Here is a 126,203-nt window from a genome sequence, read left to right as displayed (position 1 = left end):
AATTACATTTAAAAAGATTGTCGGGCTGTTAATGTACTGTTATTTGAGGACCTATTACATGGCACACATTGAGTTAGGGAGACATTGATGAATAAGACATGTTCTAGAATGCAGTGAGAAGGTAAGTGTGATATTACAAGGCAGTTATGCATGTCATTTGGGCTTATGTTTGCCTTTCCAGCCTCATATCCTGCCACTCCCCAACTTGCAACCTGAACTGCAATCATGCTGAGCTACTTGTAGTCACCTTGAACATACTGTTCTGTCTTCCTGGAATATTTTTTGTGTCCCTCTCTGCCTGGTGAACCGCAACTTATACTTTAAGCCCCAATATCCTGACTTTCCCAGACAGAAAAAAATATGTGCTTTCTCCACTTGACTCCTTTAGGGTCAAGTTCAGCCCTATTACAGTTGATTACTTATGTCTCATTCCCCCAGGAAACTGAACTACTGGAGGGCAGGGAATATATCATTCATTTTTTTTTTTTTTTTTTTTCTGTAGCTGGGGTATAGTGCCTGGCACATAGACAGTGCTTAACATAAATATTTAGTCAATAAGCAAATAGAAGTGCTATAAAGAGATACTGTAATGAATTTCTTTCTTACATAATCTCTCTATTGATCTTCTACCCTCTCATTTTGTATATGCCACTAACGTAGCAGCTATTCAACCGCCAAAGCAAACCAAAGACAGACTGACTTATTGATGGTGAGGGAGGGTTAGGCTTTATTGAATATGAAAGGCAAAGGGAATTTTGGAGGATAATTTAGGTTTCCCTAGTTATTTTCCCCATGATGACTTGCAAGATTATATTTACTTTAGGAATACAATAGCTAAGACTAAATAACCTTTATTTTTCCATCCCTTCCTTACTTTCGCAATATTTACTTGGCCAAGTAGGTAAAGTGGTTTTGTTTGCCATTTGGCTAGCAGCTAATGATGCTGACACCTTTGGTATTAAGAAGACAGGGTGCCAGCCGGGTGCGGTGGCTCACACCTGTAATCCCAGCACTTAGGGAGGCCAAGGCAGACAGATCACCTGAGGACAGGAGTTCGAGACCGGCCTGGCCAACATGGTGAAACCCCATCTCTACTAAAAATATAAAATTAGCCAGGTGTGGTGGTGAATGCCTGTAATCCTAGCTACTATGGAGGCTGAGGCAGGAGAATTGCTTGAAACCGGCAGGTGGAGGTTGCAGTGAGCCAAGATCGCAGCATTGCACTCCAGCCTGGGAGACAAGAGTGAAATGCTGTCTCAAAAAAATAAAAAAAAAAGACAGAGTTCCTAGTACATTCCACTGGTAGGCTATAAAAGCTTAAAAGATTTAAAGTTTCAGTATGTTCTAAGTGCTCATGTGGCGAATTAAACAATTCTCCACCCAATTGGTATATGCATTTGTTTATAAAAGGTTTCGTTATATGTTCACCTTAGTCATGTTTGTAAAAAGTTGAAAAAATATTTTTAGCTAATTCTAAATCTTGTAAATAAGCCTATACTCATAATCATCTGGAAAATTCTTCTCTGAAAAGAAACCTTGGCTGGGCGCAGTGGCTCATGCCTGTAATCCTAGCTCTTTGGGAGGCCGAGGTGGGTGGATCACTTGAGGTGAGGAGTTTGAGACCAGCCTGGCCAACGTAGTGAAACCCCGTCTCTACTAAAAATACAAAAATTAGCCAGACATGGTGATGGGTGCCTGTAATTCCAGCTACTCGGAAGGCTGAGGCAGGAGAATCACTTGAACTTGGGCGGTGGAGGTTGCAGTGAGCCGAGAAGGTGCCCCTGCACTCCAGCCTGGATGACAGAGCGAGACTCTGTCTCCAAAAAAAAAGCTGGTTGTACATGGTAGAGGTTAAGTCAGTTCTAAAGACAGATAGACTTTGGTTTGATTCCTGGATATATCTTTCCCCACCTTTGCAACTTTGGGCACATTACTTAACCTTGCAACACCTCAATTCTCTTATTTGAATATGGACATAATAATAATGCTTCATGGGGTTCCTAGGAGGATTAGATGAAATCCTGCATATAAAGAGCTTTGCACAAGACTTGGCATATTAAAAGCTTTCAACAAACATTAGCTGTTGTTATAGGAAAAGGTCTTTATTGCAAGATAAAATCTTTTTTTTCTTGGCATGTAGACATTTTTCCATTTCAAATAATCAGCTCTTAATGGTTTTTTTTCTTCTACTGTGGCAATAAAAAGGAGTATTTTTGTCATTTTGATAAGACATATACCATAAGCAAATGAGTGCTTGTGACTGTAAAAACCTTGGTGGTGAAGCCTCCCCTGTGGGATGCTGCAGCCCAGGGACAACTGTATGGACCTCAAAAAGTCTCCCACACTGTTTCCCCATTGATAGGGTTTGGCTCTGTGTCCCCACCCACATCTCATGTTGAATTGTAATCCCCAGTGCTGGAGGTGGGGCCTAGGGGGAGGTGATTGGATCACGGAGGCAGTTTCTCATGGTTTAACACCACCCTCCATTGGCGCTGTCTTCACGATAGTGAGTTGTCATGACATCTGGTTGTTTAAAAGTGTGTGGCACCTTTGTCCTCTCTCTCCTGCTCCTGCTCCTACCACGAAAGATGTGCCTGCTTCCCCTTTGCCTTCTGCCATGATTGAAAGTTCCCTGAGGCCTCCCCAGAAGCTGAGCAGATGGGAGCATCATGCTTCCTGTGCAGCCTGTGGAAACACGAGCCAGTTAAACCTTTTTTCTTTATAAATTACCCAGTTTCAGGTATTTCCTTATAGCAGTGCAAGAACAAACGAATCCACCCATCTAGCCACAGAGTTCGTAATCTTTACAGCCACTGCAGAGGCAATAGGAAATATTGCTGCAGTATCAAGCACCTTGAGGATCTTTTACTACTTTGATGAGATGGAAATTTCTCTTCTTCAGTATCATTGATATTGGGCTTGGAATGTGGCTTTGAAACAGACTGTCTAAATTATTAACTTCTGTGGGCAAGAACATTGCTCTGTATGATCCATATCAAGTGACATATATATATATATATATATATATATATATATATATATATATATATGTAAGTGCTTAATACATTAAAAACTATTCAATGTATGTTTTAATGTTTTCTATAATTACAGTGATAATTGTTCCAAACTCCAAATTGGGACATTTAGTATAACAAAAGATTTTAAACATTTTGAGAATTTAAAACATTTTAACTTGTTATTTTGAAATAACTTTAGATTTACAGAAGAGTTGCCATAATGACACAAAGGGTTTCTGTGTACCTATTACCCAGCTTTTTCTAATGTTAACATCCTACATAACCAGGTACAGTTATCAAGACTAAGAAATGAATATTTGTATATAACACTATTAACAAATGACAGACTTTATTAGAATTCTACCATTCTTTTTAAAATGAATATCCTTATTCTGTTTCAGGGTCCAATCAAAGATGTTATGAAACATTTTGTGGTCATGTTCTTTTGTCTCCTCAGACCTGTGACAATCTCTGTCTTTCCTTCTCTTTCATAACCTTGACATGTTTGGAAAGTCCCTCAGTTTGAGTTTGTGTGATGTTTTTCTCTTGATTAAATTGAGGTTATGAAGTTCTGGGAAGAACACAGCAGAGGTGATATAATCTTCTCAGTGCATCATATCACATTATATCAGGAGGTACAACATGATATTGACATGTCTTTTTATTAGTAATTTTAACCTTGATCATTTGGTTCAGGTGATATCAGCTAGGTTTCTGTACTGTAAAATTACTTTTTTCCCCTCTTTGCAATTAATACATATTTTATGGGAGATACTTTGAGGCTCCCTAAATACCCTGTTTCTTCTTACAGTTTTTAACAAATGTTGGCAGTCATTTGTGGATCTTGCTTGCAACAATTAATTGTGGTTTTCTAATGGTGATCTTTATATTTCTCTAATTTCTTCTACATTTATTAATTGGAGTTCTACTGTGAAGAAGAGTCATTCCTTCTTCCTCATCTATTTATGCACTCATTTATTCATATCAGTATAGGCAGGTGTAATTTGTTCAAATTGTTTACACTTACCTTCTCAAATTGTAACAGCTTTGACATGGGGAGCTCTGTCAGGTTGGCTCCTGTGTCTTTTTGGAATGTCCCCATTTTATTTATTTATTTATTTACTTATGTATTTTGAGACGGAGCTTTGCTCTTGTTGCCCAGGCCAGGGCAACCTGGCTCCTGTGTCTTTTTGGAATGTCCTCATTTTATTTATTTATTTATTTATTTATTTATTTATTTATTTATTTAGAGACAGAGCTTTGCTCTTGTTGCCTAGGCCGGAGTACAATGGCACCATCTCAGCTCACCGCAACCTCCGCCTCCTGGGTTCAAGCGATTCTCCTGCCTCAGCCTCCCGAGTAGCTGGGATAATAGACTCCTGCCACCACGTCTGGCTAAGTTTTTCTATTTTTAGTAGAGATGGGGTTTCTCCATGTTGGTCAGGCTGGTCTCAAACTCCCGACCTCAGGTGATCTGCCCGCCTCGGCCTCCCAAAGTGTTGGGATTACAGGCGTGAGCCACCTGCACCCAGCCCACTTTTATTTATATTTAATTTAGTATAACCTTACTCTGTATCTTGTATTTTGCCTGCCCTAGCCCTGGATTCAATCACTTCTCTAAAAGCCCTGGATCCTTTTATTAGAGAATGGTATTTAGAAACCAAGATCTGGGTGTGAAGTCTTTTGTGTGTCAGATACTGTCAGCAAAGACATATATATATATATATATATATATATATATACACACACATATATGTACTAACCTATGTAGACACACATATCTATATTTCTGTATCCATGTATCTGTATCTATATTTTTAAAATTATGAATTTACACTCATATGTTGTTTTTAAAATTTTAAAAATTATTTGTTTAGAGACAGGGTCTCACTTTGTTGCCCAGGTTGGAGTGCTGTGGTGCAGTCATGGCTCACTGCAGCCTTGAACTTCTGGGCTCAAGTGATCCTCCTGCCTCAGTCTCCCAAGTAGCTAGGACTACAGGTACATGCCACCATGCCTGGCTATTTTATTTCAATTTTTATAGAGACTGGATCTTGCTATGTTGCACAAGTTTGTTTCAAATTTTGGCCTCAAGCAATCCTCCTCCCTCGGCCTCCCAAAATGTTGGGGTTATAGGCGTGAACCATCGTGCCTGGCCTTGGTACCTTATTTTTGAGAGCCCCCAGCTAAATTGGGGTTCCAATATCAGAGTAGCTAGCAACCCTACCCCAACAGGATATGAAGGGGAGATGGATGTGGGTGTTTACAGTGTGCCTTTCATGGGATACTTCTTTTACCTGGAGGATGGCCTAAGTCCTAGTTGCCTGACCTGACTGGGGGTCCCTCACATGGGAAACTTGTTTATACTGGCAGATGCCCTTGTGGCTCTTGTCTGATCCATGTCCAGTTTATGCCTGCCTGACCATCACTTTGGCACTGGGAGTTCAACCTTGTGCTCTCCCTGGTGTCCCCTGGTTCTTCAGATGGAAAGCACAAATTCAGTACATCACCACAATAGGAAATAAGTTCAAAGATTTTCACTTACAGATCCTGGGCAAGGAGGGCATAATGAGTCAGGAGGGCAGTCCTCTGTCCCCAGGTCATATGAGGCAGAAAGGAAGAGCCAGAGAGAAAGTGTGTCTAGCAGCATGTCTAAGGGAATGGAGTGTGGGCCACTTTAATAGGCAAATGTCTAAATGGTCCATTTAAAGAGAGGCAGGAAAGCAGGGAGTGCAGTCCGCAAGGCAGGAGAGATCCCTCTAAGTTCTTGTCACTGGCCACCAGCTTGAGCCATCTGGGTGTAATGTAGAACTGGAAATTGTGCCAAAGATGACTGAGCCCTGCTTTGGTATGAGAAAGTTAAACTTGTATTCAAAATGGATGCTGAGCAACATAAAATTGTAAGAATTCTCTATATATCTCCGACATCAATCCAGCACCAAAAGTTTTATTCTAATATTCCCCCTTTCTGGGAAAGGCAAAATAATAGAAACAAAATCCAGATCAGTGGTTGCTCAGGGCTGTATGAAGGAATTTTTGGCATGATAGGGCTGTTCTGCATGGTACAGTAGTGATGGGTATACAATGCTATGCATATGTCAACACCTACACAATTCTACAAAGAGTGAATTTACTGTATGCAAATAGGAAAAACATCCAGGATGTTGGAAGAATCCAACATGGGATACAGATTGTGACAAATGAATCTAAACTGTATTAAAATTATTCACTTGGTAAACTATCACTCCTGCAATCCTAGCGACTCAGGAGGCTGAGATGGGAAGGTGGTTTGAGGCCAGGGTTCCAGTGTAGCCTGGGCAACACAGTGAGATCCTATCTCCAAACAAAAAAAAAAAAAAAAAAAAAAAAAGAAAAGAAAAAGAAAAAAAGCTAGGCATTGCCATGCATGCCTTTAGTCCCAGATACTGGGGAGACTGAGGTAGGAGGATCTCTTGAGCCCAGGAGTTCGAGGCTGCAGTGAGCTATGAGTATGCCACTGCACTCCAGCCTGGGTGATAAAGTGAGACCCCCAACTCTTAAAAAACAAAACAAAAACCCACCACAGTGAAGGGGGTAGAGAAGAAGGAACTGGCTTTAGTGACTTTGGAAAACAGTGTGTTGACTGAATAAGTAAGATTGGGGATGAAAAGAATGATAAAAATGCTGTACTTTAGTTAGAAATCTGTTTCTCCTAGGTATGTGGATTAGCAATTCTGAAGCAAATTTTCATGTATACTAGAGTTAAATTAGTGCCTGTATTGTGGCTAATGAGTGTCAGGTTTCTCAATGTCAAAGAAAATACAAACAAACATTTTGGGAATTTTTATATTAAAAATTTACAGTTATAAAAACCAAATCACATTTAGTTATATATTTAATGAATCATTTTTATTGCAAAGGGTAAATTACATGAAATTGACAAAATTTAGTCCATGTAATATCTATCAAAATACATACATGTAAGTGTGTGTATATTTATATATGTATACAGTACAGTTTTCACAAAAAGCTTCAACATTCCTAAGAAACACAGACATAGTCATTCTGGTACAATATGGATTTAAAATAAGTTCATGGTAATCCTTCCTGATGCCAATTTTAAAATGAAGACCGTCTAAATTTTTCTGACCAGTTATTAGTTGCCCTGCCTCTCGGAAATGTGTTTAAACTTTTCTTTCAATTATTTGATACCTTTTGCCCAAGAGATTACTATCTCTCTCTTTTTTTTTTTTCTTTTAAGACAGAGTGTTGCTCTGTCACTCAGGTTGGAGTGCAGTGGCACAATTCCTGATCACTGCAACCTCTGCCTCCCAGGCTCAAACGATCCTCCCACCTCAGCCTCCCCAGTAGCTGGGACCACAGGCACATACCACCAAGCTTGGCTGTTTTCTTTTCTTTTTGTATTTTTAGTAGAGTTGGGCTCTTGCCATATTACCCAGGCTGGTCTTGAATTCCTGAGCTCAAATGATCCACCTGCCTCGGCCTCCCAAAGTTCTGGGATTACAGGTATGAGCCAGCATGTCCGGCCTGAGATTACTCTCTCTTATAAGAAGTTTCATAAGTTTTTCCACTGAGGAAAGTGATGCTTGTTTGATTTCCTCTAAATTTACTTCTTCACATTCGAAAGGAGACTCTTTTCTTCCTTAGAACTTGAAGATTCAGTGTGAAAGGGCATTTTTCTTTCTTATATTATTAAAAAAGTTACTTTTTAAAAAGTAACATTTTTATTTTTATTTTATTTATTCATTTTTGTGAGACGGAGTCTTGCTCTGTTGCCAGGCTGGTGCAGTGGTGCAATCTCAGCTCACTGCAACCTCTACCTCCTGGGTTCAAACGATTCTCCTGCCTCAGCCTCCTAGTAGCTGGGAGTAGAGGTGCGTGCCACCATGCCCAGCTATTTTTGTATTTTTAGTAGAGACAGGGTTTCACCATGTTGGCCAGGATGGTCTTGATCTCTTGACCTCATGATCTGCCTGCCTTGGCCTCCCAAAGTGCTGAGATTACAGGCATAAGCTACCGTGCACAGCCAACATTTTTATATTTTATATAGAGATGGGGTCTTGCTACATTGCCCAGGCTGGTCTCAAACTCCTGGGCTCAAGCAGTCCTCCTGCCTTGGCCTCCAAAGTGCTAGAATTACATGCATGAGCCACTGTGTCTGGCCAAAAATGTTAGTTTTCACGTTTATAGCATGCAAAGTGTTATTCTCTTCCACTTTAATTCACAAAGGCTCTTTATGTCTTCCCACTTTTATCACTCTTAATGAACCCACCCTGTATCTACTAAAATTCTGGAGGAGTCATGGGCAGAATTACAGAAGAATTCTGGTCATATGACAGTTTCATAAAAGGACAATATCATAATGTGCAAGTTCTAGTAAAATGCAAATCTTATCTTGTTTCACCAGCTTACTATTTAGGCTTTTTTTTTTTTTTTTTTTGGCCTATTCTGACTTTGGATCTTAACTATTTTCAACTATCTTTTTGCTTGTAGAGGCATTCTTTGGTTCCTAAGAGGTATTAAAGTGAGGGATTACTAACGGTGAAGCTACTTTGGCATGCAGGATGCTGCTGTGTACATATATACTAGTGTATATGAATATAAACCCTTGTCTTTTTTTTTTTTAATAAAAGTGAGTTTTCATCTGAGGTGCTTGGAATGATTCACAAACAACTTGGCACACTCTTCTGGCCTGTTTACCCCCATTGAAATGTTATTTTATAAATTACATCTTAATTCACAGAATTTTTTCTTGATAGTATAAGAAATTCTCAAATATTTTCTATAGGGGCACACAACTTTCTATTTAAATGTCTAAGAACTAAATTTTCTGTCGCCTTCCGAAATCCTATTCTTAAAATTAAAAATATAGGAAAGCACAAATGTTTCCTTCATTAGGTCAATTTTTTCACTAATTTCTTCATTTAAAAAGTGAATTCTTTTCCTGTTTTTCCTCATTTCATCCAATAGTTTCCATTTCTACTAACATGGTGTGGCAGAAAGAACATGGGTTTTGGAACTAGATAAACCTGAGTTTGAATTTTGATTCTGTCACTGTAGGTAGCTATGTGGCCTTGGCTCAGTTTCTCATCTCTAAAGTGGAGACAAAAATACCCATGGTTTGGGTGGCTGGTCAGATTAAATAAAAAATATATGCACAAAATTTGGTACATGGTAGGCATTCAACATGTTAATGCATTTCTCACTACATCAAGTGTTTCAAAACTAATTCTATGGAGGAACCAAAATTTAGTAGTGTTATTAATAAAAGGCCACATGTTTTCTTAAAACTCTTAATTTCTAATTTTGATTCATCACTTTTTTTTTTTTTTTTTTGAGGCTGGGTCTCACACTGTCACCCAGGCTGGTGTGCAGTGGCGAAACACAGCTCACTGCAGCCTCAACCTCCCAGGTTGAAGTAATCCTCCTGGGCTCAAGTAATCCTCCCGCCTCAGCACCCCAAGTAGCTGGGACTACAGGTGCATGCCACCATGCCTGGTTAATTTTTGTATTTTTTGTAGAGACAGGGTTGCCCAGGCTGGTCACGAACTCCTGAGCTCAAGCCATCTGTCTACCTCGGCCTGCAAAGTGCTGGGATTACAGGCATAAGCCAACGGCCCTGGCTTGATTCATGGCATTTTAATGAAAAATTTCATGTTTTTTCGGTATGCCAAAGTGCCATGTATGAAATATGAAATTTGGAAGAATCGATGTAATTGTACAGCCATAGGAAGGCCTCCCTTCACCATACAAAAAGGTAACCTTTGCTCTATTGCTGCCACCAAGGGCCATTTTGTGGGATGTGGTAACTTTAAGAATATTTATTACAATTAAAAAAATCAAAATATGCCATACTTCATAAACATCTTATCAGTAAGTTAGAGGTTTAATAAAGAGGTTCAATAAACAGAAATTTTATTTAACATATATTTCAACATGAAATCTATAAATTGCAAAGGAGCACTGTGAATTCTTTGGAAAAACGTTTGTTTGCTCTACTCACAAGCTTCATCCTTGTGGCATGTATTCAGAGCTAGGTTATGTCCTGCTTTTTGTTTAGGCAGGCATAATGTCTTTCATGGTATTCTCAGAACTCTGTTAAACTTCACTGCTTTGTTAAATGTCACTGCTCTGTTAAACTTCACTGCTCACAAAATCTGAGTTAGGACAAATGTTCATGGGGGTTGTTGCTCACATGTTTTCCTATGGCTGGTTTTCACAAAACGGTATGCATCTAGTCCTAGGGAAGTACATGAAAGGTCTTCTTAGACGGATTCTGCTGGAATTATCTCTTGTCTCTGCAGCTGCTGGTTCTATCTTCTCTCTTCTCCTGGAAATCAGAAAGAAGAAACAAGCATGCAAACACATGCCAAAACACTGCAGCTACAAACTAGGCTGACATGTCAAATAGTGGCATATTCAACACATCCTGACATCATTCTCCCAGGTAATGAGTTTAAGATTGCAGAGGACTTTATAGATTATTTACCTCAACCCTTACATTATGTTCATCAGTACCTTTCTACTCTAAAAGGTAAAATTCCCACTTTGAAAATGTGCAGTTTTACAATATCATTAAAAATTCAGGTTTCAGGCTGGGCACAGTGGCTAACGCCTGTAATCCCAGCACTTTGGGAGGCCGAGGCAGGCGGATCACGAAGTCGGGAGTTCGAGACCTGCCTGGCCAACATGGTAAAACCCTGTCTCTACTGAAAATACAAAAATTAGCTGTGTGTGCTGGCACGTGCCTGTAATCCCAGCTGCTCGGGAGGCTGAGGCAGGAGAATCCCTTGAACCTGGGAGGCGGAGGTTGCAGTAAGCTGAGATTGCTCCACTGTACTCCAGCCTGGGTGACAGAGCAAGACTCCGTCTCAAAAATAAATAAATAAATAAAAATTCAGGGTTCAAAGTGAAATGATAAATTCTAATTTATTTGAACCTGCATTTAAAGCTCTTTATTTAAAATTTTCTTCTAGATAAATTCTGGGTACCAATAAAACTCTATAGTGTTGTATAGCAGAAATGGGAGTTCTTGGGGGTGAGCTTGTGAAAACAATGTCCGACGGAACTAATGATGAAAGGGCCTGGAACCCACATAGTTAGGCACGCCAGAAGGAAACCTATGGGAACATTAGCCCCTGCTTCCCTCTCCAGTTTTTTCTCTCCCTCTTCATCCTGAATCTGTTTCATTTAGTCCTTGGAAGTTCCTTTCTCCTTTTCAGTCTCTGAAATAATATTCATTTGGCTAACTCTGAAGCTTTTTTCAGAACTCAGAATGTTGTTCATTTCCCATATGTTCATATGCCTGTGAAGTTAGTGCTTTTTACACTGATTTATAAGAGACCGCTTATTTTTATGTTTCCTCTATCAGACCGTATCCATCAGGAAAACAAAGCCATTATAAGAATTATGGGACTAAGGTACTTATCACAGGAATTACATTTTACCAAATATAGGAGCTGGGAAAATGAGGGTCTGGAAAAGGAAAATTGAAGGATCAGAGTATATGGGGCAAGGGATAAAAATGTAGCCTGCTCTACTGTGGCGTGCCAGTCAGGATCAGAGAAAGGATGACTGAGCAGGCTGTTTGAAGCACTGGTGTGGGTAAACAAATTGAAGCTTGCAGGGAAATCTGATAATCCAAGCATGCCCAAGCTGCTGAAGTGGAACTATGAAGGGGGAGCTTGCTGGGGAAATCTATGGAAACTGCCGAATGTGGAACGACTCTGCTTTTCTGAAGCTACTGTCTTCAGGTCTGCAGCCCAGTGCCTGGTGGTCGGCCTAGGGCTGCTGTTGGTCAGCAGGGCCTGTAGTCATGAAGATGCTATAGAGTGGAGAGGAGTGAGCTGCTGGGCACCTTTGTATTTGTCCATCACTGACTAACCATGATGATCTTCTAACAATAATGGCTTCTGACCACTTCTGCCTTCTTCTTTTGTGGCCAAAATTTCTAACTGAGAAATGTGAATCCTAGCCTTAGCAAAGTTGGCTATTTTGTGCTCATGATGTATTTTTAGAATGTAGCAAAGTTTCTGGCACATAGACGGTACTTAATATTTAATAAACGGAAGAAGAAATGGAAGACCACTTATACAATGCAAATGAGAAGCAAAGCAAAATTTGTCAGAGACATGAAAGTATTTCATAAATCTCTTTCTTGACTATAATAGTTAATTCAACATTTATGTAGTACTGCTGTTTTATTGATAGATTGGTGACTAAGAGAAGTCCAGCAAAAGAAGAATTTGTCAGTGTATGTCCAGTACTGTCAATGGGAGAGGGTACTTGGACTGACTACTTCACTGGCTTTCCTCATCAGTGCAGGCTACACTTTGATCCCCTTCCCCACGAACTCCCAGATGGACAAAGGACAGGGGACCAGGAAGGGTAGGTGACTTTCTTGTTTGTCATCACTGTTTCTAGACCAGTGTTTCTCATCCTTCGCTTCCCATTTGAATTCTTCAGAGAGCTTAAAAATATCTAAATGCCCAAGCTGCCCTCAGGTATGACCCAGGCATCAGTATTTTTTAAAGCTCTCCATGTGATTCCAATGTGTATCCATGTTCATGTTTCTATGTGAAGTTAGTGCTTCACATAGAACTAACTTGTGTTTCAAAGTTAGTTAGCAGCATTGGTATTACCTAGTCTCATCCCAGACCTACTACATTAGAAAATGTATTTACCAAGATCTGTAGGTGGTACAAAGTACACTAAAGTTTGAAAAGTGCTGTTCCAGATCATTTTTACCAGAACCCAGTGCCAAGGCAAAAAATAAAAAAAAAGATTCAGTAATGTCTAGTTTTAACACTGCATGTTCTCACTCGTAAGTGGGAGTTGAACAATGAGAACACATGGACACAGGGAGGGGAACATCACACGCCAGGGCCTGTCGGGGGTGGAGGGCTAGGGGAGAGATAGCATTAGGGGAAATACCTAATGTAGATGATGGGTTGATGGGTGCAGCAAACCACCACGGGACATGTATACCTATGTAACAAACCTGCATGTTCTGCACATGTATCCCAGAACTTAAAGTATAATTAAAAAAAAAAAAAACTCTCAAGACACAGAAAAGATATGGATACTTACCGATGTACACTTCTTAGCAGTTTTTCAATTAGGATACACATCTAAAGTTATTTGAAGATTGGTACACTAATACCTGTTTCTGCTCCCATGACTGATGAAAATACTCTGAATATAAAAATGTTTATATTCTGTAGATAGCCCAGAAATAATGTTGTACTCCTATAACCATCTGATCTTCAACAAGGTTGACAGAAACAAGCAATGGGGAACGGATTCCCCATTCAATTAATTGTGCTGGGATAACTGGATAGCCATGTGCAGAAGATTGAAGCTGGACCCCTTCCTTATACCATACACAAAAACATCAACTCAAGATGGATTAAAGACTTAAATGAAACCTAAAACTATAAAAACCCTGGAGGATAACCTAGGAAACACCATCCTGGACATAGGCCTTGGTAAAGATTTCATGATGAAGACATCAAAAGCAATTGCAACAAAAGCAAACATTGACAAATGGAACCTAGCTAAACTAAAGAGCTTCTGCACAGCAAAGTAAACTATCAACAGAGTAGACAGACAACCTACAGAATGGGAGACAATATTTGCAAACTATGCATCTGACAAAGTTCTAACATCCAGAATCTTTTTAAAAAATCTTTTTGAGATAGAGTTTCACTCTTGTTGCCCAGGCTGGAGTGCAATGGTGCAATCTTGGCTCACTGCAACCTTTGCCTCTCAGTTTCAAGCGATTCTCCTGCCTCAGCCTCCTGAGTAGTTGGGACTACAGGTGCACACCACCACGCCTGGCTAGTTTTTTGTATTTTTAGTAGAGACAGGGTTTCACCATGTTGGCCAGGCTGGTCTCGAACTACTGACCTCAGGTGACCAGCCAGCCTCGGCCTCCCAAAGTCCTGGGATTACAGGCATGAGCCACCATGCCTGGCCTAATATCAAGAATCTATAAGGAACCTAAAATGAATTAACAAGCAAGAAACAACCCCATTAAAAAGTGGGCAAAGAACATGAACAGACATTTTTCAAAAGAAGACACACATGTGACCAAGAAGCATATGAAAAAAAGCTCAACATCACTAATCATTTGAAAAATGCAAATCAAAACCACAATGAGATAACATCTTACACCAGTTAGAATGGCTATTATTAAAAAGTCAAAAAATAGCAGATACTGGTGAGGCTGTGGAGAAAAGGGAATGCTTATACACTGCTGGTGGGAATGCAAATTAATTTAGTCATTGTGGAAAGCAGTGTGGCAATTTCTTAAAGAACTTAAAACAGAAGTACCATTCAACCCAGCAATCCCATTATCGGGTATATACCCTGAAGGAATGCAAATCATTCTATCATAAAGACATGCAGGGGTATGTTCATTGTAAGCACTATTCACAAAGACACGGAATCAACCTAAATGCCCATCAATGGTAGACTGGATAGAGAAAATGTGGTACATATACACCATGGAATACTATGCAGCCATAAAAAAGACCAAGATCATGTCCTTTGCAGCAACATGGATAGAGCTGGAGGCCACAATCCTAAGTAAACTAATACAGGAACAGGAAGCCAAATACCACACGTTCTCACTTAGAAGTGGGAGCTAAACATTGAGTACACATGAACACAAAGACGGGAACAACAGACACTGGGGCCCACTTGAGGCCATGGAGGGTGGGAGGAAGGAGAGGATTGAAAAACTACCTATCAGGTACTCTGCTTATTACCTGGGCAATGAAATAATCTGTCCATCAAACCCCTGCGATACACAATTTACTTATTTAACAAACCTGCACATGTACCCCTGAACCTAAACGTTAAAAAAACTTCATATTCTGACCTTTAAGGATTTTTTTAAATGACAGGATATTTGCATAATTCTAATGAACAGTCTTATAATAAAAAGCCAGTTGAGGAGAAAACCTCTATAAACCAATCCCAAGAAATATTAATATTAATACGGGGTTCTTACCTGTATTGATGTGTACATAAAATCAGAAGTTTCCTAAAACAAGAAAAAAAGAGCTTCTTCAAATACTTACCAGAAGTGGTATTATTTGTAAAGTATTTTTGATGGATGGGTTTTTGCAAATGGATTCTTGTATATCTGAAATAATTATATCACAATACCAAAATAATTTAGTTACATATATAGAAATAGAAGAATGACTAAAGAATCAAATATTAAATTCTGATGTATCAAAATATTCAAAATTGAGTAAGACACTTTTTTCCAGTCACCCCCAGAAATAGTCTTTATACTTATATTAGGTCCAAAAGTGGAAGTAATTTGATTAGAAATAATTACATAAAGCTTATGTTGATAAAAGATAATTCCTAGTACTTTGACTATTATATAACGATCTTCATTCAAATATTACGTTTTCTTTCTTTCTCTTTTTTTAATAAAAAAATATTAATTTCATCCTTGGAGCCTCTCAGAAAAAAAGAGATGTTTATTTAGTTATTGAGGCATAAAAAATTGAGTCACTTGGTTGCCTTTTCAATTTTTAGATTTTTGTCTATATAATAGCAAGCATCTGAGCAAAAGAAAAATAATTCAGGCAGAATCTTTTACATGAAGCATTTAAATATGTAGAAGTATCAAACAAAAATTTAAAAAATTCTTCAATTATTGACTTAATTTTTTTATTCTTTACCTGCATAATTTTACATCTTAAACTCATAGCCTTAGTTCATGATTGTAGCTCCCTGCTTTTTATTTTTTTTTAAAAATAGTTTTAATTTTAAAATACAGAGTATATAAAACATATGCATATTTTAATGAATACTTATAAAGCTAATGTCTGTGGAACCACCTAGATTAAGAAATTTGAACATTATCACTACCTTGGAAGCTTCCTGTCACTTCTTGCCTCCACAATGCCCTATGGATTTCATTTCCTTCCTTCACCCAAAGAGGTAACTAACCCACTACACTGCTTTGTTTCTTTGTGATTTTAGCACATATTAATTGCAAGGATGCAAAATAATATTGTTTAGGTTTATCTGTTTTTAGACTTCATATAAATAGAATTGTACTGTCTTTATTCTCCTGTGATTTACGTTTTTTGCCCCAAATTATGTATTTTTAGATCCATCAATGATGATGTGTGTAGCTGTAGTTAATTTTCTTTTTGTTTTTTCTCTTACTGTTCCAGTTTGGAAAATTTCTATTGACCTATATTCAAATTCACTGATTCCTCAGTGGTGTCTTGAGTCTAATGATGAACACATATAAAACATTTTCCATTTCTGTTACTTTTCTTTCTCACATATCTGTCTCTTAAGAGTTTTCATTTCTCTGCTGAAATTCTCCATCTGTTCATGCATGTTGTCTATCTCTCTCATGTTGTTCATCTTTCCCACCATAACCTTTAACATATTAGTCATAGTTATTTAAATTACTGTCTGATAGTTCCAACATCTTGGTCATCTTTGCATCTTATTCATTGATTGCTTTGTCCCTTGATAGTGTTTTTTTTCTCTTGTTCTTTTTGTATGTCTCATAATTTTTGACGAATGCTGGATATGATTTTTGGAATACTAGAAACTGAGGTAGATAGTATTTGTGTCTTGAAATGAGTATATCCACTTCTGCTAGGTCACTGGAGTGTATGTGTGTGTAGGTGTGTGTAGTGTGTATGTGTAGATGTTTAAAAACTTAGTAGGGAATTTGAGCTGTTTGTTTATTTATTTATTTATTTTGAGACAGGGTCTCCCTCCGTTGCCCAAGGAGGAGTGCAGTGTTATGATCATGGCTCATTGCAGCCTTGACCTCCCTGGGCTCAGGTTATCCTCCCACCTCAGCCTCTGGAGTAGCTGGGACCACAGGTATGTGCCACCATGCCTGACTAATTTTTTTTTGAATTTTTTGTAGAGACAGGGTTTCACCATGTTGCCCAGCTGGTCTCAAACTCCTGGGCTCAAGTGATCTGCCTGCCTCAGCCTCCCTGAGTGGGTTTGGGTTTTGTTGTTGCTGTAGCCGACAACAGTAATTACTAACATTACTAATTTCAAATTCCATTGGTGTTATTCTGTACTTATTCAGGGGTCTTGGAGAGTCCCCCCACCCCCTGAAATGTTCCTGTTCTGCCCCCATGTTTTGGCCTTCCTGCATGTGCGCACAGTAGAAGGGATCTCTCTTTATGCTCTTGCCTGTCTCTCAGTAGTAGATTTCTATTATTTGTTACTTGGTACTTGCTGATCTGGTGGTGGGGAAGTACGGTAATTTTTCTGTTGTCCTGGTCCAGGCTCAGTCTTAAGCAGACCCTGTGTGGCCTCTCTTTCTCCTGCTCCTCCTTCCCATGACAGTTAACTTTGCCTTCTATCTTTGGCAGGTTTTGTACAAGAGAATTTTAGACCCTCCCACCAACAGTAGGATACCTCTAATGGTTTTGGCCCGGGAATGTGTCTTGCTCCTCTTCCAGGGGTAGAGGCTTTTTTCCTTTACTGTTTCACTAGCCCCAGTAAGTCTTCACCTGTGCCTTGAGAGCAATCAAGAAGGTACGCTGCCTCTGTCCCAGATGGCCTTTATTCTGCAGGGGGAAATGTTCTGTATGGGGGGCGCTTCATGCCTTTCCTACAGCAGTGGCTGCTGCCTTTTGTCAGGCCTGCACTACTGAGGAAGGGTTTCTCTTGTCTCCTGCTCTGCCTCCTATTTGCCTCATGAACACACACTCAGTGTAGATCCACGGAGAAGAATCTGAGTAGGTGTGAGGTTCCCTTGTGCCTATGGCTCCCAGTGGTTCTACATCCTCATAGTAGTCCACATTCATCTTTTAGCAATCTGTTGAAAATTTAAACAATTTCTAATATCAGCTTGTATGGAACCTGACATTTCCCTCTCTCATATTCTCCCATGGGTGAGAAAGTGTTCACAACCTGTCTCTCTTTAGATGTTTCTGTGTTTCCTTTTTGTTTTTGAGATGGAGTCTCACTCTGTCGCCCAGGCTGGAGTGCAGTGGCGCGATCTCGGCTCACTGCAAGCTCTGACTCCCGGGTTCATGCCATTCTCCTGCCTCAGCCTCCCTAGTAGCTGGGGCTACAGGCACCCACCACCACGCCCGGCTAATTTGTTTGTATTTTTAATAGAGACGGGGTTTCACCGAGTTAGTCAGGATGGTCTCAATCTCCTGGCCTCGTGATCCGCCCGCCTCGGCCTCCCAAAGTGCTGGGATTACAGGCGTGAGGCACCGCGCCCGGCCTGTTTCTGTGTTTCCTTGGATGCTAGGCTGCTTGGTTGTGATGTGACCTCAGCTCTCTAATTGGCTCAAGAAAAGTTATACTTTTGTCACTTATCTTTTATTGTTCTTAGAATGGGATTGATGCATTCTGGCCTTCTACATTTTAGGCGGAAATAGAATCCACACACACAAAATATATACGTATAATATGTGTGTGGTTCTGAACCATAGGTGATTTTTGCCACCCGGGGGATATTTGGTAATGTCTGGGAGCACTTCATTGTCATGATAGGGAAGTGCTGTGGCATCTAGTGGGTAAAGGCCAGGGATGCTGCTAAACATGTTACGATGCACTAGACAGTCCCCCACAATAAAAATTATCCAGCTCAAAATGTCAACGGTGTTAAGGTAGAGAAAATCTGATAGATACATAAAATATTTCTATTATTGTTCATATATAAATAATTAGAAATTCCTATTATTTTTTTTCTTCAGAATCATGATTTATTTAGAAATGTGTTTCTTAATGGCTATCTTTTGGTTAGTAGATTTCAGGTAAATTGCATTGTGGTTAGAGGATATGGTCTGTGTGACTCTGATCCTTTGAAATGTGTTAAGGCTTGTTTCATGGTCTTATACATGGTTCATTTTATAAAGGTTGTACGTTTACTTACAAAGAACGTGCCCCTTTGATCAGGTTTGTTAATCATAGTCAATTTTTATACATCTATTTGATTTTTAAAATCTATTCTATCAATTACTGACAATGGTATGTTAAAATCACCCACCGTGGTTAAAAATATTTTATATATTTGAGGCTATGTTCTCAAGTGCATATAAAAATCTTATGTATTTCTTCTGAAGTAAGACTTTGCTCATCATAAGTGCTCATCATAAAGTGACATATATATATATATATACATATACATATATTTGCTGTTAACAAAGTCTCTTCGTTTTTGTCTGAACATATTTTTAATTCACCCCCCTTCTTGAGAGACATTTTCATGTTAAGAAGGTATTAAATTTGAAAGTTACTTTCTCTCAGCACATTGGACATGTTGTCAATATCTCCTGATTTTTTTTCATTGTTTTCTGCCTTTTTGTTGCTGATTAACATTCATTGTGGATGTATCTTAGTGGTCATTTCTTTTTATTTACTCTGAAATGTGTTGGGTTGTTGAATCTGTAGATTGGCATTGTTCATCAAATTGGAAAAGTTGTCAACCGTTATCACTTTAGATATTGTCTTAGCCTTTCAGACCTTTTTATTTACTCTTTTGTGTCTTTTAAGCTCTATATCATATTTTCCATCTCTTTGTCTCTCTAAGATATACTGTGGATAAATTTCTTTGATTCATAATCTAGTTTACTAATTCTCTGTTCAGACGTCTGTAATCTGGTGGTTAAACCACCTACTAAATTTTACATTTCAATTATTATATTTTCAATTTCCAGGCATTCTATTTGGGCCATTTTTCAAATCTGTTTGCTCTTTCTTTATAGTTTCTTATTCCCTGCATGTTTAAGTTTAAAAATGACTGCATTTCTGCATTTTAAAGCTTATTTCTGACAACTTTAGAGCATACAAGCATAGTTATTTATAGTTTGTGCCTGGTAATTTCATTATCTGAATCCTTTCTGGGTCTGTTTATTCTGTTTTGTGGATTCTTTTGATTTTTTTTCTTGGTGCCTTTTTTCATTACGGATTAAGTTATTTACTTTTTTTTTAATTGTAGGCTGCTCATTTTCCTTGGATTTCACTTGTGATAATTCTTTGAGGACTGGAATATAGGTGCAGAAGATACATAAATGTACTTTTCCCAAGTGTTTTGGAATACTACCAGTTTGGGATCATTCTAAATTAAGTTCTTTGCTTGAGATCTTAAGAACTATTCAGTTAATGTGAGTATGGGCTGTAAATTAGTGTGATACTTGTATTAGACTGTGATTCTACATTCTCAGGGATCATTTTTCCTCTATCACCTGCTCAATACTGAAGTTTAAAAAATGCAAGCCTTTTTTTTTTTTTTAGAAAAAAATTCCCTCTCCCTGCGCTGCCTCCTCTGTGTATGCATGTGTAGTGCACAGCTCTTCGGGTGGCCCAGCTTTATGGTGGAAAGATCTTCTGTGAGACTACTCATCCTGAGTAGGCCTGTTCCCTTTTTCCTATGAGGCCATGGAAAGCAAAGTTCAATTTCACCCCATGAGTTAAATATCCTCAGGACAAGAGCTAGCTGCTGCACTCTCCTTATCTTTTTGAGTTCTTATCTACATTTAGTTATTGGTCTTAAGAATGTCTTACATTCTTACTAGCTCATCACTATATTGCAGGTTTAAAAAATACTTAATCAAGGATTTATGGTTGTTTTGATGGATGGTCAGTATAGATATGTAGCCTGTCCATTGCTGAAACAGAAGTCTATTCATATATTCTGAAAAGACAGATAAGTCTGCCAAAGAAGTTGACATCATCATAAATGATATGGCATACTTGAAATAGTATTCAAATATAGTCTGAATGGTTATGCACTCAGGTAGTTGGTAATATGGATATATTTTGTATTTTTCTTTTCAATTTTTAAATTAAAGTTTAAATTAAAATTGTCTAAGTATAAATGCAGTATTTCTTATAAAAGGTGTTCTTCCATACTTACAATGTAGTCTTTCACTGAGATCATTAAGGGACTCTAGGATCTTCTGTTCTTCAGCTGACAGTGTGCAGATGTTGAATTGTTGAGTTTTATTTAAAGGTAGATTTGATTTCTGTATCTGTTTGCTATTCAAGACAGTCAGAATCTCATCCTCCGGCACTGATGCTTTCACTAAGTTTTCAGCCATCAAAAACTCAGAAGTACTATCTGAAACTACAGAAACTTACATCAGTTATTCTTTGAACCCCTTTTGTCTTTGAGATCAGCCCTTATATATACTTACATATACTTATACATGCTTAACTGTCTGTATGTATTCATATTACAAGCAGAAACCTAGCAAATATCTGCTACTTTGATTTCATTTATCAGGATCCTCTATCTAGCATTTTCCTATCCTTCGTTTTTTAAAAAAGGATATTCAAAATGACGGCAGTGAGTTAATAAAAATTCCCAGAGTATTACTTGAACTAAAGAAAAAAACTATATAATGCAGATAGTTTTTGTCATGTTTGTTATTCATTGGTAGTACAAAAAAGATGAAGAAGACTGTCTTTATAATAGTAGTTATAATGAATTATAACAAAGTAAGACCAAAAAACCCTTAAGATTAGAAACTTTGATGATCAGCTAAACAGAACTGACAGCCTAGAAACAGACCCAATTAGATATAAGAACATGTGATCAAAGAAGCATCAAATATTTGACAGAAGGGAAAGATGATTTTACATATTAGTTTTTGCTTATAAAAGAATCAATTTGGGCTGGGTGCAGTGGCTCATGCCTCTAATCCCAGCACCTTGGAAGGCTGAGGCAGGTGAATCACTTGAGGTCAGGAGTTCAAGACCAGCATGGCCAACATGGTGAAACCTCGTCTGTACTAAAAATACAAAAATTAGCCAGGTGTTATTGTGGGTGCTTATAATCCCAGCTACTTGGGAGGCTCAGGCAGGAGAATCACTTGAACCCAGGAGGTGGAGGTTGCAGTGAGCTGAGATTGTGCTACTGTGCTCCAGCCTGGAGCTCTGTCTCAAAAAAAAAAAAAAAAAAAAGAAATCAATTCAGAGTTTTACTTCCCACTGTTTGTTTAAACAAATTCGTAAGAAATTAAAGACAAACTTAAGGAATCAACCCATTAATTAAAGCAGAAGAAAATGAAACAAATGTTTCTAAATGTCTGTATTGGGAAGGTTCTTTGACAAAGCTTAAAAGTAATGGAGACATCAGTAAGAAAAGACTAAATAAAACATGTTTATTTAAAGCCAGTCTTCCCTAATAGACTTTACACTTCTGAAGAGCAACACTTTTGTATATTTTTTTCATTATTGTAAATGTTAAGTATTCCTTGTCCAAAATGCTTGGGACTAGATATGTTTCAGGTTTTGGACTTTTTTAGAATTTTGGATATTTGCATACACATGAGATATGTTGGTGATGAGACCTAGGTTTAAACATGAAACTCAGCTGGATGCGGTGGCTCATGCCTGTAATCCCAGCATTTTGGGAGGCCGAAGTGGGTGGATCACCTGAGGTCAGGAGTTCAAGACCAGCCTGGCCAACATGGTGAAGCCTCATCTCAACTAAAAATACAAAAATTACCCAGGTATGGTGGCATACGCCTGTCATCCCAGCTACTTGGGAGGCTGATGCAGGAGAATTGCTTGAACTTGAGAGGCGGAGGTTGCAATGAACCAAGATTGCACCATTGCACTTCAGCCTAGGTGACAGAGTGAGACTCTGCTTAAAAAAAAAAAAAAAGAAACTCATTTATGTTTCATATATACCTTATACACATACCTGAAGGTAATTTTATATAATATTTTAAATAATTTTGTCCATGAAATGAAGTTGGTGTATATTGAACCATCAGAAAGCAAAGATATCACTGTATCAGCAACCTATGTGGATTATCTGTGGTTGTTTGGTATCACTGTTATTCCTGACTCCAAATTTATATCTACTGAAAAGCAATAATGTTCTTACACCTATTCACACGTAAGTACTTAACAGTAAAAAATAAGATGTATCCTTCACACTGTCAGAAAATAATGTGTTCAGGGCAACTAAGCACCACAGTAACATCACCAGAATACCTGTGTCGGCTGTTCAACAACAGCAACAAGGAACAATGGCAGGCTTCCAATCTTAGGTATTATGTTACATTTTGACCAGATGGTTACTGTACACTGTATTTTATTTTTTTAGGTGAGAAGAAACATCAGAAGCAGCTGAGGCACAAGGAAGTGGGTCCTCTAGGGATGAGGAAATATTCTGCTAGATGACCTTAAAAAATGTTTCTTCCAGAGACTTTTGCCTCATTTACAATGTCTTTTTTTGTCCTATAAGCCTCTCTTTGATTTTATAAACTGACATAATTTCTTGTTGTTATGAGTGTACACTGCTCTAGTCGTTCAATAAACCCATCACACATTTTCATCATATTGTCAATTGGCACCTTTTTCTTTTTCAGTGTTAACAATGCCATTATCATCACTATTATCACAATCATCTTAATTCAGAGCTCTTTTGGCTATTTCATCATTGGTCAATGAAAACACCTGGAGTCTTATTATCGATGTTAATAACCTCTTTGATATCCACTTCTTCCAGCTTACTGATAGACTCTGAAGGTATATTTTTTTGCTTACGTAATGAGGTCAGACATAATTTTTTCTCACTTGACATACAGAATCCTTCAGTCACTACCTTGTTCATCATCACTGAACATAGTTGCAGGCCAGAGGTTGTGCCAGGAATGCACAATTGTGTCTTTAGTCCCTGTGTTCCAAGTGTTTGCAACAGCATGTATGGCATCTTTCATGCTAAACTCGTTTTGAAAACCTTCTACATCCACATCTCTGTTCACTGTTGCTGGCATGCTGTTCAAGAAAGTGTTTATATGTATTTACTCTTCATCTACCTAACGATAGTCTGGTCACACAGCTGAATTAATGAAGTAATATTTGGGGGAAAGCACGTGGCATAAAGATTATTTTTGATGAGAATTTCAGCTGGAGGATGAAAAGAACAGTTGTCAAAGAATAACAAAATCTTGCAGTCATCATTCAATCCAGCTTCCCTGATATAAAGTGTTTGTGAAACCAATCAGAAAAGATGTCCCTGGTGATCCATGTCCTTTTGTTAGCACATTAATGGACTGGTAAGAAATTCACTCCTTGAAATCAGTGAGGACACAAGCTTTTGCCTATCATAGCAAATTTACACTTGGGCGTGACTGAGTCATTAGCACATCCTAGCAGTTATTCTGTTATTCTTAATTCTTGTAGGGGCTGTCTCATCAGCTATAGTCAATGTTTTTTTGAGTAACAACACCAAACCAGTGATGTTCATCAGTAACATATACTTCTTCTGGTGTCAGATATTCATCAGCGATGACCTTGGCAAACTCTTCAATGAATTTCTCTGCTGCTTTGTAATCAGCAGACGCTTGATCACCACAAATCTTTAAAAATAATGCTGTGTCTTAAATTTCTATAACCAGCCTGTTGAATATTCATGGTTCTCTTCAATTTTCAGTTCATCATGATAGATCTTTGCTTGTTTCATGATCAGCATACCATTAAGTGGCATGTGCTCATGCGACGCTGATGGATCCACTCTTTGACTTCATGGTTGAAATCCTATGCAGTGTTTAATGTTTTGCATTAACTTCTGTTCATCTCTTCCAAAGCAGAACTTCAACAGTTTATCCTTCTGTTTCTTCAGGTCATATATTGTGGTCATTCCAACACCATCCTTTTCTATAAGACATTTTACACTTAGGTTGCTGGTGTAGTTTCTCCAAGTTTGACTTTCTGGGCTATTGATAAACAGAAATGTTTCCTCTTTTTCTTATCACTGCTACCCACAGGGGTATCTTCAGGTCTTTTTGATATTTTCAACAATATCTTTACATCACAAAGCAGAGAAAAAGCAAAAAAATACAGTGAGTAATGCATGTAGGTCTTGGCCCCATGTGGGGTCTCGTGGGGAATCTGCCATTGGTACATGTATCATTTTATTACTCCTTGTGAGCATGCTTACATGGGGGAATCTGGGTGTGCATGGGAAAGATATAGTGCAGCTGAAGAGGGCTGAGAGGATCTTTTTTCCCCTTGGGGATGCTAAATAAACTGTATGGTATGAGCTTGTGTTTTAGCTGTGACCCATCATATGAAGTCAGGTGTAAAATTTTCCATTTGTGGTATCATGTCAGGGGTCAAAAAATTTTGGATTTTGGAGCATTTTTGATTTTGAAATATTTGGATTAGGGATATTCTACATGTATATCCAATACCTACTTGTAAGCAGAAGATTAGCTCTCAATAATCATTTACTGAATGAACAGATACAAATTAAAATATATGTGAAAATACAATATAAGTAGAATAACATGCAAGTAGTAATGAAACATCTTCAACTAATATAAGAATTAGAATCCTTCATAGCTAAATAATTTGCAGACATCAGTAAGAAAATTTCGAACTCTAATATCTAAGAAAAAAGAGTACAAAGAGACAGTTCACCAAAAAATACACAGAAAAGCAATTAAGCATAATATTAATGAAAGGTATAGAAATCAAAACTAATATAATACTATTTTTCTGTCTATAGCAAATATGAAAAGATTCTACCTCAAGTTGACATACACCACTGGACACACACTACTAGAACAATTTTGAATAATACTTTTCCGGAAAATACTTTAGCAATATATATGAACAGCCATATCAATGCTTATTTCTTTTGATCCAGTATTCATTTAATACATGGAGTTTAATTCAATAAATATTTACTGGGTGGCATTTACATGTCAGTTACTGTAATTTTAATTCTGGAAATCTAACCTACAGAAATAAGTAAAAATCAGAAAATAACTTGATGTAGAAAGATGTTCAATACATTATTATTTAGAATAAAGGAACACTGACAATGACCTGGATGTGCAGGGGTGAGGAGAGTTCAGGTTTTAAATGGTGCTTTAACAATTACATAATACGTTAGCATCTGAGAATAGGCATACAAGAAAAAAAATCACTGGGAACAAAGATCAGAGAAAAATGTTTAAACTAAAACATACCTTCTTCAATATAAGAAGTACCCCTTGTAGTTTGTTTTGGCTCACTTGAACTTAGCAGGACACTTTGTCCAAAATTCTACAAAAATAGAATATTGAATTAAAACATATTTCCATATTTAAAATTCATAATATGTACATGAACTTTTAAAAAACTTTTAATTGCTGTATATATTTTTAGCTACAATTGTTCATGTAACTTGTATATTACATTTTTTAGAGCTGAATACAAGAATTATTATAATAAAGAATTTCTATGGTAATGGAATATTATGAAAAATGTTTTATGTCCACAAAAAAATTTTCAGATTATGATATTGTCCTGGATATTTGGAAGAGGTAAAGTGAGTTGGATGGTAATCAAAAGTGCTAATTAGGCTGACACGGTGGCTCATGCTTGTAATCCCAACACTTTGGGAGGCCGAGGTGGGCAGATGACAAGGTCAGGAGATCGAGACCATCCTGGCTAACACGGTGAAGCCCTGTCTCTACTAAAAATATAAAAAATTAGCCAGGAGTTGTGGCACGTGCCTGTGGTTCCAGCTACTTGGGAGACTGAGGCAGAAGAATCACTTGAACCCAGGAGATGGAGGTTGCAGTGAGCTGAGACTGTGCCACTGCACTCCAGCCTGGGTGACAGAGCGAGACTCTGTCTCAAAAATAAAAAAAAGTGCTAATTAAAGAAAAGGTAAAAAATTACCTTAAAGTTTCTAACCTAGTTGGTTTGTCATTGTAAGGGTGAATCATAACTATTAGCTAAAAGCATCTGACTACAGCTAATGCCAAGGATAGGTAATTATCTTACGTGACAAAACTTAAAACACAAATAGCTGCCCCAATGCTGCACAGAACCTTGAAAACGGAAGTCTCAGAACACTGGCAAAAAGTGTACACATCTAACACTTTCTGAGAGATACCAACTTCCCTTCCCTGAATATGGTCTACCTCCTTCTTTATTACCATTCTGTTTCACTTTAAGAAATAATTGTTTTCTGTCAGATAAAACTGCCTGGCTATAACTATGCGTAACTTTTCTTCAATCTGATCTGAGGAGAAACTGCAGATTTTTGCAACAGCTCTCCTTCAGTAGATCTCATAGTCTTGTTTGATCTCCATTATAGACTTGAGATACCTTGGACTGAAACCCTCGTGCAAAGTGGCAATTGTACTTTTTCTACCTTTCACTTATCTCTTTGAGATTTTCTCCATATAGATGTCATGGGCTGGAGAAAATCCAGTATGATAACATGCATTTCCTAATACAAGGTGACAAGGGCCACTGTTCTAGTGACTGAACCCTTGCTTAGGCTCTGGAATAAAAAACAAAAACAAGTCAAAATAATAAGGATGAAAAAATTTGATTCAGGAACACTGACCTATTCTTAGGCTAACAAGACTTTGGAAGGTGTATAAGTGGATGGGTGAAGATCTGTATGTGAAAGTGGAAGGGAGGCTTCTGAAAAGGACAAAAATGGGCTCTAAATACATTAAGCATGCAAAAGAGCAAGAGACAGAAAAATAGAATAAGACCTAGTAAAATAAAAATGAATTTACAGAGGGCACTAATAACAGGCATTTAAAATTTTGTTTGTTTGTTTCCTTGGTTATTAACTACATATTACTTTTAAATTTATAATATATTAATGAAAATAAGGAAAAAATAAGGGTAAAGATGTTTTTGCATTGTGCATTTTGAGACGTTGGATGGGAACATGGCAGTTGAAATGGAAGGACTTGTTAGGCATTGTTTTATTTGTAATCAGGAAGTTATATCTATAATTAACCATTACGCTATTAAGCAATAAAAATATATGGGTAATGTGATTAACTTTATTTCCATAAACATACAACTAAATGACTTGTTTTGCTGATAAGATTAGATCATTGTTGATTATTCTCCACATTAGTAATCTTATCCATATAAAAATCAGTACTTCCTATAATATACAAATTATAGCACCTTCAACCAGTAACTTGGAATATAAATTCTTCATAAGGCATTTTATTAAAAATATTCCAGTTTTATTAAAAAAAGTCAGAGTGATATTTAAAGTGGAAATTCCAAGTGAAATGCTATTTACTTATCTATCTAGACTTTTAATATTCTAAAGTCAATCCTTGGATCAAGTTAGACCTCTAGAAAATGCCATATTTGATTTCACTTACTTAGCTCTTACAGAATTACCTCCATTTATTTTAATTTTAATTTTATTTATTTAATTTGTTTTGAGAGACAGGGTCTTGCTCTGTCACCTGGGCTGGAGTACAGTGGCACAGTCATAGCTTACTGCAGCCTCAAACTCCTGGGCTCATGCATCCTCCCGGAACCTCAGCCTCCCAAGTAGCTGGGACTCCAGTGCCTGGCTTTTTTATTTTTATTTTTGCAGAGACGAGGTCTTGCTATGTTGCCCATGCTGGTCTTGAACTCCTGAGCTCAAGTAATCCTCCTGCCTTGGCCTCCCAAACTGCTGGGACTACAGGCATGAGCCACCACGCCTGGCCATTATTTTAAAATTGTTATTATGCTTTTTACTTTTATTGAAGACCTCTATCTTGAACAGCCATATTAAACTCTTTATTCATTTGTTGTGGAACCGTTATTAGGAGCATATTCTTTATGTATTTCAAAGTTCCCTATGAAAGGTCCTCAATAGGAAATGTTTTTTAAAACTGTATCCCCAAAACAACATCATTATCAATTTCCCTTGAGAATTATATAACTCATCTAATTTTCCTTTTTGCCATGTCTTCCAGGAAGCTCAGACACAAATAGGATATTCAGTCACATGAAACTATAGTTGTCTTTATGATTAGCATGCTTTTTTTTTTCTTTTTGAGATGGAGTCTTGCTCTTGTTGCCCAGGCTGGAGTGCAATGATGCGACCTCAGCTCACTGTAACCTCCGCCTCCCAGGTTCAAGCAATTCTCCTGCCTCAGCCTCCTGAGTAGCTGGGATTACAGGCACCTGCCACCACCCCTGGCTAATTTTTTTGTATTTTTAGTAGAGACGGGGGTTTCACCATGTTGGTCAGGCTGGTCTTGAACTCCTGACCTCAGGTGATCCACCCACCTTGGCCTCCCAAAGTGCCAGGATTACAGGTGTGAGCCACCGCGCCTGGCCTAGCATACTTGTTTCTTCTATCCAGGTCTCTAATTTACTTTACTTTCTTTTTAAAGTGTATATTTAAGTAGCTTTGTTGAATTTTGTTGTGAATGACCTCATTTTTTCCAGCATTGGCTATCAATAATAACAACTAAAATAATAATAATGATTTAAAGTTGGTTTAAAACTTTCATTAGTAACTGATTATACAGAACATAGCAAGTAGGTATAGTGGAATAATCTCCTAGCATAAAGATTCCAAGACTGCTTCACAAATGGCTTTGGCTATAATTATATTTATGTTGTGGTATACAGTTTACAGCAAGAGCATAGTCCTTTAAGAACCTCTGTTTTCCAAGCAATTTTTAAATATTGAATAGAGATTTTGATTAATACCATACTTACATTAATTTGCTCACTGTACTTCTGTCCTACAGATCCAGGGTTTTGTCTTTTCTGCTCTAAAATATTTCTCCGCTTAGTTTCAGCAATTCGTTTTCTTCTCATAACAGTAGACCCTTAAACAAATGCCAGCACAATGTTAAAAATTATGCTAGTTGAGTAGCCAATATATACCCACTGCAAATTTTCAAGTTACTTTCAAATATCAAGAAAACTCTGTAAGTTTAATTCATTCAGTTAGCATGCTTTATTGAGCTCCTCTTATATGCTCTAAGCATGGCACAGTTAAAATGATGAATTCAACAAAATCCTTGCTTCTGAGGGATTTATAGTTTAGAGCAGTAACCTCCAGAGCATGACACAGAACACCAGAAGATTGTGTAAGATAATCCACTGGTGTGCTTCAAGAACATATTAGAATTCCAATTCATATTTATTATCTAAAAATTAGAAGTTAAATTTTACTCATGTAATATATGATTGACACTGGCACCCTGGTTATTTTGCAAGTAGATGCTCATGTAATGCATGAAGTAAACTCAGTTATCTTAAAAGAAGAGTTAAAATTCCAAGCGTGAGAGGTTGACAGTGGTGTCATCATTCATTAGCTCTCGTTAGCTTCCTGCAATGTACTAAAATTTATGTGTGCCCAGGTAAGTGAATTTATGCGTATCTTATAGTATCTTAACAAGCTCTCACAAAATAACAAAGTGGCTAAAATAACTTTTGTAGGGCTTCTACTATATCTTTGATATTTATTATTTAAGGTGAGTTGTAGTTACATGAATGTTTATTATATTATTTTTCTTTTCTTTTTTTTTTTTTTTTTTTTGAGACAGAGTCTTGCTCTGTCACCCAGGCTGGAGTGCAGTGGTGCGATCTCGGCTCACTGCAACCTCTGCCTCCCGGGATCAGGTGATTCTCCTGCCTCAGCCTCCTGAGTAGCTAGGGCTACAGGTGCATGCCACCATGCCAAGCTAATTTTTGTATTTTTAGTAGAGACGGGGTTTCACCATGTTGGCCAGGATGGTTTCGATCTCTTGACCTTGTGATCTGCCCGCCTCGTCCTCCCAAAGTGCTGGGATTACAGGTGTGAGCCACTGCACCCGGCCTTTTCTTTGCTTTTTAATGACTACTTAAAAACATATTCTTGCAAAATCACAGATCAAAATAATACTAATAATGCAAGGATAGGTAAACAACAGCAAGGCCAACCCATTTCTTTTTCTCAATTACAAACTCTTTGCCACATAATGACAATGACATAATTATACCTGTAACAAACTTGGTATCACAAATTCAAAAATTATCAAAAAATTATAACTATAACTTTTACACTAAATGTATATTGTGCTGTGAGATATTAGCTAGTGATATACAAATTTAAAATTTTACTTTAGCTTATCTTTAAAAAATTTCCGATTAAGGTTCTTAATGTATATATTAGTACAGTAATACATGTGTATGCCATGTATGTGTTCAAAATTTTTATTAATAGTAGTACAATAAAAAGTCTTGGAATCCATTTGTCTAGAAGAATGAATATAAATGAATTATTATAGTAAAATGCTTAACTTGTATGTATAGCTATAAGTGGAATTAAGTGAAAGCACAGAGGGTACAGTGACTTTGCAAGAATCAAGAAAAGTTTCACAAAGTTTGTCTGACCTTGGTCTTAAAAGAGTAGTTAACCTTCTGAGCCTGCTTAAAAAACAAAAAAGGTAGTAGTAGGTTACCAAATAAAAGGGCACTTTGAGTCAGAAAGAACATTATGTACAAAGATGTAAAGTAATGATGATGCATATTTAAGTTTCTTGGGACCAAGGGTGAAAATTCAATTGGTCTGGGGCATCGATATGCATATGTGTATAAGCACTTAAATGTCTTGAGAAATAATGGAAATGTGTGCATGCGCTTTATGATAAGAACCTTACAAAAAAGCCTTTACCTTTCAAGAAAGCTAGCCAGTAACTGCATACCTGACATTTGAGAGTATGAAATAATAACATAATACCAGCTAATATTTAATTAGCATTTATAATTTGGCAGGTATTGTTCTAAGGGCCATAGGCACTATTATCATCACTATTTTTACATATAAAGAAATTAAGATGAAAAAATACTCAACATCACTAATCATTAGACAAGTGCAAATCAAAACCACAATGAGATACCATTTCACACCAGCCCGAATGGCTATTACTAAAAAGCCAAAAATTAACATGCTGGTGAGGTTGTAAAGAAAAGGGAATACTTAAATGCTGCTGGTGGGAATCTAAATTAGTTCAGCCATTGTAGAAAGCAGTTTGGCGATTTCTCAAAGAACTTAAAACAGAAGTACCCATCAACCCAGAAATCCCATTATTGGGCATATACCTGAAGAAATGTAAATTGTTTTACCATAAAGACACGTGCATGTGTATGCTTATTGCAGTACTACTCACAACAGCAAAGACATGGAATCAACCTAAATGTCCATCAATGGTAGATTGGATAAAAATGTGGTACGTATACAACATGGAGTACTATGCAGCCATAAAAAAGATCATGTCCTTTGCAGCAACATGAATGGAGCTGGAGGCCATTATTCTAAGCAGACTAACACAAGAACATAAGGAAACCAAATACTGCATGTTCTCACTTATAAGTGGGAGCTAAACTTTGAGTACATATGGTCATAAAGAAGGGAACAACAGACACTGGGGCCTATTTCAGGGTGCAGGGTGGGAGGACAGTGAGGACTGGAAAACTACCTACCAGGTACTATGCTTACTTCCTGGGAGACAAAATAATCTGTACACCAAAACCTAGTGACATGCAATTTACCTATATAACAAACATGCACATATACTTCTGAACCGAAAATAAAAGTTAAGAAAAGAAACAACAACAAAAAAGAAATTAAGGCAGGAGGGAGGATAAGTAACTTGCCCAAGGTCACAGAGCCAGTAAGGGGCAAAGCTGGGATTCAGCTCCAATTAGTTGGGCTCTAAAATCTAAACTTCTAGCTCTTACACATATGCTAGTAATTTTCATTCTGATTGATTGTGTCTCACAGAAATAAATATATTTTGCATTGTGACCTTGGAGACATATGTAGTTTTATAAAATATATTTATCCTCACAACGTATGATACCGTCTGGTAGTTTCCATTCTAGAATATTCTAATTCTAAAATTAGACTTCATTTAAAAAATACTGGTTACCAGTCGTTGATTTCACAATTGACGAACGAGTCATGTCCCACAGTTTAAAAAGCACTGTATTATGCTTATTTCCACCTGTATCAATATGCTAAATGCTATATATGCAAAATGTTATAGTTTCCACCAAGATAATTTTGGCAGCAATACAGTTTCTATGTTGTTTTCTATTCTTGGAATTTTCTTCCTCTAAATCTTGAGAAGTCCTCATCTTTATCTAAAAAGCTTTAAACACCTTGCATAAAAATTTCCTTGTTCACTTAACTGCTGTGTCAGGGTTTTATCTCATCCCTCAGTTTGCTCATCAATTTTCTGAAGTCACTTTTGTACTTCTTGATTGCATTATTTATCTTTGTGCTTTATTGTTCTTTGTAGTTTTGTGGATTGTAGATTATTGATCGCAGTTAAAGACACAGTATATACTTAAAACTGTTTATGTATTTTTCTATTCACATACATGTGCTTAAATATTACCTAACAATTAATACAAAAGCTGAGAACCTTGCTATTTTTGCAAAAATAATGTAGCTTGCACTGGTATCTCTGGCCAAATTCCTAGTTTCATATGAAAATTCTAGATAGGATAGTTTCACTACCAAACTCAAAATAAAGCTACTAATCTTCAATAAAGCATTATATTTAAAAAAATCTGTAGTATTCTTAATCATAAACACATGAAAAAATACCGGAGACATTCTCAAAATTATAGTTTTGGAAAAAATCTTAGGAGCCACTACCTCATGGGGGCATCCTCTTCCTTTGCTGGATAGCTCAAATCCTTCCTTATGCTGAGCTGAAAACCTCTCTGCAATTTTTACCCTTTCATTTCAGTTCTGTTTACTCCTTCTTCTTTGTCATAAGCCTTCAAATATTTGTACATAGCTATCATATCTCTTAGGCTTGTGTTTCTTTAACTGACTTTTAGACTGAACCTCTCCTCTCATAGCCCCGGGGAATCCCAGTTTGTTTATAATTCCTTAAAATATATATTATAAAATGACACAGAGTATAGCAGTACTTCTAAAGATCTGCTTGTTACTGCCTAAAATTATTGTCCAAAATTATAGTGACCTTGTAACAGCTATGGTAAACCTTTTTTGCTTTGTGTGTGTGTGTGTGTTTAACAAAGAAGAGTTATCAAAACAGGTATCTGCCTTCTTAGAAGTGTAAAACTGATTTAAAAAAGACTAAATACATACCAGCAACCATAAAGGAACTGACCACATTGAGAAAAACTTTTAGTCATTAGAAAGAGTAAAAATACCAATCACAAATTGGCAGAAAATAATTATAACACATATAATCTATATTGGATCTGTATATACAATATGTAAAAAACTTCCATCAATAAGAAATTTAAAAAAATAGAAAAATAGGCAATGACAAGAGCAGACATTTCACAGGAGAATGCAAATGATGCATAAACATATAAAATGTTCAACTAATTAGTAATGAGGACAATATAAGTTATCATAATTAGAAACTTTTCAAGGAATACATTTGCATTTTTATTATATTCAGTTTCCAGACAAATAGGGCTAAAGTTTTTCTATGCCTTTTTATTAAAACCTAATTTATTGCTTTTTAAAAAAAATTTTAAGTTTTAGGATACATGTACAGGATGTGTAGGTTTGTTACACAGATAGATGTGTGCCATGGTGGTTTGCTGCACCTATCAACCCATCACCTAGGTATTAAGCCCCGGATGCATTAGCTATTTGTCCTGATGCTCTCCCCTCCCCACTCCAAGACTCTAGTGTGTGTTATTCCCCTCCCTGTGTCCACGTGTTCTCATTGTTCAGTTCCCATTTATAAGTGAGAACATGCGGTGTTTGATTTTCTGTTCCTGTGTTAGTTTGCTGAGGATAATGGCTTCAAGCTTCATCCATGTCCTTGCAAAGGACATGATCTCGTTCCTTTTTATGGCTGCATAGTATTCCATGGTGTATATGTACCACATAATTAGAAACCATTTTATACTGTATGACTGAAAAACATTAAAAAGTTTATCAGACTTTTAGTGAAGATGTAGTAAAGGGAAATTTCATATATTACTCTGGAAAACATTTTGGATTACCTAGTAAAGTTGAAAATACACATCCCATATGGCTCAGCAACATGTGCATCAGTAGATGTCCAAAGCTGTTCTTGGAAGAATTATTCATAAAAGGAGGAAACTAGAAGCAACCCAAATGTCCAGTGATAGGAGAATGAAAACATTGTTTGAACATTCATATAATTGAATGTGATTGCAGCAATGAATATGAAGTACAGCCAACCTAATCAATCTAAAAAACAAAGTTGATTGGAAAAGGCAAATCCCAGAAGAACACAGATAAAATAATTCCATTTATAGAAGTTTCATAAGTGGACAAAATGACATATCGTTTGCAATACATTCATACGTGGCAAAATTATAAAGAAAATCATGGAATAATTAACATGAAATTCTTTTTTTTTAGATGGAGTCTCACTCTGTCGCCCAGGCTGGAGTGCAATGGCGCAATCTCGGCTCACTATAACCTCCACTTCCCAGGTTCAGGTGATTCTCCCTCCTCAGCTTCCAGAGTAGCTGGGACTACAGGTGCGCGCCAGCACACCCGGCTAATTTTTGTATTTTTAGTAGAGACAGGGTTTCACTATGTTGGCCAGGCTGGTCTCGAACTCCTGACCTTGTGATCCGCCTGCCTCAGCCTCCCAAAGTGCTGGCATTACAGGTGTGAGCCACCACGCTGGGCTTAACATGAAATTCTTCATGGTGTTCATGTCTGTAACGGAGGAAGGGGATGCAATTGGGAAGAAGCATATGGGGCTCTGTAGGTATTGTTTTTTTTGAGACGGAGTCTCGCTCTGTCCCCCAGGCTGCAGTGCAGTGGCGCGATCTCGGCTCACTACAAGCTCCGCCTCCCAGGATCACACCATTCTCCTGCCTCAACCTCTCGAGTAGCTGGGACTACAGGCGCCCTCTACCACGCCCGGCTAATTTTTTGTATTTTTAATAGAGACAGAGTTTCACAGTGTTAGCCAGGATGGTCTCGATCTCCTGACCTCGTGATCCGCCCGCCTCGGCCCTCAAAGTGCTGGGATTACAGGCGTGACCCACCACGCCCGGCAATTTTTCTTTTCTTTCTTATTTTATTTCATTTTTTTTGGAGACTGGGTCTTGCTCTATTGCCCAGGCTGGAGTGCAGTGGCATGTTCTTGGCTCACTGCAACCTCCGCCTTGTGATTGAAGCGATTCTCCTGCCTCAGCCTCCCAAGTAGCTGGGATTACAGGCGCCCACCACCACGCCCAGCTAATTTTTAAATTTTTAGTAGAGACGGGGTTTCACCATGTTGGCCAGGCTGGTCTCAAACTCCTGGGCTCAAGTGATCCGCTTGCTTTGGCATCCCAAAGTGCTGGAATTACAGGCGTGAGCCACGGCACCTGGCCGCTATTGGTGATTTTCTATTTCTAAAAGTGAGCAGTGGGTACAGGGTTCTCTTATTATCAGTCTTAACTTGTTCTTATATGTCACATACATTCTTTTCTATGTCAGATATATTTCACAATTAAAACTTTAAAAAGTATGCCAGGCACCATGGCTCACAACTGTAACCGCAGCTTCTTGGGAGGCTGAGGCAGGAGGAGCTCTCAGCCCAGGAATTCAAGTTCAGCCTGGGCAACGCAGTGAGTCCCCACCTAAAAAAACAAACAAACAAAAACAACGCAACACCTCCCCCCGCCCAAACCTTAAACAGTAAACTGAATGCAAATAAATGTATGACTTTATAGCTATCTCTGCTAAACTGAACTTAACTGGTTTTGATTTGCCAGTTCAGTTAGCCAGGATGATTCTGAAGCTTGCTTCCAGCCTCGATTTCATTAGTAACTTCCTTTGATACTCTGTGCCATCCACAAACTGTATAGATCAATGTACTATTTTTTTTTTCATGTGTATTATGAAAAATCTGTTGTTATTCAGAGTTTTAAAAAAACAAAGTAAGGCTGGGCACGGTGGCTCACGCCTACAATCCCAGTACTTGGGAGGCCTAGGGAGGCGGAGCACCTGAGCCTGAGCTCAGGAGTTTGAGACCAGCCTGGGCAACATGGTGAGACTTCATCTCTACCAAAAATACAAAAAATTAGCCAGGCATGGTGGTGCGCACCTGTGGTCTCAGCTACTGAGGGGGCTGAGATGGGAGGATCGCTTGAGCCTGGGAGGCTGTTGCACCAAGATTGTGCCATCACACTCCAGCCCGGGTGACAGAGTGAGACCCTTGTCTCAGAAAAAAAATAAAATGAAGAAACAAAGTAGCTCAATAGTTAAGAACATAGAATCATAATGCCTTAATTTTGAGTATGCCACTTACACTAGCTATGCAATTTATACAGTCAATTATCCTCTGTGACCCAGTTTCCTCATCTATAAAATGGGCGTAAGAATATTATTTACCTCACAGATTTATTGTGAGAATTAACTTTGTTTCAATATTTAAAGTGCTTAAATAGTGATTGGAACATAATAAATGTTACCTAATTTTTGCCTAGGATATTTCCTCATTTATAAAATGGGACAGTTTAAAAGAAATTGTCACATTGGTCCTTTCTAGTAATCAAATTTTTGATTCTGTGAAGATATTCTTAATAATTATTGGAAAAGAAAAAAATATTCTTTTTGAAATCAGATTTAAATAATGTGTCAACATCATTTGGCTTAAAAAAAAAAAGGAAGTAGAATCTATGTATAGAAAAGTGCATGAATTGAGAATAAACAGATTATATACCCAAACCCAGATTTCACAGCCACTCATGTCAAGAAACTGAATATTACTAGCACCAAAAATGCTCCCCTCATTACCTGTTTCCATATACCCACCTGCCATAGTTTCACCTGTTCTTGATATAAATGGAGCAGAAAATGCATTTTTATTGTGCAATATGTTTCTTTTGCACAATATTATGGTGTGAGGTATACCCACACTGCTGCTTTTCAGCAATAGCTCATTTATATTATAGTATTTCATTAAATGAACAATGGAATTCAACTCTATATATTACACTATTGAAGAACATTTTGGGTTCTTTATATCTTCTGGATATAAGCCCTTTGTCAGTAATATGCATTGCAAATATTCTCCCACTCTGTGATTTGCCTTTTCAATCTGGTAATGGTTTTTTGGATGAAAATAGTCTCTAATTTTAATCTACAATTGATCAATCTTCTCCTTAGTGGTTTGTTCTTTTAAAGTATTGTGTAAGAAATTGCTGTCCATCCTAAATTATAAATGTATTACCTATATTAGCTTCCAAAATTTACTTTCCACATTTAGACCTGCAGTTCATCTGGAATTAATATTTGTGTATGTGGTAAGATAAGGATCATTTTTACTAATTCTATATATCCTATTGATGAATTATAAGATGAACTCTTTGTCCCTGCTATACAGTGCCACCTTTGCCAAAAATCAAGTGTTTAAATATGTAGGTCTGTTTCTGGACTCTCTATTTAATTGGTCTAAATATCCTGTAAAAATGCCATATTGTAATAATTACTTTAGCTTTAATAATATCTAGTAGTTTTATAACTTTGTCCTTCAAGATTATTGCATTTGTTCTTTGCCTTTGCATTTCCATATAAATATTAGACTCAGTTTCTCAATTTTCACAAAAATCCTATTGGAACTTTGATAGAGATTATACTACATTTACGGATTAGTTTGTGGAGAATTGCCTTCTTTTTAATACAGACTTTTCCAATCCATGAACATGGCATATCTTCCCCCTGCTCCGCTATTTCATAGATCTTCTTTAATTTTTTTTCCATACCCCTACCCCTGCCTCTTTTAAGTTCTCTCAACAGTGTTATAGCCTTCTGTGTAGAAGTCAAGCAAATCCTCTATTATACTTATTCCCATGAATTTACATTTCTAAATGTTATTTAAAAAGTATCATTGTTGGCTGGGTGTGGTGGCTCATGCCTGTATTCCTAGCACTTTGGGAGACTGAGGCAGGCAGATCGCTTGAGCTCGGGAGGCCAAGACCAGCCTGGGAAACAAGGTGAAACCCTGTCTCTGCAAAAAATATAAAAATTAGTCAGCCATGGTGGCATACACCTGTAGTCCCAGCTGCTTGTGGGGCTGAGGTGGGAGGATTGCTTGAGCACAGGAGGATGATGCTGCAGTGAGCCATGATAAAGCCACTGCACTCCAGCCTGGGTGACAGAGTGAGACCCTGTCTTAAAATAAAATAAAATAAAACAAAATAAGTCAAATAATTAACATTAAAAAATCTGTGTTAAATTTTCCAGGTATCCCCTTCTAAAATCCTAAAACATGTCCACTAAACCTATCAATTATTCAAATTTATTTTCAATTTCCCATTCACACCCAATTACATATTTAGGAATCATATCCTATTTCTAGGGTAAAATATATTGATATTCATTAGTAACAGACAACACTAAGTTCTTTCTCTGTTAGTGTCATTTTCCTACAAAATTTCTCTCAATTGACATCTTTTCCCTTAAGGTTTGTTTTTACCTTTATCTAAGCCCCTGGTGGGCTTATTCCTTAACAATCTTTGTTCCTTTTTAGATGAGAAAGCCCATAACTTATACTATGAGGAACTGATTTGCTCCTCTAGATATGGGCTCATATAGTTTAAGTGTTTCCAGGCATATTATTTCATTCAGGCTTTATAACTTTGAGCAATCCTTTTATTTATCATTGGTCAACAATTTTCTCCCAATCTCTCCCTCTCTTCACAAAGCTCACTCTTCCAATCCTGCTCATTTATTCTATCTAATCTCCTAATATTTTATTGACAAAATAGGGGCCATCTGAATGCCTTCATTTTTTCCTTCATCCACCTCCAAGCATCTCTTATTTCACTTAACTTATATATTTAAGTTTTATCTCAAAGGAAACAAGCATGAAGATATATAGAGTTGAGATAAATGGTGGAGCAGGATCTCATGGCAACAGAATTTTGGATCAAGAATATCAAAAGAGGAGTTACTTTTAAAAACTAAATCCATAAATGGTTTCTTCTATTTCATTCATATTTTAAACTTTTTCTTCCTACTAGATCATTGCTCTAAGTCTAATCTCCCGCTAAAAAAGTCTCATAGTTCTGTCTATTCAAGTTAATGTCATAGCTCTTACCCTTCATGGCTAAACTACTTGAAAAGAATGGCTTATACTCATTGACACTGCATCCTCCTTGTTGTGTATTAAATTGTTTTATTTAAAAATATTTTTAGCATAGTAAAGAACATATATTGTACAAATATAATTGAAAATCTCTGTGTGTCAAAGTTGCTGCATACTATATAAAATAAATGGTGCTATCTGGAGTTGTGCAACTATTTGTGGCAGCCCTGTATGTAGCCCTCCTAGAGCCTATTCACCTTCTTCTCTCCCCAGAGGTAGTCACTATTCCGAGTTTGATGTTTGTCATTACCATTTCTGCTATACTTTTGTTACCCACAGATGTATCCATTAGCCATAATATTGTTTTACATATTTTAAATTTTTATATAAGTTTATTAATGTATTCTAACTACAACTTTTCCTCCCATTTTGGATATTTATTCCCATTGATGTAGGTTTGAGAAAAATGAGCAGTGAAAGTATCTGATGAGGAAAGGGAAGTAGGGAAATCAGATATTTGGGGAGGATGTTTGAAATAATTATTTCTAAGGAAAGACAGTGAATTTACGAGATAAACAGTAGGAATACTCAGTAATGTTGATCATCAGAAAATGTTTCATAAATCTACAGTATAGCCAATATGCCTGGCACATTGGTATGAATTTTCTCTGCTACTTAGAAGAAGGCAGAGAAAAAGCAAATAATTTTTTCCCCCTGGGCGGGGAAGGGCTGTTTGATTCTTGTGACAAAAAAGACCAAGAGGCAAAGAGTTTAGGATATTGGTAAAAGAACTATTGAAATGATGAACCTGGCCAGGCACGGTGGCTCATGCCTATAATCCTAGCACTTTGGGAGACTGAGTGGGAAGATGGCTTGAGCCCAGGAGTTCAAGACCAGCCTGGGTAACACAGGGAGACCCTGTCTCTATATAAAAAAATTAGTTGGGCATGGTGGTGTGTGCCTGTAGTGCCTGAAAGGTTGAGATGGGAGCATTGCTTGAGTCCAGGAGTCCCAGGCTGCACTGAGCCATGATCACGCCACTGCGCCCTAGCCTGGTCAACAAAGTGAGACCCCATCTCAAAAAAAAAAAAAAAAAAAAAGAAAGAAAGAGATGATGAATTGGAATGAGAAAGTAGAGAAAATACTGGACTAAAGAAGCCCAGTAGGGTAGAAGAATGGTAGGAGTAAGAGTAGGGAAAAGAGAGGAGAATGTGCTTAAGTAGAGGAGTGAGTGAGTTTGCTTACTACCTGGGTAATAGGATCCATACCCCAAACCTTAGCATCATGCAATATCCCCATGTAACAAACATCCACATGTACCCTCTATATCTAAAATAAAAGCTGAAATAAAGAAAAGAAGTAGAGGAGTTATGAATGTTGATGAGGTCCAGAATATAACAAAGGGAAAGGGTATTTGAGGCAGAATTGTATAGAAAGTTATTAGAGATGAAAAAGGAGTGAGAGGGATCAGGATGTTTGCTCATCCATATAAAAGCTGAACTATCCAATATGATGGCAAAGACTCTGTATGGAAATGAAGACTGTGAACCAAATATCAAAGTCATCTTTTAGGGGGGAAATAACTGGAGACATCAGGAGGTGGTATAGTCGAATGGCTTGGATCTAATTGGAAGAGTTTTTCCTAGAGAGTTATGCTAGAGTGTTCTGGAAATGCTAATTGAGAACAAGATGCTCTCCACAATCGTCAACTCTGGATGCATAAGGGTATAAAAATAAAATGAACTGCAAATAAGAGAGTAGGAAAAAAAATCCCACAAATGCTCACTGAACTGTAATCCAGTATTAACAAAGAGTTCACTTGAAGCATTTTATATTTAAACAGTTTTGGAAAAAAAAGCTTAAATGACTGAACATACAAAATATTCAGTATTGTTAGTACTGTTATATTTTCTAAGTATAATCGCTGTATTAATAGGTATAGATATTTACAACAGTGTGAATATTTAAGAACATTTAAGAATGTTAAAATTCATTACATTTTCCAATGTCCCTTATACGAATGTCCCAGAGAGAACTACCTCCTTTGACTAAATGTCAGGAAAATATTGGTTTCTCCAGATAAAATGTATCCCATTCCTTTATCAGAGAATCAGATAATTTTAATATGTTACCCTTTTGTACATAAGCTATTGGGAAACTATAAGTTTCCTAATATTTTTCCTAATTAGCAGAGTGTGATATATGATATTTGCTTTATCACTATATTTACTATATGATTTTAGTAGAAAAAGCACAGGACTTGGAACCATAGAGATCTGGATCAAAATACCAATTCTGCTATTTACTAGCTCTTGACCTTGGATAATTCTGCTTACTTCTTTGCAAAACAGTGTCTTAAAAATATTTATTTCTCAGCATTATTACAAGGTTTAAATGAGACAGTAAGTATAAAACAGTACTGTGACTGGTACAAGCTACAAACTCAAAAAGGGTAACTATCATTATTTATTTTAGAATATTTAATCTGTACGATACCTTCATTTTTTTGAAGTGTTGTGAAAGCTAAAGTTACATTCTGAAATGACTGGATAAAAAAATCATAATTTTAGTGAGAGAAACAATTTTTTAAAATCTAGATTTTTGTAGACAAGTAATGAAGATTTTTAGATTATAGTGTCTGCATTTAGCTTCCCTTCTGCTAATGTGGCTTCTATCCATTCAATTCAAGTAGAGTCTGGGTGATTACTAAGTGCCAGGCACTGTTAGGATCTGGGGATACTGTGATGAATTACACAAATGTCCCTTGGCCTTAAAAACTCATGGTTTAATTGAAGATGACTTTGAATATTAAATTTTAAACTCTCATTATATATCAATATTTATTCATACCTTTGGAAAAACAAGAGTTGTTTTTCTGATTGCCTCCAGACTCCAGTCCTAACTATTTCTCAATAGGCAACTGTTTCCTATTGGCAGGAAAATATATTGCTTTCTAGTTTATTCCTTCATAGAAGGAAAGAAGTTTTATGAGAGTCGACCAGCTAGTAAGGGCAATGGCATTCTATAGAGAATTAATTTTCAAAAATATTTCAAGACAATGATATCATTTTTTTGCTCTCACAAAAACCAATAGTCATAGCAGATAAAAGCAGAGCTACCACACTTTGGGAAAGAGAATGGGAGAATTAGGTATATCTAATTAATATTAGTTTATAGCAACTCAATTTAACAAAAGTTTTAAAGAAAAATAAATATAACTACATGTATTCACTTGTTTATAATAATTTAAACAATATTTTTCACTGTGCTTACTTTGTTGGAAAATTTGACTACAATAGTAATGACAGAATAATATGGGACAAGAATCAGATCCTATTCCTTGTCCTTCCTCTTAAACTAACAGGAAAAGTCATGGAAAAAAATGGAGGCTGGCAAAAGTTTCTAATTTCAGTTGAGCACTGGTTGGGTCATTCTCTTAAAAGGATTCAGCTACTAACGTCACAATGTTGTTGTTGTTTTTTTTTTTTAGATAGAGTCTGGCTCTGTTGCCCAGGCTGGAGTGCAGTGGTGCACCACCTTGGCTCACTGAAACCTCCTCCTCCTGGGCTCTGGGTTCAAGCAATTCTCCTGCCTCCTCCCAGGCAGCAGGGATTACAGGCACGCGCCACCATGCCCGGCTAATTTTTGTATTTTTGTAGAGACAGGGTTTCGTCACGTTGGCCAGGCTGGTCTCGAACTTCCAACTTCAAGTAAATCCGCGTGCCTTGGCCTCCCAAAGTGCTGGGATTACAGCCATGAGCCACCGTGCCTGGCCAAAAATCACAATATTACAGGAGGTAAGTTACTTCTTTCTTTTTTTTTTTCAGACAGAGTCTTGCTCTGTCATCAGGCTGGAGTGCAGTGACATGATCTCGGCTCACTGCAACCTCTACCTCCCAGGTTCAAGCAATTCTTCTTCCTTAGCCTCCCGAGTAGCTGGGACTATAGGCACGCACCACCATGCCGGGCTAACTTTTCTATTAGTAGAGATGGGATTTCGCTATGTTAGCCAGGCTGGTCTTGAACTCCTGGCCTCAAGTGATCCGCCCGCCTGGGCCTCCCAAAGTGCTGGGATTACAGGTGTAAGCCACTGTGCTTGGCCTGGAGGTAAGTTATTTCTATAAAGCTATTGTTTAATATTAATATTTATGTAGTATGTATGGCCATACATAAATAGGAACAATTTCACATGACTTTAACAAAGGTGTACATTTTATCTATAAAAAGCTATAAATTTATTCTTACCTGTAGCCCTCTTATTTTGATGCAGGACATTAGGACCTCTTTTCCATAAGGGAACTGATTCTTCTTCAGCAGTTCTTAGAGTCACAGACGGATAACTTTCTTCACAAACAGGACTTCTTTGGGTGCAATATAATGTCGCATCTTGCCGGGCAACTGCTTGAGTGCCATTTGAATGATTTATTTTTGCGAAAGTTTGGCACTCTGAAGAACAATATGATGGCAGTGATGGTATCACAGTGACTAGGTCAGAACAAGCATTTGAGAGTGGAGAACTACTTTCCTGATTCCACTGATTCAAACTGTGTTCTGTTGGAAGCACATGTTTTGAATTAAAAGAGTTATGTGTAATAATGTTTTGAGGATTTTCAGGAGTTACTGGTTGACACTGAGACACTTGTATATTTTTACCACTTCTAATATTTGATGTAGATTGAGGAGGAGGACAAGGTATAATTAATTTTCCCTGAGCTTGTGTAAATATGTTGACTTTGCTTGCAGACTGTGGTTGAATGACAGCGCCTTTTCTGTTTGTACATATAAAGCCTGATTGGACTTTTGCAGATCCTGGTTTTCTAATTATTTTTGCTCTACCTCTTTGTGGCTTACCTTGCTTAGTTTTAGAATCATCATGTACAGGGATTTTACTTTCTTCTTTTTTTGAGGCTGGCCAGGCATGTTTAGCAAAGTTATAACCTGAAGGTATAAAACAGTTCAAAGGCATATGGTCTGCTCCAGATCCTCCTAAAGTCGTAACATTTTCAGAGATAGAATCCTCCCTGGACTTCTTTGTATCAGCAGAATTTACAGCACAAGTAGAAACACTAATTATGTTGCTTCCAGCACCACTTTGAATGTGGAATTGTTGAGAATGCTGTTGAGTTGTTCCTGTTTTATTCTTCAGTGAATGACTGTTTTCAGCATTGTTTTCTATATTGCTAGTTTCATCAAACCACCTCAGTTTTTTAATGGTCTTTGGAATTTCTGCACCTTTTTCCTTTGTTAATTCAATACTATCTCTGATAGCTGCTGCTTTTTGATTTCCAAACTTAAAGCTCTGATTTATAATTAATGCCTTAAGATAACCATGTTCATATTTAGATTCTTTCTTTAAAATACTTTTAAGAAATCTCACACCATTTCTCTCATGGATGTTGTATTTCATTTTCTTATGCTGGCCAACAAAGTCATAATTAGAAGTTACATTAGACAAGGATGATGTTTCAGCTAATTTTTGTTTTTCATCTTTTGAATCAGGATTGTGAGGTATATAGGCATCTTGAAAACTGTCTGAAAATAAAGGCAACTCTTCCTTATTGCAATTAAAATATTTTATCTCTTCTTCTTTACCATCTTTCAATTCATCTAACTTATCAGAACACTGCACTGCATCAATTTCTTTTATGTGTATACTGTTCTTTGCTGAAGGTCTAGCTGACTGTATATTAGATGGCAAAACTAAAGGCGTTGCCACTGGTACACATGAAGTAGGAATTGAAGTAGTTCCATTTTCTTGATTTAATTCAGAATATTTCTCTTGGTCTGGAAATGTAGCCACTTCCTGGGTTAGAGAATCTGAAGTGCTTTGGGATTTGCTAAATTTAAATGTTGGGCTCTCAGTAACTAATGGTCTCTCTCTTTTGAATGCTCCAGAAGTGGAGTCAGTTGTCCTCATAGTGCTAGTTTCAGAGGTCTTTTCACATTTTTTATCTAGTACAAACATGGGTGGGCTAGATACAAAGGGTACTGAATTATTAGCAGTATTTGTGGCTCTTTCCACTGTTCCATTCAAAGGAGATGGATTTTGTTCTTTACTATTAAAATATTCCCATGAAGGCAGAACATTAGATTTACTTAAAATATCTGAGAAAGCTGTGACATTCTGAGTATTTGAAGCATCTAAATTTGTAAGCCAATTATTTATATGTTGAGTTTTAGAGAATGCCAGTTTATCTTCATCAAAGCAGCTGAGATTAGTTGATTGCATATTTGCTGGTTTGAGGGAAATGGTATTCCGCTGGATGGATGTGGAATGCTCCTTATTAAGTGTTAAATATATTTCTTCATGCTCTGTAGCCTCAAGACTGTCTATACTTGAGAGGGTTTCAGAATTGGTTATCTGATTAACTTCATCACAAAATTTCTGGAAAAAAAAAGAACATTGTTTTATAGCTTATAAACTTTTAAATGCCAAGATTAACGATTCAACATACCATTGTTACTGAGCCCAATTCTCCTTGCATATAGAGTAGTATGACTATAAACATCATAGGTATATAAATAATTCTTATCCCTGCAGCAATCCTCAAGGTAAAAAATTGGGAGGTAACAAAGACTTATAGTATAGTATGCTTGCTTTGATTTCAACTCCTAAAGTAATACCTGCTTATTCTAGCCACAGTTAGAACTTAAAAAAAATTTTTGTTATTGCTATTCCATTTAGAGTATGAAGTTTCTTGAAGGCTTAGTAATAGAAAGTGAGATTCTGAAAAATAATTATTTATAAATTGTATTTTTTTCCTAAAACATTCACTGGACTTGAATGAGGCTCCTAAAAGCTCTGTGATCCTAATGTGAGTTTCCTGTTAGTAGGGGCTACATCTTTTTATAAAACTTAATTTTGTGGACTGTAGTAAGGCTGTTAACTCTGGCTACATGTTAAAATCACATAAAGAACTGTGTAAAATATCTATACCTGGGTCCTGCTGATTTAATACTTGGATGGGGTCCATATACTGGTATTATTTAAATTCCCCAGGTAATTTTCATATGGGTTTAGGCTCAAAAACTATTGACTTTAATGACTCCTTTTGGAGGTTTAGCATAGTAGTAATTTCCATAAATTCCATAGACATTTACATCACTATTTCACTGAAATTTACATGAAATTTGTCAGTCTTTAATAATATTTCAAAATTACTTCAATGTATGGTAAATGTTTAAAAATATTTCTGTTTTCTCACACATACCTAGCATGCATTAATCTACATCACATATATAGAAATAAATTTTAAGAAGACATTAAATTGTATATCTAGTCAAAATGCTGAATGGAAAGAAAATTGATATCCCTTAAGATTTATCATACATTTTAGATTTATCTAAAATATGTAAATTTTAAAAATTTACATACTATGGTATTAGACAAAAGTACTTTCTTTTTCTATCCCAGTAAGTAAACTAAGAAATAAAGTAAATAAATTACAGAATAAAAATATTTTAATTTATATAGTTAGTTCTTATTGATTTAGTATTGTGGAATAAGTTTTAAAAATTATTCATGAGAGTTTTATATTTTTAGCATTTAGTCCCTATTTATCACATCCTTTGGCATACTTCTTAAAGTGATAATCACTCAACCCAAACAGGGAACAAAACAAAGCATAGCTACTTCAATGCCTGTTCTTGGAAATAAGTTGTTTTAACTGATAATGATGATGAAATCAGGCCTGGAAGGCATCCTTTGAGGTTACATCTAGTGAGACACAGAAATTTGCGTTAGAAGATCCTTCTAGATATAAGTATGACATCCATGGCTCTAAGATTTCCATTTGCATAGGTCTGTAATTGCTTCATCTCCCAAATCACCTCAGAAGAAGTTTGGCAACTTCTGATTTCATAAACAATACTTTTTTTTTCTTCAGATTTTTTCCCACCACTAAATAATGAAACATTATGATCAATTTCAAGTTTTGCTTATAAGTTACATTTAGCGGTCCGTCTTATCTTTATTGCCCTGCATGTAACATATCTTTTTTCCCTCTGGCTTTAATCTGATTTTTAGGTGCCTTTCTGTGGTATGTGTGTGTGCATACACTTATCCTTCTTGGAGTTTGTTGGGCTTCTTGAGTCTGTGGATTTATAATTTTCATCAAATTTGAAACATTTCCAGCGATGGTTTCTTTAAACATTTCCATTCCTACTTTGTGAAATTTTATTTAAATTTTATTTTTAATTAAATGTGTTGATGGCTTTATATGGTCTCACAGGTCACTAACAAACTGTTCATTTTTTTCCAGCCTTTTTCTCCCAAAGCTTCAGCTTGGATAATTTCTATTGCTATGTTTTCAAGTCCACTAATCTTTTGTTCTGCAATGACTGCAATGTTAAGTCCATCCAGTCAATTTTTCATTTCTGATAGTATGTTTTTCAGAACTAGAAGGTCTGTTTATTTCTTTTTTCAATTGTCTTTCTTATGTACATTTTTACTTTAATTCCTTGAAAATATTTGTAAAAATACGTTAAAATTCCTTGTTGGTTAATTCCATCATCTCTGTTATTTCTGTCTGATTATATTGACTACTCTTCTCCTGGTTATGCGTCATATATTCCTGATTCTTCACATGTCTAGTAAGTTTTGATTGAATGCTGACATTGTGAGCATTATGTTATTGAGTATTTAGATTTCATAGTCTTCTTTAAGAAAGTGTTGGCCAGGCATGGTGGCTCATGCCTGTAATCCCAGCATTTTGGGAGGCTGAGGCGGGCGGATCATGGGGTCAAGAGATGGAGACCATCTGGCCAACATGGTAAAACCTCGTCTCTACTAAAAGTACAAAAATTAGCTGGGCGTGGTGGCGGGCACCTGTAGTCCCAGCTACTCGGGAGGTGAGGCAGGAGAACTGCTTGAACCTGGGAGGCGGAGGTTGCAGTGAGCCGAGATTGCACCACTGTACTCCAGCCTGGTGACAGAGTGAGACTCCATCTCAAAAAAAAGAAAGAAAAAAAAAGGAAAAAAGAAAAAAGTGTTAAGTTTTTTTGTTTAATAGGTAGCTTGGGTTACTAGTGGATCTTTTTAAGGCTTATTCAGGCAACATAACTACGTAGAAAGCCTAGGTTATAAGGCTTACATCATTTCTTTCCCCTTTTCAAGATCACATCCTGCACTGCCTCTGACCCATGTCTACAAGCAGTTGTTTTATTTATTTTGTTCATAATTATAGTTGTTTATGGTAGGAAGGCACATCACGATAGCTGCCAGGAATCTTCTGTTTTGCTTTCTTAGCCTTGCCACTGTTGATTAATTGTTGGATGAATCAGGCCAATGTTATGAATTTAATCTTATATTGGTTTATTAAAAATCTCATAAATGTGCATAATTATTAATGAAAAATAAAGTACATGGATGGACATGTAGGAAAATCAGCTGATATCTGTATTCAGTTGTGGAAAAAATAAAGTATATGCCCTACTAGGGATAGATTACAAACATCATTTCTAGCAAATTCTGCCATATTTCCATTAAGAAACTAATATCTACATGTATTATAATTTTCTGGTTGCTTTTTATAATACAATCTCTAACAATAATACATTACATTGTACTTTCAAAGGTAAGGAAAAAACTAAAAAATTATTTCTATAGTTTCTATGATGAATTTGTGCTGATTCATCCACACTGTCTTTCATGGCCTGCTCTCAGCTAGTAAGATATTTCTTTAGTGGAGAACACTGCAAAAGTGGAGCAAAATTAGTGCAAGGAATTAAAATATTAACAACATTTTTATAGTTTCATACTTGCAAATTGCTTAGATGTTGATCTTCGAGGAGTTTCTGAGTTTCCTCCAGTTTAAGCTGGAACACATTTTTGCTAGTAGCCAAGGTTGCCCTCATGTTTTCATTCATTTCTTTCTCACAATTGATTTTGGATAAGAGTTGTTTCTGATGCTTGTGATCATTTTTTGATAATGCGGAAGGCAAGGCAGAATCTATAGCTCTGTGAACCAGACATAAAAAGTGCTTAGTACATTTAAATAAAGTTAACTTCTTTCTATATGTATATACATGACACATTAGGTGTAATACGTGTGTGTTTGTCCAGATAACCACATATAAGGATATTGGAGAAATATATAGACATGTTAGAATGAGAATTTAAGGCAATCAATAGTAGAATAAAAGTAGTTGTGAGACTAAAGTACCAGTAAAGAACTCCACCTTCATATAGGAATGCCCAGTAATTCATGGCTTTGATTATTATAACCTATCCCTCTATAATCTGGGATAAGGGTAGAAGTAATTCCTGTGTAGAGTCAGTCCTCAGGTCTTTAAGAGCATTCCTATATGGATAATAATATACTGCATTACCCTTCTTTCTGAGTTGATGTCATGGCTAGTAGGTTAGGAAAAAACTGTAACCCTAATAGTGTTGGTTGAAGATTCAAGCAGATAGAAAATATAAAAATTGCTTGTCAGGGTCAGCAGGAATTTCCTCCCTATTTAACTAGCATTGGGAACTTGGATCGTCCTCAATGGAGGCCAAGTACTCACTTATTTTCAGTTATTTCAGGAATATAAACAGGAATATAAGCATGGTTTTTATGCCACAGAAGCGTACCCTTAATATAGAGTCTACCTTTACTATGCTAAAGGGCCATCCAAACATTTTCAGTGCATGACATCATTTTCTATTAGAATTTTGTATCTTCTGCAAATCTATAGCATGTTAGATTTCAGCACATATACAAAGTGAAAGCAAAGAACTAAAGAAGAGTTTTGGGGGAGGATAGGATGGGGATGAGACTACCATATAGCTGAATGCTGCTGCACTGGGGCTGGCAGTGTGAATCCAAAGAGCATTTATTCCTAATTCAATTAAATTATTCCCACTTTAATGAGAATAAAAATGTTTTGGAAGGTGATAGTGGCCACATGTGATATATACCTATTCCCTATCTCCAATATCCATATATATATCTTTATTTGGACAGACTGGAGTAGTCAAGGTCAATGATTACTAGATTAACTATCCCTTTGTGATCACACATTTAATCAGGGAGAGCAAGAAGGTATTTAATACAAGTTCCTGAACATTGAGAGTATGTTTCTGTCTCTTCCTTTTACACTTTCCTACTCTTAGATAATCCTTCCCCTTCAGTCGCCCTTCCCAAACAAAATATTGCTATATCTACAAAATATCTAATAAACTCAATTTATTTACCTTTAAAGTTGTCGTGTCTCAACTTTCTTCTCTATTCCTTTCTTCTCTACTCCACTTTCTTCTCTTCTCTTCTCTACTTTCTTCCCCCAATGAGGAGGATTGAAGGGGTGGATAGGAATAAAAGGAGATGGGGAGGTAGAAACAGAAGGAGAGTGAAGAATAGGGGGAAAGGAAGAGGAAATCATAAAGGAAGAAGAAACAGGAGAAACTGGAGAGGGAAAAGCTAAATAAGTTGGAGGCAAACCTGGAGAGGAAGATGAATGCAAAGGAGAGGAAAAAAGAGGGATAGATGAAGGAGGTAAGGATGGAGAAGTAGAACAGGAAGTCGAAGAAGAGGAAAGAATAGATGAGGAGGAAGAAAACAGTATACAGGCTGAAGAAAAGGATGTGGAAGTAGAAGGAGATGAAGGCAAAGAAGAAGATGGAGAATGACAGGGAGATGCAAGGGAGAGAACTGAGGCTGGTGGATGATCTGCAAAGGCCTCGGGCTGATTTGACAATGCTGTGGCTTGTGGAACAGATTGCTGGACTGACTGAAAAGGATCCAAGCTAGCAGGATGTGCAGGCAACGGAGTGACATAAGAAAGAGTGGGGACTGGTGGATAAGGGGGGTGACTGGATAAACAGGAAGGCTTCAAAACAGGGAGAGGTTCCAAAGGGGTTGGGGAAACAACCAGTGGAGCTGGAAGGGAACGACGAACAAGGGTAGGCATTAGAGTGGCTGCAGTAGAATGCTGTGCTGGAAGGAAATGTTTGGGTCTGAAAGTTTTGTAAAATAACTTGTGCTGTGACTCAGGGTCAGGAATGATTGGAGAACTCTGGGGTGCGTGGGGTGGATGGCCAGGTGGGCAAGAAGGAATTGGTGCTGGTAGACGAGGGAAACTGCTAGAAATGCTGGAAGTAGCCGGGGTTGGAGGACAAGGATGATATTTAATTGGGTAAGGCAGTAATGGGACTGGTGCAAAGGTCTTTGGAAGAGTAGAGGGTACAGATGGATGGATAGGCAGTATATGGGGCTGGCGGGCAGGAGAAACAGTTGGGTAGCTAGGAAGAATTTGGAAGTGGTGGGACCGCAATGGGACCCGTGGAGGAGACAGTTGATCAGGTAAGTAGGGGTCAGGTGTGGAGACAGCTGGACAGGCAGGAATGGATCTGCACAGGTGGAAAAGCATTTGGACAGGCAGGCAGAGAGACAGCCTTATTAAGATTATTTTTTTTGGTTTATTGGGCTGCCTCTAGGCTTTTGATTCATGTTATTTTCTTGTCCATAGGGTCCATGTATGATCATCCTTTGATCAACCAGTGTCCTCTCACATGTACTGAAAAACGTACATAGCTTATTCAGGTTCGCCATTTCTTATTTCTTGCTCTTAGAGTATTTTCACTTCTCAGAAGCCTTTTACTCACACAGATACAGGAATATGGGCTGGACAATCTGGTTTAAAGCATGAGTTCAAAGGGCAAATAGAGGTCAATAGATAACTGCTCAGCTCTGGCCAGATTTCTCAGTGTAGCACGTAGTTCAGGATCAACTGCCACACTACAGATACATGGATATTGGAGATAGATATCTAGCAGTATCATTTTATTAAAGTTTAACCATTTAATATGGGAGACAATATATCCCCTTTTACTTTACACCTTCCAGAATGGTCAAGCATATTAGCTTTATGATAAGGATTTGATGGTGACAGAAGACTAATTACTTCTTATATTTTTAACTTTACTCCCTTATTAATATTCTTATATCTCACTATTTGCTGAAGCAGCTTCTATGTTCATGAGAATATATTCTCTGATTTATCTTAGGGCTTAAGCACTAAATGCCCTGCACTTTATCATATATTTTTTTTCTCTTTTACATGATCAGATTGCCAACATCTTATTTTTATCTACCACTAACATTTTCCACATTAGAATAATCTTACTGATATACCTCTGCTTCTTTGTAAGCCCCTTATTTCTTGGCATTACTTTATTTCTTAACACATTTAGGTTTACATTCCACTGAAAATGTATTTTTAATGTGATAGTAGTTTATCAATGGTTTCAGCTTAATTACATTTTCAATAAATAAAAATATGTCCATTAACCTAACACCTGATTCTTAATATTCCAATATCTCATATTTATATAGAATTTCAAATTTTACAAAGCACTTTCATATACATTACTTAAGATTATTGGTTATCTGTGGAGAGAAGTCTAACTTTTTAATAAGTAAATCATAGTGTTCTCACTATACATTGTATACACTTGTTGTTTTCCAAATACATAGAATTTATGTGATATATATATGTATATATAAACATACACACACAGATAGATATAGATATCATGAAGTCAAAGTCAAAATAGTATGTTAAAATAACATGAAAACTAACTAGGTATTCTAATGCACAATGAAGATCATTTCTATAAAACAAAGATGATGTGTGTTATTTAATGATCCTAGCATAGACTTGCTGTAATCATATATACATGTTTGCTGCAGGGAAAGCAAAGTTGTTCTGACAGTTTAACTCTTCTAAGACTTCAAGCAACTGCACACTGTTGAACAAGAAAAACGCCTATGCTTTTCTTCATTCTACAAGAGTTTTTAAAAATTGAAAATATCTGTCTGGGCATGGTGGCTCATGCCTGTATTCCCAGCACTTTGGGAGGCCGAGGCGGGTGGATCACGAGGTCAAGAAATCGAGACCCTCCTGGCCAAAATGGTGAAACCCAGTCTCTACTAAAAATACAAAAATTAGCTGGGTGTGGTGGTACGTTCCTGTAATCCCAGCTACTTGGGAGGCTGAGGCAGGAGAATTGCTTGAACCCGGGAGGTGGAGGTTGCAGTGAGCCGAGATTGCACCACTGCACTCCAGCCTGGAGACAGAGTGAGACTGTCTCAAAACAAACAAACAAACAAACAAACAAAAAAGGAAAATAATTCAATTAACATAAAGTATAACAACTGATAGAAAAAAAAAACCTGAAAGTGAAGAAGCCCTGTATAGAAAATGTACATTGCTTCTACATTAACTGGTTTAGAATTTTTAAAATTAGTCTAAATAAATCCCGGGACTCCCTCTAATTGTTTGTCATCTCTTTTCAGACAAGCTTTCCTATAGAGTACTCTAAAATTATATTGACACATATAATATGGTAGTAAATTATATTACTACCACAACTTCCACTTGTCTCTTAACCCAACTGTTATCTGGCTTCCACCTCTATCACTTCAATGTACTACTTTGCTTGTGGTTAACTAATTACCTAGTAATTGCAAAAATAGGTATTTCTTGACCACTATCTTTCTTGATTTTAATTCCCTTGGTTTCCGCATCATCACATTTCCCATTTATTTTCTTACTTCTCTGGTTGTTCCTTCTCAGGCTCTTTCTTGAGCTCCTCTTTCTTTGCCTGTCCTTTATATGCTAAAATTTTTGAGTTATGTGGCTTTCTTTTTTTCTTATCTATATCCATACTTTCTTTGTAATCTTACTTATACTGTCTATGTGACCTTATCTATATTAGTGTGTGAGTAAAGGGTTAACAAAATCTTCTCCTTCTCTATGGACCAATTCAACTTTGAGTTAACTTTCTAAGTCTATTTCTCTGGATAATTAGTAGGATTTAAGCTGTGTTACAAGGCACATTGATTATGGTAAAAATGGCCCTTCATTGGTAAACCACATCTGGACTAAGAGGACTGCAAAGAAACCACAGGTATCTGCTAGAAAGCTATAGTTTTGAGTTTCCTCGAGTATGATAATTCTTATTACTGGACATATCTCTTCCATGGGAGAAATTCATATGGAGCCATTACAAAAACATTTGTTCCTGTTTAGAACATGGGGCGTCTTATCCAGAATAGGTAGATGCCTACCCATTGTGATAATGTAAGCATTATAAGCCTTAAAGCTGAGCTGTCACTTGTAGAGGGTAGAAACATAGCAAAAACTAGCCCCTCAACTGTCTTGTGGCCTTCTATAAGGATTCCTCCTATTGAAGAATGTTACCTAGTTGGCATGCACTGTTTTCTGGTCTCTAATTGAAGCCAAACAGCCTGGTACAGTTAAGGGAGTTTGATTGTTTAGCTGAATCTAAGAATACCACTGGCAGATACTGCCATGACTTTAACTTTATTCATTCATTGATGACTGTCATGTCTACATTCATGGCCCAGATTTCTTACTATAAGAAATTGGCTCTTGAATATCTCATAAGTGTCTCAAACTCAAACATGTCATTCTCCTTCCAATTACTTCCTCCCCTAAACCTATCTATTCTTCCCTCATATTCATCATTTTTGTTTTTTACTAAGGTAAGAACACTTAACATGAGATCTACCCTCTTAACCTCGTAGTCCTCATTTTGATAAATGGTTTTACCACTTTTTCACTGACCAAATCTAATCTCTGGAGTCATCTTTGATTCTTCCCAATCACTCCAGGTCTTAAACAGTTACCAAAGCATATTGATTGTACCTTCTAAATAGCTTTCAAGAAGTCATTGTTTTCATCAACTAAAGTGCCATTTTACCTGATTTTACTGCTTTCAGTGTTCTCCTTTTCTTTTCCATTCTGGCAATATTTCCAACCTATAAATATTGTGTTTGCTTCGAATCTTTCAGTAATTGTTTTTAAAACAAACTCCTTACCGAGGCTCTTCATGATCTAACTCACGGCTTCTTTTCCAACCTATCTGCCCACAACTCTCTTCTCACTGTACACATTAGCCAAATTGTGCTACTTGTAGCTCCCTTAACACAACATGCCTTTTATGATTCTATGCCTTCTCACATGCTAATATTCCTTCTGGTTGAAATTTCCTCCCAGTGTTTGTCTCAGATAAATACCCTCCTCATCTATCTAACTTCGGGCCACTTTTATACACTTTGAGAAGTGTTCACTCATGTCAGTGATATTTTTCCATTCAAGGTATTTATTGAATACCTCCAACATGAGTACTGAATTAAGCACTATAGGGAATACCTGCATATGTAAGACTGAGACACTGTCCTTTAGAATATTACAATCTGGTTGTGGGGACAAAAGTACACATGAAAATTAAGCAACAATATATACAATCATAACTTTCAAATCTATTTCTAGAGCCTTGGCCTCTCACCTCATCTTTGGTTAAATTATTTTTACACATTTCTACATGGATATTTATCCCCTCAATTCAGAAGGCTCAAAGGGAATTTTAAAAAGTTAATCACATTCCCTTAATCAGCAAGACTCAAAATATCAGTCGCTTTTTATTTTTTTGCTTTTTTTCATTTCCTTTGTCCTATACCAAACTCATCTATTCTTTTAATAAAATATCTTTTCTTTCTGCTTCTATTCTGTCTATTCTCCAATTCTTGTTGCTCTTCTTTCTCCTCCTCTTCCTCATCTTCTTGTTCTTTTCTTTTTCCTTCTCCTTCTCCTTTTTCTTTTGAGACAGGATTTCACTCTTGTTACCTAGGCTGGAGTGCAGTGGTGTGATCATAGCTCACTGTGGCTCCAACTCCTGGGCTCAAGTGATCCTTCTACCTCATCTCCTCGAGTAGCTAGAGCTACAGGTGTGTGCCAGCATGCCCAGCTAATTTTTACATTTTTTGTGTGTGTGTAGAGATGGGGTCTTGCTCTATTGTCCAGGTTGGTCTTGAACTCCTGGCCTTAATTGATTCTCCTTCCTCAGCCTCCCAAAGCACTGAAATTACAGGTGTGGGCCACTATGCCCAGCCTATACTTCAATTCTTATACTTGTAATTGATCAACATCCTTAAACTCTTATTTCTTTATGCTACTTCTCTGCACTGTGAAAGCACATTATCTTCATTCTTTCTTCTCTCTCATCCTCTCACTACTAAAAACCTTTTATTATCAGAGCCATCCTTTCTTCACTATACAAAATAGTACTGTTCTGGTTTAGGCAGTAAGGATCTATCCCTTGGGTTATTCCAATAATTTCCTCTCTGGTCTCCTTGCCTCCAATTTCTCTCTATCCTCTCTATTCTCCAACATTTGCACCATTTATCTTTCTAAAATAAGAAAGAGGATGCTATCACTCCCTGCTGAAAAACCTCCATTGGCTCCGCACTGGTTACAGGATAAAGTTCACACTCACTTGCTAGACATACAAACATTTTACATCTGATCACAATCTACATTTCTAGATCATCCCCTGTCCCATCAGCAACACATCCTGTAGTCCCGACACTCTGAATAAGTTCTATTTCCTCAGGGGTCTATGCCTTTCACAACACTGTAGCACTGCACATGCCTAAAACCCAACACATGCTTCTCTGATAAATCTTAACTCATTCTTTAAGACTACCTTCTACCTTCAATGCTGTACTTCTTTATTACTTTGCTAGTATTTCTGTAACAACCCCCATTATACAGTATTACATGTGTATTATGTTGTAAAGACCAACAAACAGTATTATAATGTAATTGCAAACCCTTGCTAGGCAGAGGACCATATCTCATTCACATGTGTAACCCATGCTAATCAGTGTCTAACACAGAATAAGTACTTTTGTATCCTACTCTACCTTTCTAGACTGCGATTCTGTTGCTCATCACTTTAATATTCATATTTAAACATCATAAGATCTTTTTTAAGGGAAAAGCCATATATTGGCCATACATCTCTTCTGGCTATTGTCCTATCACTCTCTAACTTTCACAGTCAAACTAAACTTGTTATCCTTTTTGCTCTCCATTTCTCTTCAACTCATTGCAATTTATTTTCTGCCCCCACCACTCCACTAAAATTGGTCTGACAAAAGTTGCCAGTAACTTTTTTTGTTGTGAAATACAGTGGACCCATTGTTTCTATGTTGGATATTCTCTCTTTGCCCTTCCAGATTCATTACCACATTTCTCTACTTGACTCTGCTCCAAGAGACTGAATGATCCCTTGCTCTTTGATTTATGGCTGAGTTTGGCCAGTGGAAGGTACCAGAAGGAGAAAGGAGGGTGACAGAAGAAAGAGGTTTTTGATAATTATTCCTCTGACTTCCTCCCTGCTGGGCTTGCTTTAGCAGTGGCTTACATTCCTCTCCCTAGGACCACAGGACCTGTCCAGCGTCCTTCTTCTACAGTATAGCTCTTTTCAGTTCAGGTCTGTGTTGGTAATACTGACTTTGTGTCAGTTCTGGGGGTGCTTTACCATCCTTTGTTGGTTTTATAGTCCCTTACTTAACCTCTCAGTCACCTCTTTTAAGTGTGCCTCCTGTTCCCTGCCAGGATCCTGACTGACAGACATTATGTGTCTGATTCTTTAGAAGTCATTTGATCTCTGTAAACTATTTTTTTTCCCATGAAAATTTATCCTTCCCTAGTTTTCATGATACTGACCTCTCCTAGTCCTATATAAGCCATTCTAGCCATTGTGTTTGCAAGCTTCTCTTCTTTTTCCACTTCCTTAAATGTTGCTGTTCTTCACTGCTCATCACACACATACTCTCCACAGTTGACCATATCCATTACCTTGGCTTCAAATGCCTTTAGCCTAAGTCTTTCTCTTGAGCTCTAGGCTATATAATTTCTACATTTATTGAAATATCCCCAGGTTTCAATCCATTATCCACAATTGTTCACAATGGATTGGAATAATATGTTTAAAAAGACAATTTCATCTTATCACTAATTTGCCTAAAATTATTCATTGACTCCTCTTAAACTCTCAAGATAAAGTTTATATTTCTTGGCATACAGATGCACTTATCTCTCCAATCTTGTATCTGGCAAAGCCATCTGTATTTTGCATTCTATGATGTACACATACTCTTACTCCTAGAGTATATCATGCTTTTGATTGCCCTTGGCTTTTGCACATGCTCATCTCTCTGTCTAAAATGCCATCCACTCACTTGTTCCAAATAACTACTATTTTCTTCAAAGCTTTGCTGAAGAATTCTCTGTCCCATGAGGTCTTTCCTGAACTCTAATTAGGATCAAGAGGATACATTTACTTGTTCTTAGTCCTAATCAAGGGAACTGTTGCCCACAGATATTCTAAAAATGGAATAACATTATGCACAGGTAAAATATTAACATAATTTATTGTCTGAATTGTGGACGTATTTATATAAATGAATTTTATATATTATTGCAATTACTCATTTGGCACTATTCTATATTTCTGAAGCACTATTTCACTTATCTTTCAGATTATACACTAGGGATTATATTTTACAATAGTATATACTTCTCCATATCCCCTTATAATGCCTGATCTACTTCTATACATGTAGTAGCATTAACAAATGTTTGGAATAAATAAATGGAAGATACAGGATGTCCGAGGGTACCCAGTGGTTGATTGGTCCATCCTATTACTTCTAGATGATTCACTTATGCCATCCTGCAGAAGAACCAGGAGACTCTGTAGCCTTTTCAAGACATCCAGGAGAGATTTTCAGTGAGGAAAAACCCATTTCTACCATAAAATTACTCTTTTTACCTAAATTTATTACAATTCAACATAATTTTCTCTTCTCAGTAAAGATATAAACATTTTAATCAAAATATCAATATCAATATTTAAAAAGTGTTTTGATGGTATGTTCCACAAAAATTATTTAACATACATAGTATTTTGTAATACCAAGGACTTTAAGACAACAAATTGGAATTCTGACCTATTCTTGGAACAATTTTCATTCTATTCTACCTCAATTTAATCTGTAAAAATAAAAGAATAAACTCTAAAACACAGATGAGGAGTAGCTGATGAAAAAGCTGACAAGCACAGTAACTAGATGGTTATACAATTATTGTAATAATTGTATACAATGATCATAAATTACTTACCTCCAGTTTATTGTTGGTCTACGGGAAAAGGGAAGGTTTACTTCTGATTTTAAGTTGGATTCCTGAATTTGTTTGAGGGCCTCTTCTAATGGAGGAACTGGTTTTCGGGAAACTAAAGAGATAATAAAGACCGAACAGTACAGAATCACTTTATCTTCAGTGGTCACTTTACATATAATTTAATTGGTTAATGATAAAATATTACTTTAAAACTTTTGTAAAAATAAAATATTTTCAGAATAGTGTAAATACTTTAAATTTTGACATTCAATTCCCAAAAGAGAATGTGTTACCTCAAAGTTTTCATCACCAATTTTAAGAATATTTATCAGGAAAAAAGAGACTTTGAGAAATGTCTGGGCTCTTCATTCCTGGCATGCAAACTCCCCTATATTTGATCTCATAGTGCCATAAACTTATGACACAATTTATAAATGTTCCTATGAAGAAAAGGGGAACATACAAAAACACCAACTAACATTTCCTGAGCACTTAGTTATAGACCTTATTTTTAAGCATTTAATGCACATAAACTAACCCTCACTATGGCCTATGAGGTATATTTTACAGCTGAGGAAACTAAGGCATAGAGAAGGCAAGTAACTTGCTCAAGGTCATACATTATTATGGACACTCATCCATATACTGCCCTGCACAACCTTTAATATAACCCTATGTCCTATATATATCCACTTTCTCAACGCCTTCCACTGTGCACTTTGGTATTCAACATACTCTATTTTACCCTACTTCTCTCTCTAAATATTGTCTTCTCCTACAACCCTCTCAAATGGAGACATCATTTTCCTCCCATCATATACTATAAATATACTATACTATCTATACATGGTATCTATAGTATATCACATACTATAAATAACTCAAGGCCTAGAAATAGGGTGAGTGAATTTCTGGCTTTAGCTCTTCGTGGGTACTTCCAAACTATCTTCCTCTTTTCTCCTTTAAAACACCAACATGTCATCAAACTTTTCCATTATTACAATGTTTGTAATTTATTTAAAATGTTTAAGCAAAAATAGGATGTTATTATGTAAGGGTTAGTTCAAACTTGAACTCTAAAGACAATCCATTTCCCTAATCAACTGGTGATTACATGAGGAATGCAAAGCTACAGGATAGTCTGCTGATATTCACATCATAAAGGATGCATCTATCAAAGTAATAAATAATTTAAAAATTATTTATTGAATGTTTAAAATAAGGTTTTCTGCTAATTTATAGAGGCACTGTTCTCCTTCTAGCCTCTCTTCCACCATTTTTTTTTGAGAGTCTTGCTCTGTCGCTCAGGCTGGAGTGCAGTGGTGCGACCTCTGCTTACTACGACCTTTGCCTCTTGGGTTTTTAAGCAATTCTCCTGCCTCAGCCTTCCTAGTAGTTGGGATTACAGGCAACCGCCACCATGCCTGGCTAACTTTTGTATTTTTAGTAGAGATGGGGTTTCACCATGTTGGCCAGGCTGGTCTCGAACTCCCAACCTCAGTGGTCCACCCGCCTCAGCCTCCCAAAGTGCTGGGATTACAGGTATGAGCCACCACGCCCGGCCTCTTTCACCACTTTCAATCAAATTAGTAACTGAATCCTACTGATTATATCTATTTATTTATTTATTTTTTTGAGATAAGGTCTGGTTCTGTTGCCCAGGCTGGAGTGCAGTGGTGTGATCTTGGCTCACTGCAACCTCCGCTTCCTTGGCTCAAGCAACCCTCCCACTTCAGCCTCCTGAGTAGCTGGGACTACAGGCATGAACTACCATGCCTGGCTAATTTTTGTGTTGTTTGTAGAGATTGAGTTTCATCATGTTGCCCAGGATGGTCTTGAACTCGTCAGCTCTTAAACCATCCACCTGCCTTGGCCTCCCAAAGTGCTGGGATTACAGGCATAAGCCACCTCGGCTGGCCGTGATTATATCTCTTGAATATAGTATCTTTGGCTGGGCACAGTAGCGAAGAAGAGCAAGACTCCATCTCGAAAAAAAAAAGGATGAATATGGATATGGATGAACATGAATCTTATCTCTTACACTCAGTGCACTGCTTTAATTTAGGAGCTTAACATCTCTTACCATAATTATTTAAATAGTATCCTACTAGTCTACTTACTTTAGTAAGTCTCTACTTCAATCTATATTCCATCTTGTAACTATAATTATCTTTCTAACAAATCTAATTATAGCAGAGACCCCTAGTTCCCCACCTAATATGCATTTTCCCTTTTTTCCTTGGTAACAGACCCTATATAGTTAGGGGTAGCAATATACCCACATTAAAAAAGCTATTTTTCAGACTCCCTTGCAAATAAAGTTGCCAAGCAGAGATCTCAGAGGTACACCCTTTTTTCCTGTTCTTTCTTCCTGCCTACAACACTGGTATGATGGTTGAGCTCTAGCAGCTACCATATGACCATGACAGTGAGGGTATAAACTGTGTTACTAAAGACTTTTGAGCCGAGTGACAGATGATCCTTCTGTCTCTCAGCTCAGTATAATCATCAAACCAGCTCTTGACTGCCTACCACAGGACGTCGTATTATATGGGAGAAAAATAAACTGTTATCATGTTTAAGCTATTGTTATTTAGCGCAGTTTTACTAGCTGCCCTTATTAACAGTAATATTTATTACTAACACAGCAATGGCTTGCTTTCTTGTTAAAAAAACTGTAAGTGGACTGTATTTTGCATAAAGATGAAATTCCTGGCATGGCATATAAAGCTCTTTGAGAACTGGCTACCTCTTTTTTTTTCTAGCTTCATATCCATTTTTCTTCTTTTCCCCATCCTATGCTTCAGATACACTGAAATACATAATTTATTTGTACAAGCTGTTCTTTCGCCTGGGATGTCCTTTTATTTTCTGTTTGCTTTGCAATATGCTCATTTGTTAAGATCCGACTTAAGTCATTTTTCCAAGAATGATGTCCTTGATGTCCTGACATAGGTTTAGTGTTCTTTCCTCTGTGCTCTCATGGCACTTTACACACTCTGCTACCATAGCAATTATCATTATGTTATTGACATTGCTTATACCACTCTCATCTCCAAAACAGGTTGTGAGATCTTTAATGGTAGAATGCAATTAGATTTTTCTATATCTCAGCTTAGCCTAAGGCTAAGTACAACACAGTACACCATATGTTTGCTGAATACATAAAGCTTCTGCTTATCACTATTCTTTATGAAGCTTTGACATATTGTTAATTGTCTTACTATTTAAGGTATAAAAATGTAGATATAATACAAAAGAACCAACCATAATCATATTTAAATTCTTAACTGGTTCCAAGTTTTTATCTTGTTGGATTATATTACTCTGTAGACTTTCTTTGTGTTCTGCCAGTCTCTCAAATATGAATTTGAACCAAACCATTAAAAAATACTAGAATAAATGTGACACTAATTTTCTGAACCCAAATGTTAAATTTTCTTTGTACTAAGCTACTTACCAAATGAATTTTAAAAGGACAAACCATTGTAACCAGTTGGAAGTCAAATCAAACTGTGAGTTTCAGAATTTAGTAATAGTGCCAACAATATTCTCTCAATTAAACCTAAATCAATTGACTATTTTTCTTTGGTTAAAGTGCTTTTACTCAAAAGTCATATTGGTCTTTTTAGTTTGTTTCCACTTCATTTCTTCATTTACGATTTTATTGTCTACTCAAGTCAAATGAGATTAAAACTTTATGTTCTCATACTGTTCTAGAAATTAAGGCACCTGCTTTCCTCCGCTGTGAAAGAGGAACATGGGCACGCTGGAATTTTTCAGTAACTTCTTCAAACTTCTGTTTTCTTTGTTGAAGTATTTGTTCTCTAATTTGGTGTTCTTTTTCTTCCTGTTCTTTTCGTTTCTCCTCAAAAGCTCTATATTTAAAACACAAAGTAGGCAACAGAAATAGGTGGTAAGTTTAGAAAATAGTTTCAAAATGACGCATTTATTATATAACAATGTTTTCATATTTCAAAATTTTATTTAAAAACAACAAATTTTAAATTTTTTAAAACAGGTGTTTGCCAAAGACTTATTTCTTTGTAAATGGTAATTTCAGAACTGTATCCAGGTCTCTTGCAACTAAGAGAAGATTCTCTAATGCAGCCCTTTCTAATTTCTGGCAGGTTTGCATACCTATTCCCACCTCGCAAACTGTGCTGTGGAAAAAGCCTTTTCTAAGGAAGCTATGCCATTTTCTGTAATGTGAAGAATGAATTCATTAGTGAAAGAAGTAGCTTTGAAAATTATGAGGTATTCAATAAAATCTGTACATTTTTCTTTTTCTTTTGGACCACAAGTTTAAAATTGGCTGTCATTTGAAGTTGGAACTGTGCTAAAAATTCAGGAAATTTACACAAAAATGTGGATTTCCAGTTTCTCTTCAAAATTTGGAAGATCTGGCAAATCTGGATTCTTAATCACACATAGCTACAAACACCTGCCCCTAATCCCTGCCATTCCCTATTTTTCTTAACTTCTTATTTCATTTATTTCTGATTGCCCCCAGACACTTGAATTTATGTTCTCTAGTTTAAGCTGTACTGTCTCAAAAATTGATTTTGTCCTTGGAAGACTGTGTGTGTGTGTGTGTATGATTCAATAATTATTTGCTGGAAAATGAAAAAAAAAAAAAGAAAAGGCAAGCCTACAAATCACTGGTAGAGAAACCTCCAAAGGGAGCTCCTTAGAATGCATGGGGTTAGGAGATGGTTGGTAAGAACTCTTTTAGAATTTTTAGTGCCATAGGTTACTATTAAGCATCTTTCTAAAGACCTCTCCTGGCTAGAACATTATTCTACTCTAAATAGCTCAGATTAAGGGAACTATATATACTTTCAGGCGATAGAGGACTACAGATCTCCAAGTGGTCCAACATAGGAGATAGGTAGAATGTAGTGATGTAGCACCAGAGGTGGGGGAGAAGATTTTTAGCTCCCAAAACAATCTCCTTCAAGAATCTCCCCAGGTCAAGATAAGAAGTTGCTTTTACCATTTGATTCAACATAATATTAGAAGTTATAGCCACAGCAAATAGGCAAGAAAAAAAAAAGGCATCCGGACTGGAAAGGAAAAAGTGAAATTAACTCTAGTCCAGATGACATAATCTTATATTTAGAAAACCCTAAAGATTCCACGTAAAACCAGCACTAATAAATGAATTCAGCAAAGTTGCAGGATACAAAATCAACACATATAAACCAGTTGCATTTCTATACACTTAACAATGAACAATGCAGAAAGAAAATAAACAATCTCAGTTTACAATAGCATAAAAATGCCTAGGAATAAACTTAACCAAGGAGGCAAAAGACTTCTACACCAAAAACTGTAAAACATCACTGAAAGAATTTTAAAAAGATGCAAATAAATGTAAAGACCTACCATGTTCATGAATTAAAAAAAGATATTGTTAAGATGACAACACTACTCAAAGCTACCTTCAGATTCTATTCAATCCCTTCAAATTCCAATGACTTTTTTTTTCTTTGCAGAAATAGCAAAATCCATTTTAACATTTATATACAATGTCAAGGAACCCTGAATAGCCAAAATAATACTGAAAAAAAAAAAAACCACCCCAAACGGAATGTTTCACCCTTCCTGATTTCAAAACTTACTACAAATTTATGGTAATCAAAGCAGTGTAGTACTAGCATAAAGACAGACTAATGGAATAGAAAAGAGAGCCCAGAAATAAACCCTCTTCTATATGGCCAATGATTTTCCACAAGGATGCCAAAACCATCTAATGAGAAAAGGACAATCTTTACAGAAAATGGTGTTGGATATCTGGATACTGCAAAACAATATAGTTGGACTCTTACCTTACAGCACATATAAAAATTACCCCAAAGTGGATCAAATATCCAAATACAGGGACTAAAACAAAACTCAGAAGAGAACATACAGAAAAAGCTTCATGACATTGAGTTTGACAATAATTTCTTGATATGACACTAAAAGCACAAACAAAAGCAAAAATAGATAAGTTGAACTTCATCAAAATTAAAAACTTTTGTGGATCCAAGGACACCATCAACACAGTAAAAAGGCCACACAGGAAATGAGAGAAAATATTTCCAATCACATATCTGATAAGGATTGATATCAAGAACTCCAACAACTCCACATCAAAAAAACCTGATTTTAAAATATGGGCAAAAGACTTGAACAGAAATTTCTCTAAAGAAGATATACAAATACAAATAAACACATGAAAAGATGCTCAACATCATTAATCATTAAGAAAATGCAAATTAAAACCACAATGAAATGCCACACCACACTGATTAGGATGACTATTATTTAAAAAACAAAACTAAATAAAAAATAGGAACTGTTAGTAAGGATGTAGAGAAACTGGAACTCTTATGCATTGCTGGTGGAAATGTAACATGGTGCAGCAGCTGTGGAAATTGGTATGCTGATTCTTCAAAAAATTAAACATAGAATTACCATATGATAAAAGAATTTCACTTTGAGGACTATATCCCAAAGAAGTGAAAACAGAGACTCAGATATTTTTATACCCATTTTCATAGTAACATTATTCATAATAGCAAAAAGGTGGAAGCAACCCAACTGTTCATAAATGGATGAATGGATAAACAAAATGTGGCATATATATAAAATGGAATTTTTTTCAGTCTTAAAAACGAAGAAAATTCTGGCATGTGCTACACATAAATGAACCTTGAAAACATTCTGCTAAGTGAAATAAGCCACTCACAAAAGGACAAATGTTGTATGATTTCACTTTAAATGAGGTACCTACAGTATTCAAATTCAGTGAGACAGAAAGTAGAATGGGGGTTACCAGCTGGTGGGGAGGGTAGCATGGGGAGTTAGTGCTTAATGGGTACAGAATTCCAGTTGGGCAAGATGAAGTTTTGGAGACAGATAATGATGATGGTTACCCAGCAATATGAATGTACTTAATGTAGTCTTTGAAGACAGAGAAAACAAAAGCGATTAAATAGAGAGTCATAATAGAGTATTCTACTTTCTGTTGGGAGGAAGGAGGCACAGCTTGCTTAGCAGAAGCTGACAGAGTCAACATAAAAAGCTCCAAATTCTACATTCATATGCTCTTGAGATTAAAATCATGTGTCAAGTAGATAAAATCACGTGTCAAGCACTCCTATGGTAGCCATAGTCAGTCTCTAAACATAATGTCCAATGAAGCATGATTATGTAGTCACCTCCCCTTTAATCAGTCTGGCCCTGTGACTTTATTACCAACAGAATGTTATGGAAGTGATACTGTGTGACTTCCCATGCTAGAATTTTGCAGCTTCCAACTTGGACTTCTGGAATGCTCACTCCAGGAAAAGCCAGACCCCATCTAAGAATTTCAGTGACTTTGAGATCACCATGCTGAAAAGAAGCCCAAGCTAGCTAACAGGACAGACAGCACTGGAGAGAGACAACTGGCTTGGTTCCAATTGTTGTAGCCTTCTCAGCCTAGCACAAGACATGTGACTGAAGAAACCATCTTGGATGTCCAACGAAGTGGAATCTTCAGATAACACCAACCACAGCACAAATCTGAGTGCAAAAGCATGAAACTTCCAAGGGAGAATAAACCAGCTCAACCATTCAACACAGATTTTTAATAAATAAGCTACTAAATTTTAGGGTGGTTTGTTATATAGAAGCAAATGACCAGAATAATAACTGTAAGTCAGTATTTTAAAAACCAGTTAACATTTATTTAGTAGAGATGGGGAGAAATGTTTATGAACAAAAATTGTTTGTTTTCTTCTTTATGTTATTTTAAAAGGATTACATGCATTTATTATATATGCTTTTCTGAAGAATAAAACTTTTTTTGATTTTAGAAATTAGTTTTGTGATATTAAAATCTTCCTAGTAAACAGCACTATGTCATGCATTATTCAGTTTCAGAGTATCAGCGCACTGCAACTGCCAACTTAGGCAACTGTCGTCTTTATGTCTCATGGCTGATAGTGCAGCATGTAACTGCATAAAATAACTTATACCTATGACATTTTTTTAAACAGAGATGTCTGTTCCAGGGATTTTTTTTTGTACTATTGTATTTTTCTTTTAGAGCACTATCTACTTCACTGGTAATGAGAACAATTTACATTTATCTAGTTAGGTAAGGAAGGAATCTTAGTCAGCTGGTATGTATTACTGATTTATGTTAGTGATGTTTCAGTGATACTTACAGATTTGTTTCCTGGGCAAATGCTTTGATGGTCTGTCCTTTAATATGGCTGATATGGAGCTAACTCTACACAACACTGTATATCTGAGAGTTGGTTTGAGAAATCCATGGCTGCCTAGATGTTCAGGGGAATTTGTTAAATAATGAGTTTATAAGCCTTCCCCTATTAAAGTATTTGAAGTTGTTTGGTAATATCTCATATCTGAGTTATCAAAGAAGACACTAAACCTTTATGTCACATGGCAGACACTTGTGAAAACAAGGAAACAAAAGTTATTTGTTGTTTAATATTTCAAAACAGGCAACATGAATTAACAACCATCTCATTGGTACTGAGTGAAATCATGGTAAACTAAATTATTAGCTTGCAAGTAGGGTAAAATCTCAGACCCTTCACAGTTTCTGACTTAACACTTGCTAGAATGGATACAAAGTAAGACCCAATTGCAAATATACACGGGCTGAAGGCAAAAGAATGGAAAAGCTTGAGAAATTTATTTGACTACATTAATATCAGATGAAGTTTTTGACTATGTATATTAATACCAGACAAATTTATTAGAGTGTTATTAATATTGGACTTTAAGAAATGGAGTATTACTAGAGGTAAAAGACAACATTTCATAATGATAGAAAGGTCAATTCATCAGGAAGACACAAAAATTATAAAGATGTATGAACCCAATAATAGACCTTCAAAATACATGAAGCAAACACAGAACTAAAGATAGAAATGGACAAATCCACAATCCTAGGTGCATATTCTAACATCCTTTCTTTGTAACAGAACAACTGGAAAAAAGTATCTGGAAAAAAGTATCAGTAAGAATATAGAATATTTGAACAACACTATCAACTGGGTCAATCTAGTTGATATTTATAGAACAGTAATAATTTATACCCAACAATCATAATACACAGTCTTTTCCCAAGTACATCATAAAAATCTTATGTTGAGCCATAAAAGAAATGTTAATGAATTTCATAAGATTAAAATCTTACAGGGTATGTTTTTGACCAAAACACATTTACATTAGAAATCAATTACGATATCTAGAAAAGCTCCAAATAACTGGAAATTAGAGAAAAAATGAAAACATAGTTCTAAGTAAACCATAGATCAAAGAAAAAAATCTAAAGAGAAGTAAAAAAAATTTTTGAATGATATAAAAATTAAAATACAGCATACTGAATTTGTTAAATGCAGTTAAAAGTGTGTTTGGAAGAAAATTTATAATTTTATTTTAAAATTTTTTGTAGAGAAGGGGGTGTCTTGATTTGTTGCCCAGGATGGTCTTGACTCCTGGCCTCAAGAAATCCTCCTACCTTGGCTTTCCAAAGTTTTGGGATTACAGGTGTGAGCCACCATGCTTGGCCAATTTATAATTTTAAATGCTATACCAGAAAAGGGGAAAGGTTTAAAATCAATGACTTCAGTTTCCACCTTAACAAGATAGAAGATGAGCAAATTTATCCTAAAGAAGAAAGAATCTAATAAAAAGAAAATAAACTGATGAAGTAGTAAGCAAAAAAAAAAAAAATAGAGAAAACATAGACAAGTTGCTTTGGAAAATGTTAAGAAAACTGATAAACTCCTAGCAAGAACAATGAAGAAAAAAAGGGAAAACAAAAATTAATAATATCATGAATGCAAGACAGGGTATCACTACAAATACCTCAGGCCTTAAAAAATAATAGGAGAATATTACAAACAACTTTATGCTAATAAATTCAACAACTTAGGTAAAATGGACCAATTTCTTGTATTTTTTTTTTTTTTTTTGAGACAGAGTCTCGCTCTGTCGCCCAGGCCGGACTGCGGACTGCAGTGGCGCAATCTCGGCTCACTGCAAGCTCCGCTTCCCGGGTTCACGCCATTCTCCTGCCTCAGCCTCCCGAGTAGCTGGGACTACAGGCGTCCGCCACCACGCCCGGCTAATTTTTTGTATTTTTAGTAGAGACGGGGTTTCACCTTGTTAGCCAGGATGGTCTCGATCTCCTGACCTCATGATCCACCCGCCTCGGCCTCCCAAAGTGCTGGGATTACAGGCGTGAGCCACCGCGCCCGGCCAAAATGGACCAATTTCTTAAAAGAAACTACTTTCCAAAACCGACACAAAAGAAAATAAAATATGAAAACCTCTACACATTAATAATTTATAATTAATAAGTTTCCCACAAAAAAAACTCTAGGTTCAGATATATTATAATTTTTTTGTCAAACGTTTAAAAGAGAAACAACAATCATACACAACCATTTTCAAAATATAGAGGTGAACAAAACACTCCCCACCATGTTTTATAAGGCCAGCATAACTATGATTCCAAAACCCGACAACACATTAGAAGCAAAGAAATTTATAGAGCAATATCTCTCATCAACATTACACAAAAATCCTTCACAAAATACAGGTTAAGCATCTCTAATCAGCAAATCCAAAATCTGAAATGCTACAAAATTTGAAACTTTTGAGTACTGACATGAAGACTGAAAGTCTGCCTTTGTTTGCTATTGCTGTTGTCTGCCAGCTGATACAGGTATTCCGGTGATGCTACTGTACTGGTTCATTACCTTGAACACGTTATTTTTTCAATGTGTTAATGTTATCTGTCATATTTTTTACTTTTAAGTACTTAAGTGTGAATAAGTATAAGAAAATGATTGCTTATCAGTAACATATAAATTCAGACTCAGGAATGGTGGTGATGACCAAACAACCGCAGATTGTCCACGTGGTTGACTGAGACAATGACATCTTTGCTTTTTGATGGTTCAATGTACACAAACTTTGTTTCATGCACAAAATTATTTAAAAATATTACATAAAATTACCTTTAGGCTATGTGTATAAGGTGTATATCAAACATAAATGAATTTCATGCTTAGACTTGAGTCTCATTCCCAAGATAACTCATTATGTATGTACAAATATTCCAAAAGTCTAAAAAGAATTAAAATCCACAACACTTCTAGTTCCAAGCATTTGAGATAATGAGCACTCAATCTGTATTAGCAAATAAAATCCAGCAGTTTATAAAAATAACATATCATTACCAAATGAGGGTTATCCATGGAATGTGAAATTAGTGCATCTCACTATATTGACAAAAAAGAGGGAAGTGATATGATCATCAAAATAGATGTAGAAAAAGTATTTGACAGTATTCAATGCACATTCATAAAAATTCTCAGCAAACTAGGAATGAGAGGAAACTTTTTCAATCTGATAGAGGGCACCTACCCAAATTCCCTAGCTAGCAGCATAGTTAATGGTGAAATAGTAAATACTTCCCCCAAAAGGTATAAGGCAAAGAGGGTTACTCATACTACTTCTAGTCCCCATTTGCACTGGAAGTCCTAGAAAGTTCACTGAGGCCAACAAAAAAGTAAAAGCCATATTGACTGGAAAGATAGACATTAAATTCTCTTTATTTGCAGACGACATAATTATATAACTAGAAAATCATCAGGAATATATAAAATAACTCCTGGAACTAATGAGAAAATTTAACAAGTTCTTAGAATACAAGGTCAATATAGAAAAATCATTTGTATTTCAACATATAAGCAACAAACAATGGGAAATGAAATTTAAATAAATTCATTTATAAAAGCATTACAAAATACAAAATATTTAGGAGTCATTAAACAAAGACATGCAAGACTTCTGTACTGAAAACTAGAAAATGCCACTGAGAGAAATTAAATAAACAAACCAAAAAAACCCAAACCAAAATAAAGGGTGGGGGAAAGAGGAGAAGAGATAAGCTGTGTTCATGGATTTCATGGACTGCAAGACTCAATTTTATTAATGCAATTAGAATTGTTATCAAGTCTCTCTAAATTGATATACAAATTCACCACAATCCCACTCAAAACCAGGCAGATTTATTTATAGGGAAAAGTAAAAATACCTAGAATAAGCAAAACTATCTTGAATCAAAACAAAATCAGAGGCTACACACTATCTTATTTCACTATAAAGAAGTGGTTCCCAACTGAGGAGAGTTTTGCCCCTTCCCCCTCAAGTGGATCTTTGACAATGTCTAGAGACATTTTAAATTGTCATGACTGGTGTGTGCTACTGGTATCTAGTGGACAGCAGGCAAGTACTGTTAAACATCCTATACTTCATCCTAAAATTCCTATATGGTAGTTCCCCTATAATAAATAATTATCTCATCCACAATGTCAATAGTACTGCTGTTGAGAATTCCTGCTATAATGCTACAATAATCAAGTCAATGTAGTATTAGTATAAGAGTAAACAGACCAATGGAACAAAATACAGAGCACAGAAGTAGACCCTCAATTGATTTTCAAAAAAGGCATCAAGACCACTGAATGGTGAAAGGAAATTATTTTCCAACAAATGGTGCTGGAGCAACTAAATAAACTTATGTGAAAAAACCACTCAACCCTTATATCATACCACACACATATAATTTGAGATGAATGATAAAACTAGACTGAAAATCTGTAAGTATGAACTTTCCAGAAGAAATCAAGAAGTTATGACCTTGGGGTGGACAAAATGTCTTAGAGAAGACTAACCATAGAACAAACAATTGATAATTGTACGTCATCACAATGTAAAACTGCTCTTTGAAAGATTTCATTAAATAAATGAAAAGGTAAGCCACAGGTTAGAAGAAAATACTTACAATATAAATCTGTGACAAAGAACTTGTACCCAGAATATATATATAGATATCTATATATATATCTTACAATTCAACAAGAAGACGACAAACAACCCAACTTAAAACACGGACAAAATATTTGAATAGATATTTCATTAAAAAACTTATGAATGGCACATCAGGCAAGTGAAAACTAAACTCAATTTATTCTTAGTATATAGCTAAAATTAAAAAGGCTGACTGGGAAGGTTATAAAGCCACTGGGACTCACATGCACAATGCTGGAGGGTGTGTAAAAAAGGTCAGCCCTTTTGGAAAACTGTTTGACATCTTCTTATATGGTTAAACATACACATACCCTAAGACTTACCAATTCTACTTTTAGTTTACTCAGAACAAATAAAAATGTATATCCACAAAAAGATTTCCTACTTATGGATTCTCTCATGTTTTACCATTTTGACTATAATTATCTTTCCGCCAGCAGCTTTATTAGTAGTCCCAAATTAGAATAACCCAATGCCTATCAATATAAGAATGGCTAAATAAATTATGATATATTTTTACAATGGAATACCATTGGGCAATAAGAATGAACTAATACATGGATGAATCTCAACATGAAAAATTAACTCTGATGATAGAAATTATAACAGTGGTTGCTATGAAGGGCAGAGATTGACTGCAAGAGGTTTCAGGGTATATTCTGGGGAATGATAATGATAGACTATGGAGTGTGAAGCTCAGTTTGAACAGAAGTGAGAACATGAGGGATGGGATTAACAGAAAAAGGGTAATAAGATAAATGGATTGGAGGACCTGGTGGGGTCTTAGAACTGTTGAATTCAGGGTACTAGAGGAAGTGGCATGGAAAAATAGGAGATATAGATCAGAGATTGAGATGACTGAAATTGAGATTTTGGAGGTGAAGTAGTAACTGTAAATAGTTGAGGTGATGTGCCATTGAATGCGTGAAGTTCAAGAAAATGACAGACCATTAGGTTGGATGAATGGTCTATGCAGACACTAAAATCACAAAGAATGATCGCTGGAATAATAGTAGGGAGACAAAAAGAGCCAAGTTGCTAAAACTTTCAAGGAATGACACAGAGGATCTATAGATGACTGCAGTAAGGAAAAGTAGGGATAAGCAGTATATTTTGATGGCATGTGCTTGAAGACAGCTGGAGGATTTTAGAGAAAAGGGAGAGCAATAGCCAGAAATGAAAACAAAGAGCGAAGATGATACCTTGTCCTTTGTATCTATCTGTGAGTATCTTCACACTTTCCATGATATCACCTTCCACCTCCCTCTCACATCCTTTATCATAGAGAAAAACAGAAGCTGTAAGCAGAGACCTTATCACATACCGAAAAAATTACTTCATCCATGTTTTCCTCAACTTGGGGTTCTAGGAACAATTTCTAATATAATGACATATCTTCAATTGCTTTAAGTCTTAATTGTTTTGGTGGGGGGGGGGTCTCGGGGGTGAAAGTTTTCCATGTTTACTTTCTTCCCAAAAGCACTGTGCATGTGAGCATTTACATGATTGGCGTTTATATTTCGGATAGAGGGATACTATCAGGGTGCTAGGGACTGATATGGAAAGAAAGTTTTGGAGAAGGCTGCTGGCAAAGTAAGTTTGTCATTACATATAAGGTGACCTGTGAAAATAATAATCATTCATTACAAGTGCTTAGTATGGTCAGGCACTGTAAGTGCTAAGTATTTTTTATGTATTACCTTGTTTTATCCCACAGCAGTTATCTGAGGTAAGCATTTTACAGACAAAAATCCTGAATCTTAAAAAGGTTCAGTAACTTGTGCAAGGCCACATAACTATTAAGTGGAAGAACTGGGAGTCTAAACTAGGCAGCCTGATTCTACCTGGTTTTAAACGAGTATACACTATGTAACAACCTTTCTGTAATTTTTTTCTTCAAAGCACTTCCATCTCCAACTTCCACATGTAACACGAATTTGTTTTCCCATGGAATCCTAAGCTTAACCTTACCATAGGATTTATCTCACTAAATTGTAATTACTTACTTTTCTGCATTGCTTGTCAGACTGTAAGTATCATAAGTTCAGTGTCTGTGTCAGCACATAGCATAGGGCTTGGAACACAGCAGCATGCAGTAGCATTGTGGAATGGAAGAATTAATTGCATTTTAACTGTCTGTCTTTCCCATCATACTCTTCAAGTTCACTGAGTGCAGAGCCTGAAATTTTAATTTCTGGAAGTCCTGTTCCTAACACAATGCTTTGTACCTGGTAGATGCTTAATAAATAATTGTTTAATAAATGTTTGACCATATGTCAACTTCAAATATAATCAGAGCACTTTTAAAAGCAGTTATCTATTATTTGTATTTAATAATGTATCTGTTTGGTATATAACAGTAAGTAAAACAGATACGGTTCAGGCAGGTATTTATTATTTAGTGAGGCAAGCTAACAAAACCAAGTAAACAAAGAATTACTAATTATCATAAGTGCTAGGAAGTAAAGAAACTCCAGTTTGAGATAGGGAGCCAGGGAAACCCACTTTAAATAAGGTAAACAGGGAATATTTCTCTGGATATATTTAAACTAAAAAACTCCAAATACGCAGGGGCAAATCATTTTAAAAATGGGGAAAAAAAGTGCTCTAGGCAGAAACAGTGTGCAAAGGTCCTGAATTGAGAGGGAAAAAAACTTAGCAAGTTTGAGAAATTGAGAAAATAACCACCAATTCAGCAATATTTGGCAATGATGAATGATAGATTTCCAAAGCTAAGAGGTGGTATTTTTCTTGTAATTATCCAAAAGTCATTTTGACAGCAAATTATCATCACCATCATTTCATATTGTTCCACAGTGGCCAGGTTTTCTGGGCTAAAATGTATACAGAAAGTAATAATAATTTCATACAGTATTTTCTGGGACTGTAGAAAATAAAGCCTGTGTTAGGTTGAGCCACACTAAATCAGGGATGGAGTGTCACCAATAAGCAGACATTTCTACTCCTGAACTCAATGATAGGCCAATAATAAAAAGTTTTAATAAGCAATTATAGTGATGATTACTATACTTCTTTCATTACTCAGTGACTATTTACAGAGTTCCTTTTATATTATTCTGTGCCAGGCACTGGTAAATGCTGTGAGAATAGAAGGAAATGGCAATAAAAATGAGAAAGATTTTCTACCATTGTAGAATTCAGAGTTGAGAAAGTACATTTTTGCTTCCTATTTACCCTGGAATTAGTCTTTTTCGCAGAAGAAACACAGTCTGCCTTAGCAACTTTCGAAGGGTCTGTTTAACATATGCAGCTCTGCCTCATGAAACATGTAGAGCACCTTGGCTCAATGTGAGCCATCTCATCAAATGACAGCTATATGCCGAACTATTTGTTCTTGTTTCCTGGGGTCTACAGCTATGGGTATCATTTTCCTCTGTTGGAAATGCTCTTGAGAAGTGAGCAAATAAACATCATGGCAACCGTTTAACAATAGAACCTAGGAAGTAGTATTTAGAGTATCTGTGGTCACAGGAGACAAACATAGAACTGAAGAACTTGCCTTTTGTGATACATTTCTTTCTTCTGGACGGAACGACATTTCAGATCTAGGTAGCTACAACTCTCTAGAAATATGATAATATTAAACTGTAAAGCTAAATATATTTTGAGACAATTAGAAATTAAAAAATTAAAAATAAGGATAAATTGTTCTTCTTGAAAGTTAAAAAAGGCAGTTGGATAAATGGTTTTTAGAAATGAAAAATACCATTTTTAACAAATAATAATGCCAACAATATGCCTATAATAGAACTAAACCCAATAATCTACTGTGAGTTTTCATTGCCTGTCAAAGAAACATGTGTCCCAGATTATAATCCTGTGCTTTCCGAGACATAAAATTATTTGAAATCCTAAAAGAATGTATGAAAACCATATTTTCCAACAGATTGTCTTTCACTTGACTGGAAAAGACGACAAATGAAATGTTGAAAATTACCCTCAATACACTATCACAGGGCAAAACACCTAAACAATAAAGATTCATAGAATTAGTAATATACATCATACAAAGGAAAAATATAAAAGTATCTCATTTCTCTAAAGGTTGAGGTGTCAGTGTAAAGAAACATATCAATTAACTAAAGCTCAAAAATTTAGTAACAAGCTCTCTTAGGTCCTCATTCACTATCCTTAGATTTCAGTTCTAACAAAATCCCTCAATTTAGTAGGTTAAAATGTATTAGAAATATTAAAAAAAAATGTGAAGGAGCTGCTAGAAGGAGAAATACTAACATCAAAAAGACACAAATTCTGCTTCTGGGAAAATGGAGGTAGACATACTTTTTCTATTTCTCCCGCTAAGTACAACTAAAACTCCTGTGCATGATATATACAGTTTGCCCTCCATATCTGTGAGTTCCATATCTACAGATTCAACCAACCCTGGATTGAAAATATTTGGGAAAAAACAATAAAAATAACAATGAGAGGTGAAGCCAGCTGGGCCTCTGGGTTGGGTGGGGACTTGGAGAACTTCTCTGTCTAGCTAGAGGATTGTAATGCCCCAATCAGCATTCTGTAAAATGGACCAATCAGCACTCTGTAAAATGGGCCAATCAGCACTCTGTAAAATGGACTAATCAGCAGGACATGGGCAGGGCCAAATAAGGGGATAAAAGCTGGCCACCAGAGCCAGCAGGGGCAACCCGTTGGGGTCCTGTTCCATGGTGTGGAGGTTTTGTTCTTTCACTCTTCATAATAAATCTTGCTGCTGGTCACTCTTTGGGTCCGCACCACCTTTAAGAGCTGTAACACTCACCGCGAGGGTCTGCGGCTTCACTCCTGAAGTCAGCGAGACCACGAACCCACCAGAAGGGACACAACAATACAATAAAAATAATACAAATAAAAATATAGTATAACAACTATTTACATAACATTTACACTGTATTAGTTATTATAAGTAATCTAGAGAAGATTCAGAGCATATGAGAGGATGTGTGTAGATTATATGCAAATAGTTCACTATTTTATATAAGAGACTTGAGTATCTGTGGATTTTGGTATCCCTGGGGGTCTTGGAACCAATCACCAGAGATACAAGGGGCAACTACGCCCTCCCCAACACACACCCATAAGAAGAGTCTGAGAAGTGAAGAAGAGGAGGTCAGCAGGCTAGGGACCCTGGCGCCTGAGAAAGGACATGGTGCTTAAGTTCTCTGGGTTTTCTTTTTGTTTCGTATATCCCAGACTTGGAGCAGAAAAAAAACTTGAAGCCTGGAAGCATCAAGCTTAGACAAAAAAAAAAAAAAAAAAGTCCTAACTAAAGCTTGCTCTCTCTAGCCTCAGGATAAGGAAAAGATCAGCTTAGCTAGACAGAAAACTTAGGCAAAAATCCTGTCACTCCATCCAAACACCACAGAAAATTGTGGTTCCACTCCCATCCAGCCAGAAAAGACTGAATGGAGAGCTTAGATTTCTATCCTTGCCTCCCTTGTAACAATGTGCCCTCAACCCTCCTGTAGGGATGGTGTCAGAGAAGCTGAGTAGAACGCCTGGCTTTCATCTCCACCTGGTGGTAAAGTGGTCTTCTCCTCATCCTGGTATTAGTAGAGACTATGTCGTGAGTCTGGATTTTCACCTACCCAGCAGGACGAAGTGCCCTACGCTCTCCATAGTTGGTGGTATCTGAGGAAGCCTGCAGAGAGATATGACTTTCACTACCATCCAGCAGTAATAAGGCCACCTCCACTGTGGTATCAATGGAGACCACGTGAGAAGCTGGAACTCCTCCTCCTGCTCAGCAGTAATAAAGAACTGTCCTACTTATCTAGTGTCCACAGAGGCTGAGTGATGAACCTTGGCTTCTACCTCCAACTGTCTGTAATGAGGCTGCATCCTTTCTTCCCCTGCTAGAGCAGTGTCAGGGAGAATCAGCTAAAGTTTAAGGTTTAAATAAGTCACAGAATCTCATAATAGAGTATGAAAATGTTTGGGTTTCAATAGAAAATCACTTGTCATTCTGAGAACCAGGAAAGTCTCAAACTTAGCGAAAAAAGACAATCAACATATGCCACCATCAAGATGACAGGAATGTTAGAATTATTTGACAAACATTTTAAAGCAGCCATGATAAAAATGCTTCAATGAGCATGTTTGTAGATGAAAAAACAGTCTCAGAAAATAAATAGAAAACATAAAGAATCAATATAAAGAAGAATCAAATGAAAAATTTAGAATTAAAAAACGCAACAACTGAAATAAAAAACTCAGTAGATTTATTAGGAGATCCAACATAGTGAAGATGTCAGTTTTCCCCATCCCACATTGATATACAGGTATAATGCAATTCCTATGAAACTCTCAGCAATAATTTTTGCAGGTTTAGATAATATTATTCTAAATTTCATATTCAAAGGCAAAGATTAGAACACCTAAAACAATTCTGAAAAAGAATAAAGTGGGAAGAATTAGCCTACATGATTTGAAGACTTATTATACAGCTACAGTAATCAAAATTGTGGGGTATTGGTGGAGGAAGAGACACAAAAAGAACAGAATAAAGAACCCCAAAATAGATGCATACAAATATGCTCAACTGATTTTTGACAGGGTGCAAAAACAATTCATGGAGGAAAGGTAGCCTATTCAACAAATAATGCTGGACCAACTGGACATCTGGAGACAAAACACACCCCCAAAAAACTATCAAACAAAACCTCCAAACTTTGGTACACATCTGATACTTTATAGAAAGATTAACTAAAACTGGATCACAGACTTAACTGTAAAACATAAAACTATAATATTTTGAGGATAAAACACAGGAGAAAATCTTCAGAACCTAGGGCTACGCAAAGAGTTCCTAGACTTTACATCAAAAGCAGAGTCCATAAAAAGAAAAACCAATAAGCTGAATTTCATCAAAATTCAAAACTTCTGCTCCGGAAGAGACTCTATGAAGAAGATGGAAAAATAATCTCCAAGGTAGGAGAAAATGTTTACAAACAACATATCTGACAAAGGACTAGTATCTAGAATATATGTAGAGCTCTCAAAACTCAATAATAAAAGAGCAAACAGTCCAATTAAAAATGAACAAAAATGTAAAGAGAATTTCACTAAAAGAGAACAGATGGTAAATAAAATATGAAAAGATAATCTGCATCACTAGCAATTAGGGAAATACAAGTTAAAACCACAATGAGATATTACTGCATACCTATCAGAATGATTAAAATAAAAAATAGTGACAATACCAAATGCTAGTGAGGATGAGGAAAAGCTGGATCACGCTTATACTCTGAAAAACGGCTGGCAGTTTTTAAACACACTAAATGGGCAACTACCATATGACCTAACCAGAGTACTCATGGTCACTTATCCCAGAGAAATAAAGGCTTATGTTTATACAAAAACCTGTATGTGAATGTTTTTATCAACTTCATTTATAATAGACTGACATATCATGTCCTTCAATGGGTGAATGGTCAAACTCTGGTGCATCCATATCATGAAATAATAATAATAATAAATATTCAGCAATAAGAATGAAAAAGCTACTGATACACACTACAACTTGAATGAATCCCAAAGAATTGTACTGAGAAAAGTCAATCCTCAAAGGTTATATATGGTATGATCCCCTTTATACAACACTCTGGAAATGAAAAAACTGTAGAAATGGAGAACATCATATTAGTGATTTCCAGGGGGTGGGACTGGGAGAGAAGTAGGTGTGGCTATAAAAGGACAACACTTGAGGGATCTTTGTGGTGATGGAACTGTTCTATTTCTTGACTGTAAACATATTATTATGCTAGTTGTGATATTGTACTATATAGTTTTGCAAGATGTTATCATTGGGGGAAACTGGGTAAAAGGTATATGGAATCTCTCTGTTTTATTTTTTACAATTGCCTGTGAATCTACAATTACCTCAAAATAAAGAGTTTAATTTGGTTTAATTTAATTTATTATTATTATTTTTAAATGGAGACTCGCTCTGTCACCCAGGCTGGAGTGCTGTGGCATGATCTCGGCTCACCACAACCTTTGCCTCCCAGGTTCAGGAGATTCTCTTGCCTCAGCCTCCTGAATAGCTGGGATTACAGGCATGCGCCACAATGCCCAGCTAATTTTTGTATTTTTAGTAGAGACGGGGTTTCACCAGGTTGGCCAGGCTGGTCTTGAACTCCTGACCTCAAGTAACGCACCCACCTTGGCCTCCCAAAGTGCTGGGATTAAAGGCGTGAGCCACTGCGCCCAGCCAACAGTTTAATTTTAAAAAGAGAAATTACAAGAAGATAGATAATCCTCAATGCAAGAACTCACCAAACTTAACTGTTACAGGCTACTTATTATAGCCTAAATAAAGCTTAATAGCTCAAAGGCAGTACAATAATATAATGGAGGAGAATATTTAATGCTCATAATAATGATTGTAGGGCATGAAGAAAAGATCAAACCACTTTTATCATAAACTATATGAAAGATTATAGAAATATGCATTGTATTTTAGAAAAATTTATGTTAAAATGTGAAAATAAAGTTTTCATAATCTACAAGAATTCCATTTCTGGCAATGCTGTTCATGCTTCATCTATAATTAATCCTTGACTCCTACTGATCCTATCTACTCCATCCAGTTCCACCTCCATAGCCATCTTCTTGCCTAGAACATTATAACAGCTTTCTACTTTACTCTTTGCCTCCAGCCTGTTTTCAATTCATCCTCTGCCCCTTTGCTATAATGAGCTAAAATATAAATCTGATCATGACACTCCTCTGATTTTATTCCTTCAACAGCATCTTTGATTTCTTTAGATTGGCATAAAAGTTATTTCATAACGTGTACTATCAACACTGTAACTTCCTCTCCTGATACTCTTCCACATATTCCCATGCATCAGCCACATACAACTTTTGTCGTGTATTTCATAACATTAGGCTTTTTCACATATTGTTCTCTCTAAATAAAACATCTCCCTTCCTCTTCATCTTCCCTGGCTAACTCTTGGTTAACTAATACGAGAGACTTTGTTCTTCCAGGAATTCTTTCTTGTCCTTTAAGTCTATGGCATGTGCTTCCATAGAATCTCGTAAGTGATGCTATTGTAGTACTTACTGCATAGCATTGCCATCTTTTATTACTTCACTATCAGTAATCTGAGGACAGAAATCATGTTTTTTATTGTTTTATCTTTCGGAATATGAAACCTTGGGGTTTCCTAGTAAATATTAGTTGAGTGAATAAATGACTATCTTACGTAACAACATTTTAAATAGTCAAAGATAACTTCCAAATATCCAAATTTTCTTTAATATAGTATGGATGGCTGGGCACAGTGGCTCATGCCCGTAATCCCAGCAGTTTGGGAGGCCGAGATGGGCAGATCACTTGAGTCCAGGAGTTCGAGACCAGCCTGGCCAACGTGGCGAAACCCCGTCTTTACTAAAAATACAAAAATTAGCCGGGCATGGTGACGGGCGCCTGTAATCCCAGCTACTTGGGAGGCTGAAGCAGGGAGAATTGCTTGAACCCAGGAGGTGGAGATAGTGGTGAGCCGAGGTCACGCCACTGCACCCTCTGCCTCCTGAGCTCAAGCAATTCTCTGCCTCAGCCTCCTGAGTAGCTGGGATTATAGGCACCCGCCACAACACCTGGCTAGTTTTTGTATTTTTAGTAGAGACGAGGTTTCACCATCTTGGCCAAGCTGGTCTTGAACTCCTGACCTCGTGATCCACCCACCTCAGCCTCCCAAAGTGCTAGGATTACAGGTGTGAGTCACCACGCCCGGCCAGATAATTGCCGGTAAACTTTTCTAAAGTTTACTGGTAGAACAGATTAACAAAATAAATTCTTTTCCTGACATAATGTTGAATCATTTGTGCTCACTGAATTCTCCATGTTGAGTGAATAAATGCCCATTCACGTATTTACCAAAAGATAGTTCTGGTTGGTGGACTGAAAAAGCAGGAAATAAGCCAGTTTATTTCCTTTCTGTGTGTGTATCTCAAAATTCCTTGGTCTACAAAGAAGCATATTAGAAAGTAACTTGAGGATGTACTCCAGCAAACTAATGGAATACAAAGAACAAACAAACAAAGGGATGCTATGAGAGGCAAAAAATTATGGCTCCAACTCCTAAGAGCAATAAAAGAAAGTTCTGGGATGCCAGTTGTGCAATAGGCCTAAAAGATAACCAGCATCTACTGGAGCCGGAAACAAAGGGGACTTGGAGGGAAACAAAGGGGACTCCATTGTATAGATACTGACTGAGAGAATGGAAAACTTGAGGATGTGATAAAAGCATACAATGCAAGAAAAATATTGGCTAATAGAAATGCAATAAATAATAAGAAAATAAAAATGTGTGTGATTTAAAGCAACTAATGAAAATAAAGAGAACTTGATGCTAGGAACATTTTCCTTTGACTTCTGCTGGACACATAACACTGACAATGTCAATGTATAACTGACAAATGGCAGGAGACTGTCTCTACCTGAAGAAAATACTATTTAAAAAAAAAACCCAAAACCACCTATAATCCCAGCACTTTGGGAGGCTGAGATGGGAGGATCACTTGAGGTCAGGAGTTCAAGACCAGCCTGGCCAACATGGCGAAACCTTGTCTCTATGAAAAACACAAAAAAATTAGCCGGGCACGGGGGTGCGTGCCTGTAATCCCAGCTATTCGGGGGGTTGAGGCAGGGGAATCGTTTGAATCTGGGAGGCGGAGGTTGCAGTGAGCTGAGATTGTGCCCCTGTACTCCAGCCTGAGTGACAGAGTGAGACTCCATCTCAAAAAAACAAAACAAAACAAAAAACCACACACACACACACACACAGCCCCAAAACAACAACAAAACAAAAAAATCCTCTGTGACCACAATGTAAGTGGACAGCATAAACTTAAATGATGTAAAGTATAAATTGATAGACAATGGCATGGTTAAGAAGACCATAATCATAGACAGCTTCTGAAATTCGGATGTGCACAAATAATTCAGCCCCCTTATAAAAGGTGAAATACAGAGACAAATGATTAGTGTTTTAAAAGAAATGTTTATGTATCTTTACATTGCACTTTAGGGTAACGGAAAATAAAACACAATAATATTGTATTGGAAAATGTCCTGCCTCTTAGAATTTTAAACCAAGATTTCTTTTCTGTTATTTTCTACATAAGAATTCTTACATTTGATGAGAGAATACAAATAGAAAATTTATTAATAAAATTCCATAAAGGCTTGCTATTAAAGTTGATTATTGTAAAATAAACAACTGATAAACATTAATAATAAAAAATAAGAAGTCCTATGTGTCAGACACTGATATTTTTACATGTATTCTCAAATATTCCACTTTATTTCTACCCTTTCTGCTCTACACCAAAATCCCTTGAAATAGATGTAATTAATTCCAATCATAAATGAGAAAACTGAGGCTTAAAGACATTAAACAGACATCCTTTAATTCATAGAGCTAGTATTTCCTAGATCTCTGACTCCAAAGTCCATTACTCTTTCAACATATGATTATTCATCTTTACTGAACACCTGTCACACGCCGTTTATAGATGCCAGGAGCCCAAAGGTAGGAGAAAAGCAGAAACCTATGCATACAAAATAAAATTCTAAATTTCAGTAAATAATTTCAACTACATCAGACAATAAAAAAGTTAATCTGAAGAGAAACATAATGCCAGGCAAAAATTACAGGTAAACAATTTTTTATTCCCCAAATGGGATTTGTTAACATATGCCCAGTGATGTAGTTAATAAAGTCTAGGGATTTTCTGCTATTCATATATTGTAGAAATATGGACAAGGTAGCAAAAACAACAATTAAAAAATGGCATAACTGCTCTGTCTCAAAAAAAGCCTAATATTTAAAAAACATCCTGAAAAATGTTAAGCAGTGATTGAACAATTTGTACTTTTTCTTTACTATAGTTTCTAGTTTACCCTAGAAAGCTCCTTTTTCTAGCATTCACTTATAAAACATTTCTACCACTTCTACTGTTATTCATATTGCTACCATTATTCATATTTTTCCAATTTTTATACCATTATTCATATTTTTTCCAATTTTTCAGATTGAACGAATGAAAAGTGGCAGATATAGAAAAATTATATAGAAGTGAATAACAAATTAAACTCAAACTATATACCAAAAGACTAAATATTAATTGGTAATTTTAAAATCATCATGAAATCATGAAATGATACAAAAAAAGAAGATAATACATTTCATAGTCATTTTAAGAAGTGTATATGACAATGCAATAAGCTGTTCTATGACAAAAAAAGACTGCTACTGTCAGAGACCTAGATAATACACCACCACCCTTGTGCTTTGGGAAGGAAAACAATAATAAAATTTACAAAGCCACACAAATCTTGATCAATGTTTCACAGATAACACTGCCATGACTTAGTTTCATAAAGTGCTACAAAGTAGAGAAACTATTACTTTATATTGACTTTGAATTTCTATACTTCTGAATAAAGTGCAATTACTTACTTTTTTCTCCGATTTGACTCCACAAAATATTTACGTGCTCGATTTCGACATATTTTTTGTTGCTGCAGTAATATCTGGCGCTCTTCTTCTAAATTTTTCTCCAGATGGATTTTCATATCTCTAATGATAGCATTAAGTTAAGAACAATGGTCTACATCTTTAGTGGATGACTGTCAGTGCTATATGATAAATATAACTACAGCCTCATGCAAATGATGTAATGATAGTTTTTGTGGAATAATTAGTATGTGCCCACATTAGTATATGACTGGCAAACATTTTATGTAAAAAAAATTCGGGGCTGGGTGCGGTGGCTCACACCTGTAATCCATCACTTTAGGAGGCTGAGGCAGAAAGATCACGAGGTCAGTAGGTCAAGACCCGGCTGGCCAACGTGGCAAAACCCCGTCTCTACTAAAAATACAAAAATTAGCTGGACGTGGTGGTGCATGCCTGTATTCCCAGCTACTTGGGAGGCTGAGGCAGGAGAATCGCTTGAACCCGGGAGGCGGAGGTTGCAGTGAGCCAAGGTTGTGCCATTGCACTCCAGTCTGGGTGACAAGAGCAAGACTCCATCTCAAAAAAAAAAAAAAAAATTCTGACTTGGTATTAGAAAGTAAGATATAGCTCACTTTTCCTGGAGAAAAAAAATCTACTTTTAGAAATCATGAGCTCAGGCTGGGCGCGGTGGCTCACACCTGTAATCCCAACACTTTGGGAGGCTGAGGCGGGTGGATCACCTGAGGTCAGGAGTTTGAGACCAGCCTGGCCAACACGGTGAAACCTGTCTCTACTGAAAACACAAAAATTAGGCGGGCGTGGTGGCGGGTACCTGTAATCTCAACTACTCAGGAGGCTGAGGCAGGAGAATCTCTTGAACCTGGGAAGCAGAGGTTGCAGTGAGCCGAGATTGCGCCACTGCATTCCAGCCTGGGCAACAAAAGCGAAACTCCATCTCAAAAAAAAAAAAAAAAAAAAAAAAAGAAATCATGAACTTCAGATAAAGAGGACTGTATATCTTCATTCATTACACAGTTTTTTTTTTTTTTTTTTTGAGACAGAGTCTCACTCTGTTGCCCAGGCTGGAGTGCAGTGGCATGATCTTAGCTCACTGCAACCTCTGCCTCCTGGGTTCAAGTGATTCTTCTGCCTCAGCCTCCCAAGTAGCTGGGACTACAGGCATGTGCCACCACACCTAGTCAATTTTTGTATTGTCAGTAGAGACGGGGTTTCACCATGTTGGTCAGCCTGGTCTCGAACTCCTAACCTCAGGTGATCCACCTGCCTCGGCCTCCCATAGTGGTGTGATTACAGGCGTGAGCCACCGTGCTTGGCCTCATTACACAGATATTTGAGTACTTACTAACAAGTTGCCCTCATAGTCATGAATATAAGAAAATGAAATAAGAAGATTGTATTTTACTAATAGAAAGTAGATGGAGTAAATGTTTCACCAGATCCCTTAATCTATAGTAGGAAAGTACATTTTCAAATATTAAACAATCAAATAGCAATATAACTAGAATGGTTAGGAATACAGTTTAGTTATTTACTTAGTGACTTAGTGGTTATAAAAAACCACTAGGAAAACTATGTATAGTCATCTGTGTATCCAGAAGCTTGTCAGAGAAAAAGAGGAATATTTTGGTTATCCTAATCATCTATTCACTTGAAATTTATTTTATAAAATTAAACTCTCCTTAAATAAGTTGTAGCAATATGAGTAATTTCTCCAATTTATTTAGTTGCGTTTTAATTGACATTATTAAGTATCTTTATCAAATTTGTCAGAGTAATTTTCTGTTTTTCATGAGTCTTCTGTTTTTAATGATTTTGAATTAAAAGAAGTTCATTTGGCTGGGCGCAGTGGCTCACACCTGTAATCCCAACAATTTGGGAGGCCAAGGTGGGCAGACTGCTTGAGCCCAGGAGTTTGAGATGAGCCTGGGCAATATGGTGAAACCCCGGCTCTACAAAAAATGCAAAAATCAGCCAGGTGTGGTGGTGTATGCCTGCAGCCCCAGCTACTTGGGAGGCTGATGTGGGAAGATCGCTTGAGCTTGGAGGGGGTTGAGTCTGCAGTGAGCTAAGAACACGCCACTATACTCCAGCCTGGGCAACACAGCGAGACTCTGTCTCAAAAAAAAAAAAAAAAGTTCATTGAATTACCGTGTAATCACATTTAGTACCTCATCATTAGATGTAGAAATATATGAGATTATACTGAAGTTATAGATTGTAGGGCATATCTATTTGTCTTTTTTAGAACAAACAGCTTGTTTAAAAACTTTTTACGCTAAGATGGAGGTCCAAAATTCTCTTTAAAGGCTGCATTTAATCAAGATTGTAAAAATCTCATAAATTGATTATTAATGGTAAAACAGAATACTAGAAATACACTCAATAATAAACTATGCGGTACATAATTTGTTAATTCAACATGTTAATTTCAGGATCCTATAGTGCTTCAGCATCAATATTATAAAGAAACTCTATTATTACATATTTCAGAATAACAGGTTTATTTGAACATTTTGTTGTTTAGACCTTTGCTGATGGGGGCTTATTTGTTTTCTTTTGTGTTGCTATTTAACCATCTTTATACCATAGGCCATAATTCATTTTACCTTCATTTTAAATAAAATTTTACACTACTTCAAGACAAAGACCCAAACACACTCACAAACATATTTTTACTTAAAGATTTCTTTTAAAGGATTTATAAAAATCAAACCAAAAGGGAAGAAAATTTGGTTCTTTGCTAGCACAGAAAAACTGTTTTTCTCTGATAGAATATTTTAACAAGAGCCAGACTTCAACAAGATGTCTAGGTATTAAAAGTGACAACTCGGCAGTAAAGAAAAGTGCAACTTCCTTTCAGGGTGCACAGGGCCAACATGAGGTTGAGGGGAGGAAGATGCTTTGGCTTAAGTGAGAAGCAAGGAGGAGACAGTTCTGTTCTCTGTTTGACATGTTTGAAGTCTCATCACGACAGCATAAAGAAAATCACAAATGTAATGTTTGTAATGTTCTGACAACTATATAGTCTTCAATTTAACCAAATGATTTTCTACTTTCTTTATATATAAGTATAATAGTATAGTATGTTTCCTGCTGAATTATTAATTATTAATATAAAGAATCCTGCTGCTTTTGTATCATTTCAAATATGGTATTCAAGTTTAAAAAAATTAGATGGCTGGTTAAATTTTGTTTTTTTATACAAGCTGTATGGTAAAGGTAGGAGTTCCATAAAAAAAACACTGCTAAATACCTGTCCAAAAGAAGGGAATTTTTATATACTTAACATTAAAAAAACAAAACCAAGAATAATATGTATTGTAACATGTGATTTTAAAGCATAGCTTATTCTACCCCACTCTATCCTCACTTCTCCTCTCCCAACTTAGTCTTTTATCCAGTTAGGTTGTTTAAAATGTTGCCATCACAAATAACTATGTATTATATAACCCATTTTTTCCCCAAATCTATTAAAGCTATGTTGATTCGATTTTTCCTCTACTGTACCTTCTTCCTCTCCCTTAACTCAGGTACTCTAAATCCCTTGCTTGGACGACTACAGTGCTCCTCTAATTCTTCTTACTCTAAACCTCTATTTGAACCTACACAAAGTCAGCTAAATGCAAATCTGATTGTGTTTCTCTTTGTTGTTCTCCAAAAGCTCCCTATCACCTTCATGAAAAATTCCAAAGTTCTTGGACCTATATATAAACCATTCTATAATATAGTTTGTTTTTTCAACTTTATTTCTTAACATTTCCCTGTATGAATCCTATGTCCAGACGCACTAAGATAATTATAAACAGAACAACCCGTGATGTATCATACCATTATCTCTTGGCACATGCTTGGCTAACTCTACTCATCCTTTCAGGGCCATCTCAAGCAGTTCGTTCTACCTTGAAGCCTTTTCTAACCTCCACTAGATGACTTGATGACACCTTCATGAGTACATGATAAGTGTCTTCTCTACATTTCTGTAACTCTCACGCCTGGCATGGTTCTTAGAATATAGTAATGATTTAATAAAAACCTCCTGAATTATTCCCTTGGAGAAAATTCTCTGGGGTAGATATGAGGACAAAAGGCATATGCATTTTTATATCTTTTAGTGCATTATAGAAAACTTGGCTCCTAAGGGGGTTATACAAAAGTATATGCCATTAGAAATGTATTATGTACCTAAGTTTCAAAATCTCATGAGCATGGGGCAGTACCTTTTAGAAACACAAGGTACAAAACTATGTTTTATTATGTATGTATTAGCAAAATACAATTTATTTATTTATTTATAGACAGGGTCTCACTCTGTTGCCTAGGCTGGAGTGCAGTGGCATAATCTCGGCTCACTGCAACCTCCACCTCGCAGTCTCAAGCAATCTTCCTGCCTCAGCCTCTTAAGTAGATGGTACTACAAGCATGCACCACAACACACAGCTAATTTTTGTATTTTTTGTAGAGATATGGTTTCACCACGTTGCCCAGGCTGGTTTCGAACTCCTGGACTCAAGCAATCTGCCTACCTCGGCCTCCCAAAGTGCTAGGATTACAGATGTGAGCCACTGGGCCCAGCTGAATGGGTTCACTTCACTTTCTATAGTAAAAGTAAGATCCCATCAGTGAGCCTGGGGGGAAAAAAAGACAGGTGGGTGGGAGTGTGTGTGTTTGTGCTGTTTGTTGGAACAGACCTGTCAGGGCATCCAAGTCTTATCAAGTGGTAAGACAGTCTATCGAGTGTGATGGAAGGTGACAGAGACCTGGCAGAGGCATTCATAGGAAAAAGAAAGAACCCTGTTCCTGTTTAGGTGAAGCTGGAAACCATCAATCTTTAGTGGTACAATCTGTATTGTTTTGTGATTTTTCTTTGACAGCATTTTTATTATTCGCATGAAGGAGTAAAGGAGCAGGACTATAGTAGTTATTGAGTGGCTGAGGCAGAATGATTGGGGTACAAATAGCCAAAGATGTTGGTGAGAGAAAGTTCAAATAGTTAAGAATAGGGTATAAACTGGAGAGGAAAGGAGAGGCAAGGTGGGTGCTAGGATAAAATGGGAGGGTTGAAGGGTAGAGATATTTATGAGGAAAAAAAGGCAGGTATAAGGGGACATGAGAGACCTTCCTTTTTTTTTTTTTTTTAAATTCCATTTCTATTTGAACTCTCAAAAGAGAAAAAGAGATTGAAATGACAGAACTTTAGCTAATTTTAATTAAATAAACTTCATAAGGTTTTGTTGTTTTATAACCTTTAGAGTCAGAAAATTCTGACTCCAGTGAGAAAATGTCTTCAACAGAAAGCCAGATGGCCTCTGAGTATCATGTTCATATTTGAAATTGAAATGTAAATGTTACCACATACTTGCTTATTTTAAGGCTGTGGTCCTTTCATTTGCTTTCTTTCCTTTTTTTCATTTAGTCATGTAAATTTGAGCACCTACTCTGTGCTAGGTATCCAATGGGAAACATTATAGACACAAAGAACATTCCAATTAAACTTATATAAAAGGTACTTTAGTGTTTTTCCAGCTAGCAAACATAATGTTCTTGATTTAGTGTTATAATCTTTATTATGTTCAAAAATAATTCCTCTGTTCCAATTTAAATATATATTATCTAAACATATATATACACACATATGCAAACTAGCAAAAATATATATAAACCAGCACACACACACACACACACACACACACACACACACACACACACACACATTGTTGGATTTTATCAAAGTCTATTGGTCATCTATTAAAATGTTCATTTATAACTTGCCTAATTTTAACTATATATTTAGCCTTTAAGGATCTTTTTTAGTGTTGTATTTCTTTATAGGAAATGTCATTCTAATTCTGGAATAGAGTCTATTTGGTTGTGTTCATTCAAAGTATTGCTGGATTCTATTTATGAATATTTTCTTTGGCATTTGTATCAAAAATTTATACCACATAAAATTTAAAAAATGAGGCCTACAACCATTTTATTAATGAAAATAACAGAAAATACACTCTCAATGAGCCATTTACAATACTTCCCTATTTTCTGATTTAGAGATAAATCAGGGTCGTGTAATAGCAGTTGTGTCCAAGAAAATATAATGTCAAGAGGCCAGAATTAAATCCATACAGAAAATGATTGTGTTCATTTCAGAGTAACCTTTAAGAGGGCAATTTTGGGGAGCAGCAAGGGCAAAAGCCAAACTGAATGGGGTTAATAATGAATAGATGAGAGGAACTAGAAGCAGCTATTGCAAGCTACCATTTTGAGAACCTGCCCAAAGAAAGAAAAGACTGAAGGGATGGAAGATTGCAGAAAGCATGATCGGAGAAGAGATATTTTACTTTTAGTGAAGCTCTATACACATTTGTCTTCCTCACTAGATTTGTATCCCTAGAACCTAGAACAGAGTCAGCCAAAGAGCAGGCACTCAATACAAATTGTTGACTTGCTGCTAAAATTGTAACAGAGTACAAAGAACATCCTAGAAATTGGAGACAAAGGGGATAAGAAAACAGAGTTAACTTGGAAAGAGAAGACACTCATCTCTGACAAGACTGAAGATGATTACACAACACCATCATTGCCAACCAAGTCCTTTGGGAATACAAAGGTTAAATCCTAATCATCACAACAGTCTCTAAAGGAATAAACCTGATTTACAGATTTTGATAACAAAATACTTCTCCTCTTTCCATTTTCTACAATGCAACCAACAGCAACATCAAAGGTAGGCTTAACCAACTCTTCGAGAAAAGTCAGAGTTAATCCAGATTGTAAAGCGTCCAGGTCCCCTGTTTCTCATTTCCTCTTTTCTGTCGCTCTGACAACAGACTGGGCAGAGATGGAAAACAAAACAACTTACCAAACTGTGTAGCCTTTAGCAGCTCTGGTAAATGCATTTAGGGCTGTGTTAGGATAACTGTTAAAACGGACTCTTTAGGATAGCAAAACATTTTACTTATTTGTGTAATTTCTCTCTCCAAGTAGTACGATAAATCAGGAAGTAGTTAATATGTAAGTAAAGAACATAATGGCATAAAAATATCCCCACAGAATACACAGTTGATGTGTTTTAAAATTCACAAAAATTTTACAAAGTTGAAGAATGGGAGTAGGATAACAGGGTGATGGGGGGAAGCAGCCACAGAATTAGATAAAATGGTATAATTTCAGGTCTAAGGTGAGACACGACAGTTGCTAAAGGAAATATCTGCACTAAGATGACTTGCTAGTTTTGATCACCCTGCGTCAAAGGTAATGGGAATCTAATTGGAAAAAGATGGGCCCCGTTTTCAACATCGCTACCCTGGCAGCCACAGGCTGGGAAGGATACAGGTAAGAGCCAGGTCGGTGATGCCCGCCGCTCTCCCGAGGGCCGAGGGGGGCTCTGTCGAGGTTGTCCGATGATTCAGTGCCCAGTTCCCCGACCGCGCTCCGGGTTCCGGGCCTCCCCGCCAGCATCCTTCACTTCAGCGCCGCCTGTCTGCTCGCCCCCAGAACCTCCCTCATGGCAGCTCCGGCTTCCTCCTCCTCCTGCTCGGCCCCTCCCTACACTCCGTCTCTCAGGCCCCGCGTCACGGGCGCGGAAGGGTTGGCCTCGACAGCCCTAGCTCCCGCGCAGCGGCACTGGTGCCTGTAGCGGCGATGGCAGCTGAGGCAGCGGCGACCTCGCCGGGCAATAGCAGATGGGGCGGCAGCAACCCTGCAGCCGCCATCTTGACAACAACCGACGGCGCGTCCTTGACAACGGAAACCTGGGAGGAGCTACAGGTCGGGGCGGGACGATGTGCCCGAAGCAGCCAATCGCAGGCTCCGGCGGCCCCTCCAGCTTCGAGCGGCGGGTGGCAACCCAAGCATCCCTAGGGACCCGGGTTGTTGCGCGAGGGGTGAGCTGAGTGTTGTTTTAGAGCCTGATGCAGTTCTGCCTCCCTTTTTATGAGAGTGTTTTTGTGGCAGTACCGACAGTGACGAAAGACAGATGTAAAATCCTCAGATACAGGCAATTGCCACCGGGAGGAGTCTGCAGTGATTGTCTGGGGGACAATTTGGAGTTGAATTTGTTAAACTACTGAATCCTGTTGTGAGATTTTGAGTTGTGAGTCTTTCTGTGGCATCATCATCCCCAAACACCGTCTCTTTAAAATGTCTTTGTGAAGTGGAAATTTTCCTTCCCTGCATTCTCTCATCCACTCGGTAATGCTTCTGGCATTCCCTCTGCAGTCGTCTTCCTTGCCTTTGCCCTACTTAGAAGGTCTACATTTCAAAGCCTCCTAATGGTTCTCGCATTGCTGCCAGATTCTGGAAATGGACCATCACAGCAAAACTAGCAATCTCTTGGGAAGATATGCCAAAAGAGATCATCGCATTGAAATGGTTTTGGGAAGTATGGAAAATTAAATGGATTTTTGAGACACTAGTTTATTGGCTATGCAAGTGACAGTTTTGAAAAAGGCTGAATCTTATTGTTGGAGCCTAATGTAAATGCATATATAAATTCTGACTGTATTTCAGTCAGTGTTTTCTTGGAAAAATTCCCAGATTGGAAGCAGAAAGTACAGACCAAATAAAGATTATTCACCCACCATTCAAATGTCTCTGCCTTTGTGAATTAATTTGTTCATTTTAAGATTTCAAATAATAAACTTTTCCAGTTGAAACTGTTTAAAACAATCTTTGCAAACTTGGTTGCAATGACTCAAATTGGAATGTACACTGGCGACAGATTTTAAAGTGCCACAACAAATCCAGTTTCGATTTAAGACACAAAACACATGAACTCTCCTTCAGAAGCATACCAACAGGATAAAATATACAATTCTGACATGAAAAGCTAAATGTATACAACTGGACACTTGGCTATCTTGGCAAGTTTTTAATTGGCCTAGCCACAGGCAATGGCCTTGATTCTATTCCCACTGCTGTCATCACACGTTTGTCTCCCCATGGGTGATCTGAGTAAAGTAGGGCAGTGCAAAGTACAGATGAATATGAGAATATTAGAGTTGCTATTTGGAATATTTAGGCATGGTTAGCTTTCCAGAAGTCCAGCTTTTGCTATATTATTAGTTTGCGATCTCGTAAGTCCTAGGCATCTCACTGCTTTGTGGCTTGGTATATTAGCACTAAGAAGCATAATTTGGTTTCTCAATTGCCTATAAATCCTTTCTTACGTTAACTTAAAAAAACACGTAATTTATGAATCTAGAAAGGAGAGGAAAGGGTTACAGCCTGAAAGGAGGGCCATCCCACAAGCTGGGAGTGTGCCTCCAACTGAAGCCTAAAGAGGCAGGTACTTTGAAGGAGGGATGTTGAGGTAGGAGATTTATGCTGAAAAGTTGGCTAAACATACATAATTTATAGGATATAGGAGGAGCTATGAATATTTATGAAGGTAGTTCTGATGCATGTATATTGAACAAACAGTAACATATGACCCATGTTCATTTTGGGCTGGAGACTTAACATTTAATTGCATTACAATTAGGCCCTATTATGTCTAAATTTTTTTTAGGACACAAAGGCACTCAAGTGAGCAGTCCTCTTAAACTGGCCAGAACCACCTCATGGTTGGTGATGTTCTCATCAGGAGAAAGTTATTGAAATCAGTCTGTTGTCCAATCAAAGCTGTAGTTATGGCTTATGGAACAGAGGGTCAGTTAGTCAGTGTCTGGTGGTGAGCTACGATTGTTTTACTATTGCTTATCTCAAGGCCAGTGTTTGTTTAGCTGCTAGAGAAAAACAGAAAACTTGTGGAAGTTAAACATAGTTTATTCTTTAAGTGTAGGAGTGCATGACTTAACCCTTGCCTGGCATGGCCTTAGGTCCTATTTGTAATTTGATATCTTACTGCCACCAAGTGTCTGTTCCGTCAGTCTAATGATCTCTACTTTAACGTTAATCCTGGTCAATTGTGTCCAAACTACAACAGGAAGAGGATATAATGAGGCATAGCTGACCTTCCATCCCATTATGGCTGGGAACTCAGTTTTAAGGTTTTCCCAGGGTCCCCTTGGCCAAGAGGGGGTCTATTCAGTCAGTGGGGGCTTAGGATTTTATTTCAGTTTAGACTTATATAATTATTCTTCATTCAAATATTGTTTTACGGTAACAACCAAGAAGAAAAGAAATTTCAAACAATGTTGCCAGTTTTTTTAATCATAGGTTTTTTCGACCTTTAAATTCTTTCTTTATTTCTTCAAAATATTAAGTGGGTTTTCCACATTCTATTTAAGTTGTAGAATCCTAGATTCTTATAGAAAGGCAGGGCCCAAGGGGCTCTGAACATCATGATGCTTGATTTTGTCATGACTTTTTTGTCAGTGTTATTTATGGAAAAAGGCTTTAGGATTAGATATTTGGATAATAAAAAATTTGAGGATTTTATCAACTTCATCTCTTGACAGGAAAGGCAGTTGTGATTCAAGCAGTAAAGAAGAATGTTACCCTAAAATCCCTATTTTTTATCAGAAGGGGCATCTGAATTAAATACAATGTTATATTCTTTCACACTTTAAAACCATAAAACAATTCCTTCTTTTGCTAAGGAAATATATATTGAGCACCTACTATGTGCCAAGCACTTTCCAGGTGCTAGGGATACAGTGAATAAAACTTCAAAGTCCTTATGTTCGTGAAGCTTATATTTATTTTTCTTCCCCACTAGAACATATTAGGGTAGTGAAAAGTGCTACATGGAAAGTGGGATAGTGAAGGGGGATAGAGACCAATGTCAGTTCTATCTGTGAGAGGGTGCTCAGGAAAGGCCCCAAAGGAAGGGAAATTAGGACAGAGGTCTGAATGAAGGAAAGAGGTTGCCATTCAAATATCTGGATGAAGAATAAGGGCACAGGGGTCTGTGAGTACAGAAGACTGTGAGGACAGAATCATACTGTTGTGCTCAAAGAACAGCACAAGACCACTGTTGCTGGAATAGAGTGAGGTAGGGTGTATTAGGCAGTTCTCGCACTGCTATAAAGAAACACCTGAGAGTCGGTAATTTATAAAGAAAAGAGGTTTTATTGGCTCATGGTTCTGCAGGCTGTACAGAAAGCATGGCAGCATCTGCTTCTGGGGAGGCTTTAGGGAGCTTTTTACTCATGGTAGAAGGAAAAGTGGGAGCAGGCATCTTACATGGCAGGAGCAGGACTGAAAGAGAGAGGGGAGGTGCCACACACTTTTAAAATGACCGGATCTCATGAGAACTCACTTACTATTGTGAGAACAGCATCAGTGGGGATATCTGCCCCCATGATCCAATCACCTTCCATCAGGCCCTACCTCCAACATTGGGGATTACAGTTTGACGTAAGATTTGGGCGGGGAGGCCTGGCATGGTGGCTCACGCCTGTAATCCCAGCACTTTGGGAGGCCAAGACAGGTGGATCACCTGAAGTCAGGAGTTTGAGACCAGCCTGGCCAACATGGTGAAACCCCATCTCTACTAAAAACACAAAAATTAACTGGGCGTGGTGGCAAGCGCCTGTAATCCCTGCTACTTGGGAGGCGGAGGAAGGAGAATCGATTGAAACTGGGAGGCAGAGGTTGCAGTGAGCCGAGATTGTGCAATTGCATTCCAGCCTGGGTGACAGAGCAAGGCTCTGTCTCAAAAAAAAAAAAAAAAAAAAAAAAAAAAAAAAAAAAAAAAAAAAAAAGATTTGGGTAGGGATGCAGGTCCAAACCATATAATAAGGGAAGTGTGCTAACATATGAGATTGTAGAGGTACATGGCCCAGATTTAGTGGCGACTTGTATTGTATGCAAGGACTTAATGTAAAATCCAACTTTCAATGGAGGGAAATCCATTTGAGAGTTTTGATTAGAAGAGTAACACAATTTTATTGAACCTTTAAAGAGACCCTCTAGTTGTTGTGGGGAAAACTAGGTTGTAGGAGATAAGACCAGAAACAATAAGGACAGTTTTAAGGTTACCAGAGATGGCAGACTTGGACTAGGATGGTAGCAGTGGAGGTGGCAAGAAATGTTTACAGTTTGAACCTTGAGCCAATAAGATGTGTTGGTGGATGGTTGCAGTAAGCGAGAGAAAAAAAGTCAAATGTGACTCAGATTTTTGGCTCAAACAATTGGATAAAGTGTGTTGCCATTACTAAGATGGGAAAGAATAGGTAGGGGTGGAATAAGGAATACGAGTTAGGCTTCAAACATGTTAAATGTGAGATGTCTATTAGACATGCAATTTCATTAATGTGGTCTCATAAATCGTTGATGTTTTATTTACAAAGGAAACTAATAATAACCACTTTATGGTTATAAAGCATATTCACATAACTTATCTAATTTGAATATATATATATATATATATATTTTTTTTTTTTTTTGAGACGGAGTTTTGCTCTTGTTGTTCAGGCTGGAGTGCAATGGCATGATCTCGGCTCACCACAACCTCTACCTCCCGGGTTCAAGCAATCCTCCTGCCTCAGGCTCCTGAGTAGCTGGGATTACAGGCATGCGCCACCACGCCCAGCTAATTTTGTATTTTTAGTAGAGACAGGGTTTCTCCTTGTTGGTCAGGCTGGCCTCAAACTCCCAACCTCAGGTAATCCGCCCGCCTCAGCCTCCCAAAGTGCTGGGATTACAGGCGTGAGCCACCGCGCCCAGCCTGAATATTATTTTTAGTATCTTTAGAACAGAAAATAAACAGAATTTATTTGAGCAAAGAATGATTTACGAATTGGGCAGCACCCAGAACAAGAAGTTCAGAGAGCTCCACCCAGCAGCATGAGCAGCAAGATTTTGTTGGACACAGAAACAAAGTAGAGGAATCATGTGATTGCCTACAGCTAGGTGTTTATCTTATTTGGGTATACTCTGATTAGTTGGCTGCCTATGATTGGCTGAAACTCCACTATTTGTTACAAAAAATATACTCCTAAGTCAGGCTGCAGTTTGCTACAGAGGAACTCAAAGTACAGAGACAGCCTCAGGCAATGGCCTCCTGCTTATTTAATTTAACAAGTATTATAACCATGTGGCAGCTGTGATGGACAATTTTTTTGTGCTTTCACTTTTGTCTTGGCTGAGGCTATTTTTTTTTTTCCATCTTCCACTGAAGTATTTTCTTGCTCAAATAAGAATTTCCTGAATTGGTCTCTGGGCAAGATGTGAAAGAACAAAGAATTTTAACATCTGGCTGATTTAAAGTTCTGCCAACTTCTGCTGAAGTTCTGCCATTTTCACTTGAATTTTGTAAGACTTCAACTAGAAATTTAAGATTACAATATGTGTATTTGCCTATTAATATAAATTATAAAAGTCATCAATATTGTCCGCAATGTTACATATCTTTTAATCCATACAACAATTTCCATAATACAAAGGAGGTAATCAAGCTATAGCAATATTAGTAACTTTGTCCAAGATTCCAGGGTAAGGGAGTGTTGAAACTAATCTTTAAATCAGGCAATCTGGTCTTGGAGCCGGCACTCCCAACCATCTCATACTGTCTCACTGGAGAAACTCTGAGAAAGTGATTGCCACAAATAAGAGATATGATTGTTTGGGTTTAAATAGTAGGTGGTGAGGAAGGAAAGTCAGAGAACAGATAATTATTTTAAGCTGTTTCTTCATTAAGAAAATATTTGAGTGCCTCTTGTGTATCAGTCATTGTACTAGTACCATAAAAACTATGGCAGTTCTCAGGTTAGGAAAGGAGATGGAGAAAATAATGTCTCGAACCAGAAGGAAGATGCAGGAAAGTTTTGCTTTGCCTCTTAATTTTAGAATAATGAAGACTTAGGCATGTGTGTAGAATGAAGGGAAGGAGACATTGAAAGGGAAAATTTGAAGACATTCATCTATCAACCTTCAAAGAGTGGTCATTTTCAATAATATTATTTCTCTGATGTTCAGAATTTTTACAGTTTTAACAAAATAGTTGTAATTAGATTACAACTAATTACAGATTAATTACAGTCTTAGAAATTTGCAATTTTTTTTTTTTTTTTTTTTGAGATGGAGTCTCACTCTTTCGCCCAGGCTGGAGTGCAGTGGCGTGATCTCGGCTCACTGCAACCTCTGCCTCCCAGGTTCAAGCGATTCTCCCTGCCTCAGCCTCCCTAGCAGCTGGGATTACAGGCACCTGCTACAACGCCCGGCTAATTTTTGTATTTTTTAGTAGAGACGAGGTTTCGCCATGTTGACCAGGCTGGTCTTGAACTCCTGACCTCAGGTGATCCACCTACCTCAGCCTCCCAAAGTGTTGGGATTACAGGCGTGAGCCACTGCGCCCAGCGTTGAGATTTGGCATTTTAAAAGTATATTTTAAGTCTGAATTATCTGCTCTGGATGTCCACCTCGATCAAATTTCTACTTAGCATTTTATAGAAATAGTTCCAAGGTAATATTTTTCCCACTCCATCAGTCATTTCTACTTCCTATTTTTTTGCAAGCAGTTTGCAATTATTGATGTATAGCTTATCAAAGCCATTTTTTTTCCCAAGGCAAGAAAAGGCTGACTCACAAAAATTAGATGAATTTATAAATTCATGCTTTATTTATCTGTCTACATCTGTCATTTATTTATTTATTTACTTATTTATCTATTTGTTGCCTATATTGCAAAAGCTTGGATTTATAATACAGACATGAAGTGATAAAAAAGGAATTGTACAATTTAAAATGTCAGGATCTCCAGAGGCTACTTTGTTTTTCATATGAAGGGTGTTGTTTCAAACCAGGGCATGGAAACTAGTAAGTTTTGGCTTATGTTTTTGTTGTACGCTTTCCAGAGGTTTTTAACTGAAGACTCTATGCTCTGTAGTTCTTTCCACAAAGAGCTGACTGATATTTGAAGAAGTGTTTTCATCTATCCAAGAAAAATATGATGTCTCCATCCCAAGCCTCACTCTTATTCTTAAATGTATGTATTTTTATTTGTGGAGAAGCTGTACAAGGTAACTGTGTACATCATTCTACGGTAAGAATTTTAGCAATATTATATTAGCTAGGAAAGCATGATTAGCTTTCAAGATATATATTAGAATTTTGAAAAGATTAATCATAACTACCAAATATAATTTATGGAACAATTAAAACATGTATTTAGAAATGTTGAAAATTGCTTTAATATTACTGTATTTAAACTGAGGAAACTATAAACTGAGGATTGATTCAACAGATATGAAAATATTTTGAAGACATTTCAGGCCTAGATTAAAAACTAGCCCACAACTTTTCAATGAAATATCTGATAGGTAGTAAAAAATCACTTTGCTTAAAAAAAAAGCTGTTCCACAAACTTTCATATTTCAAATATTGTCCTGTGAGTGGCTACCCAGGAAATTAAGAAATTGGTCCGTTTGATTTTATTTACTCATCAGGTTTATTTGTGGAAGTTTGAATTAAATAGCTTATATTTCTCTCTAATGATCAGCCTTGTCTTTCCTGAAATCTAAGCTTTTCTCTATAGTCTTTTTTATTATGTATTAGGTCATATAACATGTTTAATGTATTTTTTTCTTATTTCTATTTTTTAATATAAAGGACTCTTCAGTAGTTAACATTGTAGAAGATGGATCTAATGCAAAAGATGAAAGTAAAAGTAATGATACTGTTTGTAAGGAAGACTGTGAGGAATCATGTGATGTTAAAACTAAAATTACACGAGAAGAAAAACATTTCATGTGTAGTAAGTATTAAAAATAAACAAAATAATAAGAGTATATGATTCATTATTTTTAGGGTAGACACTGAAAAGTATACTTTAGCTTTTGTCTGGGTCATTTTCTATACATCCTGATCATCCTAGGCCAGAAGCTTTATTGTTTGGCCCATAATAGGTGCTTAATAAATATTTGGTAAATGAATGGATCCTTTCTCTATGTAGCTAATTCTGTGTGCAACAAAAGGGTCTCAGGCTTCTCAAACCAATGAGTGCAGCTTTAGACCTATTAAGACAGATGGCTAAATTCAGGAAAAAGCTAATAGAAAGTGACAGACTGAAAATAAGAAAGAGAGAGGAAGCAGAGTGAGGTAGAATTAAAAATATCAAGATTTTTTAATGTGATTCTACTGCTGGTGGAAAGAAAGTTAGAAAATAAAATTTTAAAGAATAACATACGTAATAGTGTGTGGGCCCTTTTGTTATAGGGGGCAACATTATTACTATCTTGGGTAAAACTCACATAGGGTCTGAGAAATATAGGTAGTGAATGTTTATTTCCTAATTTTGGTGGTATGTTATTAGAAATGTCTTTGGTGTAAGAAATATACACTGAAATAGCATGACGGTACATCATGGCAACATGGTCTCAAAGGCATTAGGAAAAAGTTATTTGTACTGTTATCGCAACTTCGCTATAAGAAATTTTCTCTTAAGATAAAAACATTTTTAAAAGGAAAATGTATAGTAAATGTTTAGTCAGAAACCAAATAACCAAAACCTTTGACTAACATTTATTATGTGTATGTATATGTATGTGCTAGCAATTTAATTGTGTAAATATAGTATTAATAGAAAAATTAAAACAAAGATGTACTTTTTAAAATTAACTTGCCTGGTATAAAACTGTCACCACTAACTTTCTTTTACAGTAAGAATTGATGAATCCTATAACTCCTGCCTCTATATATCTCATCTTATAAAGTGAGAATTTATAATCAGAACACTGTCTCTTAATGATAACAGATTAATTATTCTGGGTAATCTATATTAGTAGGAAGCATAGTTTCATTAAGAAGTATTGAGACAATCATTTCTGGGGTTAATCCTGAGTTAAACAAAAGATATACTAACTAAAATATGTAATTCTGAGTATTAAGATAAATTGAGATAGTATTGAGTTAACATACATATCCAAAATCAGGTAAAATTCACTATTTTTCACTGTAATTGTTTTCTGTAACAATATAATATTTAACAGCCACTTTTTATTATGGTTAAGGAAATTTGCAAAATTCTATTGTTTCCTACACAAGAAGTACCAAAAAACTACTAAGGAATATGATGGATGAGCAACAAGCTTCCTTGGATTATTTATCTAATCAGGTATAGATGTTTTAGTATTGTGTTGTTATTGCATGTACACGTTGATGTATAGTTAGCTGGAGGTATAATCTTTTTTTAAAATGCATTCATGTTCAGACATCTATTTAGCGCCTACCATGTTAGAGGCACCATAGTAAACTTTAGGCAAACAAAAAGCAGTAAAAAAATCGAACTTAATTCAAGGGGTATGGTCTAGTGGAGCATTAAAATGTGTTGACAAAAATGTGGTTGCTAGAATGGCACAAAAGAGAACTCTCAGATACAAAAAGCTTCCCAGAGGAGAAAGTCTGTTAACAGTCATGAAGGATGAATAAATGTTTTAAAAATCATAAAGGTTGGGTAAGGCGAAGAGGACATTCCATTCTGGGGAAACTTCTTGGTGTTGGTACAGGGTGGAGTGGCTGGTGAGGTTGAGTATTTAAGGAAAACTGACTATAGGAATAGGCAAGAACGAAGTCATACCACACCAAGGAGCCACTGTAGTGTTTAAGCAAGGAAATGCCACAATCTGATTAACTTGTGTGGCCAATGACTTGAGGAAGAGCCAAAGGAGGAGGTAAGAAACTACAGCAATGGTTTGGACAAGGTATGAAGGGCAGATGTGCAAGAGCAGCCAAATGCAGAAATCGGGGCAGATAAAATCAACGTTAAGGAGGTAGATACTACGAAATTTAATGATTGCTATTTAGCTTTGCCTTTATTCTTTGTTAAAGCAGTAAGAAATCAATCTAGAAAAATGGGCACCATTACGTATTTCAGAGCTGGGTTTATGAGAGGCTTAGAGATGGCAATTTCTTCAAATATAAATTTACTTAAATGTGTATGCATGTGTTTAGGTTAACGAGCTCATGAATAGAGTTCTCCTTTTGACTACAGAAGTTTTTAGAAAACAGCTGGATCCTTTTCCTCACAGACCTGTTCAGTCACATGGTGAGAACTTTGGTATTTCAGCCTTTTCATGTTTGTCTTTTATTGCTTAAAATTTTCCTGGACAGGTCGATCCATTTAAAAGTTTTATTTAAAAACTACAGCTCACCGTTCTCTAACAGACTGGAGGGCTAATACCTGCTATTAAGCAAATTTCACCATAGACAACGTGTACTTTCTTAAAATGGGAAACTTTTTCAACCATGTGAAAGCCATGGCTGTATAAAGATATCCTGAAGCTGTTGAAAATAACATAGCTTTCTATAGCTTTGTTCTGGACTCCCAGTTTATATCTTATTAATAATTCATCTTCAGATAGAAGAAAAGAAAGTTTCAAAGTTCCTCCCACCTGTAAAAAATGTTTTTGACATGTTTGAAATGTTTCAAATTGGGGCATAAAATTTGAAAAGAAAAAGAAATGTAAGACAAGAATAAACTGAAAGTTAGCACTTTTTATACTAAAATACAGCATATTAATTCCTAGAGGTTTGGACTTCTAAGAAAAATACCCTATAAATCTTATAAATATGAATTTATCCCCAAATGTTTAAAGCAAATAAATATTATTGAGGGCCTAGAACATGATCTTTATGTCCTTCTTCGAAAAAGAAGACAATAAACAGTGCCTAAAAATCTTCTATGTGATAGGTAGGAAGACAGGCACTTTCTCACATTATTTTGTTATTAAAATTATTTTATTATATCTCATAACTGCCCCAAAGCAGGCATAATGTGGTAGTCAGGAGCATGGACTCTGATGTCAGACTCCTTGGTTTCAAATTTCTTGCTTGCTGCTCTCTTGATATGTTTTCTCATCAGTAAACTGATAGTACCTACCTCTTACAGTTGATGTGAGGATTAAGTGAATAAATACAGGAAAGTCTCTTAAAATATTGCCCGAATCAAATGTTTATCACAAGGAAATAAAAAAAATGCCCGAATCACAGGCAGAACAATATAAGGGCTTGCTTGCTATGATCATCATCATCAGATAAGAAATATCCAGCCCAGAAAAATCGAAATAATCTGTTCACATTAATTTGAAAGGTAATGACATAGCAGACACTCCAACCCAGATCGGTCCTTCAGCGTGAACTTCTTTCATGTCTCTGAGCATAAAGTCATTATAAGAATATCTCTTAACAATTAAGGATACAGGCAACAACAAATCTATGTCTCCCAGAGACGAAGGGGAAAACAAGTGACTTTTTATAGCTAACTTTTTGTAGATGGCATTTTCTTCATTATTTGGGTGTGCTGGGCACTATGGTAAAGGCTTTATGTAATACCTTACTACGTAAATAGTTAGGATAACACTATGAAGTAAAGTGTTAGGAGTAGAACTAGGATGTTAAGATGGGCATTTGGATAATGGACGCTCTAAGGGTTGAATTTATTTCACTTATAAAAGATGCTACAGAGTAGAGTATCTTCCAGAAAATGTAATATCCATATCCACATACACGTGTTTACAATCCTGGGGAGATGAGTGCTTTGGAGAAGGTGATTATGGGGTGCTATAATTCTAACTGTTGTTAACAGAGTAGGCTCTAACATCAGGCATAATTTCTTGGGGAAGAAAGTGATTTTCCCCTTTCTTCCTTTGGCTACTTGTATTAGTGGTCCCAAACACATCAGTCTCTGAAGTTGGGAATAGAATAGTGAAATATGTGTCTGTAGTGGTTAATCTACTTATTCCTTTTGGTTTTCTCCTCCCTATTCATGTAGATTTCCTTTACACATTACATTCTCTAAGATAAACCTAAATTTCTGAAATGGCATTATTTATTGGTAAAGAGAATGTGTAATTATAAAATATGTTTAATAAGTGTTGATCCCAAATGAAACTTTTAAATAGTATAGGAAACTAATCACTAACAGTGACATTATAAGTGAAGGCTTATTGCAGCATAAATTCTTTAATCCCTTATATTTTCTTTTTATTTCTAAAATTGTGACCATTTTTCATTTTGAAGAAGTTAAAATAATATAATAATGAAAATTATGATAATAGCACTATCAATTCTCTATAGTAAAATGATTGCCTTAAATGTACATTTGAAAATATCCCAATTAAATAATTTTGCTTTTCTAGGTTTAGATTGCACTGATATTAAGGATACCATTGGCTCTGTCACCAAAACACCGAGTGGTTTATACATAATTCACCCAGAAGGATCTAGCTACCCATTTGAGGTATTTCCCGTATTTGAAGTTTTCCCGTATTATGTGGGCTAAGATAAACATCCAACCAATTTAATTTATGTTAAAATTTAAATTGTTTTAATATTTAATTTTTCCTCAAAAAATTTTAAATAAATTAGGTAAAGTTCTACTTTCAAAATTTTGGTTTTTTAGAATTCTAATGCCCAAAACATGAATTAATAAAAGAGCTAGAGTCTGTCTTTCACTTTTCTATTTGAGTTTCCATGGTTATACTCTTTAAAGTAAATCCATGTGATGCAAAAGCTTGTATTATCCTCGTAACAGGCAGAACTATAGCAGGCAGAACTATGCAATATAAATACTTGCTTGCTTTAATTAGCCTGTGGATATTGGAAAATAATGGTGTGCTTTGCCTTGGAGCTTACTAAAAATACTTTTGACTTCCCTTCCTGTATATGGTTATAATTTCTTCTGATGATAGATGATTTTATGTGATTGTATGAGAAATTAATAATTAAAAAACCTTTCAGTGGGGTACAAGGCAGACTGAAAAGCTGATTCATTCTGAAATTGATAAAATAAATTACTCTTATGTCTATTCTTAGTAGTTCTCTGCAAGGATATCTAGTAGAAATTTCTACTAGAGACTATGCATATTGATGGAATATATATGTGTGTGTGTATATATACACACGCACACACACATACAGTTATATATATTATATATATATTTTCCTGGGCACTTCTTTGTGCAGAAGAAAGTTTATGATACTTATACCTTATTGATAGTCTTTATTGGATAATAAAGTCACTTTTTTTCTAAGTAAATACTACCGGTTTCTCTTCTTAGAGTTACTACCATTATTTTATTTGGAATCTATTGACAAGATGTCAAAAAATTGGAAATTAGGTGGGAAATAATTTTAAAATTACCTAAGTTACTTCACCTACAGATTCAAAACTGGATCTGAACAGATGTGGAAAAGGAAGGCTTCTAATTTTATGAAGAGTGGGATGCATAATCACCTCTTTTGTGGGAAAGTGCTGGTTCCTTAACTTCCTCCACACTGCCTTTTCTCTGTCTCTATGCGGGAAGTTTCTGAGGGAGAATTTTGCTCTGATTTCTTCCCTATATCGCTTCTATGGGTGCCCTACAGAGGTCCTTTTAGGGGCATTTTACACAGCATCAACAGATGTGTCTATGAGCACCTGCTGAGTGGGCACAGATCATGCCTTTCTCTGAAAATGCCAGTCTGAAAACAGGCCTTCCAGGTTTGTGGGAGAAAAGAGCAAAGACAAGCACGTGAAATATTTAGCCGTGCACACACACCCCCCCACCCCCAGTGTTTTAATTCAAAATTTAGTTTATAGAGAAATACATTGCTCTGCCACATCAGAGCAATACTGTTATACAAACTGAAGAATATTTATAAAGTTGAGTAATAAGAGGATAACTTTAAAATGCTGCAAATACGGCCAGGCGCGGTGGCTCACGCCTGTAATCTCAGCACTCTGGGAGGCGGAGGCGGGAGGATCACGAGGTCAGGAGATCGAGACCATCCTGGCTAACACAGCGAAACCCCGTCTCTACTAAAACATACAAAAATACAAAAGAAAAAAAAAAAAAAAAAAAAAGCCGGGGGTGCTAGCGGGCGCCTGTAGTCCCAGCTACTCGGGAGGCTGAGGCGGGAGAATGGCGTGAACCCGGGAGGCGGAGCTTGCAGTGAGCCGGGATCGCGCCACTGCACTCCAGCCTGGGCGACAGAGGGAGATTCTGTCTCAAAAAAAAAGGGGGGAAAAAAAAGCTGCAAATACATATTTTTAAAAATGATTGTTATAAGGACTGTGATTAAGTTAATTACAAATTTGTTTGATAATAAACAGTATTATTTAGGTTAATTACAGGTTTGCTTTATAATAAACAGTATTATTTCTAGAAATATAAAAAACATCTGAATAAATTAATGGCATATGATTGCATTGAAAACTCAGTGGCAGTACCGTCTCTTTTTCTAAGCCTAAGGATGAAGCATGAGTGTTATATTATCAAATAATGAAAATAATAGTGTATTATTTTGGTCTTCTCTGTGCTTATTTTAGGTAATGTGTGACATGGATTACAGAGGAGGTGGACGGACTGTGATACAGAAAAGAATTGATGGGATAATTGATTTCCAGAGGTTGTGGTGTGATTATCTGGATGGATTTGGAGATCTTCTAGGTTAATTTTTTTGTATTTCTACTCTACATTGTTTACTCTTTTTGATATTATATCTATAGAGCCTCTATTGGTCAGATCTGTAGTAAAAATAGCAAATGCTTGCAAATATCAAAATATAACTTAAATCACCCTCTTTTCATATGCCAGATTATTTAAAATAAGTAGGTCTTCAGTGGAGATCTGGAAATCTTTATTTGTAGATATCTGGTGAAATGTGATTTGAGTGAAAATTCTAGATTGGATATGTATTAAGTATCTATTATGCACCCAGCAGAATTCTGGCAGGTGCTCACCAACGGTTTGCAGAACGAAAAACTGAATGGCAGCGTTGTCCTAGATCTTAAAATTCTTGAGAGGTGTGTTGTATCTATACAAGCCAATGAAATGGCGAATTGAGGTATGTGTCTGTGCAAACCCAAATTATTTAAACTGAGCATATTATTAAAATGTCAGTAAACATCATTATGCTCAAAATTTGAAAATTATAACCTCAGGTCAATGTAAAATCTGTTTACATTATTGCCACATGGCACCATCACATTTGCTGGTAAACAGAAACACCAATATTTCTGAACTTTGCAGAATTTTACATTAATTGGAACTTCTGCCAGTGAGTTTACTAATTTTTATGCTATTTTAACAGTTACTGTTTTTATAATTGTAAATCTTTAATCTCTCATAATAATGTCATCCAAGGATTTGGTAAGTGGTGGTGTCAGTCCTAGTGCTAAAAATGCTACTGAATGCCAGTGATTTTAGAAGCAATTTGGCTTATACCCAGGTAACTGCCATGCTCTGGAGTATAGTGAATTTACTTGCATTTTCTCAGCATTACTTCTGATTTTTCCATTGAGTGCTTCTTCTTGAATTAGGTAGTTATAGATCCATATGCAGGCTTTGCCATCTTCCTTACTTCAAATTTATTTCTATGGGGAAAGAATATGAGTTTTGACTAACCAGGTCTTCAGGCAGGTATACTGCATACAAACTGAGACTGCTTTGTACTGGTGTATTTTGGAAACAAATTTGGGGCTGGGTGTAGTGGCTCACGCCTGTAACCCCAGCACTTTGAGAGGCCAAGGCAGGTGGATTGCTTGAGGCCAGGAGTTTGAAACCAGGCTGGCCAACATGTTGAAACCATGTCTCTATAAAAACACAAAAGACGGATTCACAGCCAAATTTTACCAGAGGTACAAAGAAGAGCTGGTGCCATTCTTTCTGAAACTATTCCAACCAGTAGGAAAAAGAGGGACTCCTCCGTAACTCTTTTTATGAGGACAGAATCATCCTGATACCAAAACCTGGCAGAGACACAACAAAAAAAGAAAATTTCAGGCCAATATCCCTGATGAACATTGATGCGAAAATCCTCAATAAAATACTGGAAAACTGAATCCAGCAGCACATTAAAAAGCTTATCCACCATGATCAAGTTGGCTTCATCCCTGGGATGCAAGGCTGGTTCAACATATGCAAATCAATAAACATAATCCATCATATAAACAGAACCAATGACGAAAATTACATGATTATCTCAATAAACGCAGAAAAGCCCTTTGATAAATTCAACACTCCTTCATGTTAAAAACTCTCAATAAACTAGGTATTGATAGAACGTATCTTAAAATAGTAAGAGCTATTTATGACAAACCCACAGCCAATATCATATTGAATGGGCAAAAGCTGGAAGCATTCCCTTTGAAAAACAGCACAAGACAAGGATGCCCTCTCTCACCACTCCTATTCAACATAGTATTGGAAGTTCTGGCCAGGGCAATCAGGCAAGAGAAATAAATAAAGGGTATTCAATTAGGAAAAGAGGAAGTCAAATTGTCTCTGTTTGCAGATGACATGATTGTATATTTTGAAAACCCCATTGCCTCAGTCTCAAAGTTCCTTAAACTGATAAGCAACTTCAGCAAAGTCTCAGGACACAACATCAATGTGTAAAAATCATAAGAATTCCTATACACCAATAACAGAGAGCCAAATCATGAGTCAACTCCCATTCACAATTGCTACAAACAGAATACAATACCTAGGAATCCAACTTACAAGGTATGTGAAGGACCTCTTCAAGAACTACAAACCACTGCTCAAGGAAATAAGAGAGGACACAAACAAATGGAAAAACATGCCATGCTCATAAATAGGAAGAATCAGTATCATGAAAATGGCCATACTGCCCAAAGTAATTTTTTTTTTTGAGACGAAGTTTCACTCGTGTTGCCCAGGCTGGAGAGCAATGGCGTGATCTTGGCTCACTGCAACCTCTGCCTGCTGGGTTCAAGCGATTCTCCTGCCTCAGCCTCCCGAGTAGTTGGGATTACAGGTGCCTGCCTCCATGCCCAGCTAATTTTTGTAATTTAATAGAGATGGGGTTTCACCATGTTGATCAGGCTGATCTTGAACTTCTGACCTCAGGTGATCCACCTGCCTCGGCCTCCCAAAGTGCTGGGATTACAGACATGAGCCACTGTGCCTGCCCAGAGTAATTTATAGATTCAATGCTATTCCCATCAAGCTACCATTGACTTTCTTCACATAATTAGAAAAAACTACTTTAAATTCCATATGGAACCAAAAAAGAGCCTGTATAGTCAAGACAATCCTAAGCAAAAAGAACAAAGCTGGAGGCATCATGCTACCTGACTTCAAACTATACTACAAGGCTACAGTAACCAAAACAGCTTGATACTGGTACCAAAACAGATATATGGACCAATGGAATAGAACAGAGGCCTCAGAAATAACACCACAAATCTACAACCATCTGATCTTTGACAAACCTGACAAAAAAAGCAATGGGGAAAGGATTCCCTTTTTAATAAATGGTGCTGGGAAAACTGGCTAGCCATATGCGGAAAACTGAAACTGGATCCCTTTCTTTTACCTTATACAAAAATTAATTCAAGATAGATTAAAGATTTAAACGTAAGACCTAAAACCATAAAATCCCTAGAAGAAAACCTAGGCAATTCCATTCAGGACATAGGCATGGGCAAAGACTTCATGACTGAAACAACAAAAGCAATTTGAACAAAAGCCAAAATTGACAAATGGGATCTGATTAAACTAAAGAGCTCCTGCACAGCAAAAGAAACTATCATCAGAGTGAATAGGCAACCTGCAGAGTGGGAGAAAATTTTCGCAATCTATCCTTCTGGCAAAGGGCTAATATCCAGAATCTACAAATAACTTAAACAAATTTACAAGAAAAAAACAAACAAGCCCATCAAAAAGTGGGCAAAGGATATGAACAGACACTTTTCAAAAGACGACATTTAAGCGGCCAACCACATATGAAAAAAAGCTTGTCATCACTGGTCATTAGAGAAATGCAAATCAAAACCACAAGGAGATACCATCTCACACCAGTTAGAATGGTGATAAGTAAAAAGTCAGGAAACAACAGATGCTGGAGAGGATGTGGAGAAATAGGAACGCTTTTACACTGTTGGTGGGAGTGTAAATTAGTTCAACCATTGTTGAAGACAGTGTGGTGATTCCTCAAGGATCTAGAACTAGAAATACCATTTGACCCAGCAATCCCATTACTGGGTATATACCCAAAGGATTATAAATCATTCTACTATAAAGACACATGTACATGTACGTGTATTGCAGCACTATTCACAACAGCAAAGACTTGGCACCAACCCAAATGCCCATCAATGATAGACTGGATAAGGAAAATGTGGCACATATACACCATGGAATACTATGCAGCCATAAAAAGAATGAGTTCATGTCCTTTGCAGGGACATGGATGAAGCTAGAAACCGTCATTCTCAGCAAACTAACACAGGAACAGAAAACCAAACACTGCATATTCTCACTCATAAGTAGGAGTTGAACAATGAGAACACATGGACACAAGGAGGGGAACATCACACACAGGAGCCTGTCAGGGGGTGGGGGCTAGAGGAGGGATAGCATTAGAAGAAATACCTAATGTAGATAACGAGTTCATGGGTGCAGCGAATCACCATGCCACATGTATATCTGTGTAACAAACCTGCACATTTTGCACATGTGTCCCAGAACTTAAGTATAATAAAAAATAAACACAAAAATTAGCTGGGGGTGGTGGTGCATGCCTCTGTAATCCCAGCTACTTGGGAGGCTGAGGCATGAGAATCGCTTGAACTGGGGGGAGGCGGAAGTTGCAGTGAGCCGAGATCGCACTACTGCACCGTAGCCTGGGTGACAGAGTTAGACTCTCAATAAATAAATAAATAAATAAATAAATAAATAAATAAATAAATAAATATAGGATTACAGAAAATGTATTTTTAAGTCTTAAATTTGAGGGTGGGGTACTGGGAAATGATGGCAGGGGCACTTAAATTGAAGTGTTGTATACTGTGTGAGACTCAGTGGACCCCTCTGGAGCCATTTTACTGGGCCCACTTTCTCTCCTTACTTTTCGATTGTAAGTGAGCGTGTTGCTAAAATGTCTGCCCCTGTGAGCTCTGAAGAAAGACTTAATATCTTAGCTATAATTTGAAGAGTTTGAATGCTGTCATGTTATTCTCCAACTCTGAAGTTTGTTTTGACTGGACCCTTATTTTCTTTAATAATTTTATGATTCAAGTAGAGGCATATATCTCAGAGCAGAGATATACACATTTGGGCTATGCCACGTGGGTAGGGAGAGGTAGAAAGCCATTGGCTAGAATATGTATGCAAGAAGTATGCAGTCCGAGTTGGGGAGTTTTATATTTCATCCTGAATCTATAATTGTCTTGGAAATATTGATCCTAAACCCGGGGATATTCCAATGTTATTACATTATGTTCAGGGCATAGGAAATTAACCAGCTGCATTGTAGCAAAGAAGTGTCTGTTAAGAAAGTATTCCAAGACAGAAAAAAATAATTTCAACTGAGTGTTTTTAGGAAATTTTTCTTCAGGAACCGCTGATTTGGAGGTTAAACCTTCTCATTTACTGGTAAATAACGTTTTGTTACCTGCCATAATATTTCAATTGGTTTTATGTTGAAATGCCTTAAGGTAAAATTTGACTTTCTATTTTATTCTTTAAATGAAGACTAATTTAATTTTGGGAGATAAAATTTGGGGAGATCATTATTATCTTCTCTCCTCAAATTTTACTTAATTTGGGGAGATAAAAATGAAAAAGGGTCTGATTTTCTCAAGTCTGGTGAAGTAGAAGTAGGAATTTTGTTTGTTTTATGAAGTAGGTAAGCACTGATAATTTGAGCTAGGTCATCCAGTGCCTTTAATTACTTATCTGAGCCATCTCAGAGTTTTTGAAATGCTAAACAAGACCAAACATTCAATAATAAACCATTATTCTAATTTGTATTAAAATATATTAAAACAAAGCATTTTTTTTACAGGAGAATTTTGGCTAGGACTGAAAAAGATTTTTTATATAGTAAATCAGAAAAATACCAGTTTTATGCTGTATGTGGCTTTGGAATCTGAAGATGACACTCTTGCTTATGCATCATATGATAATTTTTGGCTAGAGGATGAAACGAGATTTTTTAAAATGCACTTAGGACGGTATTCAGGAAATGCTGGTAAGATTTTTTTTATTCCTAAAATTATCCAGATCTAAATTATAACTGACTCATTATTAAGTGAAGATAAAAATAATGCATTTGTCTTTGTATATAACACATAACTGATAACAGGATAGATTAGGAATAAGAAAGCTGGCCAAGTCTTGAGTTTTGAAACTTTGTTATGATCATTGTACTACCTCATGCTTCTGAAGTGCTTTATAGTCTCTAAAACAATTTGCCTTATGTAATCTCAGTTGATTCTTTGGATAGAGAGCCTGTGGAGTAGGCTGTGAAGGCATTTTCATTTTCATGTTCAGAGAGGCTGACATTTAGAAGTGACAGACTGTTAGAGATGATCTCTAGTCATCTCACTTTACAGGTGAAAAAACCTGAGTGATAAAGTGACTTGCCCAACGTTCCCAGATCACGTCACCTGAGCCAAGGCAAGAATCCAGGCTGACAGAACAACAAGTTTAGTGTTTTTTCATTATACTTTGATGCATCTGCTCATTTCCAAATAAATTTAATTTGTCAGAACTTCAAAATACTTGATGTTAAACTTGCATTTTAATGCTGAAAATGTAAAGGCATTTGAGTTAAAAAGCACTAAATTCAACTCCCTTGTTGCTGTTTGTGGTACTTGTTCATTATGTATATTTAGTGTTAGAAATCAAAAAATAAATGATATATGTTCCCAGGTCTTTAACTGCTCCCAATATAAAGGGGAAGATAAGTAACACTGGAAATACAGAATACTGATAGAACTTTTGGGGTCAGAAAGAGGGTGAGAATGATTTCAGTTGATTGCACCCAAAAAATATTCATGGAAAAGCAATTTTTAACAAGCTGTTAATGTTAGATTCAACATGGGAAGCTTTTTAGAAGTATATATTCCTGTAGAATCTGATTCAGTTATTTTAAGCCAGATGGATATGTTGGCATACTTGTAGTTGAGAACCACTGATCTAGTCTTGGAAGAATGGTTAGGCTTTTAGCAAATGAAGGCTGACAAACAGAGCAGCTTAAGTTAAGGCATAGAGGGAGGAAAATTATAGGTCACAGAGAGTTGTCTGACATGGTTGGAATCTATGATACCTGAGGGGTTTACACTTGTGATATTAGGTGAAAGTCTGAAATTCCAATCATGATCTATAGGGAAAAGTTTAAAAAGTTACAATATATGATTTTCAATGCTTGCTCTCTAAAAGTGCAAAGAACTATCTAAAGGTGGAATATACTATATTAGGAAAAGTTTATGTGGGGATTCTCTGAAAGATGACTAGGATCTAATTAAAGGATAATATTGATAATGGCAAAAGTTTTTTCGTTACAAAAGTCTCAAATTTTGCCATACTGTACTCTACATTTTCCCAACAAGGTTATGAAGTAACTTTCAACTGTTGATCACATAATGTAATCAAAAGAATAAAAGAAAAAGGTGTCAGCAGAATGTAATGATAGAAATACAGATAAAACCAATGGGTTAAATGTGATCAGGTGTTTGGTAAAGGCAGGTCACAAATTTGGCTTTGAGCTTGGAGCAAAAACAGAGATATGAATTTGAATATTTGAGCAACACACTTGTTCCACGAGAATCCCAACTATTCCTGATTATAAGACTTGAGATAAATGTCTCTGGATTCTTAGGGAAAAGAAAAGTGTTATGTTCTCCAACCACACTCTCACAGAAAACATGATGGCTATATTATAATAGGCTATTTTTAAGGAAATAAGCCTATGCATATATTTTTTAAATGAATTAAATAAAATCTCTTGAGGAGCTTATGTGCTATATGATCCTTCTGGTGGTCGGACTTTATCTAGGGAGAGTATCCATGGAGTGATCACATTGTTTAGGCAATGCTCCATGGGTATTGTCTCTCACTGGAACTTTGGAAAAGTATCACACTGTGTGGGTGTTGGAGATTATATATTCTCTGAAAATACCTACAATGTGTGTGTTTTGTTTCCCATGAAGTGCAGAGTCAGAGACTTTAATAATCAGCAGAACTGGGGTATAGGATAGGCCACCACTGCTAATGAAGTTCTTCAGGCTCTTTCAAAAGATTTATCTCAAGAGATGCCAAACTTTCAGAAATAATGAAACAAACATAGAGCTTGGTTTCTCCACAGATTGCATATGGCTTCTTTTTTAAATTAGTGTTTCAAACATTAGCCAAAGCTTACATATAGGTGAAATGGAGGCATTATGGGTTTACTTAGAATCTTTAACTTTATGGAATTTTATGAAACAAAATATGACTCCTGCTCCTGCCACTGAGTTAACTGGGTCATCTTGGACAAGATACTTAATCATTGCAGGGTTATTGTAAATACGAGGGATACCATACATACAATGTTCAGGCCAGAAGCAGTGGATCACGCCTGTAATCCTAGCACTTTGGGAGGCCGAGGTGGGTGGATCACTTGAGGTCAGGAGGTCAAGACCAACCTGGCCAACATGGTGAAATCCCATCTCTACTAAAAATACAAAAATTAGCTGGGTGTGGTGGTGTGTGCCTGTAATGCCAGCTACTTGGGAGGCTGAGGCAGGAGAATCGCTTGACCCTGGGAGGTGAAGGTTGCAGTGAGCCGAGATCATGCAATTCCACTCCAGACTGGGGGGACAAGAGCAAAACTCTGTCTTAAAAACAAAACAAAACAAAATAAAACAATGTTCAGTAGAAGCCCTTTAAAAACGGTATTGTCTTAACTACTATCCAATTGGTCCATAAATCATGTGAAGAGCCGTGAAGAAAAGGTACACCTCAACAGTATATCTGAATTTTTCTTGAGGGCATTTGGTATTCTGTATAAAGTTGATGGCCCCTAGAAAAAAACCCCAACTTCTGTAACTGTAAATCTAAATTTCTTAAAGGTAAAAGTTTCTCTAGCTAAAGTGACATAAATGGTAGTGGTAAGGAAACCTACCCTGTGTAAATTAATTTTTTTCCTAAATTATCAATTATCATATTGGTCTGTCCAAATTATGACAGCTCTGTATGCTATAATTTTTGGCCTAAATTATCTGGTTTTGTCTACACAGCAAAACTCCATTTTGGACTGTGACTTTTATATCAAATATTTATTTAAAGATGTCTGTTGTGTTGGGGAACTCATCACCAGATTGTGGCATGTTGAATCTTCGAGTAGGAGAATTTTAACATGATAAACAGTAGGAAAATAATTTAAACCCTATTTCCAGATGTGGTGCTCTTGCCTAATATGCTGGTAATGATTAATTAAAATAATAGAAATTTCCTTTAAATTCGATCATTAAAAATTTTTTTCCCAGGTGATGCATTCCGGGGTCTCAAAAAAGAAGATAATCAAAATGCAATGCCTTTTAGCACATCAGATGTTGATAATGATGGGTGTCGCCCTGCATGCCTGGTCAATGGTCAGTCTGTGAAGAGCTGCAGTCACCTCCATAACAAGACCGGCTGGTGGTTTAACGAGTGTGGTCTAGCAAATCTAAATGGCATTCATCACTTCTCTGGAAAATTGCTTGCAACTGGAATTCAATGGGGCACGTGGACCAAAAACAACTCACCTGTCAAGATTAAATCTGTTTCAATGAAAATTAGAAGAATGTACAATCCATATTTTAAATAATCTCATTTAACATTGTAATGCAAGTTCTACAATGATAATATATTAAAGATTTTTAAAAGTTTATCTTTTCACTTAGTGTTTCAAACATATTAGGCAAAATTTAACTGTAGATGGCATTTAGATGTTATGAGTTTAATTAGAAAACTTCAATTTTGTAGTATTCTATAAAAGAAAACATGGCTTATTGTATGTTTTTACTTCTGACTATATTAACAATATACAATGAAATTTGTTTCAAGTGAACTACAACTTGTCTTCCTAAAATTTATAGTGATTTTAAAGGATTTTGCCTTTTCTTTGAAGCATTTTTAAACCATAATATGTTGTAAGGAAAATTGAAGGGAATATTTTACTTATTTTTATACTTTATATGATTATATAATCTACAGATAATTTCTACTGAAGACAGTTACAATAAATAACTTTATGCAGATTAATATATAAGCTACACATGATGTAAAAACCTTACTATTTCTAGGTGATGCCATACCATTTTAAAAGTAGTAAGAGTTTGCTGCCCAAATAGTTTTTCTTGTTTTCATATCTAATCATGGTTAACTATTTTGTTATTGTTTGTAATAAATATATGTACTTTTATATCCTGATCAGCTGCATTCTAAAATACGTCTTTATCTGAACTCTTTTTGAACCAGTAGGAATGGTTTGTAGTTTACATGAAGGATGGTCGATAAAACAGTGATGAATCAATTCTAGATATACTCTAGGAATAAGCTGGTCCCCTCTACTTTTTCTACAAAGGTGGAGGGAATTGGATGGTAAGGATTCCTTAGGAGAGGACAGCAGGGAACATGCAGGGCCAAGTGTCAGTTACTGATAAGAGAGACAAGGGAAATGATCAAGAATTAGTTTTGAATAGAAGGTACTTTGTCCAGAGTTAGGGTTATATAATACTCAAGGGAGGGGAAAAGTGGCTGAAAAATTAAGTGGGAAGAGGATTGAATAAAAGTAAGTTTGAGGATATAGATGTCAGGGTGACATAGCTAAGCCCAGAATAGAACCAGAATCTGATTTGGGTTCAGGGATGGACAAAAATGATAATAAGGTCGTCATTTAAGGTGCTTTCACTTTGATATCCTCTGAAAGCAGTGAATACATCGTGAACAGGATTACATGAGATGATTACATGAGATAAGATTGCAGGAGGGTGCACATGGATTCCCATGGTCTCCAATGCATATCACAGAGGCACAGCTGAGGTTGTATCTTGGCAGTGGAGTCAGATGCGTGCCAGGTTGGAGAAGCACAGAACTGCCTTTTATATCGGTAATGATATGAGCACCACGAGGCAAATTCCCCTACAAATCAAGGCAATAATTTTGTTGCTTAGCAAGCCAATCTGTTGTTTTGAATCTGGGCCTTGAAATCTTTGCTGAGCTGGGACAGAGGCAATCTCCCTTATGGTACTGCAAGAGATAGGGGCTTCACATTTTTATCCCATCTAAAGCCTATGGAAATGATGGAAAAATTGAGGATGAAAGCAGAATGGGAATCAATGGAATACTGAATGGAAAGATGGACCCAGAGAGCAGTGAGAAATTTTAATTTTGGGGGGCTTTGGAGTGGAAAGATATATTTGACTTATAATTGACTAACCATGGACAACATTACTTCCAGGATGCCTTGTGAGATGCTTTAAAAGTATTAAGAGGTCTCAAACCCTATTGCAAATGAGAAGGTATATTTCAGGTCATAATCCTGAGCCTCAGATACTCAGACCTGACTCTTAGGAGATGTTAAGGGATAAGGGCAATTGTCTTTCGTTCCCTTCCTTCCTTCTTTCTTTTTCTTTCTTTCTCTTTCTTTCTTTCTTTCTTTTTTCTTTCTTTTTCTTTCTTTCTCTTTCTTTCTTCTTTCTTTCTCTTTTTTCTTTCTTTCTTTCTCTTCCTTTCTTTTTTCTTTCTTTCTTTTTTCTTCTTTCTTTCTCTTTCTTTTCCTTTCTTTCTTCTTTCTTTCTTTTTCTTTCTTTCCTTTCCTTCCTTTCTTTCCTTTCCCTCCCTCCCTTCCTTCCTTCCTCTTTCTTCCTTTCTTTCTTTTTCTTCTTTTTTCCCTCTCTCTTTCTTTCTCTTCTCTTTCTCTTTCTTTCTTTCTTTCTTTCTTTCTTTCTTTCTTTCTTTCTTTCTTTCTTTCTTTCTTATCTACTTCCCCAGTAGCATGTACATGTGCCTTGGAAGTAGGCATAATAGGTAGCAGTCACATGCTGATAGTCTGAATGACATCTTTTTAGAGTCATTCTTTCAGATTCTGAAGACTTCTCTGGCTAACTGGTCCTGTTTAAAAATATAAATGCTTTATTCTTTCATTCACTTACACTTTAATGGTCAGTAAACACTCTGTGTCCTGTTGGAAGAAAACCCCCCAGCAATATATAGATCCAATAGCTTCTCTTTACGCCAGCATAGATTAAGTATAAACAAAAAAAGTTAACTTACTGATAATAGCTTTGAGAGCTATAGTACTCAGAGGTAGGCTAAAGGCAAGTAATGACCTATTTAAAAATATTTCTACAACATGACAGAAAACACATAAACAACTAGAAGTAGCAACACACATCATAGTCTTCAAATAGAAGACTTGATGCAAAGGGCCCTGGATGTGTGAAGTTGAGTAGTGGGTGTGAGAACCAAGGGTGGTTTGGAGATGCAGGAACAATGTGTAAGGACGATTTGGGTATTACTTAGGATCTTGCTGATGCACCCCAGCAATGTCCTAGGTAGACAGGACATAGGTTTTTTTTGTGTGTGTGTGTGTGTGTGTGTGTGTGTGTATGTGTGTGTGTGTGTGTGTAAATGACTGGCTTGTTTCATGAGGGTTGGTTGCACAGACTATTTAATCACCCAGGTATTAAGCCTGATATCCATTAGTTATTTTTCTTGCTTCTCTCCCTCCTCCCACCTTTCACCCTCTGATAGGCCCCAGGGTGTGTTGTTCCCCTCTATGTGTCAGTGTGTTCTCATCATTTAGCTCCCACTTGTTAGTGAGAACATGGAGTATTTGGTTTTCTGTTCCTGCATTAGTTTGCTAAGGATAATGGCCTCCAGCTCCATGTTTGTCCCTGCAAAGGACACAATCTTTTTCTTTTTTATGACTGCATAGTATTCCATGAGGTATATGTACCACGTTTTCTTTATCTAGTTTATCACTGATGGATCCCACTAATCTTAATGAGCAGTGTGCTCTGGGAGGGCAATTTTGTAACAGTATGGGCTTTGTGGTTGAGGGGGTGGCCTGGTTTGAAAGAGGAGCTCACTGAAGTGCAGTGGCTGGCACCAGGCTGCTCTTTCTGTCTAGCCACCACAGAAAAGGGACAATGAACCTCCCGGACTATTCAGATCTGTCTCCAATGTAATCCATACACTTAACATGAAAGAGCAATAGAACTTTTTTTTTAATTTTGAGAAAATTTAAAGTACTGTAAGTGTGATTAACGAGAACAAATAATATGATGGAATAGGAATTGATGGAGTTCTGATATATTGGTTGTGAAAGTATACTACAAACATATTAGTTTTTTATTGCTGCGTGACAGATTACCACAAATTTAGTGGCTTAAAAGGACTCTCAACTATTAGCTTACAGTTTTGAAACTCAGAAGTCTGGCAAAGGTTGTGTGCGTTCTCTGCTCAGAGAATGATGGGGCTAAATCAAGGTGTCATCCAGGTTGAGTTCTCATCTTGGTTCGGGGTCCCCTTCCCTGCTCATTTATTGGCAGAACTCATTTCCTTGTGGTTATAAGATTCAGGACCTTGTTGTCTCTCTAGCTGTGGGTGGGACTGCTTTCAGCTTCTAGAGTTGGCCTGCTGTTCCTTAACATGGGATCTCCAATTTACAGGATGAATATTTGCTTTCTTCCAGGTCAACCAGAACACATCTCTCTATCTATTACCTCTGCTGCCAGCCAGACCAGCCAGAGAAAACTAGCTGCTTTTAAAGGGCTCATGTGGTTAGGTCAAGTCACCTGCATAATCCTATCTTAAGGGTAACTGGTTTGGAAACTTAATTGCATTTGGATATCCCTCCAAGGCAGTATATGGATTGGTGTTTAACTGAATAACTGGGAGAAGGTGTGTGCATGTAAGCTGTGAGAAATATTGGAGGCCATCTTAGAATTCTTCCTACCACAATAAAACTACAAAATTAAAATGTGTGTAATAAGGAAAACAGAGAGGTCAGTAAAATACTTGACTATGTCTATAACTTGATAGAAATACGTTATGCAGAATATAGAAAACGTAGAGTTTTATATTAGTGGGAGAAGAGAAAAATGGATAAATGGTAATTGGGAAAATGGTTAAAAACTTGAAAATAAAAAGGAATGCTGTATTGCATAGAAATTAATTACAGATCGATTAAATACACTAAAAAACAAAATTAATGTTAGGCAAACATACGAGTTAATCTTTTTATTTCCAAGGCAGAAAGATTTCATTTGATTACTTGAATATTTGAAGGCTCCATATACCCCAAACACTGTAAGGAAAATTAGAGACAAGGGAGAAACTAGAAAAAGTATTTGAACAAATGACAGATTCTATTTCTTATATATGATTCACTCTAAAATATAAGAAAAGAACATCCTTATAAGATAGGCAAATGACATGAAAAGCAATCTCCATAATATAAATGGTCAATATACATAAAATTATCTCATGAGTTATCATAAAAATTAAGACCTAATGTCAGCTTTTACATGAGGTAACACTCAGTGTTTGTACAGAAGCCAAGAAGTGGGCTTACTCCTACTTTTATTGTCATGTAAATTGATACAACCTTGTTGAAGGGTACATTTCATACTTGTCTAGGTCTGAGGAATAGTCAGGAGAAAACAGCTTATCCCAGTTTTATATAACATAGCCACATACACATGATTATGAATATTCTATCATAGTTAGCATTTAGTGTTTATTCTGTGCCTGACACTGTGCTAAATATTATGCGTGGATCTCATTTAGTCCTTAGAAAATCCTATGAGTTAGGTATTATTCTCACTTTTCTGATGAAGACAACTGAATCCAATTTATAACTACGGCAATCTCACTTATGTGAGGGTGAACTGGAGTTTGAACCCCATCAACCTTTTCAACTCCATCTACCGTGCTGACACAGTCAGGTGTGGGGGGCAGTGTGGCAGCCCCCATATGGCTGGCCCTGCTCTGGCTGCTTCTAACCACTGGTCCCTATTGTGCTATTATGCAGTGAATGTTCTTATAAGTTAACGACAACTGAATCCTTATGTTAGTTCTGAAATAGGTTTTCAGTGATGTTATAAAGAAAGAGTTTGCAAGGCCGTATGGTGATGTAACAACAGGAGATAGGTAGTTAGGTGTTTAGGTACGTGTAATAAATAGTAGGAGATAGATAGTTAGGTTTTGTGAAAACAAAACCAAAACTTCATTGTCTGTTGAAATTAGCCTAAACCAGGCTTGCCATCAGACTCATAGTTATTGCTCACTATCCAAGAAATTATATAAGAGGCTCACAGGACATGTGCTTTCAATTCAAATAAACAAGACTAGAAAAGCTTTGAAAAATAGAAACGAGAAAAGTTGGTAATATTAAAGCATATAAAAGGCTATTTTCATTTCATTGTTCAGAGTATTATAAATCGAATGTATTCATGCTTTTTGTTTTCTATAAGAGTAGAGTGTAAGAAGTCAGATACTTGTTACGTGGTGCTTAAGAACTTAATGCATTAAGCAGCTGGGAATAAAACAAGATGTATCATTTTCCACTAATGCCTAAGACATTTTATATTTCAGCAATGTTAGTCTTCTGAAAGTGAAACAAACGCAATAATGAAAACTTTGGTTTTTCCCAAGTTGTACAAATTTCTTTCCCTGTATTGTCAGTTTCAAAGAAATATCCAAAGATAAAAGAAATATCCAAAGAAGAAACATGAATCCATGGATCAGAAGGGGTTTTTGTTGTCTCTGAGAATTCTCCGGAAGGAATCCCTGCCTAAGGCTCTTGTGGTCCATGGTGGCCTCTCATTTCACCTGAGCAAGTGGGAAGGACTGGCTGCTGGGGTTGGGGTACTGTCTGAATGCAGGGCTCAGAGAGCTATGTGACTCTAGGTGGTGAGCTCTAGAATGTGGCCATGAGAGTGAGTGAAAAATACGGGATAGTATTTAGTCTTGGGAAGTGAGGAGGCCAGATAATTGAGGCACCAGAGTCTGTGTGTCAAAACCTCCTGGAGGGATGGAAGGTCTTAACATAGAGAGGAAAACTGAGCTGTGTGGTCAATCCTCGAATGAATAAAGCTGGGTGGCCAGGCAGTTAGACAACTAGTATAGGTGGGCCTGGGAGTTCATTTTAAGTTAATTGCAAGGGTTGGTTCTTTCTCGATATACAAGAAATTGTCTTGCTATTTGCTAGACTATCGTCTCTCTATGCAGGAGATAATCTTATAAGTTAATGGCATGATTTAAGAGCTCATTTCTAAGGATTATCAATCTTTTTGCACCTAAGTAAGTTACCTGTACTCAAATTCTTGTTTTTGGGTTTACTTTTCGATAAATCCAAACTAAGAGAGATAACAAATATGACATTTTCACTATGTTGTCTGACATCCATATGTCAGAGTTCAAGAATTGTTACCTTATCAGGTTGACTAGGCCACCCATTGGTATGAGTTAGATAGTTGTTTTCACTGCATGGTCTCAGAAATGAGCTCATATACAAGGCAGCAGGATGTCTGAGATTGGGGGAACAAAATCTTGTTCTAAGATTCCCAAGCATCTTGGCTGGAAGATAAGTCTTGTGACAGCTGCTAGAGAAGTTGACAACTCTCTGATAATCTGCCTTCATTCTTTTTATTTCCTGAGAACTTGGGCCCAGAAGTCTTCTAGATTCTCCCATGTGGGCCCATTCAGGTCTGCCCACACTAGACTTAGTATTTATTTCCCCAGACAGGTTTGAGTCCAGATGTGAGAATGGTTAAAATCAGCAGTTTGTAAATTGTGGCCCACAGGCCAAATATGGCCCATATTTGTGATTTTTTTTGTCCAATAAAGTATAATTGGGACACAGATATACTCATTCATTTGAATATTGTCTATGCCTTCTTTCATGCTATAAGGGTAGAGTTGAGAAGTTCCCACGGAGACCGTACGGTCTACAAAGGTGAACATACTTACTATTTTGTCCTTTACATAAAAAGTTTGCTGAATTGTGGATTAGATTTGAGATGGGAAATTGGAAGAGGATCTGTGAGAGATCAAGCTCACTGGGCAGAAAAGAAGCCAGAGAGGTACTTGGTGCTGCAGCCTACGTGGTTCATGTAAGGGGATATGGATTACAGGACTGGTGCTGGCGAGGCTCAATTTCTGGTCATAAGTTTCCAGTCTCCTTGAGAGAGGTATCAGACTGGGTAAAGCGGCATCCAAACAAATCCTCAAAGACTCTGGATTCTAAAAAGACCCGCTGTTTATGGCTCTTTATCCCAGAATAGGTCAACATTCCTTGAGGAATACTGAAAGGAATTCTTTAGGAGGCTTCTGAACTTACTAACAGGGCATCTGGGGTGAAAGGCCCACCTTCCCAGTTAGGGAATCACTACCTTTCTACAGCTTTCCCACCCAACATACCCTCATAAGGACTGTTTGCAGTCCCATTAAATCCCCCTATTTATAGGTTTTCTGCCCCTTTCTATATACTAGGGCTTTCAGGCCCCATTATTCTGGAGGAGAAAAATGCTCAGTTTACAGGGAGAGATATGTGCCTGATGGAGAACACTAGGTTATACTAAAGGGACTTCCCAATCTCAGACTAGAACCTGTGTCTTACTCTAAATACTAAATTCTTACTCTAAATACTAAAATTTCTCTAACCCAATCCTTCTCTTTATCAATAGGAATAAGTGGGGGTCAGGTGGTGGGCTTCTGTTCCCTGAGGAATAGTCCATAGGAATATCTTTAGCTTTCTCTGGCAGACAACAAATATTCAGGACTGTTTTCAGGGATCAGGAAGCAGTTACACTAGTTGATAAAACTTTCTGTGTCTTTGGGAAGGGTTTTTCCCCCAACTAAGATACAATGGATCATTCCAGGGAATTGCTGTTGGTTCCCTAGAGGATGCTCCTAGAGTATGGCAAATGATTTCATTAGGATGTTGTAAATGTCTGATTCTTTTCAAGCCCCAATAGATTTGGCCTCAAGTTCTTGGGTCTCTGCAAAAATTCAACATATTCATCTATTTTCAAATATTCTTCCCTCAAGTAGGTAGTATATTGTAAGTCTGCACATACAAATAAGGATGAGCTTCTCTGAATTTCATTGAGTACTAACCCTTGGCCATGTTCTGCTTTGAACTTGAGGTGCTCAGGCTGTTGAGAGGAGGTAGGTCACCCTAGTGCCGTGCTGCTATGTCTCTGAACTGGTTCTGAGGGTAACAGAACTTTGCTTGGGTTAGCAGTTCCTTGGTGTTGACTTCTTTTGGGACCAGTCCTTTCCCTAACTTGTTAATGTCTTCAGGCAAATCTTATATTCCAGAGAACAAAATTAGCTCTATAGGGGTTCTTCTTCTTTATACTGATTCTTGATGAACTTTACATGAGAAGGCTCCTGGAAACCTCTTGGCTTCAGCTGCAAGTTTTAGAGATCAGGCACCTAGGTTTTACCTATAAATGGCTCATGACTGGTGGTCTTTCTTGACCCTTACATAGATATTCACCTCAGGTTTTCCCCTTTCACAAAGAATGAGATCTGCCTTTTGTCATCAACCAGAAGTGATCTAGATGGAAAAAATCTGGCAATGGCTGCCTCTTACTATTCTTATTGGAAAAACTGGCTTTGCTGATTGAGGTAACCCACTCATCCTTGTTCCTTCCCTTCCCTGAAAAGATAGCAATGAGCCTTGGAGACTTGAGGAATGTGGCATGATGTTTGGGCTCATGGGCAGCAAAACTAGAAAGAAGAGTGGAACCAAATGAATCTTGGATGGTGGTGTTCATCACTTGTCCTGAGTACTACACATGTACATTTTAGTTGCTCTTTTCAGTCCTCATCTTTGTGTCCTTCTTTTTTCAGGATTTGAAGACCTGTTGTGGCAGCAGCAAGCCAGTCTCATGCTGCATGGATGGGTAAAGACTATATGTGAAAGTCCTTCTGCTCTAGTATTGGTTGATTCTCAGGTAGCTTTTTTTCTTTGCTACTAGTATTTGGTATGGTGAACAGAGAGGTTTATAGGAATGGGTCCACTGTTCTCAGCCCACTGAACTTACATGGATTGTTACACTGATGGGTTATTATTAAAATCATTCTCAACACAATGATGGAACTACTGAATCAGGCTTGAAGCACTTAAACATCTAGATCTATGAGGTAGTCACTTGATCTGTTCTCTGTGACTCCTGGGAGACAAAGTAGCAAATGTAAGAAGCCATGTGTGCTCATTTCTGCTTGAATAATTTTACAAAGCCAGGACTCTGTGATGACATGCAGCTCTCTGGAAACATGCTTGGAGGGCAAAACAGGATAGAACACACAGCCGCCCACGTCTCTGGACTGAATCAGTACATC

At 36.8% G+C, this 126,203-nt stretch overlaps 2 protein-coding genes and 1 pseudogene across 5 annotated transcripts, besides 2 other annotated features; 1 reads left to right on the top strand and 2 right to left on the bottom strand.

The window, feature by feature from the left end:
• Positions 1 to 6,883: 6,883 nt before the first annotated feature.
• On the bottom strand, positions 6,884 to 92,936 carry CEP126 (centrosomal protein 126). Of its 2 annotated transcripts, NM_001363543.2 has the most exons (12): positions 92,534 to 92,936; positions 85,186 to 85,305; positions 63,536 to 63,681; positions 59,804 to 59,915; positions 51,003 to 51,684; positions 49,580 to 49,778; positions 44,066 to 46,205; positions 29,487 to 29,599; positions 25,982 to 26,057; positions 20,905 to 21,114; positions 15,104 to 15,168; positions 6,884 to 10,347 (listed from the first exon to the last, which is right to left on the bottom strand). In NM_001363543.2, the coding sequence occupies exons 6-12, from the start codon at positions 49,685 to 49,687 to the stop codon at positions 10,303 to 10,305; spliced, it is 2,757 nt and encodes a 918-aa protein (NP_001350472.1). In that variant the 5' UTR covers positions 49,688 to 49,778; positions 51,003 to 51,684; positions 59,804 to 59,915; positions 63,536 to 63,681; positions 85,186 to 85,305; positions 92,534 to 92,936; the 3' UTR covers positions 6,884 to 10,302. The 2 variants fall into 2 exon arrangements, with proteins under 2 accessions (NP_001350472.1, NP_065853.3); NM_020802.4 differs by lacking the exon at positions 51,003 to 51,684.
• Positions 42,974 to 44,173: an enhancer, noted in NCBI's record as "BRD4-independent group 4 enhancer chr11:101834504-101835703 (GRCh37/hg19 assembly coordinates)". NCBI's record gives its function as "activates an origin of replication core promoter dependent on BRD2, P300/CBP, MED14 and CDK7 cofactors, and independent of BRD4, by STARR-seq in HCT116 cells {active_cell/tissue: HCT116}" and the evidence as "EXISTENCE:reporter gene assay evidence [ECO:0000049][PMID:35650434]".
• On the bottom strand, positions 51,107 to 52,154 carry LOC100418997 (proline rich 21 pseudogene; annotated as a pseudogene).
• Positions 91,424 to 117,272, top strand: ANGPTL5 (angiopoietin like 5). 3 transcript variants are annotated; one of them, NM_178127.5, is made up of 9 exons: positions 91,424 to 91,927; positions 99,945 to 100,132; positions 100,699 to 100,843; positions 102,099 to 102,202; positions 103,039 to 103,132; positions 105,225 to 105,325; positions 107,396 to 107,516; positions 112,882 to 113,067; positions 116,348 to 117,272. In NM_178127.5, the coding sequence occupies exons 2-9, from the start codon at positions 100,037 to 100,039 to the stop codon at positions 116,665 to 116,667; spliced, it is 1,167 nt and encodes a 388-aa protein (NP_835228.2). In that variant the 5' UTR covers positions 91,424 to 91,927; positions 99,945 to 100,036; the 3' UTR covers positions 116,668 to 117,272. The 3 variants fall into 3 exon arrangements, with proteins under 3 accessions (NP_835228.2, XP_011541037.1, XP_016872955.1); XM_011542735.4 differs by lacking the exons at positions 103,039 to 103,132; positions 105,225 to 105,325; XM_017017466.3 differs by lacking the exons at positions 102,099 to 102,202; positions 103,039 to 103,132; positions 105,225 to 105,325; positions 107,396 to 107,516.
• Positions 92,918 to 93,017: an enhancer, noted in NCBI's record as "active region_5433". NCBI's record gives its function as "activates an Ori minimal core promoter by ATAC-STARR-seq in GM12878 lymphoblastoid cells {active_cell/tissue: GM12878}" and the evidence as "EXISTENCE:reporter gene assay evidence [ECO:0000049][PMID:35858748]".
• Positions 117,273 to 126,203: the final 8,931 nt, after the last annotated feature.

Source organism: Homo sapiens, chromosome 11 (genome assembly GCF_000001405.40).
Source record: "Homo sapiens chromosome 11, GRCh38.p14 Primary Assembly".
Lineage (NCBI taxonomy): Eukaryota > Metazoa > Chordata > Mammalia > Primates > Hominidae > Homo > Homo sapiens.
This window is presented reverse-complemented; position numbering and strand designations above follow the sequence as displayed.

Excerpts from the sequence above, each read along its gene's own strand:
- CEP126 (NM_020802.4), bottom strand. The coding sequence starts at position 92,661 with ATGCTGGCGGGGAGGCCCGGAACCCGGAGCGCGGTCGGGGAACTGGGC. Across the intron at positions 49,779-59,803 it reads AGACCAACAATAAACTGGAG|AGCTATAGATTCTGCCTTGC; the intron begins GTAAGTAATTTA and ends TCTGGTTCACAG. Across the intron at positions 26,058-29,486 it reads AGTACAGTGAGCAAATTAAT|AATTTTGGACAAAGTGTCCT; the intron begins GTAAGTATGGTA and ends CTATTTTTGTAG.
- ANGPTL5 (NM_178127.5), top strand. The coding sequence starts at position 100,037 with ATGATGTCTCCATCCCAAGCCTCACTCTTATTCTTAAATGTATGTATT. Across the intron at positions 100,133-100,698 it reads ACTGTGTACATCATTCTACG|GACTCTTCAGTAGTTAACAT; the intron begins GTAAGAATTTTA and ends TTTAATATAAAG. Across the intron at positions 107,517-112,881 it reads TGGATTTGGAGATCTTCTAG|GAGAATTTTGGCTAGGACTG; the intron begins GTTAATTTTTTT and ends TTTTTTTTACAG.